This window comes from Nothobranchius furzeri, chromosome 8 (genome assembly GCF_043380555.1).
Source record: "Nothobranchius furzeri strain GRZ-AD chromosome 8, NfurGRZ-RIMD1, whole genome shotgun sequence".
In the NCBI taxonomy this organism is placed as follows: Eukaryota; Metazoa; Chordata; class Actinopteri; order Cyprinodontiformes; family Nothobranchiidae; genus Nothobranchius; species Nothobranchius furzeri.
Window position 1 is genome coordinate 53,732,553 of NC_091748.1, and position 130,883 is coordinate 53,863,435.

At 41.9% G+C, this 130,883-nt stretch overlaps 3 protein-coding genes across 7 annotated transcripts; 2 read left to right on the plus strand and 1 right to left on the minus strand.

Annotated features, from left to right (window-relative positions):
* The first annotated feature begins 18,745 nt into the window (after window positions 1-18,745).
* On the plus strand, window positions 18,746-23,170 carry LOC107393244 (LIM/homeobox protein Lhx8). Of its 4 annotated transcripts, XM_054729975.2 has the most exons (9): window positions 18,746-18,919; window positions 19,568-19,645; window positions 19,886-20,011; window positions 20,179-20,300; window positions 20,668-20,888; window positions 21,096-21,199; window positions 22,034-22,129; window positions 22,244-22,433; window positions 22,961-23,170. In XM_054729975.2, exons 1-9 carry the CDS (start codon window positions 18,842-18,844, stop codon window positions 23,035-23,037), a joined length of 1,092 nt encoding a protein of 363 aa, XP_054585950.2. In that variant the 5' UTR covers window positions 18,746-18,841; the 3' UTR covers window positions 23,038-23,170. The 4 variants fall into 4 exon arrangements, with proteins under 4 accessions (XP_054585950.2, XP_054585949.1, XP_054585947.1 ...); XM_054729974.2 differs by lacking the exon at window positions 19,568-19,645 and having other exon boundaries at window positions 18,747-18,919; window positions 22,256-22,433; XM_054729972.2 differs by lacking the exon at window positions 19,568-19,645 and having other exon boundaries at window positions 18,749-18,919.
* A 10,072-nt stretch (window positions 23,171-33,242) lies between these two features.
* On the minus strand, window positions 33,243-88,761 carry slc44a5b (solute carrier family 44 member 5b). 2 transcript variants are annotated; one of them, XM_054729971.2, is made up of 22 exons: window positions 88,391-88,761; window positions 63,586-63,628; window positions 56,171-56,244; window positions 54,075-54,159; window positions 53,581-53,665; window positions 53,350-53,463; window positions 49,455-49,515; window positions 49,234-49,357; window positions 46,912-46,992; window positions 46,552-46,664; window positions 46,313-46,438; window positions 46,097-46,196; window positions 45,918-46,010; window positions 45,677-45,764; window positions 45,219-45,481; window positions 43,653-43,747; window positions 38,430-38,533; window positions 38,265-38,338; window positions 37,241-37,311; window positions 34,959-35,035; window positions 34,688-34,772; window positions 33,243-34,511 (listed from the first exon to the last, which is right to left on the minus strand). In XM_054729971.2, exons 1-22 carry the CDS (start codon window positions 88,425-88,427, stop codon window positions 34,396-34,398), a joined length of 2,109 nt encoding a protein of 702 aa, XP_054585946.2. In that variant the 5' UTR covers window positions 88,428-88,761; the 3' UTR covers window positions 33,243-34,395. The 2 variants fall into 2 exon arrangements, with proteins under 2 accessions (XP_054585946.2, XP_054585945.2); XM_054729970.2 differs by having other exon boundaries at window positions 46,912-46,995; window positions 88,391-88,758.
* A 7,307-nt stretch (window positions 88,762-96,068) lies between these two features.
* Window positions 96,069-111,439, plus strand: st6galnac5b (ST6 (alpha-N-acetyl-neuraminyl-2,3-beta-galactosyl-1,3)-N-acetylgalactosaminide alpha-2,6-sialyltransferase 5b). The gene is made up of 5 exons (XM_015971475.3): window positions 96,069-96,262; window positions 96,686-96,886; window positions 102,841-103,250; window positions 107,058-107,165; window positions 110,390-111,439. The coding sequence occupies exons 1-5, from the start codon at window positions 96,248-96,250 to the stop codon at window positions 110,631-110,633; spliced, it is 978 nt and encodes a 325-aa protein (XP_015826961.3). The 5' UTR covers window positions 96,069-96,247; the 3' UTR covers window positions 110,634-111,439.
* The last annotated feature ends 19,444 nt before the right edge of the window (window positions 111,440-130,883 follow it).

A 130,883-nucleotide genomic window follows, 5' to 3' on the forward strand; every position in this document is an offset into this window, starting at 1 on the left:
ATACCAGCACTGTGGGGACATGCATTGGTTCTACACACAGAAAAGGTTTCGTTTTTACCCTGCAGCTCTGAGGAAGTTTGCAGCCACGAACGAAACTGTCAGCAGCAAGGTAAAAAAGAAACATTTTCTGTGTTTTATAAAAGAATCAACGATGCAGTTAAAAAAGCAACACAGCATACCAAAACTGGAGAGACATTATTGTAGATGAGCTGGGCTTCAGTCTGGTGTTTTTGTTTTCAAAGTAAGATTCAATGAAAACTGTTGAAAATAGATTCATCTGAGATTAAATGTTCTGTAAAAGGCTTCACTGTTGCAAAATGTTTATACTGTATTTGACCAAATATACCAAAGTCAGATTAACTTTCACATTTTCAGTGTGAGCTATAAATGATTTGATATTCTCACATAAAGAAAAAAAAGTTCCTTAATTTTTTTGAATATTTTGTTTTTGAGTAAAAAATTCGGCCTGTCTGGCACAGGGCTTTGAGAATAACGACACAATTATCAGTTGTTATAAGCATAAACACCACTTTGTTCTTTTCTTATGACAATCAGCATCTGGGAAAAGTGAAAAACAGCTGAATATTTGTGTGTATTTTTTAGCTTTCACCTCCTGAAAGCTTCTCTAGCAGGGATGGTAAATAGAAAATATGTCAGCATTGTCAGAGCGACACTGTGGAGGCAGATCCTACAGCTGAGACAAATACCTGCAGCTCCTCTGTGGCCCTCTTGTGGAAACTAAAAGAATGACTCTACTAATATAACCATCATCAGCACAATTTATTTGTGTTTTTCTTTATTATGTTTGTTTTACGTGATCCAACATCCTCCTTGGTCTGTGTGGGAGAACATGTGTGATTTTTATATTGAATCCTGCCTTTGTTGTCATTTGAAGTTGTTGGGTGATACCAAGATTGACCAGTAGAGGAAGCCAAATGTCTTTTGAGATGATTTGACATGATTTAAACATGAGCAGCGCATAGTTTTAGTCTCTTTTTGGTTTATCATTCTCTTTAAATTGGAGAAGAAGTATAAAGATCAGCACAGTTACATATAGTCCACATTTTCCAAGATATTTAATATTTGAACTTAACTATGATCTGAATTAATGCAACACCCAAAGAACATCTGTATTCAATTTCAATTCAGTTTACAGCGCCAAATCACGACAAGTCATCTAAAGGCACTTCACAAAGGAAACATTCCAGCTGAGTTCATTTTATTTTACCAGTAAGTTAAAAGGAACTCAGTAGATGCACCGAGTCACTCACTTGACTTTTTGTGTCAGAGACTTTACAGCAATCCCCTTACTAAGCAAGCATGCAGTGACAGTGGAGAGGAAACCCCCCTTTTAACCAGGCCCGCCATAAATCTGGGATGAAAATGAAGCCAACACGGAAGTGACAAACATTGCAGTTCCACCCTAATCCACTAAGGGCTGGCAGCAGAAGTGAGCAAGTCCTGTTAAAATGCCAGTTTCACAGCAGAAATAAACATGTTTACAGCCTGGTTAAAAAAACATTTTAGGTTTAATAGAACTAGTTTACATTCATGACAACTCCGAGGGGGTGAATTTTGACTCTTCTCATTAAGTGTAATTGAATGCTTAAAATTCTGAATAATTCATGTGCATCAGAGCCATGTGACTTCAGAGTTCGCAGTGGGAGCTAGCTCCAGGGAAAGGCCCCAGTCTGGCTTCACGTTAATTGATGTACGGCCATTTCAACTCTCAGAACTCTAGCTGTGGCCTCAGCGTGTTCGTGTTTGGATGTTAATCATGGAATTATTTGGACAACGAGAGCAAGCTGCGCTATTGACTGCACTAGATAATCTAAGCCAGGGGTGTCAAAACTCAAATTCACACTGGGCCGAAATGAAACTCTGGGACGGAGTCGAGGGCCAAACTTAATGTTTTTTTAAAAATTGACGGCAAATTTACACAATTTCTTTATCAACATATATGCAATTTTGAACCTTTTAATTTGGAAACAAACTTATTTTTGCATTAACATTGAATGTGGAATAACCTAATTACGCACGAGCAAGTCAATTTTAAATAAAAGGCATCAGTGGCATTCATTACTTGTGGTATAATCAGCATTTTTAAAATCTATTCTGGATTTATGTTTTCTTGTTGTTTATTCGTTTTTCTTATTTTTTATTCTCCTTTTTTCTCCTGTAATAAGTGCCATCGCTGCTGTGACATCTATCTTTTACCACTAAGGAACAATAAAGGGATTTTCTATTCTATTCATCTATCTGCAGCCTTTCCAGTTCCTGTTTTACTGTAGGTTAAATCTTTTCTCACAGGCCAACAACAAAATAAAAGTATAATTTTATCTAAAATGAAAGTGCAATATCTCACCTGTTAGCTTTCATGTTTTGGAGCAGAAAAAGAGCATAAAACCAAAATATTTAAAGCCCATTCTGCTCCACTGATTTACTGTGATGCTCATCTGTTCCAGCCAGATACCTGCATTATGGTGTTGAGCTCTGAGCTGAGGAGACTCCTGTTGTTTTTTTCATCTTCATCATAATGATGACAACATTAGATGACAACAGGTGCTCACATTGGTTCGTGCTGGTAAACATGGAGAACATCTCAGCAGCTTGACCACGTTGTTGTGTGTCGGGGAGGAAAAATAACAACTACAGCAGCCACAGAGTCATGCTGATTGAGCGTGTCGCTGCTCGCTGGAGTTATGGCTCTGTCTGGAAGTTAGTTGGAAAACTTTCTCTTTCAGTTGTGAACACATTACTGAGTGGTTAAAATCTCCATTTCTGGGCTTCAACGTCGGCAGATAGCTGAGTAAACTCAGCGTTGAGTGAGAGGAGTGTAGTTTGTTCGAGACAGCGGAGTTGCAGACACCGGCAGCAGACGCTGGAAAAAACACAAAGGAGGTGACGCTTTGGCTCTGCGCTAACGCCGCAAAGCATTATGGGAGTTGTAGTCTTTGCGGTAAAATCGGCCAGCGGGTCAATTTTAATATATTTTTGATATTTCTATCGCGGGCCACATGAAAATGCTCCGCAGGCCACTTCTGGCCCGCGGGCCTTGTGTCTGACACGTGATCTAAGCAGTTTCTACTTTATTCTTTATTCACAGACCATTTTCATAACATTCCTGTACACAATATACACAATATCACTCTACTACATAAATTAGATCTGTGAAAGGGACTCCAAGAAGCTGAAACAGCTTATTTAAGGATCCCATGATAATTAGATTAAAATAATGCATTCTCATAAACTTGACTTTAATCAGAAAATCATCAGAAAAAAAGAAAACAATTAGTCAAATCAAACCATACATGCCACAGAAAAAACAACAACAAAAAAACCCCAATATTTGAGTCAATTAATATTCAATTAAAATTCGAGCATTCATGTGATGTCAGCGAGATATTGCCACTATGTGTTCATACCATATGTATTTAACAATTCCATCTTCAAAACAGTTTTACATTTACTAATTGTTTTACATTTCTTGATTGCTTCACTCATATTATTCCATGTTTGTACTCCTCTGGATGTACTACAATGATATTTCCTGTTGGTTCTAATCAAAGGTGTCTTATGAATAAATGTTCCACGTAAAGTATAATTTCCATCCCTTAGTTGAAACAACCTCTGGACACTGTAAGGGGCTTCCTGGTTAAGTATTTTAAACATAAGTTGTGCTATTCTATAGTTAACAAGATCTTTAAACTTGAGAATTTTTATTTAATAAACAGTGAATGAGTATGTTGTCTATATTTTGCATTAGCCACTATTCATATTGCTTTTTTTGTACAGTACACAGAGGTTCTAAATTAGTTGTGTATGTATTGCCCCATACTTCTACGCCATATATTAAGTAAGGGACAACAAAAGAAGAATATAGGGTTAGCAGAGAAGACGTATTGATAACCTTTTTAACTCTATACAGTATCGCTATTGATTTTGATATTTTTGTCTTAATGTAAGTTATATGTGGTTTCCAATTTAATTTATCGTCTATTATCACTCCAAGAAACTTGATTGTTGTTACCCTTTCAATTTCAACATTATTTATCCTGAGTTTAGCATTTAGATAATTGTGTTTATTTCCAAAAATAATAAACTTTGTTTTAGGCAAATTTAATGTGAGTTTATTATCATCAAACCAGGTCTTCAATATTGAAAGCTCCTTATGTACAGTGTCCAGAATCTGATTCAAATCCTCCCCACAACAAACTAAGGTAGCATCGTCTGCAAACAAGATGGGTTTAAGCTCTGTGCATGCCTCCCTTAAATCATTTCTGTACAAGATAAACAAAAAGGGCCACAACACTGACCCCTGGGGAACTCCACACTTGATTCTCTGTGTGTGGGATTTAACTTCCTGCATTTGCACCTACTGTTCCCTGTTTTCCGCATAACTCTTTATCCATAGATTTGCAACGCCTCTAATTCCATAACTATTTAGTTTCTTCAGTAACAAGTCATGATCCACGGTATCAAACGCTTTTTTTAGGTCAAGAAAAACTCCTATCGAATATTCTTTTTTTTCTATTGCTGTTACTATCTTCTCTGTAAAGTCGATGAGTGAATGTGTTGCTGTCCTTTTTCTCCGAAATCTGTATTGTTGTTCACACATTTTGTGTTTTGTAATAAAGTTTCCCAGCCTTATAAGGAATAAGTTTTCTAATATTTAGGAAAATTTTGGAGCAAGGAGACAGGCCTATAATTTGAAAGTAGCTGTTTATTGCCAGATTTAAATATAGGTATAACTTCAGCTATATTTTCATCTTGTGGGGAAATACACCTGTTTGCAGTGGTAGATTACAAATGTCAGCAATAGGTTTTGATATAAAATCTATTATTTCTTTAATTAGAAACATTTGGAGTCCATCACAATCAGTGGATTTCTTACTTTTAAATTTGTTAACAATATCAATAATTTCTCTTTCATCTGTTTCTTTTATAAATATGGTCTCCTCAATATTTATGGTCTTACTCTCTATGTTCCCATTTCGCTCGGAGACAACAATATCCCTTGCTAATTCAGGACCCACATTCACAAAAAATGTATTAGATTTATTTGCTATTATATTTGCATCACCGGTCATTGTGTTGTTGTTGTCCAAAAATTCTGTCGAGTAATTCTTGCCACTGCTTCTATGTTCAATAATAGTGTTCAGTATTTTCCAAGTTTCCTTTACATTACTTTTATTTTCCTCCAAAATCTTACTGTAATGAGCTTTTTTACTGTTTCTCAATATTGTAATTAATTTATTTTTGTATTTTTATAGTTTAACTCGCTCTCTAGAGTATTTCTCTTAAGAAATTTTCTATATAACACATTTTCCTTCTTATATGCTTGCAGTATTCCTTTTGTTACCCATGGTTTTTCCTTCTGATTTTGTTTCACAGTTTTTATTTTTAATGGACAATGCTTCTCAAACATCTTTAACAAAGTCATCAAAAAAAACTTCATGTTGCATTTACATTGTCGACGTAGATGCCCCTCCAATCGTGCTTCTTAAGTTCCTCTTTAAAATTATGTATTGCCTTCCGTGTTGCACATCTTACCATATACTTCTCGTTTCTCCTCTGTATCATACTATAGTTCTGGATAATTATAAAAACTGGAGGATGGTCTTTTACATTACTTATTATTAACCCACTCAAAACTGTCCTGTCTACAACGTTTGTAAATATGTTGTCAATAGGGGTGGCGCTGTGCCTTGTTATCCTGCTTGGCTGAGTTATTGTAGGATATAGTCCCAGACTGTACATTTCATCTATAAACTCAGCTGTCGAATTATGCTTCTTGGGGTTCAACAAATCAATGTTAAAATAGCTGCAAATAAAGACTTGCTTAGTACCATTTGTCAGGATCTGGGGTGAGTCTGCACATTCTGTTTATCAGCCTCAAGTCGTTGCAGGTGGGCGGTTCCGGAGAGCGGCCAGCTGCTGTGCTTTTCCCCATCACCTGCCAGCCTTTATAAGGAGCTAGAGATCACTTCACCTCGCTGGAAGATTACTCACTTTGGGTAGCTATGCCATTATAGAATCATCTAAAGTGTTAGTCCTTGTTTTTTGTGCTTACCATCAGTCGTAGATTTTTTGAATGTACTCCGCCTTGTCCCACCAGGAACTCTCACCTCTGACCACTTCTGCAATGACCTGGATTTCACCTCCGAACCTGATCTCCCTCCACACCTGGACCGACCCGCTCTCCCACCGCTCACCTCCCTTGGATATCGGATCACCACAGACATTGCTCACCCCAGTCCTGTCTACCCTCCCAAGCTACTGGATTCCAGCTCCACAGTAAGAACCACAGAAACTGAGTCCTCCTAGTTCTGTCCCACTCTGTCCAAAACCCTGACCAGTGTTTGTCTCAGCAGAACCAGCCCCGGAGCTGTGCTCAGCATCACCGCCACGTCTGGCGGTGCACTTTTAGTTTCCTTAACAGATTATCAAGGAACAAATAAAACATTTATTTTCTTCTTACCTACGTCTCCTAGTGTGATTCTGCATGTCTTGGGTCAGGAAACTCCCCACAGTCATGACACCATTACTGTTAATTAATTCAGACAATCTGTCCTTGAAAATTTTTACACATGATCCAGGTTTCTATACACACAACAAATAGTGTTTTTTACTTCCACATATCAACCTCCACTGTAACGGACTCCATTATATTGTCCATTACAAATGACATTTTTTCAACATATCGGCTTTTATACCTTTCATCGACATATAAGGCAACACCTCCTCCCTTTGATGTTTTCCTGTTTGTGAAATAACTAACATATACTTTAATCTGCATCTCATCTGCTTGTTTGTCACTCAACCAAGTTTCCGATATTGCTATTACTGTGAACTTTTTGCCAAGTTCTCTGAGACAATCTTCTATTTTTGAGACATTCAGGTTCAGGCTCCTGCTATTAAAGTGTATAATTGATATAAGGTCATCCGTTATTACCTTTTCAATAAATTGTTCTTCTGTATAATAATTACACTCATTCTGTTTGTTGCTAAAAAAGTTATTTTCTGGGTCAATATCATTGTCAAAATCACCCATGAAAGAAAATAAATTACACAAAGAAAATTAAGTAATTAGGACAACACCCCCCAAAAAAAAAAATTAGATGGCTGACGGCTTGTGGAGCTCTGGGATGGAAACCTTTCCACCCGGTTCTCCCCAGCAGCAGCTCTGCGCATCTCAGATCGCAGCAGCGCTTGTCTGCTGTGCGGCTGCCGGCTTGTGGAGGTCTCGGAGACCTCTGTGTTCCACCCGGTTTTACCCAGCGGTCTGCCCGGCGTATCTCTGACTCAGAAGCTCTGGTGTTGTGCACAGTTAACTCCGGTTGCAAAATAAACAATAATGAACAAGAGTCTGCTTCTAGACCTGCAGAAAGAGAGAAAAAAGGGCACACAACAACAATACAACAAGATCAAGCTATCACTGCGTCAACTTGATGAAGAAATATATAATCAACATTGTTTAACTGAACAATCACACGATAATAAATCACAGTGCATTAAGTGCCAACCATAGCCTTAAGACATGTGTTGAACGTGCCCAAGTCCATACTTATGAGAGCACCATGTGAGCACCTGTGTGTGTACACGCGCTTGTTTATGTAAGGTTTCTCTATAGGAGCTTCCAGTAGAGACTGTGAGGGGCCACAGATCTGCCCCCTAAAGATGTGCAGGAGATGGAGGGAGCTCCAAGTCCCAGAGATCCAGGAGCTGCCCCAGAGCACAGGAACCCCAGGAAGACTGCGACCAGAAAAGCCCCTGCCCCCCTCGAGAGACGCAGAGGATCGGCCCGGGGGGCCACAACCAGCAGCCGGCAGAGTCCTAGGAGATATCGGTGGCAAGCCCACAGGCCCGCCCGCAGCCTCCCACCCCCTAGCCGACCGAGCCCGGGACCCAGCAACCCGGGACCCAGGGGCGACCACCTCCGCCGGGGACCCAGCAGAGCCCAGGGACCCAGACCCCACCAGGCATCCACCGGGATTGATCAGGCAGACGCCAAAAATCTTAAACTCCCTGACCCGGGAGCCACGACCCAGGCAGACCAAGGCACCACACCCCACACCAGGTGTGGCAGGGGGAGGGGAGACGAAGATGTATATCATCAAAAGAAGTCCCAGGAGAAGGGAGGAGTCAAAGGCCCCACCTGACATATACAGTCATACACAAACACAGTCACACACTCCCTCCCTCATGCTCACACATGCACATACAACCAAAGACTTACAAAAATGCACGCCGGACACCCACTCATGCTCCCCATACACACCCTATTCACTCTGGTCCCGGTACTGCTGCACATGGGGTACAACCATCACCGGTAACCAGAGTTTGACCCTTTCTGCTGGGGTGCTGATGAGCAGGCTCCCCCACCCAACGCTGAGCACAGCAACCCACCACCCCAGACGCCAACCGGATGGCCGGATCTCCCTCCTAGCCTCCAGCCCCAGGAAGCCAAGAAGTTGGGCGGTGCAGCCCAGACGCTGGGCCTGGAGACCGATGGTGGAGCCTGGACCTGGCTTGAAGGTTAGTGTTGTTGAGCCTTGAAGCTTCCGTTGCCAACTATCAGAGCCGGGATCCGGACCTCCTCTCGGGCTTCTCCACGGTCCTGCTTCCTGAGCCAGAGCCAGAGCCAGAGCAGGTAAAACCAGAACCGGGTCAGAGTTTTCAGTCTCCGTGGTTCGGTTTGGTTCCGTAGCGAACAACTAGCAGCACGCGCAGCGGTGGCGTCTTTGTTTGTTTTCAAAGAATGATTGTTTCTGCTGCTTCAGACAAACGACTGCTTGCTGGTTAGAATTTTCCTCTAAACGTTCTCATGATGTCAGGAAGGAAACTTCTCTTTCTTACTTTTAAACATAAAATTTGTCCCCAAAGTAGGATGGTGATGACTGAATATAGAATATGTCTGTTCTAGTCTATGAATCTGCAACATCAACTTTCCTGTGCATGTGAGTTCTCTGGTGTTTAGAAGAATAACAAATATTTTCCAGTTTGCAAAATGCATTAACTCAATCTTTATTTAATTTAAAATAAAGCTGCATGTAAACTTGATTCACAGTCTGTATTCGGATCATAGGTTTGAATTTGCAATCCACCACCGTGTAAGCAGATATGCATCATGGGAGGTGCGTGTGCAAGCATGAGCAGGGTCAGTGCAGCTGCTAAAATGCTGCAGTGATCCTGAGAAATAAATAAACAAAATCTCCCTCAGCCCTGATATCGCCAGGGGAAACTACACACTGTCACTTTAAATAAAAAACAAGTCCCAATGAAAGTGCTTTTATGAAAACACACAATTTCTGCAGCTGCTTCATCCTGTTTGGTTTGTGAAGACGTCAGGGCTAGCTGTGAGAAGTGCGTTGCAACGCACTTATAGTCACAAAAAATATGACACTAATATATTAGACTCATTACATGTTAAGCCAGATATTTCAAACCTTTATTTGCTATAATTGTGATTGTTATGGCTTTTATGAAAACCCCACATTCAAAATCTCAATTAGAATATTGGAAAAGGTTCAATATTCTATACTCATGCTTGTTTCCAATCAGAGTTGGACTCCGCCAAGGCTGTCCAGTGGCACCAATTCTGTTCATAACTTTTAGGGACGGGACTTCCTGTTGCAGCCAAGGTGCTGAGGGGATCTGTTTTGGTGGCCTATGGATTGAGTCTCTACTTTTTACAGATGATGTGGTCCTGTTGGCTTCATCAGAACATGATCTCCAGCTCTCACTGAAGCAGATCACAGCCGAGTGTGAAACAGCTGAGATGAAAATCAACTCCTCTAAATCCGAGACCATGGTCTTGAATCGGAAAAGGGTAGAGTGCCTTCTCTGGGTCAGGGATGAGGTCTTGCCCTATTTGGAGGAGTTTAAGTATCTCGGGGTCTGGGACCTCTGGGACTTGGAGCTCCCTCCATCTCCTACACATCTTTGGGAGGCAAATCTGTGGCCTCACACTCTCTATTGGACGCTCCTATAGAGAAACCTTACATATACAAGCACGTGTAGACACGCATAGTGCTCTCATAAGTATGGACTTGGGCATTTTCAACACATGTCTTAAGGCTGTGGCAGGCACTAAACACACTGTGATTTATTATCGTGTGATTGTTCAGTTAAACAATGTTGATTTTATGTTTCCTCATCAGGTTGATGCAGTGATAGCTTGCTCCTGTTGTATTGTTGTGTGGTCACTTCTTTTATTTTGTTTGTTTTTCTCTTTCCGCAGGTCTAGAAGCAGACTCTTGTTCATCATTGATTGTTTATTTTTGCGGGCATGTCCAACCGGGACTAGTCCCAAGGGAAGACCCAGGACACACTGGAGCAACTACGTCTCTCTGCTGTCCAGGGAACACCTCAGGATTTCCCCAGAGGAGCTGGTCCAAGTAGCTGGGGAGAGGGAAGTCTGGTTGTCTCTGCTTAGGACATGACTCTGGATAGGTGGGAGAGAATTGATGGATGGATGCTAGACTCAAAGCGTGACTCTAATCAGCTAATAAATCCCAAACACCTGCAAAGAGTTTCTGAGCGTTTAGATGGTCTCCATTTGAATTACTGAAATAAAGGGACTTTTACACCATATTCTAATTTTTAAGTTCCACCTGTTTTGTCATTAAGCATGATAAGAAAACAAAAATAACTCCCTCGTAAAGTTGTGTTGTGTTTGACTGCATTACATGCTTATGCAATAAAAATACATATTTGTCAACATTATAAAGGTGTCAAAATGCTCAGAGACAGTGTTAGCACTTTTGAAGCTGTAAAAAACACAAAAACACACAGTCCCCAAAGACATTGGGACAATTGTTCATTTCTGCTACAGTCCATACCCAGAACCTAACAAGTTAATCAAAACACAACTACAACCACTTCTGGGTGTTTGCCCAGCGTGGGCTATAAACCTGAACAATACAGTAATTAACTAAAATGTAGTGGTTAAACATCTGATGTTCATGAAGAAACTTACAGTGAACCTTGACATATGTGCATTGGCACAGGTTGTTCACCCCCAGCAGCGGGCTTGAAGATGAGGATCCAGGTAGGTGAGACAGAAATTATGCTGGAGCAGAGACAGACAGACTCTGACAATAAACACCGTAATCAAGGCAGACATTTCACCAGCTCTAAATACCTAATACACAATGCAGGTCTTAAAATAACAATTAGCGTGGAAATGGAGGAGGGGTGATTATAAATTCCATTCAGGAAAAGGTCTTGGCTGTAAGCTAGGAGGTGGCAGGCAGATATCGGGGGAGTCATGCAGTTCTCAGATGGGGGGGCAGCAGTTTTTGCAATCAGCGTTAAATAGAGCCGTTTTTGTGCCTGTGTGATTGTCAAGTGGGCCATTACTCGTTGATAAGAGCACTTTTTCCCTTATGTCGCCCTGATTGGGCTGAGCATGCTGCTCCATCTCGCATGCTGTCCCAATGCAATCAGGCCCCTCTTTCACTGCACTGCCATTTTCACTGCTGTGATTTCCACCCAAAGCCGCCTCCTCCTCCTCCTCCTATGTCTTGCCTCCCCCTACCCCTCCCACCTGACGCAACTTCTCCCCCCTTTAAATTCAATGAGTACCCATTTACAGCAAGGAGAAAAGGTCGTGCTAAACTCGTTGTGTCAATTGTAAACCACCTCAAATCGGACTGATTTCAATGAAAGAAATGAGCGGGTGCAGCCCCTAAGAAAGCAAAGGTCCGTGTGGAAGTAGCAGATCAGAGGATTTTCTCTGAAACTTGAGGCCAAAGGCTCATCACTTCTTTGATGAAAAGTCTCCCACAGCCCTTTACACTTACTAAAAACGATTTCCTTTTTTTATTTTATTTATTAAACTTTTAAGAATAAAGTAAATCCCACCCAGAGTGTTTAGAAAATCAGAACTGGGACAATTCTGCTTCTGATTTTGATTATTAGGAAATAATTAAAACATTTATTACTTCATTTATTTTGTAGCAAAACAGTTTTTCCATATTTGAAGAAAAACTAACTGAGTGTTCGGTCCATCCTCCACGTAAGATAATAAATCACCTGCACCAGCACTTTACACTACAGTGAATCATCCATCCATCCATTCACACACACACACACACACACACACACACACACACACACACACACACACACACACACACACACACACACACACACACACACACACACACACACACTGATGGCGATGAGCTACGTTTCAGCCACAGCTGCCCTGGGGCACACTGGCAGAGCCAAGGCTTCTGAGCACAGGGACCACCAGTTCCTCCAACCACCACCAGCAGGAAAGAAAGGTAAAGTGCCTTGCCCGAGGACACAACGACTGACTTGTTCAAAGGAACCTGGGATTTAACCGGCAATCCACAGATTGGAAGAAGAAGTAGAAAATCTTTTAGCACCTCTCAAGATAAAAATCATGAGGCACTTTACAAGAACGAAAATAAAAAATATTACAAAATATCATAACATTGGAAAAAGTAAACAATTGTGATTAAAAAATGTAAGTAAGTCAGTCGGACATTACCCCTGCTAAAGGTGTGTGTGTGTGTGTGTGTGTGTGTGTGTGTGTGTGTGTGTGTGTGTGTGTGGCTTCCTTTTAGTGCTGTCTTTAGTGCACAGACTCTAGATTCAAAAGCACACACTGTAAAGTCTTGTTTTTTTTACAGTAGTGATGATAGTACTGTGACTTACTACAGTAGAACTTGGTGTGCTGTGATTTTTTAAAGTATTGCATGTATTACCATAATTTATGCAGTATTTTCATTCCACTGTAAAATTTTGTTTTGTTTCTTACAGTAGTGATTATATCACTGTGACTTACAACAGTAGAACTTGGTCTGCTGTGAAGTTTTACAGTATAGCATTTATTACTGTGATTTATACAGTATTGCAACAGTTACTGTCAATTATACAGTATTTTACTTTAAATACATTCACAGTGAGTTACTTTACAGAAACACAGTAAATTACTGTGTAATTCACAGTCATTTTTTACAGTGCAACATAACATTAAAGACTCCAGAGTTACAATGGAGTTATCTGAAGGAGCAAGAACTCTAAGACGGTCAAGTATTCTTCACAGCTGTATGGAACAAGAGCACCTAGAACCCTCTGACCTACGTCCAATCCATGACGCAGCAGTTCTTGGTTTGTGGGTCCACAGGAGAAGGTCACATGTATCTTTGTCAGGCTATGATGTCTGACTGGACACCTTGGGTGAAGGTCCAACTTGTTGATGGACCTTACCAACAAGCCTGGTTCCAGCCCTCTGCTCTGGTTGAGCTGTCATGGTTCCGTGATTACATGTTCACCAACATAAAGCTTGTGAAATCACAGTCATATGGCTCATCATCGCCAAGAATCCATTTGTTGGTAAATGTTTAAAAACGAAAACAATGTCATAAAGAAATATGTGACTAAGAATGAATAAAAATCTCATAGAATTTGACTAAATGGGAAAAGGAGTCAGGATCATCTAATTTTAGCTGATTCATGATCCATATCTGCTAACCTACATTTAAACCAAGGATGATGCTAAAGTTTCGGCCTCTCGAGAAGGCCTGATGAGGTTATTACACCGATGTGCAGCACTGAAGCAGCAGAACAAGTTTGTTCGTATGATGATGGATGAGAAATTGTTTTTGTCTGATTCGCATCAAGCAAAACCTTCATGAAATCAGCCGTGCGATGCTAAAAATGAAAACAAGCAACTGGTACTATGTAAGATTGACATCTTTTCCAGCATCTGTCCCCACATCAGCTCTCGTGCAGACGGTGCATTAAAGTGAGAAAGACTCACGTTAGAGATCATGTAACATGTCATTTTAAAACACATGATTTCCTCTTTGACATCACTTTTCTTTGGTCTCCTATGATTTCTCTAAATACGATACTTAGGGTAAAATGGAGCAGCGGGTCAAATTTGTACTGAGGTCAAAATTACGTCCAGCTAGAGGGATTGACTGGTAGAAAACACTCTGCAGTGAGTATCGTTTGAGCTGTGTTATCAGATGGAGGGCATTCATCTCCACCGGGTGGAACGGGACACATTTCGATGGAGGCACGCTAACTCTTTATCCGTCTGTGATGGTGAGATATGACTCCAGGCTCATGCTGCTGCAGGTCGGAGTGTTATCCCGCCACAACAGAGCGGCTGTGAACAGCCTTTCAGTGTGTGTGTGTGTGTGTGTGTGTGTGTGTGTGTGTGTGTGTGTGTGTGTGTGTGTGATTGTTGTTGTAGGTGTGTGAGAGGTGATGGTTACTCGGAATATGAATCTGAAAGAGTTGGGTTTGCATGCTGGCACACTTGGTTAACCACAGAGAAGTTTGCTGGTTCAAATCCTGTCTTGGGCTTTCTCTACATGTATGTGTGGGTGTTTCTCTGCACAAGGGAGACGGGATAGTTGAAACACTTCCAATTTCTCCAGTCAGGGCTAACTTTCGAATCATGTGATTCATTCTGCTCATTCCCGATTCAAATCCGCAGCTTTCTCAAAGGCAATTAGCACCTTGTGGCAAACACAATTTGAGAAGAATTGAACACAACAAAACTTTTTATTTGTTTCATTTTATAGCAATATCTGCTTTTTAGTTAAACCCAGCAAACCTAAAGGTGTGGAATGATAAAACAAATTTTAATGATAATTTCTGACTACAATAAGTTGCTCTGAGTGTTTCATGCAGGCTGAACATGAAAACAGTCTCCTACACCTATCTCCTGCTTCAGCTTCTGATAGAAAACAGACAGCGAAACTCTAGGTTTAGAAAATCCTGACATATCTACGTCACACTGTCACTTAACATTCATGGACTCACCCATCTTGATTCGCAGTGAGGAAGGCTGTTGTTGATTTAGCGTCCAGGAAACAGCAGAGAACGTCTCAGCTAGTAGAAGCTAACCATTAGCATTAGCAACACCACCACACAGCAGAACTCCTCCAACCTTGTATTATTTTTGGAGATAAAACATCAATGTTGTGAAGCAAGCAGAGCCAGTGATGGAAGTGTGTTGCTGTTAGCCAATCAGACATGAGATGACCAATATCAGGAAATAAGAGCCTGAAAAAAGGCACATCTGAGCTTTTATTCCCCAGCATACGACTTGCAAGCTGTTTATTCCTACTAGAGACAACTGCAAATGTATTCATTAAACAAGTCACCACCTTTTGTACGTTCTGTGTAATCTTTCTGCTGTTGTTTTCTAAGCACAGCAAAGTAAATTTGTTTTACCTGCAGCCTTGCTGAAACTTGTCAGCAAAATAGGTTCAAACAAACAAACAAACAAACAAACAAATCTTCCACTTCGCTGTGTTTAGAAAATAATTAAAACAATGAGTGTGTATGCCTATGGCGATATTTTCTATGCATGTCTTTAGCTTTATGCTGTAATGTTAGCTAGTTTGTGGCTGCAGGAGTTTGGGTCGATTATAACAACCCTGCAAAGGGAACATCTTTATGCCGTCTTTGAAGATAGTCTGACTGAGGGGGCTGCTCACTGTATTTTGGCATCAAATTATGTTAGAAATCAGGGATAATCCAACTGATTTGTAACTTTTGCAATGCCATTCTGCATAGATTTAATAGAGAGTGGAAGAAGCTGGAAGAGCAGGGGATACCAAAGCAGAAAGAAAGTCTTCACTGATGAACAGGAGAGAGACATGATGAGGGCTGCAGATGCATTCACATGAAGTAAGCAGTTATGTGGTAAAGGATAGGCAGGGGCAGTTAAACGTGTATAATGGTGGTAAAATATAACATAGTACATGAAATTACGAACACATTTTGAGATTAACATTGTAGGTTAAAGAACTTGCATGTCAGCCTAGTGAAAATTGAATACAAGTACCCAAAGTTATGGAAGGAGTCCTTTTAGGATGGACCAGACTGCTTCGAATATAACTGCACAATTACCTTCAGGTGTTGAATAAAAAGGTTTAAATGTTCAGCTGCTTTATTTTATTACAACTAACCCAGACTGTGGGGTTAACATTTCACTTTTTGTGTTTGAGACCAAACCTTGCAATTAGTATTTGTGCTGCAGAGTAAATAGCTGTACTAATTAATAGCAGAAACATGTTAAAATACACTGCCTGGCCAAAAAACTAATTCTCCACCCGAAAGCAAACAGGTAGGAGCCTCCTGTTGGATAATTACTGCATGAGTGATAATCTTTCAGCTAGTAACAAGTTATTTAACCCCAACTGGTGCAATGAGTTGCTTCTCATTTCTTAAACTACCATGTGGAAAGACACTTTTGGTGGTCGTGGAGAAGATGTTAGTCTGTTTAAGAAGGGTCAGATCATTGGCATGCATCAAGCAGAGAAAACATCTAAGGAGATTTTAGAAACGACTAAAACTGGTTTAAGAACTGTCCAACACATTATTAAAAACTGGTCTGATGCGTCCAGGTGGACCCTGTTCCACAGTGATGGTGCATCAGGGTAAGAAGAGAGGCATGCCTAGTGCCTACTGTACAAGCCTGTGGGGGCAGTATTATGATCTGGGGTTGCTGCAGTTGGTCCGACCTAGGTTCAGCAACAGGATGTGCTCCAAGAATGAGGTCAGCTGACTTCCTAAATATACTGAAAGACCAGGTTATTCCATCTTCCCTGATGGCACTGGTACATGACAATTCCAGGATCCATCGGGCTCAGATAGTAAAAGAGTGTTTCAGGGAGCCTGAGACGTAATTTTCACACATTGGCCACCACAGAGTCCAGACCTTAACCCTATTGAGAATCTTTGGGATGTGCTGGAGAAGGCTTTGTGCAGCGGTCAGACTCTACCATCATCAATGCAGATCTTGGTGAAACATTAACGCAACGCTGGATGGAAATAAATCTTGTGACATTAAAGAAGCTTATCGAAACAACGCCACAGCAAATGTGTGTCACAGGCGGTCCAATGAAGTATTAGAGTGTGACCTTTTATTTTGGTGGCGACTTTTTTTTTTTGGCTGGGCCGTGTGCATTGCATTTTGAATCCACAATCTTAACCCTCTCAGGCAATAAGTTTTGATAAAGGGACGAACAACTAAATCCTTCAGGGGCACCAGTTAAAAAATGCTCATGAAATACATATGTGGAGTAACCAGGTAGGTTTTAAAGTTGCAAATTTGCAATGCCAGAGTGTTAAAAAGAGCCCCCAGCTAGATGAAGCAATGCTAAAAAATGTTACAGTTATGCTCGATCTCCCCCAGCTCTGTGTGGTGTGATGGACTGACAACCTGTCCAGGGTGTACTCCGGCTCCCGGCAACCCTACAGGAAGATGTGGTTGCTGAAAATGAATAAATGAGGAGTTTCATGAACAAGTGTAGAAAATGACAATAAAAACAAGTGACACGCATTGTGTTTTGATTCTAGCATTTTATAAATGACACTGGTCATTACTCTCGAAGATCCAGCTGGCCTCTGTCTGCTAGAAATGAACACGATTTACATAAAAGGCCGAAGCAGGTGGTCAAACTGTGTGAGCTCAACGGTGCGATGCAAAAACTCTCCTGCACTGTAAACATTCACAGGTGGCTGCAAACAAGACGAAGAGTTTCTCTGTCTCCACATCAAACAGCTGGAGTCAGGGAGTTCAGGACGAGGATCATCAATGAATCCTTTTAAATAGCCCAACACTGCTTTTTGTGTCATTTTTGTTACATTTTATTGGCATTGGAATTTTTCTGCTAATAAATGGACCTAGATTTCAGAACACTCGCATTGTTTATGCTACTGATGATCAAAAGTTATCATGAAGAAATATTCATGTTGTTTAAACCAAAATGATGAAAAAAAAACAAGTAAAATTTCTTCATCTCTTAAAGAAATAAGATTTTACATTAAAAGTATGTTTATGTGCAGCAACTGGCACAACACCACTGTGGAACATGTTTCGCTTTAAAAAATCGATGAAAATAAATTCCAGTGGCATGTGAACTGGGGACAGAACAAAGAAATCTGAGAAAAGGGAGGTAAAATTCAAGCTGCTGTGTTTTTTGTTTGGAAACTTGCATAAAAACTATCAATGAAAGCTGTTTAAAATGCTCTATTAGTTTCTATCAAATACAAATAAAATATATGTTGTTGTATTTTGTTAAAGTTCACCATAACAAAACGAAATCAACAAATTATTAATTAGAAAAACAAAGAAGTGACAAATTTGTGTGCAATTTGTTAGTTTAGTTATTTTCTTGTAAAGTTTATCTTTAAGTTAACTGTTTGTGCAAAACACAATTGTTGTTATTCTTCTTGTAGCATCATTCTAAATTAACCCGAGGCTCCTACAGAAGCAGGAGATTTAGCAGGTGCTGCACCAGTCACCATGCTTCACATGAACACCACCTGCTTTCTAAAATATTTTGTCCAAAAAGCAAACAAATAAAAAAACTCTAGAATCCATTAATTAAAAAAAGTTATAAAAGTGGAAATCCACAACTTTCTCAAAGGCTAATCTTTTAAATAGCAAATGACCTTTATGCATAATAATAATAATCACCACGGTGGCATGCTGGGAAAATAACTAATAATAAAGAAAAAGTCGTGCAACTGAAAAAAATGACAACACAATGGCTCCTTTTGCTCTTAAATAAAAGTGTGAAATATCCATTATGATATTTTTGTAGGATTGACTCAGACCTTGGTGTTTAAAAACAAAATAAAATATTCAATGGTGTGTTTTTGCCTCCCAAAGTTGAAATATCAATATGCTTATTTCCAGACGGAGGCGCGGCCAGGAGAAACGATGAGCTGTGATCCGCCCTCTGCAGCAGCTGGCTGCAGCAGCACCAGGATGCAGCAGGAGAGAAGAAAGAATAGTTGCTAATAACTTTCAAACTGGGAGTGTTTTACCGTCATGCGCTGGAAAAGTGAAGTGAAGGTAGAGTGCTGCTTCAACGGCAGAGAGAGCGGATCTCTGCTGTCCAACGATGAGGTGAGTAAACGCTGCAGCCTCGCGCTCAGCGCGGAGGAAAAATCAGTCTAAAATGCTTTTTATTTTTATTTTTTTTGCCAATTAAATGAGAGTGGGCTTTTGGTGTGTCATTAAACCGGCCTTCCTCGGGCTGGCAGCTTTAGTATTTTCACAATTTGAAGAAATGTCAAAGAAAATTACCCCTCCCTGAATTCTGCAATTAAAACTCAAGTAGTTAATGAGACCTCTTCACCTTTCGGTTGCCCCGGGAAGCTTGTGGCGAACTTAGTCTTTTTTAATTGCTGTTATTAAATAAATCACCGCCTCCCCTCACACACTTTTTTCATACCTCGCGCTGGTTTCTTGATTGACGCGTGAAATTGTTGTGTTGGTTGGTTTAACCATGCACGGCACGCGCGGCTCGGGAGCGAATCATGAAATTCACAGCTCGAGGATCATAATGCACGCGCGCGTCGAGTGCATGCTCGAGTGTTGTCTGTTTTTGTAAGTAATGGCGATCCTTCTCTTCTAAATGTCATTGTGGTTTAATCGCCGCCGGCGTTGTCATGGTGAAAAGTGAAAGGCATGATATTTATGGGAAGGAGCGGGGGGCTTTTAAGGCAGCTGCCGCGGTTTGACGCGCGCCGACAACCTCCGCGCGCCGTTTAGCGTCTCGTCATGTGTGAGGATTGCGAGGGAGACGCAGAGCTGCTGGGTAAATGCTCTGAGGACAGGAGAGACATCATGGTAGGATGGTTTATCCTCCAACACAACTTTGACTTATTAGACTAAAATGTTAAACTGAAAACCATGTTTGATCATTTCATTCCTTGAATTTGACTTTAAAAAACTTTTGTAAAATAAAATTCACTTTTTTAAAACTCAAAATAACAAAATAAACTTTCTAAAAAAGACAAACAGTTTCTGCAGACTGCGCTGCAGCCGGTTGGAGACGTCTGTGCGTAACTGTCTGGTTTCCTTCATCAGGGCGCGCCGGTGGAAGTTTTGGATGAAGACACTTCATCCCCGCGGGCGATGCCATCCGCGCCGCTTCTGGGCAGGAGCGTGTGCGCCAATTGCAACGAGGAAATAGTGGATAAATACTTATTAAAGGTAAACGCATTACTTAGAGAGTTGTGTTGCATTTTAAGGAGCATTTTTGTTTTTCTTCCCTCTGGCGCTTGCATTGGACTACAGTGGAATTTTGGTATTTGTACATCTTCACCAGACCTTCCTTCAGACTCCCTGTCTTCTGCTAATTCATCGTATCTCTGCTGTAGGTTAACGACTTGTGCTGGCATGTGCGCTGTCTCTCGTGCAGCGTGTGCCAGACTTCGCTTGGCAGCCACGCGAGCTGCTACATCAAAGAGAAGGAGGTGTTCTGCAAACTGGATTATTTTCGGTACGTGCGTCAAACCAAAATTCAGATTATATAGATTATAGAAATTAGTGCAGATACCAAACCGGAGTTTTCGGTTTGGAAATATAGTGGTTCATCCGAAATCAGATTTACAAAAAAAAAAAAAAAAAAAAAAAAAAAAGGATCTCCAATACAAGTCAAAGCAATAACAGATTCACATTTTTGTGCTTCTCATTTAGAAATAATGTATTCATTTAAAAGCATCAACGCTGTTTTTGGTCTGTCAACGAAATCAACGAGTTTTAATCCAACATTGTTATTTTAAAATCAAATTTGGAAGAACTATTTATTTTAAAATGTTTTAACAACAGAATAAATGAAAAAAATCACCACTCTTCTCTCCCTGCAGAAGATACGGCACCTGGTGTGCGTGCTGCGGCAGGAACATCCACGCCACAGACTGGGTCCGCCGGGCCAAAGGGAACGTTTATCACCTGGCCTGCTTCGCCTGCTTCTCCTGCAAGAGGCAGCTTTCCACCGGGGAGGAGTTCGCTCTGGTGGAAGGGAAGGTGCTCTGCAGGATTCATTATGACTGCATGCTGGACAACCTCAAGCGGGCCGTGGAGAAAGGTGAGGCGGCTGCGCGCACAGACACCGTTAATATCCATCCATGAGCTGCATGGTGCCCATCTCCAGCAGCCAACGGGCAATTAGGCGGGGTACAGTTAATATGGAAATCTTTATTTATTTTTATTTTTTACAATGTCATATTTAGTGGTCACAAATTAGGTGTTCCTTGTTGAAATTTACTTCAATTAATACGAGTTTTTGCTGCAGGGAACAATGTGAACATGGAGGGCGCCGTGCCCACTGAACAGGAAATTAATCAACCAAAACCCTCAAAGAGAGCCCGAACCAGCTTCACGGCCGATCAGCTGCAGGTTGGTAAAAATTATAATATTCCACATTTTCTGTTTCCACAAACCAGACGTAAATATTAATGTGAATATGGAAATGTTGATACAATAGGCCCAAAAGCAGATCCAAAGCAAATTAAGGAATCTATTTTCTTTAAAAAATGAAAGAAAGAGATGAAAAAGATTAACTTCAAACGTTAAAAATAATTTTATTTATTTTAATTTATTGTATCCAGGTCGATGGGACCTTGACCAGCTGGAGACTTGAACTTTTGTTAATTTATTTTGAAAATCAAAACCTCTAATTAAAACACTAGAAACGCTTTGATTTATTTTTATTCTGATACAAAGACTCTAAATACACATTTCAGTTTATAATGTGAAATAATGTATTAAAAATAATCTGGTAATGTAAGCAAAAAACACCCTGATTGAAAAAGGTGTTAAATTGATATGAAAAAAAAGCATTGAAAGTAATGTGCTTAAATGTCAAATAAAGTCATATGTTTATTTCTTATGTGCAGTAATTATAGACTACATTATTATGTCCAATAGAGAGTTGTCAGTGAAAATGTTTTTTTTACCTTAAGCAATTTTTATTGTAAATATTTAACACATTTCCCAGTATGACATATTTAATCATTATTAATCAGAACGTTTTGTATTATTTTCCACACACACACGCACACACACACACACACACACACACACACACACACACACACACACACACACACACACACACACACACACACACACACACACACACACACACACACACACACACACACACACACACACACTCGGCTGTAGGACCTCCTGTGTGATGCTGATTTTGCTCTACCTGTTTACATGCAGGTGATGCAGGCTCAGTTCGCTCAGGACAACAACCCTGATGCTCAAACACTGCAGAAGCTGGCAGAGCAGACCGGCCTCAGTCGAAGGGTCATACAGGTAAGTTCAGTCACTGCACAGAGACTAAACAGACGATGGAGCATCTGTAACAGCAAAAGTCTCCACGTTGCTTTAATCTTTAGTAAGAAGTGCTCTGTCCGGTTAATGACGCAGGTCTGGTTCCAGAACTGTCGAGCTCGCCACAAAAAGCACGTGAGCCCCAACCACACCTCCAGCACCTCGATGACCACCCTGCAGCCCAGCCGCCTGTCCCAGCCCACCCCGACCCCAGAGGAGCTGCAGTACACAGCCTACGGAGGCCCAGAGGGTTCAATGCTCTCAGCGCTACACTCCTTCATAGACAGTGAGAACAAGATTATTTTTTCATGATTTATCACGTTATTCACCACTCTGCCACAGTTTATCCCACACCTATTTCTAAGGCATCCAAGTCTGTGACTCTCTTTGGATGATTGGATTCCCTGAAGTAAAATAATCAGTAGACACGCAGAGCAAGTCTGTGTAAGCTGATGCCTTATTCAGCATGTCTGAACATGTTCATCTTGACATATATTGAAATTGAATGCAAATTCTTCTGGCCATAATCAACATTTTCAACAAACTGTGAAATGATTGTGTAAAAATGGCTGATCAAATCCCATTAACCTCGGCCGTGACTCAAAGTTATCTGCAAATATTGAGATTAATTATAAGATCATGTTTGTCCTTCTAAAATTATGTTTAAATGAAAAGAACAAATGTCTCCTTCAGAGATGTCCTGTTAAAGACTGACTTTGTTTTGTGTGTGTGTGTGTGTGTGTGTGTGTGTGTGTGTGTGTGTGTGTGTGTGTGTGTGTGTGTGTGTGTGTGTGTGTGTGTGTGTGTCTGCAGTACACTCTCCTCCTTCCATGTTTCAGCCGTTGGTGCCAGCCCACGCTATGGCCTCCCTTCCTGTGTCTCACGCCTAAGCTGCTGTCTTTCTTTATCATATCACACACACACACACACACACACACACACACACACACACACACACACACACACACACACACACACACACACACACACACACACACACACACACACACACACACACACACACACAGCATTGTTCAGCTCTCCACAATAAAAATAATTTCATGCTCTGTAAATCAAAACAATTTCCTTTTGTAAACATCATCTATGATTTAGGCTGATTTTTGAGGACTGTGATTTGTATGTAAAGGTTTCAGTGTACCTTGCTGACATGTGACTCATAATTGTGCACGTTGTGACACTGTGCTACACTTAAGTGAAAACCAACAGCAAAAAAAAAAAAAAAAAAACCTCCATATGAAGGTGATTTTGTTTGTATAAATGGTGCAATTTATTTATTGTATGTAAAATCTGTTTCAAGAATAAAAATCTAATTTCACAAACCTTGGGAGTGGATGCACGCATGAGAAAACTATTATTTTAATCTGTGTGTACACTTTAGTGTGCCTTTTTATGAAAAAGTGATGACTGAATTGAAATGTGCATCATAGAGACAGTTTATAGTTCATCAGATCCTATTTTTGTGCAAAGCATTTACACAAAACTATATTATAGACATTCACCCATTGGATTTATGATAAAAGTATTCAGTGTGGGGGTCAGAGTGTTAGGAAAGTTGTCTTACAGGAGGGAAGCTAAGCTTGTGTCTACTTGTTTGTGGTTGACCAAAAGAATCTTATTTCCAGACACGGGAGAGAGCCGAGGGCATATAAAAACACAGATTCATCACGCTTATCAGATTTAAGGTATTTATTCATCCTTCTGATAAAGCAAAAATATAGACAATTCTGCTGGCAGTGCAAAAAGTTGTTCCGCAAAACAAAGATGACAGCATGAAACATAACATGCCCTGCTGAACACCGCATGCATCGTTTGTAGTTCTTTCTCACACACAAGCAGAGTTGTTTTGCATTGCACTTTACAGTTGCGTGTTCTGGCGTGTTCTGCTCAAACGTTTGTATGTGTGTGTGTCTTAGAGGAGAGAGAGAGAGAGAGAGAGAGAGAGAGAGAGAGAGAGAGAGAGAGAGAGAGAGAGAGAGAGAGAGAGAGAGAGAGAGAGAGAGAGAGAGAGGAAGTCTGGCAGTGCTGTCACTCTGAGGTACCATGCGGGCAGGATCTCAGGATTGTCAAACATTCTGAAACATGAGTCACAATTCAAACACCTAAAGAGGAGAATCATTCTAAGCGATGCATGAAACCACTAAAAACACAGATGACAGAAAAAAGACAACATTGTGTGGATCCACCAACTGCTAAGGTGTTCGTTCATTTCATTGATCACTAAAAGTTCTCTTACATTGATCTTCCAGTTTCTTTTGTGGATTTTGGCTTTGTGGTAAAAATCAATCAAAGATTTCCTTTTCAAGCCAGAATCTAATACTGTTCCTAAAAGACAAACCAACATAATCGCACCCAATCGCTAAAGACGTTCAGCTGACAAAAGCTTGATGAACACAAGAAAAGGTGGCATAGGAGTCATATATGTGTGGCCCAGATAGTTCAAGAGAATACAAAAACCCACGAAAAAAACAAACAAAAACAAAACAATTTAAGGCCACAACACAAATATAAAAGCCACAACAAAAAAATTAAATCTACAACACTAATAAAAAAGCCACAACACAAATACAAAAGTTGTGTCTTCTGTATTTGGCCAAACCTTTAGGCCACAATACCCATCTGCAACCAAGAAAACATTCATCAGTATTATCTGCTGAAATAAAACATTTATATGAAAATCACATTTAACCATTTAAAGCATGATGAAATTATGAAGTAAAATGTTTTTCTACATGCTCAACTGTTTGATGGCTAATGTTACAGTAATGAAACATTTAAATCAGTTACATTCAGTTTATTTATACAGCGCCAAATCAAGACAAAAAATGTCTCAAGGCACTTCACATTCCAATACAGGTCAGTTCATTAAGCCAATCAGTAAAAAGTTTCCTATATGAGGAACCCAGCAAATTGCATCGAGTCTGGTGTCAGTGACTTTACAGCAATCCTCATACTAAGCAAGCATTTAGTGACGGGAGAGGAAATCTCCCTTTTAACAGGAAGAAACCTCCAGAGGATCCTGGCTCAGTATAATTCAATTCAATTCAATTCATTTTTATTTATATAGCGCCAAATCACAACAAGAGTCATCTCAAGGCACTTCACATAACAAACATTCCAATTCAGGTCAGTTCATTAAGCCAAAAATGTTTCCTCTATAAGGAACCCAGCAAATTGCATCACACACACACACACACACACACACACACACACACACACACACACACACACACACACACACACACACACGCACGCACGCACGCACGCACGCACGCACGCACGAACACGAACACACACACACACACACACACACACACACACACACACACACACACACACACACACACACACACACACACACAAACACACACACACACACACATCCACTGGTGATGATGAGCTACAGTGTAGCCACAGCTGCCCTAGGGCATACTGGCAGAGACGAGACTGACAAACACCGGTCCCTCTGACCACCACCAACATTGCTCAGATCATATATACCTATTTACCAAGTAGTATTTATATGGCTACATTGTGATTTCTTAATAAATATTCTATTTAGTAAGTGATCAACTTTACTGTCTTTATGTCTGTGAATATTTAATTCAGCAGGTGAACTAGTAGTAGTGCATTCAAAGTCAAAGAAAGAAAAATGTTATTGTCAGGAGAGGGAGAATGCTTAAGTAGTTAGCAGCAGTGTTCAAGCCGATGGGCCCCTCCACGAGGCTACCACAGCTCAGCAGAACATCATTGTAGAAACCCTTAGAGAGAAAATATAAAGCTAACAGCTGAAATAGCAGGAAATAATGCAATTGAGAGAATTGTAGGAGGAAGTAGTAGAGTGTGGAAAGTGGTCAGTACATAGGGACAGTAGACCATGAATTTGTGAAGGGCTAGAAATGAAAATATTGCCCACTGCTAAGTTCGTCTGAGAAACTGATGACAATAAACATGGAACAGTTCATTTAAAAGATGCTACAGCGTTGTCAGATAGAGATCCACTATAGTGAAATTTACTTTTATGTCTCGAGAACTCAGTCATAATAAAATCAAAAGTTATCAAAAAGTGGTCCAACAGGACTGGATTGTGTGGAAATACTGTTATTTCCTCACACTCTATGCCATAAGTCAGCACAAGGTCTACTGTATGATGGCAGGAGCGGGTGGAGCTATGTATTCTTTGAGTGAAACCAACAGAGTCTAAGATATTACATTGAGGCTATCATTTTCAATGTCAACAAGAATGTTTAAATCCCCCATTGCAAAAAAATAAAATATCAGTGATCTGATCCAAAACTGAGAGTAAGGGCCTGGTGGACGATACAAAACTACAAACGAGAGTGGTTTTAGAGTTTTGCAATCTGGATTAGGAAAACTAAATGTTTATAAGAACTGTAGCTATTAACTGGTAAGGGATTAATTAATAGACTCGAAGGAAAATTTGTTGCTACTCCTCCTCCTCGCTCTGTACTTTGAGAAATATGATGATTTAAATGATTAGAAGGAGTTGACTCATTTATAGTAACATAGTCCTCTTGCTGCAGCCAGATCCTTTGAGAGCGAGCAAAGAGATCTGATTAATGGAAAGCAGATTGAACTGCCTCTGTGTATGAAATGTGCTCTAGAAATAAAGCTGCCAGGTTTCTACTGCCTTAATCTGGCTGTTTTAAAGAAACAATCCCACTTATACTGGTTGAAAGTGGAATTACAACTGTCGTGAACTGCTGCAGCTTGCTGTAGCTAGCATTAATATGGCCCACCGCTAACACAAGGCAACTGATACTAAAATAAACCACAATGTAAAACGAACCACACTGTTGGACAAAAAATATTATTTACAAGCAAAGTATAGCAACAAAGCCAGGTCATCATCAGTTCAAGATTTTGAAGCCTCCTTTAGCTCCCTAAAATGAGGGTATGCTGTGCTGTTGTTCACTTTGCTTTTAGCTCTTTGCTTTGCTTCCAAAATAATTACTCTCTTACTTTTACTGCCAAGCTCCACCACGATGCCAAAAACAGCAAAATTCTTCTTGTTCATCCTGTGATTTCAATTGACAGTCAGCAAACTGAAAACGCAAATTGCTAACCTTTATAGTAGCTATCGGCACAGTAAACAGCCATTGTCGTAAAGCAGGCACTAGTGAACCTTGCCGTGCCACAAAACTGTTTAAGGACCCTGGGGACATACTTAACATTAAGTGGTAGACATGTGTTTATCATTGTGACACTTTCAGGTAACAAAAGCTGTAGCCAGAAACAGATCAGCTGTTCACGCCTCAACATTTAATAACTGGCACCATCTTCTGGTGAAAACAGGTTACTTCAAGGGTGAGTAAGACGAGCAGTGTCCCAATAAGAAAACAAAAACTATTTATTCCAGTAGAACTTTCTGTATGAAACATCTGTGGATGTCACAACAAATTATCCTATAAAATATAGTTACAATCACTTAGTGTGTGCCATTCGATTCTAAGAGTCCAGACCAAAGATATGACTTATCTGCAGTTTTCCTATTTTTAGTTTTTTTTCGATTGCTAAAACTCAAAAATCAAAAATGAGGCACAAATTTCACAACCTCTACTTCTGTTCCCAATCGCCTGACTCCATTTATCACTACTTGAGATTGCCTTATCATATTAGCACTCTGATTGTCCTCCTTTACACTCTGATGTCAATTTTACATCACCATGCTGTCAAAACAGCACACAATTTTCGTGTTTACACACACTTGTCAAACAAACTCTCAAAACTTCAATCAACAACACACAACTATTCAAATCTCTAAACTTTCAGGTCTGGTGAGCAATTTGCAATCAGGGACTGCAGCATAAAAGGAGGCTTGACCCTCGGTTTTGTTTGATATAAAATATGAGGGAAGTAGGGGACATCTAAGGGAGAAATTAAAAGACATAGGAAGTGGGGTGATGACTGTAAGGAATTTGTTAAATGATGAAGAAAGGAAATATAAGTTGGTTGTTGGGTATCTAAAGCACTGTGGTCTGTTGAATAGATTTTTTTTTTTCGCTCTTACTCCGACTCACACTCCAGCACAGTAGGTGGCGGAAATGCACCTAGCAGTTAGATGACACCCGTCATTAAACTCGAAGAAGTAGAAGAAGGTTTTGTTTGATGAACAATGGAGAACAGAGACAACAGACCACGGAGAAGGGTAGGAGGAGGAGGAGGAGGAGGAGGAGGAGGAGACGAAGGAGAGTCCAAATCTCCGATGAGATTCGTGCCACTGTATTGGACCAAGTGCTCAACCATGGGTTGACCATGAGGGAGGCTGGCCTGGGTCCAGCCAAACCTCAGTCGTTTCAGTGTCGACCATCATAAGGACGTTCAGGATGGAGAACAGGTATGACATTTATTTTCATGTGTATTGTAATACAACATTCAATAGACTACAGCACTTTTTTCTAAACAGTGTTTTGGGACACATTTGTGGGTTACAGTCATATTGGGTCCCTTTATTCTTTTACCCCCACATTTTGTTATCAATTGTTATTTCAAAACATTTAAGTAAAGGAGAATGATTCAAAGACAGCAAATATTTCCACGAATTACTGTGAAAAGCAAATGTCATTTTTGTTTCCCAGGTACTGTAATTTCTTGAAGAAATTTAAAGAAAAATCCAAGAAATTCTATGAAACACAGCATTAGAAAACAAATGTGCTGTAAAAAGTAGTGAAAAAAGCAACTAGCTCACAAAACAGTGCAAAGTGATGCGTTGAGCTTGTAGTTGTGCAGTTCACTTGTTTGGGTCTTAGGCTAGTGTCTACAGTAATCTCTTTGAGGTCACGAGCAGAAAAGTTTGGGAACCAGTACACTACAATGTACTCTGTATTACTGTAATATTTTTCAGGGTGGCCAGAGAACCTCATCGTGGAGGAAGAACTTCAATTGTCACACAGCAACAAGAGACTGCCATTGTAGACATGGTCCGTGAAAACACAACCCTCACACTAAAACGGATCCAAACAAGGGTCCTGCCTGACAATACCATCTTCAATGATCTCCACACAATCAGCATCTCAACAATACATCGTATACTTCACAGAAATTTACAGTAATGACATTGAAGCAAGTCTACAGGGTTCCATTCCAACACAACACAAACCGTGTGAAGGCCTTACGTCGAGTATGTGCTTGTAAGTCCCATACATTCATCACTGACACATGCATGCATTGTACCACTATACAGTAATCTTCTGTAATAGTGTTCCTTTTCTACATTGTCTCAATGTAGCATACGGTCTCTGTGTCCATAGTGTAACTTGTATTCTCATACTGTCTGCTTCAGCGTATCCAGGATGATGACACAGCCAATGAAAGCTATGAATACATCTTCATAGATGAGGCTGCATTCAACCTGATAAAAAGGAGGCACCGGGGAAGAAATGTGATTGTCTGGGACTGGGGGGCCGTTGCCCTCCTCTGGAGGTGCTTGGGTTGCCTCGGGGGGTGGACTACTGGCAGTTGTGATTGGGGCCCCTTGGGGGCTTGGCGGCGGCCATGGGTCACTGCCTGGCGGCAGCAATGCCCCTGGGCGGGTCTGGGTTGGGGCCTGGGGGCTCGGGGTTTGGGGGTGGCCGGCCCCGGGTGGGGATCTGGGCTGGGCCTTGGGGGTCGGGTCCTGACATGTATGCTGCCGGGAAGAAGGCAGGAACATGCAGCAGTGCCTGGCTCGGGTTCGGGGGCCTCAGGTAGACCTTGGCTCCTCTGCCGTTCCATCACAGCGGAGGGGGAGGTTCAGGAGGGGGAGGACCCAACCTTACCTGGATGTCCCATGTCTTATATATTCTGGAAGTTGTGCAAATGCAGGGATGGGTATAGATATTCTGCTGGGGTGAGGCTGGGTTGGTGCCCTCGGACTCCGTGGGGCTCTGTAATGCTGCTGCTTTGGACCCTGGCAGGATGGGCTGGGGTCTCCATGCCCTGGGTGGCAGTTTGACAACAGAGGTGCCTATTGGTGCCAGTAGGGGAGCTGGCTCCCTGGAGGGCTAAGCCCAGCCAGCCATTCTTCCCCATCCCCGCATATTTCTCTCCTCCTGCTCCCTCACATCATCACACAAACATACACATAGGACCTTGGGGGGTGGGCAAGTCAGGGAGTGCGGGTATGGACCCCATTTCCGCATTCCTGTGGCAACCTGCCCCCCAATTTTATTTGCACCTTATACACTTCCACTGACGACATTCCACACAAACACACACTTAGTGCCTTGGGAGTGAGCACATTCAACGGCATTTGGCAGGGGGATATTTCAGCCTCCTCCCGGGTGCCGGTGCCCACTTCCAATTTTAAACCGCACTTAGACACTGATGGTTGAGGGTGTAAATGGGGTGGTGTGGTTGCACCAGCTGGCATAGGCCGGATGATGCCCGCACTGCCCACTCACCACAGCCATGGAATACACCTCATGATCACACAACACTATATTGGAGCAGGCGGAGGGAGACTAGGGGTCTTAGCCACCTCTGTTGTTGCTAGGCCTCCTGGGGCTGGAGGCTAGGAGGGAGATCTGGCTGTCTGGTTGGGGTTTGGGGTGGTGGGTTTCTGTGCTCTGCGTTGGGCGGGGGAGCCTGCTCATCAGCACCCCAGCAGAAAGGGTCAAACTCTGGTTACCGGTGATGGTTGTACCCAGTGTGCAGCAGTACCGGGACCAGAGTGAATAGGGTGTGTATGGGGAGCATGAGTGGGTGTCCGGCGTGCATTTTTGTAAGTCTTGGGTTGTATGTGCATGTGTGAGCATGAGGGAGGGAGTGTGTGACTGTGTTTGTGTATGATTGTATATGTCAGGTGGGGCCTTTGACTCCTCCCCTCTCCTGGAACCTCTCTTGATGATATAGATCTTTGTCCCCCCTCCCCCTGCCACACCTGGTGTGAGGGGTTGTGCCATGGTCTGCCTGAGTGTTCGTGGCAACCGGGTCTGGGGGTTTAAGATTAAGGCATCTGCCTGATAGATCCCGGTGGCTGCCTGGTGGGGTCTGGGTCCCTGGGCTCTGCTGGGTCCCCGGCGGGGGTGGTCACCCCTGGGTCCCGGGCTCGGCCGGCTAGGGGGTGGGAGGCTGTGGGCGGGCCTGTGGGCTTGCCGCTGATATCTCCCGGGACTCTGCCGGCTGCTGGTTGTGGCCCCCCGGGGCGATCCTCTGTGCCTCTCGGGGGGGGGGGGGGGGGGGGGGGGGGGGCTTCCTGGTTGCAGTCTCCTTGGGATTCCTGTGTTCTGGGGCAGCGCCTGGATCTCTGGGACTTGGAGCTCCCCCCATCTCCTGCGCATCTTTGGGGGGCGGATCTGTGGTCCCTCGCACACTCTGTTGGACGCTCCTATAGAGAAACCTTACATCAACAAGCGCGTGTACACACACAGGTGCTCACATGGTGCTCTCAAAAGTATGGGCTTGGGCACGTTCAACACAGGTCTTAAGACTATGGTGGGCACTTAATGCACTGTGATTTATTATCGTGATTCTTCAGTTAAGCAATGTTGATTATATATTTTCTTCATCAAGTTGACGCAGTGATAGCTAGATCTTGTTGTATTGTTGTTGTGTCCCATTTTTTCTCTCTTTCTGCAGGTCTAGAAGCAGACTCTTGTTCATTGTTTATTTTTGTGGAACACCCCCCCCCCCCTCTCTCCCCACCTTTTCTTTCCTTTCTCTTTCACCTCTGTCTCCGTGTCTGGTCGGAATTTCAATGCATTCAACAACAATAACAATAAAGTTTTAAGTATCAGGCGTGACATTAAAAGCAAACGCTTTGATGCTCCACCTGAGAGTAAATCTGTAAGGCTTGTCACCAGCATTCAGACATCAATTCCGCTTGCTTCACAGCCAGACAGGACACGGTAAAAAAAAAAAAAAAAGAAATGTGATTGGCCAGCGGGCCATAATCGACGTCCCAGGCCTGCGTGGTGGCAACGTCACTATGTGTGTGGCCATGAACCACCATGACGTCCTACACCAACATGCCCACCAAGGGGTGTACAACACAGCTCTGCTACTGGAATTCCTAAACGGCCTGTATGATGTGCTTGTTCAACCTGATGGCATAGATAACCCACAGCGGGTCAACCATATAATAATTTGAGACAATGTAAGTTTTCACAAGGCTGCCCAGGTGTATGAGTGGTTTCAGGACCACCCACGGTTTTCTGTTTTATACCTTCCACCTTATTCCCCCTTCCTCAATCCCACTGAGGAGTTTTTCTCAGCCTGGAGGTGGAAGGTGTACGAAAGGAATCCACAGAGCCAGGTCCCACTGCTTCAAGCCATGGAGGAGGCTTGTGGAGATGTGGGCTTTGAGGCCTGTCAGGACTTCATCAGGCACTCGAGGCAGTACTTCCAGCGCTGTTTGGACCAGGAGGACATCGCCTGTGATGTTGACGAGGCCCGATGCCCCATAATTATGCTTGAACGGGAGAGGGGGTGGGGGGTTTAAAAATAAAATGTTTAGCCAAAATTTGTGTGACGTCTGTTTGTATCAGAGAAAAGTGGGCACTGTCATACATTCAGTGTGTAAATCATTGAGTTCCCTTTCGTCAATTGTGTTTTCAGTTTTGCTCTTCAGTGTTCTTTCCATGCTTGGTAGTGTTCACCCAAAGGCTACTTGTGTTTAAGCAATGAATGGTATGTGTGTGTCATGTGAAAATGTGGCTGTGTTTACCAAATGAAAACACGTGTTCCATTTTGGGAACATGTTACGATATGTGATGGCAGGGTTTTGTTGCAAAGCCACGGTTTAGGAATTTGTGTGTTATGTTTGGGGTTTTGTGTGTGCAGTTTTGAAAGAAACAGTTTTGAAAAATGTGTTATCGCAATCGAAAAAAACTAATTAAACTGCAGTTTGATTTAAATTACATTTGGCAACGTGTTCATAGTCACAGGCTTATGCCATTCTCTAATTCACTGCTGTATCATTACTGCTGAAGGCTTGGGTCATGTAGTAAGGCCAGGTGCAGTTCCATCCTCGCCTTCCAGATCTGTCACTACTGAAAATATTAAACAATCAAAATGATGTAATAACTGGATGTTGATTATCCAATCTCAGATAAAAACCTATGAAAACCCATTGGGCAATAGTTGAAACAGTAATGTTTATTCAAAAACAAATATTCACATTGTTTATTAGATTCACACATAAAAAAATACCCCTGTACAAAAAGACCACCAAATACCCCCCAGAAAGATGTGTGTATCATTCTGAGTATTAAAACACATCTGATGCAGTTAAAAAATGACCAAAAAATGGCTTCAAAATCCTTTTTATAAACTTTACATTAAAAGTTCTTAGTGTTAGATCTAGAAATCACAGGGTAAGAGAACATATTTTCCTTTTTTTTCCACAACTAGGCACATTAACTAGTGGCTGCATTCAAATATCCTGAAAATCCTCAGGTTCTGTTCAGAGTTTAAGCAAAAACCATCATGTGAATATTGTAGTCTTGACCTCCCACAAAGTCTCTGGGTTACAGTACATCTATGAGCAAAATAAAAACTCTCAAATGATTGTGTAGCAGTAACCTGTGCAACTATTTGCAGAATTCACACAGCTATGTGTTTGTGTTAGCATAAATATGGTGGATTAAAAGTAACCTCTATAAAATTGAAGGGAACATCAACAACCAACATAACCATGCTACACAGAAGAGATAGATCACACGGTTCTTTACCTTTCAAACACAGGCCATTTTTACCATTTCTGTGAGTGAAAACAGAATCTCATTTTACACTAGAAGACCAAAGTGCAACAGGAAAGTGCCCCATGGTTCACCACTTTTTAGGGTGATACCCACAGCCACAGTCCATCATTGGCATATCTACAATTTAAGGTCCTCATGTTTGTTTGGGCGAAAACACCTGTCTCAGTTTTCCCTCAGCTTGTGCATCCATGTTATGTATCAGTGTGAGCCCTCTCAGTAAGGCAGACCTCAGTAGAGAATACAGAGAAAAGAAACATGAATAAAAGCATAGCAGATAAAAAAGCAAGTGTCCGAGTCGGCTCATGAGAGGAAGTCAAGTTTTTTCATTTTTTCTGTCCTTTTGCCTGTAACCTTCAGTGGCATAAAGTCCGTTCGTGTTCAGTTCATCACTGACCAGGCTGGGTTGCATCCAGTTTAGAGGTTAAGCCCTAAAGTACTTGCTCTCAAACATCCGGTCGCCTACACACAGAGCAGATATGGAGAATTGAGTCTGAGTCAATAAATTCAAGGAAATGTCTGCACATCAGCTCAGGAGGAAGCACAGGATTTGGCACGCTCCTCTCCTTTGCGGAGGATCTTGTGCAGGCCTGGAGATATGTAGTAGGGCTTGGAGGATGAGCCGTCATTCTTCTCCAAGTCTTCACCTGAGACCATGATCCATGGAGCAGTAGCAGAGGGGGCAGTGAACAAATCGACGGTGAGAAAGAAAAAGAAACAAGTAGTGAGATACAGAAAATGGTAGAAACTAAAAACTACTAACAGGAAACATTTATTGTTACTTTTGACTGAGCTGCTGACAAAAAAGCATACCGGTACTTACAAAAGCACAGGAAAAGTGTCTCCACACATGTGCAAAAGACATTAAAAAAGCCATTTGCAATCATGTATGATCCAATTATCACCATCTGAAAGAATACAGTTTCAGACGGTTAATCCATCTACTGCCCTCCTTTCCTGTTTCACTGGATAAACATTACAAGGAACAAATAACACAAACCTAAGTCAGATTAAAATAAAAGAAGGAGGCAGCTTTTAAGACCCTGAGACTGCTTTAAAAGACTAGAAGAAGGCTCATGTCTTAACTTCCTTACCACAATGGGGACCAAGACGTAATTAACTGTTGGCAAAAATTCTTGAAAAAGTCGTAGAAATACAAGTGTAAGAATACCTGGAGGGAAAAATAAAGACAAATTGTATAAATGTGTAAGAAAATTCAACTTTAATGAAAAAAATAAATACAGAATAGGACTAGATTTTAACAGGTCTTTGGCACTTTCACACTAGCATCACACTAGGCTCCACTCCGCCTGGACCGGGTTGGGAGTGTTCTAATTTAGGTAGTCTTGGATTTTCCCGCGTGTAATCGGAGGTCTTTTCAGTGCCTGGAAACGAACAGGGCTGACACACGCAATCACGCATACCATTAGGGAGAGCCTCCGATTGGCGGATAGAATCAGCCCGTGGGGGCTTCCCGCGTGCACGATTAACTTTCATTCTGGATGCTCTGGAGTTAACAAGCCTCTGACTGAAGCCGTTTTCCTCCGTCTCTCACTGCTGTGAGGAACACTCACACACACACACACACATACACACACTAGAGCCCTGCACGGGCCTAAAATCTGAGCCCGTGTCCGGGCCGGCCCGAGGGGATGGAGCCCCAGCCCGACCCGGTCCAAAAAGGTTTTCAGGATTCTCTGGCCCGACCCGAGCCCGACTTTTTTTAACCAACTAAATGAAAACAAAGTGCGCCATTCCTGACCAATGTGTTAAAAGACGTGCAGGATCCGATCAATTTGTTTTTCTCTCATTTACCGTTGTAACGTTATGAAGTTATGAACGTTACACCGTCACGGAGATAACGGCGCACTGGCTCTGGTGGTAATCATGTTAAATTTGATCTCTTTCCAACAATTTTCACAAGAAAACAAAACAGTTAAAAGCAGGGCTTGTCTTGTGTGGACCGCCGTATTTGACCGTTTATTTTGACGGAGAAAGAATAGAAAGAATTACCCCGACGCATGCAGACGAACTGATATTTTATTCGTTAAATTGCAGATGTAGCTAAATCACCCAACAAAAGATTCCCATCTGAACATCTGAGCTGGACACTGCTCAGCGCAGCTCGCTGTCAGCGCACAAGTGCACAGCGAGCTGAAGATGTGGAGATTGGCTTGGAGCGCATCGCAGAACCAGAGCGCATGCGGGAAGGTTCCTCCCACTGAAGCGAGTGTTTTACAAACCCTGTCTCTCAGAGAGACTTGTCACTTAGAAAATGTTCCCTGATTATGAAACTTTGGCTGAATAGTGCTTGTTCCTGTCTCCAATGTGGCAACGCATCCAGGAGCCTGTCTGAGGAGAATCCCAGGATCTCATATCCTCTTCAGCTCATAAGCGCATGATTACGCACAAGCGTGACGCATCAACCCGGTCTCACAGTAAGACCGGGTTGGAACTGTTCAGGTTTACGCAGACAATCTTTACATAGGATTGACTTACAGATATGAAATTAATTCAGTAAAATATAAAGCATTTTATTTAAATATCCATTCATTATTTTACAAGCACAGAGAGCCGCATCAGATGGATGAAAGAGCCGCGGTTTGCCGACCCCTGGTATAGCCTATAAAACGACATGTTTTCTCCAGGACCAGAGAGGACACAAACTCAATACATCTCTTTTATTGTGAGGTAATAATTTCTCCGAGTTTTGCGGTTGCGGGCGGGAGTAGACATGCACGCTGCGGGTGCGGGCGGGAGTAGACATGCACGCTGCGGGTGCGGGCGGGAGTGTAACACACGATGCAGATGCGGGCGGTAATTGCCAGAAATTCAGCGGGAGCGGGAAGAAAACAGTCCCGCGCAGGGCTCTACTGCTGCGTTTTAAGTGTTTCAATTTTTTTTATGAATTCGATTAAAAATAAAGGCGCTCGGCCCGGCCCGTGTCCGAGGTAATTACACAGTCGTTGGCCCGAAGCCCGGTCGTCGGACCTAGGGCTTCAGTGCAGGGTTCTAACACACACACACACACACACACACACACACACACACACACACACACACACACACACACACACACACACACACACACACACACACACACACACACACACACACACAGAAAGGCAGGATGCAAAATCAGAGTCAGAGAGTCTCCAAAAGCAAGACTGCTCAAGCCGCTTTTGTTTAATAATGGAGACACTGCAGACTTCTCCGCACTCTTTTGCCCCGCCCACGTGCTCGGAGATGTGCTAATGACATCGCAGGCCACAGACCGTCTATGTGCTCAATCAGGAAATAGAACGCGGCCAGGCTGGGGCGGGGGGAGCAGAGTGGAGCCGATGCTAGTGCATAAGTGGCATAAGTAGAAACTTACTTGCAACTCCTGCAATGAACAGTTTTCCTATGAAAAGCAGAAACCATGTGATGCAGTCCAAGGTGGCCACTCTAAACAGGACAGGACAAAAAAACAGACATTAATTGTAGCTTGAAAGAGAAAGAATATTTTATGTTGTTTCAAAATCTAGTTTTTGTCATATAAATTGATAATTGAAATTTGTTTTTAAAATGAGAGCATTTTATTTTAAATTTTAATTAAAAAAGATCTGACAAATGCCTAAGGAGGGTCATACCCAAGGGGGAACCCTAGGCTCTCAGAACTGAAGCCAACAAGGAAGTGGCAAAAATTGCACTTCCACCCTGCAAATTAATATTTCTGTATTTTAATTAGCTGGTTGAATGGGGGGAAATGCAGTGTCATTTAACAGCTTGGCCAAACATGCTAGTGGGGCTGCATACAAAATTTGAGCGGGTACCTGGCTTCTCCCGCCTCCTGCCCAGGAACAGCAGGTGGCTGGCTGTTCCCATTTCTCGGGGCAGCCGGGACGCGCGGACTGGCTCCAATGCGAGGCTGTAGCATGCTGGTCGCTTGTGGTATCTGGTCTCTTTGTTAGCTTCGGGTTAGCATGTTGCTAATGTTCCGCTGATCTCAAACTGTGGAGCATGAGCTGATGTAAAAGGCCACAGCGCCTGGGTACGATTACAGCGATCTGAAGCTCTGATTGTAATTTAACAGTCCCAGTCCATATTAGATCTCCACAGGCAACCAGCATGACTACAGCCTCGCATGGAAGCCAGGCGGTTCACTGGGTGGGCCTCCCCGGTCTCCGGAGCCCTTCTTAAGTTAGCCAAGTTAGCTAGTAGCTACACTGGTTTATTTGTTCCATCCGTAACAGCCCCACCCTCAACTCCACCTCTTTTCCCATTTTTGGATTGTCTGGGTGTGACGAGATGTGTGACACAGTCAAAATGGTGGTGGTGGGAACCTCCCATTTGGAAACAAAACTTTTAATTAGAGTCTCTGGACATTGTTTGTCCAGTATATATGTTGATGGTCATACCGCAAAATATTCCTCATCAAGAGAGAAAATGCATCCTTGGAGGATGTGCAGAAGTTCTTTCCATATATTGCTATCTGTAGGTGAGAAGAGAGCATCTGATAAGGAACATACTGCAGGAAATGAACTGTATAGATGGATCTCTATAAAAGGAGGTTAATGGCTCACCATGATGTATGCATTTTTGTTCAGAAACTTGAGGAAACGTTCCAGGCTCCAAAAGCAGCATCGGAGGCAACAAACCAGGAACCGAGCTACGCAATTTTGAGATCCTAAGAAAGAAAAAAACATTCAAGCGATGTTCCACTCAATATTTCAGTTTTGTCTGTTGACAAAAGTCCTTGAGAAAATAGTGGTCAATGAAGTATGTGAACATCTAAACACTAATGATCTGTTTGAGGAATTTCAGCCAGGTTTTGGAGAGTAGCACAGCACTGAAACCGCATTAGTGAAAGTTACAAATGATTTTCTCATGGTAAAAAGCAAAAAGAAGGGTGAAGCATTCAAAGTGACAAAAAAATTTAATAGGTGCAAGCACAAAAAAGGACTAATGTTCCACGTCATTCTTCTTTACAGTGGAACACCAACTGGTGACTGGACTATGCGCAGAGGACCCCTGGATTCTCATGTCAGTTCTGTTGTTGGCTCTTCCTTCTTCCATCTCAGGAACATTGCTAAGCTGAGTTCCATTCTGTCCTGCTCTGAACTTGAGACAGTTATCCACACCTTCATCTCCTCATGCTTAGACTACTGTAACTCTCTTTTCACGTGTCTGAGCAGAACCTCCCTGAACCGTCTACAGGTGGTTCAGAATGCCTGTGCTCGGCTTCTGACCAAGTCCTCCAAGCACACCCACATCACCCCACTTCTCCTCCAGCTTCACTGGCTGCCAGTCAACTTCAGGGTTCATTGCAAGATCCTGGTTCTGGTCTATAGGGCCTTACATGGACAAGCACCTTCATACATTGGTGATCTTCTCAGTCCTTACACCCCCAGCAGGTTCCTGAGGTCCAGTGACCAAAGCCTTTTGGTTGTGCAGCACCAGGCTAATGACCAAAGGTGACAGATCATCTGCTGCTGTGGCCCCCAGACTCTGGAACTCTCTCCCTGAGCCTGAGATGAGTGGACTCAGTGGACTCCTTTAAAAAGCAGCTGAAAACTCACCTGTTCAAGCTGGTTTTGGTGTGACCTTCATCACCACCCTCTCCTTATTCTGCTCTTTCTATCTATTCCGCCTTTCCCGGGATCCACTTTGTAGCGTGATGAAGGAGCCATTTCTACACTAACAGCTGTTTCCTTTTGACACAGTGTCAGTGTGTCTGAAACAGCCTGAAGGCCATACAGTCGTTTCTAAACTGTTTACATTCCAGCATGAAGACAGATGAAACAAGAATGAACTCTTTTATTTTGATTAATCAAAGAACTCTATTTTAATAAAGCTAATCCATCAAAGTGTTAGTCAATATAATAAGATGTGACCGACCTGTGAAATTAAAATATTATTTATTTTATTGTGATCTTAGGAATGAAGTAATGTAACTTTAAATGGTTCAACAGGACTCATTTCACGTAGTGTTAAAAAGACATAACACATTCTTTTCACTGATCCAATCAGAATCTTACAGATCTGACAGAGGCGTGCTTCTGACTGTGTTTGGTCATTTTCATTCGACAATAATCCGAGGTATAAAACAGATGCCACGTCAGCTCTAACCTTAGTTCAAGCATTCCAGAGCTAAGTTACGGAGTGGCCAATCCTCAACTTTCAACTCTTCAACCGAAAGAACCAAAACAAGCTGAGAAACTCCAGTCGCTATAACAACAAGCAACGACAACAGCTCCTTTCAGAATAAGTGCTCCATAGACCCAGGCTGGGTCTGAACAGACACCAAGAAAAGAGTCGTGTGCTGGCAGTATCTCGAGATGGGTCTGGTCGGAACCGCAGCTCTGCTACCAGCTCGGTGTCCAGAGAGGGTCCTGGGACCTCTGCATTCCTGACCTCACAAGAGGACTTCCACCAGGCAGGTAGGCGCGGCTTAATGGTGTCTCATGCAGTTCTGAAACGAACCCCAGCTTAAAACCAACATCTTCAGTTCCCGTCAGAACTAATCGCTTCTTCGGATTTGCGGGTTCTGATTTACATGACACGTCATCCATTCACCGCCTCATCCATTTTTAGTCGCACTATACACTTGGTTCTTAAATAAGCCCAGTTTAATCGTTAGTAATAAAATTTCTTAACTTTTAAACTTGACTCATTCTATTTTTTTGTCTCTGAGTGAATACATAACGGTTACATGATCTCTGCATTAAAAAGACCCGATCTTCTGGTTTAACCAACCCCGATCCGTGAGGCGGATTTCATATTTTCTATGGAATCCCACGCCTTCCGGCTCATTAAATAAAATGTAAGAACCTCATTTTACCCTCACAACTGACTTCCCTCTTTTCTATTCATTTTCGCTCTCCATTTCCTTACATTATTTTTAATCCCAATTTTTTATTTGTTGTCATTTCAAACATAATTTTTTGATTGTTTAAAAAAATAATTTTTTTATGAAATTTTTTTTGTGAAGGCCTCATGATTTTTATCTTTTATCTATATCAAAGATCTCCTTCCTTACTTACTTACTTTCTTACTTACTTACTTCCTTCCTTCCTTCCTTCCTTCCTTCCTTACTTACTTACTTACTTAAACCCAGATTAACCTAATCGGTTAGGTAAGATTACAGGTTTGTCTTGAAGACATAAAAAATTTGATGATTCTAAACTTTCTGCTTTTAAATAAAGACAAGATTGAAGTTATAATTTTTGAACCAGAACCTTAAAAAAGGAAACTCACTGATCTGAATAGCATTAAATTAGCTTCCAAGAACAAAGTAAAGGACCTCGGTGTTATCTTTGACCAGGACATGTCATTCAAATCCTACCAGGTCAGACTTTCATACATGTTACAATGATGCTTTTTCCACCTTCGGAATATTGCTATGATTAGAAGCATCCTTTCCAAGAGTGATGCTGAAAAGCTAGTTTGTGCATTTATTACATCAAGACTGGATTACTGTAATTCATAACAGAAAGTCCACAGAATGTAGTTAAACATCTTCAGCTTGTCCAAAATGCTGCAGCTAGAGTTCTGATGGGAATTAAAATAAGAGATCATATCTCTCCTGTCTTAGCTTCCCTACATTGGCTACCTGTTAAAAAACTACCAGGATTTTCTGACTCCCTCAGCTCTATCAGAGGTAGCCAAATGGCTCCTTGGTTTGAAAATCACAACTCAGTCAGACAATTAGCTGCCTTTCATTTGTAAATGTAGCCATTAATCTGTGCAGAGCACAGACAACTGGCCCATTGGAATGTGGAGGAATGTCGGGGACCTTGAAAATTCTGTCATTTAGGTTGGCCTCATTTTGTTTGCCTCTTTAGCTCTTTTAGCCCGGCTGGTATAGTGACTCACAAGCCCTTTTTACAAGACACACTGTGCCGGCAAATCAGCGTAACATTACCGCAACAGTGCGTTTTATAAACACGCCATGCTGGCATGGCGTTGTGCAAATTTTGCTGCATTTGTTGCACCTCACTTGGTAGTAATATTGCAGTAATTGTCTGTCCCATAAACAGCGAGTGCGCCTTGGCACAACAGAGGAAGATGTCAAATGACGTAGCAAATGTGCGGCGACCCCCGACTACAAAGAGTATATAAACCACGTAAGCATGGGAAAGTTAGTAAAAAACCAGCAGACATGGCTAATTGGAGTGACAACAAGATCTGTGAACTTCTGTCTTTACGAGCAGAGGCAGAAGCAGCTGGTAGATTGAGGGGGGTGGAGCCAATTGGTGGCTTTCTGGGAGTTCTAGTGTTAAATTCAGAATAGATTTTAAGATCCTCCTCTTATATAAAGCTCTTAATAATCAAGCTCCATCATACATCAGTGACCTGATTGTTCCATATGTTCCTAACCGAGCACTTTGCTCTCAGACTGCAGATTTACTGGAGGTTCCCAGAATATCTAAAAATAAGATGGGAGACATATCTTTTAGCTATCAGGCTCCTCTCCTGTGGAACCAGCTCCCAGCTTTAGTCTGTGACCTTGTATAATTTTAAGACTAGGCTTAAAACTTATTTTTATTAGGCTTTTGGTTAAAATCTGATGTTAGCCCACATCTGGACGAGTGGGGGAGTAGAGGGATGTAGAGTGTACACCGGGGAATACAGTTGGTAAAGACAGCTCTCCCTTGCCCTGCCTCCAATATGCCTCCATCTAAAGTTATCCAGAGTAATCTCTGTAGTTACGCTGCTATTGGCTTAGACTGCTGGAGGACATTCTGATGACTTTCCACACACTGCTACTTTTTTCTACCACTTTTCCCTAATTACATAATTCCCTGCTATTTCAGCCATTAACTTTATTTTCTAAGTGTTTTTCTCCTCAGAAGAAGCTGCAGTAATGTTCTGCTGAGCCATGGTGGCCTGATGGATGAGTCCATCGGCTGGCCCACTGCTGCTAACCACTTAACATTCTCCCTCTCCTGATAATAACATTTTACATTCTTTGACATTGAATGTGCTACTACTAGTTCATGTGTTGAATTATTTATAGATCCACTCAGATAAAGACAATAAAGTTTCTCTTACTTAACCCTCCCACTGTCCTAATGAGTGTGACCTGCAAGGAAAGTTGACCATTGAGTAGGGTTGATGGTTTATCCCTTGGGTCCATGTGGCAGGGGTGAGGAGTGAGCACCACCTCACCCCTGCTACGTGGAACTCAAGGGATAAACTATCAATCCTGCTCAATGGTCAACTTTCCTCGTGGGGTCACACCCATTAGGACAGTGGGAGGGTTAATAGAATAAAATCCCACTGGAGCCATAGAAACACTACTTGTTATATATGTTGTTTTTGTGTGTGTCGCTAACAATGTGTGCATCTGTGTTTATAGAAGCAGGTGTCTTTGGGGCTGTCTTGCACCTTTCAGTGGATGCTTACAGCTGTGCTTTGTCATAAAGTAGTCCCAAGTCTAAAATGGGACCTATGATTCTTTTATGCTAATAATTATTTTCACTTGCAGTTAGGTAACCGAGCAAATTTGGGTTAACTACTGAGTGATTAAGGACTTTTTCTCCTCACATTGCTTGTTGGATCCATTCACATGTTGTGTTTTATGCTACGCTAAAGCAAAAGGAGTACAGCCGGGTCAGGAGAATGACTGGGCTGGTTAAAAATAGTTTTTTCCCCACTTATCTAAACCTGATAAATACGTTAACAGGCAAAAATTTCAATTTTGGTAGAATATCCCTTTAAAAACAGAAACCAACAACATTTGATTTAAAATAACAATTTTTTTCATACTTTGAGAATATCAGTGAGTCAGAGTTACAACTTACCTTTCAGTTTGTGATCCAGGTACATGAGAACAACTCGGACCACCTGCACCCAAGCTAGGATCAGAGAACCAAACGCCAGAGAGCCTGTGTGATAACTAACACGGGAAGATAGAAGAGTGTTACAGTTACATCAACTTCCCTACTGGTTTTAATTTTAGCATTTAAAATAATCAAAAGCTTTGCAGCATTTAAGTTTGTTCATCCTTCTTCACCTTGTAGCGATTATGTGTCATGTTGACTCTCTCTCTTGTTAGACGAGAGGTTTTTTACTCATTCCAGGCATTTGCAGACTAAAATTAGAGTTTAAATAGATGATGATGACTGACTGAAAGGGAACATAGATGATGTTATAGCAATTTAAAGAGCAAGTCACCTCCCAATCAACTTTTTTTTTGATAATAAACTTTAGAAATGAGTGTTTCAGGCTAGGCTCACATTGCAGGCAAAGGCTGACAACGATCATGTCCCATTAAACCAGCCTCCCATGTCACCGAGTCAGCGGAGGTGAGCATCGTGTGTTGACGTTCCTGAGACGCAGCTCTGACAGAAAGATTCAGAGGTCTGTCTGGACATCCTGTCAAGTTTTGGAATTAAAAATACTAAGGCCCGGTCCACACGCAGCCGGGGATCTGCCAAAACGTAGATGTTTTTCTACGTTTTGGCCTGTCATCCACACGAAAACGGAGTTTTTTCACACGAAAAGGGATCTTTTTAAAAACTCCGGGCAAAGTGAAGATCTGCGTTTTCTCCGTTTTGGGTGTCTACGTGTGGACAGACAAAACCGGAGTTTTAAGGTCCGCAACGTCACTTTCTGCGACAAACAAATGCTGACATCAAGTGTGCGACCTGTGTTTACACTAGCCGACAGCATGGAAGCCCTCAGAGCTGCGCTCGCTTTATCAATTGTCCAAGTGCTTTTTGCTTGTTTGTTTTTGCAAGCGGAATTACTGCTCCTTGCGGAAGACCACAGACGAAGGACGAGGTTAAGAACGGGGGAAGTACTGCCGCCTACAGGTCTGGCATGTCCTTAACAACGTATTTATCCGGATACGTGTGGACAGAGTTTCTTTTAAAAACGAGGTGGTGTGGATGCAAGTTTCTGGAGGGGCGGATATTCGTTTTTAAAAAAAAACCGGCTACGTGTGGACTAGGCCTAAAGAGCATGAGAGCGGGAGGTGCTGCTGGAGCAAAGCATCTCTCTGCTCTCCATGTGTGTGTTTGTTAGTGTGTGCTTGTCAGTCAGTCTCTTACTGACTGACTGACTAGTCTTCAAGGCAAGCGCCCCCTTGTGGCACATTTTTCAAATGTTTCAAATTTGTATGGCGTAGGACTCTGGTAAGGCGGTGACTGACACTAACAATAACATTACGCATAATAATTCACATTTAGGAGGTTGTGTTGAGAATGACTCACCTATTACAATATAACATTAAGCTCAATATGCGTAAAACTGTGGTTGGTGAGACATTTTTAAAATATAAATTAATACACACATGCAGGCAAAAACATTATAAAATGCTGATAACACAAACAGAATTTTGCTAACAGTTAATCTCAAAAACTCACCGTATGGCTCTGCTGAATGAAGAATAGAGTGGGAACGGAGGGATGTCTTTTGGTTTCCTTGGCGCCCAGTAGTAGGAGGCGAAGGCACCTGCCAGGGTGCACTGGCCCAGAGCGTAGATGAAGTTGACCAGCCACAGAACCACAAACAGGTTACACAGGTGGAGGACCAGTATGTACTGGTGGTACACACTCTCCCCACCGTAGAAAGCAAACATGCACCGAGCTCCAGGGCAAACTTTGGTAACATTGGTCTGGTTGAAGGTCTGAAATGAAGTAACAGATTTGATTTCAGTACAGTGACACTTAATGTGGAACGGCAAGGGAAAAGAGAAGAAAATTACACATTTAGAAACAGAAGAACCAGATTTTTGCTCAATAAAAACACGACATTGTAAAACAAGCAGCAGAAAGAAATGACTTCTTGAGAACAAGCATATTCATGTGAGTGTGGGACTGACCAGTGGACTGCAAGTGAGGTTTGCATACACGCAATGATCATCAGCTGCTGTCACCTTGTAGACCGCTTCACCTGAAGATGCCAAGAAGCTGAAGGCATGCTAAGTCAAGGTGAGCACAACGTGGCATTCCCCAATCTGATCATGTGGATAATCCTAATAAATGCTTCTACAGCAAATCTCCCACGGACTGTAAAAGCGGCACAACTCCAAGACATCAGCGTCTTAACACTTCCAAGGATACACAGCAGTGACAGCTGAGTATGAGACACAGATGGCCAGGAGTAAAAAGGTGATGAGAGGGTAGAAGAGGGTCGACATGATGTGGCTGATGGCCCTAAAAATGACATAAACATTGTGCGAATAAATCACAGGGTCAAAAATGTAGAAATGAGGGAACGGAACATTTTTAATCACACTGACCTGCTGCCCTCCTTTAGCAGAGTAACAGGGATACTTAGCCTCGTTCCAAGAAATATCATTAGAATCACCAGGGTGGTCTCAACCATAATGAGCAAGGTCACTTCATAACAAAAGGGAAAACATATCATCACAGTTATTTTGTTGTTCCACAGAAATCATAAACACATTGTAAAATATACAGATTAAATCAAACAACAGAGGTTGATGACAGCGTACGGAAGATGAGCCACGTCTGTCTGTACTCGAGGTAAACGCTGAGATCTGTTTGGAAGCCAATGTCGGAGATGGTGTCATATGGCTTCTTGCGCAGAGTGCTGTACTTCCCGTAACAGCTCCAGATACCTGAGAGGAGGACAAAGAGGGACAGAATCACGATGAGACGGTTGATTTTCAGAGCGGTTAAAAGCCAAACGTTTCCACCATCGTCAAGGTGAAGAGGGTGCATGCACGCTCACCGTAGCCAACCGCAGTGATGACTCCACACAGAGACAGACACACTATCACCCCTCCAATGTAGCGCAGCAGGATGATGTAGAGCACACTGACCAGCATGGCTACTGCCAGGCCTCTGCAGCAACACACAGACATATTATCTAGTGACATATTCTCCTTAAGCAGTGGGGTGGATTTCGACATGTGATTTATGTTTGCATATCAGCATTCAGGACACGATATAAAGAAAAAAAATATGCAGGAATATACTGAAAAAAACATTTTCCTTGTTAATAACACCAATGGGGACAATCTGCTGTCCCCTCAGAGAAAAACAAAATTCATAATACATCTTGAGCTGTGAAAATGGAAGCCATGCTTACAAAAGGATCAATATCCAGGAGTTTGCAAAGTCCTCCAAGATCTTCATGCCAACTTCTTTGGCATTCAACAGACTGCCCATGCTACTGTAGTCAGGAAGCAAATGAAAATACAAATTTATCAGGACAAAATTATGTTCTCAGAAACACAGTATCCTTGATACTCTCATAGTAAAACAAAGATTGAAACAATGTCAAAAAGCTTTGGTCATTTTCAGCTTTAAAGGAGGCCTAGAATGCAGTTCATCAGTAATCAAAAACAGATTTTTGAGTCTCTATAAAGCAAGTAAAGTTTAAAATGTCCCAGGTGCCCTGAGAAATGGCTAACTAAAACATGCAAGGCTCATTATAAAAAGACCTGTTTTCCCTGCCCACTCCACTGGTGTGTGTGCGTGTTAGTGTGTGTGGGTTGGGAGATTTGAAGAAAGACAAGTTAAAGTAGAAACTCAACTACAGTCAGGGTTTTCCAGTAAGTCCCCTCAAGCCTTATATAACATTGATTAACGGATCTTTTAACAACAAGGCTTTAAAAACAATTAATATTTACACTACGTATAAATTATTTGATGTTTTTGCACCCCAGCACATGTTCTGTGTTCAATTTTGTATAAATTTTGTGATTTTGTATACTTTGTTCAATAAAGTTCTAAAAAGAAAACGGACACTGAAGTGGGCTGGAACATGTAGCTGTGGCAGGAGTGGTTACCTGATGACGTGACTAGGAAAGCTAGATCAGAAAAGAAGTTTTTCTCTCGCCTTTTCAACTTTCTAATTTATATAAAAATAGGTCACATGGCTTTGACTTTTTGGCATGCTACTTTTGACCACCCAAGCTGTCTTTATTAAACAAGGAAAATGTTCTAGGTCTCCTTTAAGAGCATCTTTTGAGCATGTGGGAAGAGAGGGTTCATAGAGAATACATATAAGAGGCCGTTAAATTGAAAATACAAGTGTTAGTAAAAACAGCAACAGCTCCTACAGACCGAGGCCAAAATAGCAGAAAAGTATCTGAACTTTAAGCTAGCCTGCTCCTTCGAGGTTCCAGATCATGCTATTTTAAACCTTTGAGAACACAGGTAGGCACATTATATGATAAAACATTATCAATGGCACTATTGAGATGTCATTTATCTTAAATGCAAGTTATTTATTTGTCAGCCTGAATTTATACCTGGAAGTAAGATAATTTGTTTTAGTGAAACTCCGCCCACACCCGCTCCGACAAAACGTGCCTTCAACAGCGTCTGAGTCAGTTGCTGTATGGACTATGGTAGTTCAGTGGTTAGGGCCTCTACCAGATATTTCAGATTTCCCAATGTGGTGACACAGGTTTGACTCCCAGTGGTGTCGGCAGTAATTTGTAATTTATTTAGTCAGCTGAAGCAAATTTCATGTTTTTACATTTTAGCTTTATTGATTATTTTCTGCTAAGTATTTAGTGTCTCTAAACATCTTTGACTTTGGTCATTTCCAAGCAACATTTTAGTTGATTTACTCGGCTCACCTCCCATGGACTCACACTGGCTAAATAAACAAACAAAGTAAAAAAAACAACAAAAAAAAAACAGACTAGTCCTAACTTTTAAAACTGTTTAAAAATAAAGGGTTGAAAACATAATACTGGCAAGTGTTCCGAAGAAGGAAGAAAGAAAAGTTACTGCTGAGATCGGAATGTGAACCTACACAAAACTGCATGCTAACATGGCACTCTTACCACTGGGCTACCAAGTCTGCTACAGACCAGAGACTAGCTGGAGAGGAGCAGGGCCTGATGACGGGATTAATTTACATTAATGTTTTACAGGATTTTCAAAGTAACTCAAAATTTGCAGCTTAAACAAGAAAATGCATGACTGCAGCCAAAAATGTTTTTTTTCATGAGGAAATAACAATATCGCATTGTAAAAAAAGTGGATTTTCCATGATATGACCTCTTTAAATGGCTGTAAATATGAATCATAGTCAGCAGCTGCCGTGCATTCACTGACCACTAGGGGGCACCAGATTATTGCATTTTAGCTAACATTGACAGAAAAGGGACTAAAAGTAGTGTGATGTGAACAAGTCATGAGTGATTACAGTTTTGCTAGGAGTCCCTTCAGTTCTGTCTTGCGGGGCAGGACAGGCACACAAAAAAAATCATAGCATGATATTGTGAACGACCTTTGATCACAGCAAATACAGAACTGTAGAGTTCCATAAGCAGAGTTCATGACCTAATGACAGTGTTAGAGTTTAGATCTCATTTAACGGTTGCAACTTTTCCTAAGGTATAATCAGATGAATGATCGAGGCAAAGATGTGTCTGTTGGAAGGAGGTCTTACTTGGCAGCATCTCTGAGGTCGATGACATTTCGTTTGTTATTGTCGCCATCTTTAAAGGTGGTCTGATTGGCCACTCTTAAAATCCCATCCTTTGTGTTGAATTCAGGGAAGCACCTCTGAAGGACTACAACACATTTTTGGGAACACTTCTGCTTGAATTTAAACTTCTTGGAAACAACTTACTTTACTGATCACAGTTACAGTCACTTTGATCCACTTACATGGTTTGCTTGGCACAATCATGGATGGGCAGTCTTCGTCACGGATGACATCTGCAACTGACTGAAAGGGAAGTGGAGGACGTCATGCTTTAAATATAACTATCAATCTTCATTTTTTATGAATCTGTCGTTCATCTTCAAAACTCAAAAATATCAGACATCTTTTAAATCATTACTAATATACTGTAACACATCCTGAGAAGACCTCAAGGTTGTATCTGAGAAAGTTTGGTGAAACTGCGTTAGCGAGAATTTTGAAAAAAAAAAGGATGATTCAATCTGACTGAGCAGCAACTTGCTCCCACACACAACACCTGTCTGAGTCTTCCACAGCGTCATGCTAACGTCATTAGCGCTGAGTCGCTGCCAGTCAACAGAACATGGCTGAAGTGAGCATGTAAATTTTGTTAGAGTTGGTGCCTGTGCTTGGCTTAGCCGCAGTCACCGGCCACTTTTTCAAACTTTTCTCCACTAACCTCCTCTTTTCCACCTTGCTCCTGTCTGCGATCCTCTCCTCTTCTGTAGTGGTTTCTCCTCCTGTTCCCTCCATAAGTGGTTTTTATAAACACCGTGGATCTAACCCCGCTAATTTACGTCCACTAACTCCAGCTGTTTCTGTAGTTTCTGATTCTTCCACCTCACTCAGCATGGCTCTATTAAATACCCGCTCTGTTAACAATAAGTCCTTCCTGCTCAATGATCTAATTCTCTCTAAAAAACCTGGATTTTCTGTTTCTGACTGAAGTTAAGCAGCAAACATCTAATTATTCTGGTCTAATTGAACTCTGCCCGAGTGTTTCTTCTTTTCTTGGCCAGTCCCGGGGTTCTGTTCGTGGTGGAGGCCTAGCTGTTGTTTTCAGAGACCATCTTCCATGTAGCTCTACAACCTCTGGTCACTTTGCTTCCTTTGAACTGCAGCTGATTAAAGTTGGGCATAAGGACCCGTTCTACTGTGCTGTGGTTTATCGTCCACCTGGTCCAAACAGTTCTTTCCTTCAGGAGTTTAGTGACTTTCTATCCTCCACTGTGAAGCTGTCCAGACTGGTGATTGTGGGTGACTTCAACATCCACGTCGATGATCCCTCTGATCACTTTGCTATGAATTTCTCCAGCCTTATGGACTCCTTCAGCCTGGACTTACCCAGCATGTTTCTGGCCCCACACACACCAGGGGGAACAGTCTAGACCTTGTTTTTACCCTGAGTCTAAATGCTGACAGTGTTTGTCCTGAGGACGTTTATTTTTCAGATCACCATTGCATTTTCTTTAACTTGTCAGTTTCTGCGTCCCCACCTCCTGCTCGCCGTATGGTTAGTTCTCGTTTTCTTAATGAGAGCACGGCTAGAAAATTTTCTGCTGCTTTTTATCCACCCTGTTCTTCTGATAACAACCCAGATTCCTTAACTTCTCAGTTTGACGAGCACTGCCTCTCCATTCTGGACAACATCTGTCCTGTCAGAACCAGATCAGTTCCTGCAGTGAACCCTACTCCCTGGTTTAATGACAGCTTTTGCAGCCTAAAGCGCCAATGCAGAAAAATTGAGCACTTGTGGAAGAAAACCCATCTCCACGTCCATCTGCTGCACCTAAAGGATCTTCTGACATCCTTTAACTCTGCAGTCAGAGATGCTAGGGTTTCCTATTTCTCCAACCTGGTGTCCCAGAGCAAAGGGAACCCTAAGGTGCTGTTTAACACCATCAGCAGCATCGTCTCTCCTGCCTCTCCTACAACCTCCATCCACTCTGTTGCAGACTGTGAGAACTTTGTCTTTCTTTGTGGACAAAGTCAATAAGGTTAGATCTAGCATCTCTCCTTCAGCCTGATCGCTGCCTCTCCCGACTCCAACCAGGCCCATCATCCTAGATAGCTTTGCTCCTGTTTCTTTGCCTGAGTTAACCAAACTAGTTAACTCTATGAAGATCTCTGCATGCCCCCTAGACATCTTACCCTCATCTTTGTTTAAATGTGCTTTTCAGTCCATCGGTCCCAGCGTGCTCTCTATAAATAATGCTTCTCTGGTTTCTGGTCAGGTCCCTGTTTACTTTAAGATCGCTGTAATCCACCCGCTTCTTAAAAAACCGAGTCTTGACCCCTCTCTCCATAGCAGCTTCAGACCCATCTCTAAACTTCCGTTCATCTCCAAGATCTTGGAAAAGGTTGTGGCTAAACAACTCACAGCTACTCTTGATGAACATAACATCTATGATAGCTTCCAGTAAGGTTTTCAAAGAGCTCATTCTACTGAAACAGCTCTTCTTAGGGTCTCTAATGACCTTCTGACTCACAGTGATGCAGGGAACTGTTCTGTTCTAGTCCTGCTGGACCTGACTGCAGCCTTTGACACTGTTGACCACCACCTGCTACTGGAGAGGCTGAGAGACTGGGTAGGCCTATCAGGATCTGCTCTGGAGTGGTTCTCCTCTTATCTCTCTGAGCGCTCCTTTTCTGTGGCCGTCTCCAAGTTTAGGTCCTCCACCACCTCCCTTACCCACGGTGTGCCACAAGGTTCTGTGCTGGGGCCTCAGCTCTTCCTCCTCTATCTGCTTCCTCTTCAGCACATCCTGAGCTCCTTCAAAGGAATCTCCTACCATCTTTATGCAGATGGCATCCAACTGTACATCTCCTTTAAGCACCATGAGATGTCTAAGCTGCAGCTGTTACACTCCTGCTTAGACTCTATCAAAACCTGGATGGCTGGGAGCTTTCTTCAGCTGAATGAAGATAAGACTGAGATCCTCATCTGTGCCCCAGACAAGCTGGTTCTCAAAGTCAGAGACACTCTTGGTCAGCTTGTTTCTCACACCAAATCTTCCATCAGGAATCTTGGCGTGACCTTTGACCCAGCTCTCACCCTGGATTCTCATGTCAGTTCTCTTGTTCGCTCTTCATTCTTCCATCTCAGGAACATTGCTAAGCTGAGTTCCATTCTGTCCCGCTCTGAACTTAAGACAGTTATCCACACCTTCATCTCCTCACGCTTAGACTACTGTAACTCTCTTTTCACGTGTCTGAGCAAAACCTCCCTGAACCGTCTGCAGGTGGTTCAGAATGCCTGTGCTCGGCTTCTGACCAAGTCCTCCAAACACACCCACATCACCCCGCTTCTCCTCCAGCTTCATTGGCTGCCAGTCAACTTCAGGGTTCATTGCAAGATCCTGGTTCTGGTCTATAGGGCCTTACATGGACAAGCACCATCTTACATTGGTGATCTTCTCAGTCCCTACACCCCCAGCAGGTCCCTGAGGTCCAGTGACCAAAGCCTACTGGTTGTGCAGCACCAGGCTAAAGACCAAAGGTGACAGATCATTTGCTGCTGTGGCCCCCAGACTCTGGAACTCTCTCCCCCTGAGCCTGAGATCAGTGAACTCAGTGGTCTCCTTTAAAAAGCAGCTGAAGACTCACTTGTTCAAGCTGGCTTTTGTATGACCTTCTTCAACCCCTCTCTCTTTATTCTGCTCTCCCCACCTATTCCACCTTCCTCAGGATCCTCTGATTTCCCTCTTTCCTATTCACTCACTTTAACATTTTTAATCACAATTGTCTTTTTTTTGCTCATTTGAAATATATTTTTAACAATTTTCCAAATTATTTTTTATATTTTTAAATTTTTTGTTTTTGTGAAGCGCCTCGTGATTTTTATCTTGAGAGGCGCTATAGATGATATTTTCTTCTTTCTTCTTCTTCATGAGTGGATGCTAACTCACTTCTGCCTGCTTCTAAAACACATGTGCAAATGAGCTCTTTACTACAACGACTCTTGATAAAATTGGTGAAAATGGCCGACATAGAGGATTCCTCAGAAATTAATATTACAAAATTGAACCACTTACCCAACTTTCAGTTTGGAAAAAAACCAAAACAAAAAACAAAAGTGAGTTGCAACCTGTCACTAACCTTACTGCCAGTTTTAAAGCCACGCTTGCAGAATTGCTTGTAATAGTCCCAGCTGTCGGTAGTCGAAACATCCAGGAGTGTGGCAAATCTGTCAGGGCACTTGGAGACGCAGAGCTGAAGGAAGCAGCACAGTCTCTAAATGAGAATCAGCCTAACATAATCGGGCATGGCAGAAAAACTGGAGAGAAGTGTAGAAGCATTGTACGGCGAGGGCTTCGTTCAGACTCTTACCTGAGTTGTAGGGCACTGGAGGTTAATTAAAACCACAGGATTGGCACATTTCAGCATGTTGAAGTAGAATAATATGGCTTTGTCTCTGAAGACAAAAAAGACCCAGACAAAGAGAAGATTTAGATTAAACAGATCCGAGTCCATTACAGCGCAGTGATTTATCAGCGCACGCACACGCACACACACACACACACGCACACACACACACACACACACACACACACACACACACACACACACACACACACACACACACACACACACACACACACACACACACACACACACACACACACACACACACACACACACACACACACACAGTGTGGTGTGTAGTAACACTTCCCAGGATTAATCAGAAATGTGCACTGCTCAGTAGTCAAGAGCCTATTTAGAGTTTGAAGATAAGAATAAAAACGCAGACAGATTCTACAGATGACATAATTATTCTGCTGTCTGGTGATTCAGGAAGCTGATATTTCATTTCCACTCACGCATTAGAGGTGTTCTGCTGGCCACAAAACTGACCCTGGCTGTCCGTTGGATAGACAATCTTCCTGGGGTCACCGTGGATCCAAGCTGCAAACCAAAGCTTTTTATTGGAGCCAGATCAGACATTTTGAGTCTTAGGAGTGTGCTCATCCAAACACATCTTAGAGAAATACACTTTGGTAAAACATCAATGCTCATGAACAGCTAGGCACAAACGCTATTTATTTGTTTTGACTTCTCTGAAATAAAATAACCCGACAACAGTGACTGAATGTGTTTCAGATATGGGCTAAATACAAGCATTAACCTTAACACGAGAAAACAAACATACACAACATACAAGCCTCAATAAGGAGCATGTGGGAGAAAATCATTATCTCATTTTAACTCAGTGCTTATATATTGGTTTATATCTGAACTGTCATGGCTGCTTTGTGTCAGAATTATTGGTAAACAGGAAATCCTCCCCAAGCCTAAATTAAGACATGATTCTCCGGACAGCCTGCTGCCACAGACGGTACTCAGATCACAACACTGGGATGCCGTTTGTACACACTTTGTGGTTCACTACTTCTTTTGTGTGAGAAACTGCAGAAATGAAATGTGCCATGCACTCTTGTTGTTATAGTCAAGTCAAGTCAAGTCAAGTTGATTTATTTAGCGCCAAATCACGACAAGAGTCGTCTCAAGGCACTTCACATAATAAACATTCCAATTCACAGTTCATTAAGCCAATCAGAAATAATGTTTCCTATAGAAATAAACATGTGGGTTTATGCATGAAGAAACAAAGTAAAAATAGTAAGAACGGTAAAAAACAACCGTGAAAAGAATATTCTCTGGTGGCTTTGTCACAACATGACCCAACATATTAAAGGGATTTTTCCACCTATTTTAAACTGTGTTTGTGTTTAAAGAGCAAGTCACCCCCAAATCAACTATTTTTTTCTGATAAACTATATAAATACGTGTCTAATCATGCTGCAAACACGTGTAGTCAATAGTTTTGCACTTTAGTGCATTTTAGTTAAAATTTAAATTTTCTGCCTGAAACTGTCAGTGTTGTGCCGTTGTCAGGTAAAAACTCTTCACTGCATTTGAATTTAAATCTGCCACCGCTATTGGCTAAGAGGTATGCTATGATGTAAACTGGTACATTATGATGTCACAATGTCGGTGACATTGGAGGTGGGCACCTCCAGCTGAAACTGACTATCTACCTCATCCTGTCGGTCATGGTGGACTATGATTTTGTACGTGACTCCACACGTTAGCTCTGATGTCTTGTTTTTAGATGAAGGCGGCAGTAGACGTCGAAACATGTCAGCAAAGGTAAAAACAAGCTTTATTTGCCCTGCGTATGATGAAGAACCACAAAAAATAAAATCGGATAAAAAAAAACACGGAATAAACGTAACAAAGTTGTTCAAAGGGAAGATAATTTATATATTTCCCACAGAAACAGGCTCCTTTAGCTCCGGCTCACATGAAAAGATAATCGTGCAGATTTTTTACCTGATTTACCCACTTGTGAAAATCTTAAGGAAGAACCCGATTACCATAATTGCTCTAAAAAATAATACTATCAGATAATCCTACCATGTGTGGTGTGTTAAGAGAGCTCTGCTCAGATGGACATTAAGACCGCTTCGATAATAAGTCGGGGACATTTAAAGTGTTGGACTGTCTTGCTCCAACTTCAAGGACAAACAAGCCCACTACCTGTTGAATGTGACCTGCAGCCAGTCAGAAGGCAAGGTGACGAAAGCTCACCGAGTGATTCTCCTCAGCCATGTTAGTTTACTCTAGTCATACTCGATATCAAGAGGATTTACAAGATTTCCTGTCTGACCGTGAAATGTTTGGTTTGTGCTTGGTTAGTAGTTTTTGCTGTGTGATTTCTATTCACCACATATGAAGCCTCTCATGTTTTGAAAATTGTCCAACAATTTCAAAATGCTGCTGTGTGAACTAGGCTTTACTGATGTAATCAAAGAGTGACACATCCTATGGATCTGAACTCACCCACTCATAAAGAACCGGGCATTTCACTGGAAACAACAAAACTTTGTGTGATTCAGCTGAGTAGCAAACTTACCCACAGTACCCAGAGCGATGTAGCCTAGGATAACAGTGACAAAGATCATGCAGCATGCCACATCTGTGCACTTCCTGTGAATTAAAACACAACATGAGAACAAATCAGTGACATGGAAATCCATGACTGCAAAATCATTTCAAAATCCTGCAAGAAGGAGTTTAATCATACTTCCATGCTATAAAATGGTTGCAGATCTATGGTGAGACTCACTTCTAGGCAAGACAAAACATAATCTTCTTCTACATATTTCTTAATAAAACACTGATTCCACCTCTCCCCAAGGGCTAAATGTCCCACAGGCACAGACAGCTATGTGAAGACGTTTGAAGACGTCTCTTTCTCTAGACGGGGTTCTGCCAGTGAAAATGCAGCATCTCAGAGTGTGTCTGTCAGAGTCATCATTCACTGTTTCGGGGCTTTCTGCATAACAAGTTGTCTTTCCCTCCTGCCTGCACAGAGAACAGCTGCCTGTCTACTTCTTTTTCACAACTATTTAGCTCTGAAGTACTCAGCCCATCTGTAAACAAAGAAAAGTTCTGCCTGCTGAGTCAGGGCGCAATCATTCAAGTCAGACTATTCTCAATCTTCCCATGGTGCCTGATGCTTGTGAAGCTAACTTGGTTTTCATCCCTTCCAGATCTCAAAGCCAAGGTCAGGAGGGCCGAGCTCAGCATGTACAGTGTTTCCTCTGCAAGTTCTCTCCATACTGAATTGTCTTTGTTTTGTATACAGCACGGTCAAATAATTATACACAAACATGGCCACTCTTTAGTCTCCAAATACCATTCAAGAAAATACAAAAATAGATTAAGCAGAGACAAGAGCAGTATTGTCAGCAGCTGTGAAAGAACACGAGACAAAAGAATGATAGCGGAGTTAGACACAAAGGTGGTTAAATGTAAACAAGAGACATTCATGCATTTTTGGTGGTGGCCGGAGGAACTGGTGGCGCCAGTGCTCGGCTGTCTCATCCATCAGTTCACCCAAGGGCAGCTGTGGCTACAATGTAACTCATCATCACCAGCGTGTGAATGTATGTGTGAATAGGTAAATGACTTTGTTGTGAAGCACCTTGGGGGGTTGTAGAACCTTTGCGCCATACAAATAAATTTATTAGAGATAAAAGCAAACTTAGTGATGCAGTTTAGTCTGGATTTTGTTTTAAATGCTGCAGCAGTAAACGGATAATCTTTATTTAAATGTGTTATCCACTGCAGTAAAGCTTGAAATCTATACAAACAAGGTGCAACAGTGTTTTGATCTGCTGAATGTGCTCATGTTGAGCACCAGAAATGTTTTCTGTTCCAGCTGAGCTGCTAATTCTCACCATGTACAGATAAAATCACTCTAATCTGTTTTCTGAAATTTGCTGGTCGTCTCCAACCCAAAACAGGACGTCGGTTTTGTCGCCTCGTCTTTAAAACACACACTATGGATCTGACACAAGAAAGTAACAGCAGAGGTTCTACAAACAGGTAAACAACTTTAGTAATGTTTATGTTTAAATTATTCTCTATAGACTTTACAGGTGCATTATGGTGCATTATGTAGAAAATAAGTAAAAATGGCATACTGTGGTAAAAGTTACTGCAACCACTTTAACACCTCTCTCTCTAACAACAACTCTGGAGCATTTTGCCGGCCGTCGTCAAATTACAATTGTCGGTGCTGCAGCACTAGCTAAACAGGAGACACGGTGACCCCACACACACTGATGGTTGACAGTAGTTACTCCCCTCCTTCCTTTGGCTTGAAAGGAGAAAAACTGACAGTCCCTGCAGCCAGCTGGATATGAAACATGTTTCAGTATTACCTTCCTTTATAAATGACTGAAACATTAGACTCTTTTGGGATTTTCTCACAGTAAAATTCTCACTATATTCTTAAATACTGCATCTTTGAAGTAAAAAAATGAATACTTTGGAAAGTACACTTGTAGAAAGTATTTCTACATTTTCTAACAGAAACCTGGCAATTCGATTTGGACATGAAATTGTGTTGACTTGTCACTTATTAATTGAGCCTTTGATTGCAGGATAAAATAAAGCTAATGAACTTGTCAAATACAAAAACAAGCAGTTGAATCTTCCTTAATAACTGCAACTATTCAAGGATACAAATGCTTAAAGAAGACAGCTACAGTTAGTCCACACTGACAGGAGATTTGAGGTGTATAAAGAGAAGCTGGCACACATCCAGCACAGCTTTGTTGCCATGGTGAGTGTAGCTAAAACACTCTTCATTCTATGATAAATAAAGTTAGCGCTAACTCAACCACCTTGGTAACTGCAGGAGAAAGATCCTACGGTGGACCCCTCCAGCTGAAACTGACTCTCCTCTACCTCATCCTGTCGGTCATGGTGGACCTCTGGTACTTAACATCCTCACATTTAGATGCTACTGCATTATTTTAAGGAAAAGTGCAAGCTCAGCACCAGCTAGAGTTAAAACAGAGCTACCTCTAAAGCAAGTAGAGGTCAGCGCTGAGCTGACAAAGTGAGGAGACATTTGGCTTTACTCTCTTGTTATAGAAAAGCAGACAGATTCCAACCTGTGCTCATTCTGAACCTCAGATCTCCTCAGATGTCCCTCTATACACACCCAGATGAGGACAAAGGTATGTCCTGCTTAAGGTCTGTCTTGGCAGGCATGCTGATTTGAGAGAAGAAAAAAATCTGTAGTGGAGGCTTGGTCAGGAGCCTGCAGGAGCTCGAGTGACACAGATGGCAGAATCACCACAGAACAGTGAACGTGCCACTGTAGTGTGAATCTGCCAGCCTTTGTAACAAACATTTGCAAAAAAAACAAAACAAAAAAAAAAACAAAAGAGAGAGATGCACACGCTCCCAAAACCACAAGGGATAGCTGTAGAAGTGAGCAGAAGTGTGAGAAATGCAAAACTCCTCAGGGAAGCCGTAACAAGATAAGACAGGATGTGACATCACATGTGCATCATCACCTTCCATGCAGAGATATCCATCTGTCTGTATGGATGGTGACTGCTCAATGACTGAATAAGCTACCTAATTTAGGCTTTGAATTTGAATGAAAAAAATAAAATACACCCCCAGAGTTGGATGATTTCTTCACTCACTCTCATTCAGAAATGCCTGTGGGCCAGAGAAAAAACTTCAAAGTATCCTTGGTGCCTTCACGCAACTGAAATGGGCAGCAGGGTGGGATTCAGAGATACAAGACGACTGTAAACTGCCAAAATAGCAGTCTGCCAAATGTGATATTATATATAACAGAGATAAAATGATTCATTATCTCTGAAAACGCAGTGTTTCCCCTTTGCGCCACGCCTGAAATTCTAGTGCCACGGCTATGAAATCATACTCACGGCCGATGCACAACACTGAAAAGTTCCATGCGCTATTACCCCCCTGCTCTCAAACGCAGTGCAAAAATCTTTCGTTAGAAGAAAAACTTTTAGTGCTTCTTGTGGTTTTAAAGACATGTCCAAGTCATTTAGAACAGAGCAAAGAGCCTCTTCTTCAGATGCCCTCTTGGTTGTTTATGAGAAACTGAGCATTGTGGTGTGTGACATACGCTGCTCAGTGTTGATTGGCTCGGTTAGAATTCTCAGGGAGTGGGGTTATTTGAATGGAAGTGTTACCAGGCCCTTTGCTTCCCATAAGGAAGCATTGGCATAGCTGGCCAGACTAGGTAGTTGTGTTATTCAACACATCATACAAAGAAGTAACACCATAAAGTACCACCATTAAAGAAATTTACACCAACTTGGTCCTGAGATCCTTTTTTCTGTTGATCTTACTTATTACTCTCATTGTGCCTTTTGACCATTAATCTGTGTGGTGCTACAAACATAACTGCATGTGCCTCCATCTTTAATGATGTGGCATGACAAATAGTGCATTAGTCCATGTTCAGAGGGAGATATGTGCCAAATAGATTACAAGATGGGCTAAATCGATAAACATGTGAAAGTCAGATGTTGGGCGGTGGATGTAAGTTGAGATTTTAAGTTTTGATTTAGCACATCCTAGGGTTCTATAACCCCCCAAGGCACTTTACTGCACAATCATCCACCCAAGCACACATATTCACATGCTGCCGGTGGTGATAAACTACATTGTAGCCACATGTGCCCTTATGTGCACCGACATAAGAGATGCTGCCGAGGATTGGGGCCTGGGACGTAATTTTGGGGGGGGGACGGGTGGGACATGTCCCCCCCACTTTTTCAAAAGGCAGTTTTGGTCCCCTGCACTTTTTTCCGTCCAAAAACAATGTTACGCTCCATTAAATGGATTTGGTTGAGCACTAGGACCGAAACGGAAACCGGTTTACTATTAGACCCGCCCAAAAGCTAATCTATTGGCTCTGCTGATACTTGCTAACGTATTATTGGCTGTTGCTGCTGTCACTCAAGTTGTAAACAGTCAGAACGTGCTCACGTTGTTCTGCTAGTTTGGAGCCGCTAGGGAACACCGGTACTGAGTCACATCGTCAACTAGACGCTGTGTAATATCAGAGCTCAGCTCAGCTTCCATTACATAACATTTGAATAAGTGTTCATTTGTGAGTCTTTGGTAGTTATGCACAGCCAGGAGGCAGCATGTCAAGAAAACGAAAAGTGGATATAAGAGACTTCTTTCAAAGTCAAAACGTAAGTTGGAACATGTGACACCCCTGCATTAAGCTCAGACTCACCTCCTCCTTCACAAACATACTCAAAACTAACTTTTACAAACTCATCTCCTCCACATAACTGACTCCTCAGACACAATTTATTCGTATTATTATAATTATTATTTTTTTATTATTACTATTATCATCATAATTATTATTACTAGTAGTAGTAGAAGTGTAACTTCAAAACTCTTATCATTTAACTTTATTGTAAACTTATCTATTGCAATGCATATTTTCACATTAAAAAGCTCTGAAAAATGAACAGTATCATCATCATCAACAGATTTTTTTAAGCTTAATGTCAAAGATGTACACTTTTCATTAGATTTATCTTATTTTTTCCATTTTTTTTGTGTGTTGAAATGCAACAACTGTTTAAACACTTTTAAGGGGAAAAACATATTTAATATGTTTTTATACACTCAAATGTTAGGGTGATGATCATGTGTAAAACATTAGTTCAGCATGTCCTCTAACACAGCAAATGAACAAACGGCCAGATCTCAGGAGGACCGTTTATGTATAAATAATTTTTATACTTTTGACTAGGCCTGGGAAAGTAACACATTTTGCTGGACGATATTTTGTCCAACAAATTGTTGATGATAAACGATATTGTCAACATTATCTAGACCAAAATAACCACTAATATAATGTTAATATATCATAATAATGCAAGTACACCCTTTAAAATGCAACAAAGAAACCTTCATTTAACATCGAAATGTCCAGAACCAGAACTTCTAAATGAATAAAAATAACAAACGAAAATTAAATAAAAAAGGAATCTCACTCCCTGTTAGAAAATGTTGCACCAAAAACAATAAAAAAAGACCCAAAACAATAATTACAATGGCCTATCCATTGTCAACAGCCAAAACTGCACTTCAATAAGGATGGAAAAATTATTGAGATGGGCACGTGACGTGTCAAGGGGTCTTTACATAACATCCCCCACCCCAAATCCGCACAAGCCTGCTGTGCCCCCCCCACTTCTGAAATCAAAATTTCGTCCCTGATTGGGGCCATCAGCCATTTCAAACATCACCAGCAGGCAAGGCAGGGTAAATATCTTGCACAAGGACACAATGACTGCAACAGATGGGTCTCAAATCTGCAGCCCTCCGGTTACTAGGAGGGCACTAAACTGCTCTGCCACCGTCGCCCCAAAACCTTGTAAATCACTTAAAGAGCAAGTCATGCCCAAATCAACATTTTTTGCTGAGAAAGCATATAAATGAGTGTCTAATCGTGCTGTAGACATGTGTAGTCAATAATTTGGCACTTTAGTGCATTTTAGTTAAAATTTAAATATTCTGCCTAAAAGTGTTGAGCCGTCATCTGGTAAAAAATTCTGCACTGCATTTTAATTTAAATCTGCCACCACTACTGGCTAAGAGGTACACAATGACATAAGGCTGGGCGATATATCGATATTTTTAAAATATAGATATAATTTTTAAACAAGATGACTTTATATCTTTATATGATATAACTGGTCAACTGTTATGCTAGCGATTAGCCGCTATGCTAGCAACATGTTGCTTTGTCTCTACGCGGTTATTACGTGTATTCTTACAAGTGTGCTCAGTCTGAGAGCCTCTGGGTAAATGTGCTGCTCTAAACTTAGCATTTAGCATCCTGGTTTTTAATTATTTGGGGAACGTTTAACGCCAACGGAGTTCTGTTTTTCCATCCTGCTTGTGCGGAGACAAGCCAAACCCCTCCCTCCTCTGTGTAATCAGGAAACATCTACAGATAGCCGGAGTGGCCAAATTACCTCAAACATATTGTAAGGGTTTGAATAGTAAACTATAGGGTTAACGTTTTATTTTGAAAGCGAGCTCAATGGGTGAGAAATGTTGTTCCGTTTTTTTCCGCTCTGGTTTGCTATGCCAGTAAATACTCTGTTAAGAGTGACTCTGTTGAAAAAGTTAAGAGTTTGTACGACGTGGGTTACGACAACAGCAGCCCGGAAATAATACTCATAAAAGAGCAACAAGAGATTCTGGGTCATTACAGTATAATCGCTGATATGAGCCAATACTGTAAGACTCCAGCCATGTTTGCCTTAACAACTAATAACTCCATGGTGCATGACCCATGTGCTCTTCAGTAGATGCAATTACATCATCATAAATTTAGTTTAACACTATAGATTTTTTTCTCTGACCAAGAAATGTACAATATGGGCCACATCTAGATGAAATTTCAATAATTTTACATTAATTATAAATATATAATTAAAAAGTGCCTTTGGGACATTTGATACACCTCTAGCTCTCAACTGTGTGTGTGTGTTAACAGACATCTGTACCAGAGAACAGGCACTAAGGTTAAAGTTTGACAAGAATCAATAAATTTTCATGCATTTAACCTACTGATTTATGAATATAATTTCCCAAGACAGCTTGAAGTGAGTTAACTTGTAAATATTTTTTCTGAAGGAAAAATATCGAGATATATATTGTATATCGGAATTCAGCAAAAATATATTGAGATATAAGTTTAGGTCCATACCACCCAGCCCTACTATGACGTTAGCTGGTACATTATAATGTCACCATTTCGTTGTGCGCCTGTGTGCATGTATTTGTAAGCGGCTTTGCCCTCTCGGTCTGCCAGGCAACAGCATTTGGTGCATTTGTCAAACATGAAGTGGGAGTGGAGTAAGACTCTGGTAGGGGGTGACTTACTCTTTAAGTGTTTTTATTCTGAAATATCTCAAGTGTTAGAAGGAAAAAGCATAGTACCTGTGGTGAACAGGTCCCCTGAGGTCAAACTTGAGCGGTTCACCTGCAAGAGAAGAACAGTGTGAGCAGATTAAAAAACTAGAAACATGCTGATTCTTCCTTATGTAAGACGTGAATATACTCTTTCTTTGGTTAATGTTTATGTTTACATAGAGCACCATATTCGGACTCTTCAAAAAACAGTATAAATGCTCAAAAACGATGGCAGGCTTTCTGTTCAAAAAACGAATGAAAATAAGTTAACGTGTTCACATTTGTTTGGGAGTTGGGGTTGGGGGTCCTGGCTTGTCTTGTACACGGGCAAGGGGGTCTTCAATGAAAAAAGTTTGGGAAACACTGCACAAGAGTAAGACTAAACAATGATTATAGTAAGTTGATAGAAAACTCCCAAAGGGTTAAGTCTTGAATCTGTGCACTGTCTGATGTGACAGAACATATACATTTGCATTTATATCTGTTGGTTCTTTTTGGTCCCAAAATAGTCTCTTCTCCTTTTAAAGTACATATGATGTATCACTGAGGACCTATCAATCATCACATATGAAATATCTCCAACATGAGTGGGCCTGTCCCATCTGCCCAGTTTCTGAACCAATTCTGGTGAAACATGAACAAGCCAGGTTTGAGTCCAAAAAATTAGTACACTGTAAAATGCTGGCCTGTATTTGTATAGCGTCATTTTAGGGTTCTACAACCCCCCAAAGTGCTTCACAGCACAATCACCCATTCACACACTGGTGAGCTACAATGTAGCCAAGGCTGCCCTGTGGTGCACTGATGGAAGCGAGACTGACAAACGCACGTGCCACCGGTCCCTCTGACCACCACCAGCAGGCAAGGTGGGTTGGGTGTCTTGCCCAAGGACACAACAGCAGCATTCTCTACTGGGAGCCAGGATCTAACCAACAACCTTACAATTACTGGATAACCCGCTCTACCTCCTGAGCTGCTGTCCAATAAATATAAATATAGACAGAATAATTAGAGTGTGCAGTAAAATGTACAATATATACATTTCAGAGCACAACCCCCTTCAATGTTACAACAACAACAAACAAAAATGAATTCATGAATATCCATGGCAAACACTGACTTTCACTCAGAGCAGTAAAGCCTCACAACTGCTCCTCACAGACTGCAAACTACAACAAAGAGCTGTAAGGCTATCACCCATGTGAACATTAAGCCAAGGTTTCGTCAGTTTCACAAATCTTCAAAGCACTTCCAATGACCTTCCTACCTCCATTACAGCTAGTCTGAAGGATGGAAATGCCAAAACTATGGGCCAACAGTAAAATAGGGTGATTGTTGAAGTAAGCAGAAATCGTGCTCAGCAACAATTTAAGGGGTGCCTTCAGGCTGCACTGTCAGCAGCAACAGAAAAGCACAAGTACAGATGTGTACTGGAAGGGTCAAAGGTTTTTATTTTGGAATGACAAAAAGGTCAAAAGTTGGACCTGTTTTATTTCAGAATGTGTTGTGAGGTTTTGGGACTTTATGGAATTATGGTGGACCTTTCTATAAAGCCCTACATGTCACTTTAGCCTTTTTTCCATAGGGCCGTTTCTACTATCTGACCTTCGGGGTAATTTTACCAGAACTTCAAAGCATGCGCGTTTCCACTTCAGCGAGCCAGCCAAGAGGACCATTTTCAGGAACCAACGGAGTAACTGATCTGGGGTAGGTACTTGAAATGGCCCCAGAAAGTTTATTTAATGTTGTTGTTCTTTACTTCCTTTAGTTGCCTTTGTTAAAGTAATCTATTAGAAATGTGCAGTAATGATGTATTCTGGGTCAAACACATGAATAACCCTTTCAAGTGTTACTCCAGAATTTGCAGAGAAAATAAAAATCATTAAGAAAATCTTTTACATATTTTAACTATATACTCTATATTCTCAACAATCAAATACAAATCAAACACACAATACATTAAAGCAAACAGGAACAATGAATGATGCTACAAACTTAATGGACGTCAGGTTGTTATTTGGTCTAGTAAATTCAGCAGCTTCGCATGAAGCACCATTAGTGCTTAACTACTCTGTGCCACACTTTAATCGTGCATAACGCTTTTATAACACAGTGATTGTTACCACAGCTGCATGGCCGGCCGTACTACATCAACTGACATTAGAGCTAATTAAGGGTACAACTGCTGGGGCGAGCAAGTTAAGTAGTTTGATACTTGACCGTGCTCAACATGCAAACTGAATCAAAATGATTTGTAAAATAACAATTTCATTGATCTTCCTCAGCTGTCTGACAATTCATGTCATTTTCATCAGTATAAAAAATACTATTGTGGGAGGAAAAGAATCCTCCATATGGTGTGTGTGGAATCTGAATCCCACTGAGATCAAGGTGGTGACAGGACAGATTGTGGTGCAGTACTGTAAATGTCAAGGGAATACAGTCATGTCAGCGGTGTCTAGATTAGCCAACTGGTTTGAAGTATAGATTGCCCATGTGTCCAGCAGGAGAAGTGACACAAATCATGAGTTCACCAAAAAGAGCAATCATCAAATTAAAGCTGTGTACGTTGCATGCAGGCGGGAGGAGTAGCAGAAATCCACGTAAGATGACTGATAAACATAACTAATTTGGTGCAAACATTTACTCGCTATGTGGCAGATAGAGCTCAAAAATTTACTCGCCAAATGGAGCAATTTGCTCGCATTTGGCGAGTGGCGAGTGTTAATTTCTGACCCTGATTCCACCTCCACAGCGATGCATGACTACACTAGTAGGGAGTATTACCGGTGTCGGCTCCTCAGCAGTTTGCACAGTTAAGTCTGTGAAAAATCCATTAAAGCATAAAAAAAAAAAACAATCTAAGCAAACCTGCAAGGGGTGATGCATAGTTCGCACCTGTGTAGCAAAGCGTGTGAACACCTCCTGAAATATAAATGCTTCTTAAGTCTCAAAGATGATAAAATGCATGTTTTGATAAATCCAAATGTTTGGAAGACATCATAAAAGTCTTTGTAAGTTTCTTTGTTCACTGGAGAGACCCACACATACATGCCTGGTAATGACAATGTTGCCTTTTCTCTTTTTATTTCACTGCTTGTTTGTGCTGCATTTGGTAAATAACTAACGCCCATGCAGGGTTTCCATCAAAAGCGTGGCGCATGAAATCTGTGAAGCACGTCATGCAGCTAATAGCTGACGTAAGAGCAAATGGGTTGATTTCCACTGGAGAGCAGCTGCATGTCTTGAACGCATCATAAGCCACTTTTTTTAACCCTCCCACGTCCTAATGGGCGTGACCCCATGAGGAAAGTTGACCGTTGAGCAGGGTTGATGGTTTATCCCTTGGGTCCATGTGGCAGGGGTGAGGAGTGAGCACCAACTCAACCCTGCCACGTGGACCTCAAGGGATAAACCATCAATCCTGTTCAATGGTAAACTTTCCTCACGGGGTCACCCATAAAGACAGTGGGAGGGTTAAAACAATGCCGCTATTTTGCCACAAACCTGAGCCAGCACCTGGGAGCCTTGGTCATTTACTAGTGGTCAGACCGTAGCAGGATTGTGGCAACAATTGTGTCTGTCATGTTCTGTCTCCCTTTGTTCCCCAGCCCCTCCAGTTCCCACTCCAGGTTCTCCTTTTGTGTTTCATAGCGCCCTCGTGTGTCCTTTGACCTGAAAAGGCTCAACAGCCTAATAAAAAAGGCTGGTTCTGGGGAAGACTGTGGAACCACTGGAGGAGATAATGCAAAGAAGGATTATCCAGAGAATCAAGAAAATTATGGACAACCCTGAGCATTCTCTTCACAAGACTGTCCGACAACAGAAGAGTGTCTTCAGTCAGAGGCTTCTTCAGTTTCGCTGCAACACTGACCACTACTGGAGATCCTTCCTGCCAACAGCCATTGTGATGTACAATAACTCTTTGATGACTTGATTATTATTATTATTCTGAGCTACTACAGCAATCAATTTCCCTCTGGGATTAATAAAGTATTTTTGAATTGAATTGTCTGCGTCTCATTTATGTCTCTTTGTGCTCCTCATTTGTCCCCTGGTCTTCAGCCTTCCAAAAATCTCTCTCTTATGTCCTGTGTTCCTTTAGTCTTCTCTAGTCATCCCTCTGCAGTGTTTATAGTTTCAGCCTTTCATTTTATTAGTCTCTTATATGTTTTGTCCCACCAGTCTTTATAGTTTTCCTTCCCTTTAGAATATTAGTTATGTGGTTGCTTTTCTTGTTTTTAGGTTTTTTCTTAGGTCATGTGAGTTCCCTCCCTGATTAAGTATTGCTTTCACCTGGTCCTCTCCCCACACACCTGCAGCTCATCTGCCTCCCATCATGCCCCAGTTTATTTAAGCCCTGTCTTGTCTCAGTGTCTTGTCGGTCCATTGTTGTTTGTTCAGTGTTGTTTTGGTGCTCTGCGTGAGTTTCCTGTCCCGTTCCCAGTTTGTGCTCTAAGTGGGCTTTGGTTCTCATGTTCTGGATTTTTGGATTTTGGCTACCTGCCTTTTTTTGGATTTAATTTTGTTTATCCTACAATAAAATTATTTTTTTTTCTTCATATCCACTCCTGCCTCGTGTCATCCTGGGTTCTGCATTTTGGGTTCTAAGTAAGTAAGTAAAAGTTTATTTATATAGCGCCTTTCGCAGATATAAATCACAAAGCGCTGTACAACTTGAGTAAGATCAGGGCAAATACCTCTAACCAATAAAAACATCAGAAAAACAATAGCAGTGATAAAATAGTAAATAAAATCAGGAGTAAAAACAAAGTGAAGGTGTGAACCCTAAAAAAAGCCATCTTTTAGAACATTTAGGGAGGGAACGCCTGGATGAAAAGGTGAGTGTTTTGATGATTTTTAAAGACCTCTACAGTGTTAGAGAGACGGAGATTTGAAGGCAGACTGTTCCAAAGTCTGGGGGCTATAGTCTGAAAGGCCCTGTCCCCTTTGGTTTTCAGTCTGGTTGGAGGAACAGCCAGGAGGTTTTCAGATGTGGATCTAAGGTTCCGTGAGGTGGTGTGTGGGGATAAAAGCTCAGATAGGTAGCTTGGAGCCTGGTTGTTAAGAGCTCTATAGGTCAAGACTAAAAGTTTAAACTGTATTCTATATTCTACCGGGAGCCAGTGGAGGGACTGTAAAACTGGAGTGATGTGAGCTCGTGTGCTGGATTTGGTTAGGAGTCTGGCTGCTGCATTTTGGATGGCTTGAAGGCGTGAGAGGGAGGTTTTGCTGAGACCAGTAAAAAGAGCGTTACAGTAGTCTAAGCGTGATGACACAAAGGCATGGATGATCTTTTCCAGATCTGCAGTAGAAACCAGTTTACGGACTTTTGAAATGTTTCTCAGTTGAAAGAAACAAGAGCGGGAGATGGTTTTGACGTGTGAGTCTAACTTAAAGCTGGATCAAAAATAACTCCCAGGTTTCTAATGTTGGCCTTGGCTGATGGGCAAAAAGAGGCAATTTCTTGCTCGATTTTTGGCTGAAGTTCAGGGGGTGCAGCGATCAGGGTCTCTGTCTTGCTAGCATTGAGGACAAGAAAGTTGCTGGACAGCCAGTTACTAATCTGGGTCAGGCAGAGTACAAGGGTGGCCAGCCTGTCCAACTGGTGTGGCATAAAGGACATGTAGAGCTGTATATCGTCAGCATAGATGTGGTAGATGTCTGGGAAAGACTGAATGATGCCAGCTAGGGGAAGAATATAGAATGCGAATAGTAGAGGCCCTAGAACTGAACCTTGTGGGACCCTGCATGTTAGAGAGGCAGTATCTGAAGAGAAGGTTTCAGACTTCACTGTGAATGTTCTGTTGGTGAGATAAGAGAGCCAGTCTAGAGCAGAACCTGAAATCCCAGCCAGGGCCTTTAACCTGTTTAGTAGAACGTTGTGGTCTACAGTGTCAAAAGCTGCACTGAGGTCAAGCAGGACGATGACAAAGCATTTCCCTGCATCAGCAGCCATTAGGAGGTCATTATGCACCCTTACTAGAGCAGTCTCAGTTGAGTGCTGCTTCAGAAAGCCAGATTGGAAGGGGTCAGAGATCTTTGACTTAGAAAACGAGGATCTGAGTTGGGTTTCAACAACATTCTCAAGTACTTTGCTGATGAAAGGTAGCTTAGAAATGGGCCTAAAGTTACTGGTGGAGCTGGCGTCAAGGTTGGGTTTCTTTAAGAGAGGAGTCACTACTGCATTTTTAAAGTAAGATGGAACACAGCCTTGGCTCAGTGAGCTGTTGATTATAGTCAACAGAGATGGACTGATGGAGGCAAGGGACCCAACTAAAACAGAGGGAGTTAAGATATCTGAGGAGCATGATGAGAGTTTCATCTGACTGATTATTGAGGTTAAGTCATTTAGTGTAATTGGGGAGAAGGAGGTGAAAGACTCGGAGCACTGAGGGGCCTCCCCTCCTGGGGGGGGGGGGGGGGGGGGGGGGGGGGGGGGCTGGTGGAATGCTAGATCTCAGATTCAACACCTTGTTTGCAAAAAAGTGGAGAAATATGTTACAGTCATCAGCTGAAGATAGCTGAGCCTGCTGCGGAGGAGAAGACACGATGCTGGAGATGGTATCAAACAAAACCTTAGGACTATTCTTATTTTGACATATGAGGTTGCTGAAGAAAGAAGACCTGGTATTTTCTAAAGCTTCGTGTATGACTCCAGAAGTTCTTTAAAATATTCGCGATGAACAACCAGACCTGTCCTCTTCCACAGTCGTTCCGCTTTTCTGTAGGAGCGTCTAAGTTCAAGAATCTGGTTGTTCAGCCAGGATGAACTAGAAGCGCTGGAACTGCAGCTGGTTTTGTAAGGAGCGACCTGATCTAGAATTTTGAGGCAGTGATCATTAAATGAGTTGGTAAGGAGCTCTACGTCATCAGAGGAAGGAGGCACAAAGTCAGAGGGAGGAGAAATTTAAAATGGTAGAACTGTTGATAATACGTCGTTGCTTGGCAGAGTCTGGTAAAAGAGATTCAGAATTTAGGTTAATATTTAAAGAAACTGACTTATCGTCACTGAACACAACATCATTTATCTGCAGCTTATCAACAAGAAGTCCATAGGAAAAGACCAGATCCAGGGTGTGGCCTGCTCTGTGAGTGGGACCAGACACGTGTTGAGAGAAATGAAAAGAATTCATCATGTTTGGGAACTCCCTAGTGGAGCTGTTAGATAGATCCTCAGCGTGGATGTTGAAATCTCCAACAATGATTATCCTGTCTAGTCTAATAGTTGAAGATAGGAGGTCCTGAAAGTCAGACAGGAAGGATGAAGTAGATCCAGGTGGGCGATAGACCAGAATTCCATAAACTGGTTGAACTCGACCAATTTTAATCATGATCATCTCGAATGAGCTGTAGGAATTTGAGGACATAATTTGGCATGAAAAGTGTTTCTTAAAGATAACAGCTGTTCCTCCATCGCGGCCTGTGGTTGGTGGAGCAGAGAAGAAAGAGCAGTCTTGAGGACAGAGTTCACGGAGATGAGTGATGTCATTTTCGCGCTGCCACGACTCAGAAATCCACAAAAAGTTTAATTTTTTGGTGCAGAAAAGATCGTTGAGGATGTGAGACTTGTTGGCGATGGAGAGCGCGTTAATTAACATCATTTTCGCAGAGGAATCTGGCGATGTGTGTGCCGCGGGCTCCATAATAGCGGGCGGCTGGCGGGCTAAGCTACGTAGCGACTCCAGGCTACGCCCGCAGAGGTTCTTTGTCTCCCACGCCTTCAGGTAGCGTCCTGCATCTGGGGCTCCATTGAGCAGCGAGATCAGCCCAACTCCGTTTAGTTTCTGTTGGATCCTCCACAACACAGCCGCGGAGCAGCGATCAGGTAGAGCTTCGCCTCTCAGGATCTTTCTAAGCTGAATGAAGAAGCTGGCTCTCTTCCCCCGTTTCCTCTTCCATGGCCTCCGGGGCAGCGGCAGTCCGACAGGTAACAGAGGGCCGAGACCTGGGTTAACGCCAGTTTCCAGAGACGGTGGGAAAGCGGGTCCGGTATCAGAGTTCTGGAGGTTGATCATCGCGGACCTGATCGACAACAGTAAGTCTCGATCATATGTTAGCAGGGACTCCGCACCAGATAAAGAAGAAACAATAAAACACCAAATAACCAAAAAAGATCAGGAGCCTAGCAAACACACAACCACTCATGGGCGCCATCTTGCTAACACCCCTCCAAAATGTGACAGTGTCTTTTTTTTTTTACCAAAGATTACTTGATGGTGGTATAATATCTCTGCTCTGCCACAGACTTCCTTTTAGATTGAACACAACTTGCTTTTTATTGCGATTGAAGTCGGCTCAAGTTTTTTTTCAAGTGCCGCTCCTAAAGGTGTCTGTCCTTCACCGTCTGGTGAGCGGAGCTTCATCTTCAATGGAGAGAAGCTTCCAGAGCTCTGTATCGATCCAGTTTATCAGCAGCTGATTCTGTTGACAAAAGCAAAACGTACTCCCGTGTTTACATTCATATTTCATATAGTTGCTCGGCAGAGCTTGGCACACGTGATCATGACACCACCTAATGTGGATTCACAAGACCGGCATTGTGGCAATATTACTACCAAGTATGGTGGCACAAATGCTGCAAAATTCCTGCATCCCCATGCCGGCACAGTGCTTTAAAAAAACACATTGTGGTGGTAGTATTACACTGATTTACCAGCACTGGGTGTCTTCTAAAAGCGGCTCCTTTAAATTTACATCCCGGGTCTGTCTTTTATGCGTTTTCTACGCTTCCAGAACACATAAAGCTCAGCAGCTTGAATCCGGCCAGACAGGAAATCAAACATAGGAGCTATCAAGCATTAAGGAAATTTCAGAATAAAAACTGTGTACTGATTTCCTGTTTAATAATTATATAAGTAAAAAAATTGTTACTACCCGTGACACCTGCTTGGTGGATATAAACAGAACAGAAAATAAACTACAGACTTTTCAGATCCATGCTGCCATGCTGCATGTCAGAAACTCTCCTGGTAGAAGGGGATGCATCACTTAAGACTTGGTAAAAACACTTCTATTATGTCACGCATCCAGTGGAAAGCCTGGGTTGGCCTCATGGTCATAACACTCACCACACTACAACCTGTTCACCTGAAACATATTTTATTAGTTGAACAGCTAAATTACTAACCCCCAATGCTGTAAATCCCTGTAACCATTTACAGACCTACCCATATAATTAATGTAAATTATTCATAAGGCTGTAACAAAAAAATCCCACACAAACAGTAATAGTTGTAAAAAAGATAATGTTTATAAAGTTATGAATAGAAAAAAAGAACTAAAAAGTCATAAAAACATTGTCAATTTTTATTAGGCTGGGGTTTTTCAGAGGACAGTGTGCCTCCAAATCCCACAATGAAACTTCATTTTTGCAGCAAATCAGTCACACCAAGCTCCAACTGCAATCATAAAAGAAAACATCAATGTTTTGATTGCTTCGCATGCATTTAAGACTTTACTCGGTTAAAAAAAAACTGTGTTTAAGGAAGCTGTTCAAGTGGGAAATTTTTTAATTAACAGTGTGTCCAACTGAACACTTGTAGTGAATGGAACGCATATCTACATTATTGTCACTTACAAACCTGTCTCAGAATGATTATGAGCCACTTTTCCGCTTCTCTGACTGACTGAACCTTATACGCACACAGGGCGCTTGCGGCAGAGTTAGAAATGTTATATAAGCCTCAAGTGGGAATTTATACCAGTGAATAACAAGCCAGCTCTTTTGATGTGTTGCTAACGCATTATTCATTGTCTTTTTAAAATATTGTACTTCAAACAAACTGCATTCCAATTATATTCCTTTAACAAATTCTCAACATTCACTAGAAAAAAAACCATAATATTTCTAAGAGTAGTCAGGCTGCCTATTAAGATAAAAAGCGAGACTAACAGTTATTTCCTCTACAAAACTTTCCTTGCTGCTGTTCATGAAAACTAATGATGTATCTCTATCTTGTGTTTCAGCTGAGATACAAATATTAGTATAATATGATCATCTTAAAAAGAAAAGCTTAACATTAAATGTGTGGTTCATTGTTATTATTTCAGATTATAATCAGTCACACTGAGTTTTTCTTACAGACTGAACACGAAAATAGTCTCTTACACCTGTCTGCTGCCTTAGACAGAAAATAGACAGTGAAACACTAAGATATGAAAAGTCTGACAGATCTATGTCACTCTGTCACTGAACGTTCATGGATTCACCCATCTTGAATCACGACGAGAAAGGTTGTTGTTTTAGGGCAGGGGTGGGGAACCCTGGTCCATCGAGGGCCGCTATCCAGCCTATTTTAGTTTCAACCCTGCATCATCACACCTGATTTCGATCAGCAGGTGATTAACAGGCTTCTGCAGAGCTTGATGAGCTGCAGAACAGGTGAATGAACTACTGAATCAGAAATGTTGGAGCAAAGACATGCAGGATACCGGCCCTCGAGGACCAGGGTTCCCCATGCCTGTTTTAGGGTTTAAGAAACAGCAGAGAATGTCTCGACGCTAACTGTTAGCATTAGCGATTCTAAAGCACAGCAAAAATCCTTCAGGCTTGAGTTATTTGTGGAGCTACAACATCAGCATTACAAAGCAAACGGAGTCAGTGGTAGAGTTGCATTGCTGTTATCCAATCAGAGGCGAGATGTACAAATATCAGGAAATAGGACTGCAAATCCTGTGGTCTGAAGCTTAGTTCTGACGCGCCTCACCTTCCTGAAACTAGTGCAAAGGAGCTTTGTTACCCCAGAGTATGACATACAAAGCATTCGTTCTTACTGGGAACTAGGGCTGCACAATATATCGAAAAACTATCATCGGGATAACAGGACGTACGATAGGCCCATCGCAAAGCACGCCAAAAACTGTGATAAATGTTTGGTTCAAACATTTCCATCCGTGTCATACATCAACTTTTTGTAAACCAGCTCTGTTTTTTACGCGGAAGTATTATTTGACCAATCAAATGTAGCGCTTCTGATAAGCGGCCAATCAGATGGGTCTGTTCACGTAATACGCCCGCCCCCTACGTAGACCCTTAGGATGGAAAGCAACACCCAAACAGAGTTACAAGCGCCATTCCCTTGTTCGTCATGCTGGCTCAGAGCAACGAACGCACTTAGTGCTGAGGTTTCTGCAGTCAGCGCTGCTTTCAAACGTGAACGTGAGTCCGCTCGGTGTCGTTAATCATTTTTACTGGGCTGACTCCGACACGTGCCGGTGAACCAACCCACCTTCATGTCGCTAGTGTTAGCCCCAGGCTCCGGTTAGCTTCCAGCTAAAAGGATACAGCACTCTCCTCCCAGTCCCACCCTGCTAAAGAGGGCCTGGAAAAGTTCCCCCACACATCAAAGTGATTTTTCATTTATGAGCTTTTATAACCTTGTTAATCAGGATAGTTGCTTTGCTGCTGCACATAAACTGTCAGTCAGAAGCTCTGCTAGCCGGTTATCTTAAGAGGAGCTAGTTCAATTTGTTAGCTTGTCATCAGAATCGTAGTTGCAGTTTCATCATCTGAGCTGCTTTTTAAGATCTAGGTAAACTTGTTCAATTTGGGGTTAAAACCAAACGTTTTCACATATTTTCCATGTAGTTTTTTTTTACCAGTTCCTCTTCTGAAAGGTAGACAATTGTTTTTCTCTTTCCCTCAAAAAATCTTAATATTCTCCTAGTTTGGCCCAGCACAGTTCACTTCCCAATTACAGCAACAGCCTTATATCATAACCACATATGTGGAGAAAATGTTCAGTAGCAATGAGAGAATTTGCTGTTGCATTTAAGTGATGTTAACTATTATTTAACATTAAAACTTATTTTCTGATATTTTTATTTATTCAAAAAACCCTGGTGAGGGATGTTTTTCTGTATTTGGAGCATCAGAAAAAGTTTTATGGTGGAGGTGATGTTTTAAAGTCATTGAGAAACTGCATGCATGCAGTTTGTTGTTTTGCTGCTAATACAGTAGCAGGTGCAGCTGCATATTTTTGCAATAAAAATGTTATGTTGTAATGGAATTCATGCATTAGTTTTGTTTGCTTTGAACCCAGAGCAGACGTCACACGCCAGACGACATCAACACTGCGTACTTTAGTATTTGTTCATTTATCGTGAGTAATATCGATATCGCAATATTAAGCACTGTTATCGAATATCGCAGGTTTTCCTAATATCGTGCAGCCCTACTAGGAATAGGGCTGCTCGATTATGGCAAAAACAATAATCACGATTATTATGACTGAAGACATGAGATCTCGATTATTTAGGACGATTTTTCAATTTATGTTGATTTTATTTGTTTTTATTCAGTCATAAAATTGCTCAGGGCACAATCAGGACAAAAATAAATAAGAAACAAGATGATCACTAAAATAACTCCTGATTCCCAGCATAAAACGACCAATATACTTATAGCTCATAGTTTATGACCCAAGGGCTATAGACCTTGGTTTAACTCATTTAAGTCTAACCAATACAGACCCAAATACCAATATCTTGCAAATACTGACAGCAAGAATTATACAGTGGCATTTATAACAAATGAATGGAAATAAATTGATGTTCACAAAATGTTGCATAACATTTGAGTCGTGTCAAGGTGCTGTAGGAGAGTGCACTAGCACCGTGTCCTCATAGAGTTTAGTTATTAGTTATCAGCGTGAGGAACTTATTTCTACCTTATCTATAAACTATTTATTTACAAGTCCATCAGTTAATGTAATAATTGTCCCAACCACAGCTGCACCCCCCACTCCCCAACCCGGTCTCAGCAATCAGGGGCAAGCTGCACGTGTGTTTAGCGCGCCGCACGCGCACATTTAGCCGTTTTTAGTGGCTCAGGAGTCCGCAGGTGCGGTGTGTGTGTCACTCACTTTGGTTACTCCAACAAGGAGCCGGCTCCGAGAGCTGTTTCTTTAGCGACTGACACATCACTACATCATTCCCTTTCCTAATGTCCTGAAGAACGGTACAGAGCACAGGCGGAGTGTTTAGCTAACCTGCAGGAAATGTCGACGACAGTTATCCGGAAAGTAGCTAAGGGTTACCAGAGATGTTTCTGAGGTGTTCGCTAGGTACTTTTAAGATTTAAAGAGTCAAGAAGGGGGTCTGAAAAGCTGCTAGAAATAGCGTCAACGTCGCCAAGTTGGCAACACTGTGAGGAGCGCTTCATTTGCAACTCAGGGCAGCGCAAGTGGGAGGAGCAAATAATCGGCTTGTTTTGTTTGAATAATCGTTCAAAACTCAGATCGTAATTGTGATTAAAATTCGATTAATTGAGCAGCCCTACTAGGAACCACTTCAGATGTATTCATTAAAAGTGTGAACCACATCTTTAAGAACCCTGGGTTCCTTTACACTTAATCCACGTATATAATGCACAATAGGCATTTAAGCAAAAAAAAAATGTTTTATAAGATCTTGGACTTCAAACCTCAGTTTTGGAGTGTTGCTTCTAAACCAGACAGGTTGGTGGGCCAAAACCACCAGGGAGACAGCAACAACATTAAGTTGACCTAACCACGAGAGTCTCAATGACTTCATCTCATAGGCTGCTGGACTGAAATTATGTTCCTGCATTAAGCTCTCTAATTTCTTTACAAATTTCCAGCACTTAAGCTATATGATCAGAGGGCAACGTAAGTTTAGTAGCAGTATGCATGTATGTGTACTGCAAATAAAAAGTGCATCTCAACTGGACCTTGCAATACGCCTTGCCTTTTTATTCCATCTGCACGTCCGTTCTCTGACATCAGGTCCGTGACAGAATGTAAAGTACAGACTGGACGTGTGAACAGAGAGACACAGAGTTTGGCATTCCCCGTGGTGATCTGCATGTCTGCAGAGAACAGTGAAGATCAACTGCAGATGACAGGTTGCAGGCTTGACTGGCATATTGCTGGAGTCATGAGATCTGCGGGATACAGCGTGTCAGGATGTGGGGAGGATCAGGAGAACAGTAGCCTTCCCCATCAGGAGCTGTCAGGAGCAGACTCGGTGATGCCTCTGTTACGTTGGTGTTTCTGAACTCGTAACCATGTACCTTTCAACACTTCATCCTGCTGGGCTGCAACTTTAAAATGTGAGTAATGTCCCCTTTGGAAGGTATTCACAGAATTTATAAGGCTGTAGCTGCTGCCTCTTGTCCAGATCGTCTTTGTAAATGAGAACAAGTTCTCAACACTGAAATAAATTTGGAGTGGCATTTACTTAAAAAAAGTAAGGACAGTATTTACACACATAAAATGCTTGTAAATTTTACTCAGGCTATTTTTAAGTAATATATACTTTCTAAAACCAAGTATTTTTTATGAAAAAGACCTAAGTAAATGTTACAAGCCATACTTACATACAGTTTGTAATTTTTACTCACCTTACCATTGCTTGTAATTACAAAACCCAAGTAAAAGTTGCTGATGTTTCTTTGTGTTTTTTACTCCACTTTTCTTTGTTATATTCTATGAAATTATAAAGTAATATGTATTAATAATGTATTTGTTAATATAAATTGAAGTAAATTTTTTTACTATTCTATTAAATAAATATTTCCCCAAAACAAAAATTTGCACACAAGGGATATTTGAATGACATTTTTATTTAATGTTAGAAAGTGTAGATATTAAAAATATCTATATAACATTGCACATGCATGCCCATAAACCTTCTTAAATTTCAATACAGTGCAGTGACCAATGTGTAAAAAACTGCATAAAGGTAGAGATTGATATAAACCGCAGTTTAGAATTTCAAAAAGCAACACTTGAAATAACTGTCAGATAACTGACATAAAATGACAACAAATTGTTTGTGCTGGACAAAAGCACAAATACAAATGCAATAAAACTCACAAAGTTTCTCATGGAGACTGCACCTTTGCTAATAGGATGACCATAACAGTAAGAGCTTATAAAACTGGCCAACATGTGAAATCACTGACAAACGTAAACATTATTTGTGCTGAACAAAAGCACAATTAACACTTGACCACTCACTGTAGAAGTTTTTTGTGCAGAGACTGGACCTTTGCTGACATTCTCAGGCTGTCAAGCTCAAGGAAAAGCTTCTGAAATGCTTCAAAAGTATATTTCAGTTTCTGTGGATAACTTAAATTGACAGCATAAATGACTCCCATGAGGAAGAGGCAAGCGTTTGTCACAGTTTTGCAGTCCTGCAAAACCTCGAGTCCCTCAATAATGACACACACGTACACTGGATCTTGGTTGTCCTGTGCCACACTGGGATGGATAACAGCAACCTTCATCAAGTGATCATTGCAGTCCTCTTTCGCCGCTTCTTGGTTGACATCCTGAGGGGGAAAAAAGCCACAATTATGAATAACTAGCAACAGATTCCAAGTAAAAGAAGCAGTTAAGAAAAAAAATATTAAAATAAAAGAGGTATACTCAAATCAAATAATATTCACATGGCACTTTTTAAATGCAAAGTTACACTATGTGCTTCACAGGTCTGACCCTGAAATCCCAAAGAAAAACACTTTTTTGGGCCATCAAGACTGAGAGGAATCAACACCCACGACCACAATGAGCGCTGCTACAGTGACCACCATGGTCAGGGCACAGAGGTGCAGAGCACTCCAGCCTCTCAGGCTGGTAACATTGCGCTGCAAGATGAATTCTCATGAGATTTGAGGGTAAAAGCATCAGTTAAAAGCCTGATATGAAAAATATGCGTCTTGAGCAGGGATCGAAGCAAAAAATTCTCATCTGACTGAAAATTATCGCCCGGGAGGGGTGTGTGCACACATTGTTTACATGCAGTCACTATTGGGGTTTTGATTGGTTTTAAGGTAAGTATTCTTGTTTCTGAAAAATTTGGAATGACCCGTTCACATACACAGTGTTTAAAAGTGTGGGTGTTGAGATTTCTCTGAGGTAAAAAAGATGATAAGTATTAAAGTACTCTAGGGGGGTCCAGGGACATGCCCCCCCAGAAAAAAATTATTGGACATTTTATATTTAAACGCATCAGTCTGGTGCATTTTGGGGGGAAAGTAGAGTTACAGGTTGGTAGGAATGTATGATAAAGTATCTATACATGTTCATTATAATGATATATCATCAGGTACCTTATAGTCTTTGATCAGCTCCTCTCCACTCTCTCCAAGATACTCAACTAAGCAACTAATGATGATGTCCCTTCTGCCATCAACATGATGCTATTGAACACAAAAGACAATTTATTGCAGAAAATACATAACATAACATAATAGGGCTGCAACTAAAGACTATTTTAATAGTCGACTAGTCACAGACTATTGAAAAGATTAGTCGACTAATCGGATATTATGAAAGTTTTCTTGAATTTAGCATGAGATTGCTTTAATTATATGAAAAATGACAATAAACACAAGAAAGATGGGTACTTCAATGGAAAATGCATATTTTATTGAACTTTGCTGCTGAAAGGCCAATTCATACTAAAAGTAAATAAAAATTAGGCACAGTGCTCAGTCAGTATAGACATAAATGCATAAATAAAATTAAAATACTTTTGTCAGGCACAGTCGGGCATAACATTAAATCTCTTATCTTAAAGCGAAAATACATTTAAAAAACTTAACATCCAAAACAAAACGTGTTGGCTTTCCTGCTATTTAAATCTTACCGAGGCGAGTCAGACTCTGTTTCATTCAACTGTCCTTCGTGCTTTCTCATTAAGTGTTCATGCATCACCAAGGTGCTGCCGTGATACGCGAGGCCTGCTTTGCAAATAATGCAGGTAAACTTTTTATTCGCCGAACCGAGGCTAGAACGCTCTCACCTTTTAGATGTTTTGGTACTAGTAGCTGCTATGTTGGACGCCGCCATTTCTGTTAGTTGATGCTCAGCAGAGATGCTATTGCGCATGTGCCACTCTGGGCAGAGATTGTAATGAAGTGAGATGCCTCACTCGGTCGGAAAAAACATGTCTGACGACAACGTCGACAATGAAATTAATTGTCGACAATTTCTATTGTCGATATTTGCTGACAACGTCGACGAATCGTTGCAGCCCTATAACATATGTAACATACATACATCAGGGTTCCCCCAGAAAATGGGTGAATATTACCTGCATTATTTGCAAAGCAGTCCTTGCGTATCACGGCAGCACCTCGGTGATGCATGAACACTTAACGAGAAAGCACGTTGGACAGTTGGAATGAAACAGTCTGACTCACCTCGATAAGATTTAAATAACAAGAAAGCCAACACGTTTAGTGTTGGAGGTACATATTTTTAAACATATTTTTGCTTTTTAAAAAAAAGAGAGATTTAATGTTATGCCTGACTATGCCTGAAAAAAGTATTTTAATTTTATTTATGCATTATGTCTATACTAGCTGAGCACTGTGCCTAATTGGTATTTTTATTTACGTTTAAAATGAATTGGCCTATCAGCAGCAAAGTTCAGTAACATATGCATTTTCCATTGAAGTACCCATCTTTGTTGTGTTCTCATTTTTCACATAATGAAAGCATGCTAAATTTAAGAAAAAAATTAATAATTATCCGATAGTCGACTAATCGTTTCAATAGTCGGTGACTGTGTTGTGTCGACGACTATTAAAATAGTCATTAGTTGCAGCCCTAGTATATTTACAGTGCATATATCATCATCATTAAATTGTGTAATTAAAATAATTAGAAAGGTTACCTCATTCAGTGAGTCCAGCATTGGTCTTATTTTGGTCCCTGCAGTCCCGCCCTTCTTCTGAAACATTGCCAGGAGTTTTGGAGTAAACCTGTCCAAACTGGACAAAAAGGTTTGCTCTAGATGCACCGTGGTCAGTCTTTTAAACTCTTCTTTGATCTGAAATGAGAAATAAAAACACAAAATCATGTTTATGATGACTCATGAGATCTCACACTGCATGAACAATAACTGGATTTACCTGATTTTCACTGAACAGAGAAGGCCATCTCTCCATGAGGTCTTTGATTGCAGGACAATCCTTGACAACCTCAGTTCTTCGGCCGCTCGGTCGTACTTCTCCCGCTACGTTTTCCCCCTGATTTTAATAGAAGTTTGTCTTTTAGGAACAAATGAGAAAACCAGGGACTTATTAAACTTAGGGCAGAGATGGACCACATGTTCACTGGAACAAAGTGTTTGGCGGCTGTGACATGGAGGTACAATAACATCTCATATTTTAAATAACTCGTTTGAGTTTAGTTTTTTCTGCGAAAATATGAAAGGAATAAGCCGTTTTCCTCTTTTCTCTTCCTGGTTTTTTTTTTCTTACATGTTAAGACTATTCTGGAGAAAATGGGCATCCAGGGGAAGGTGACAGCGATGACCAGCTCCTGGAGCTGATCAGGGAGGACATGAGGCTGCAGAGGGAGGCAGAGCAGCAGAGGGCACAGGAGAGAAGGAAGAACTTTGACAGGCTTGCTAGAAAAAATGGTTAAGAAAGATTAAACATGTACATATAAAAGAAATATCTAAATAAAATCAGTTCTGTATTAAAATCTTGGATTTTATTTTTGTTTACAAATGAGAATTGTTTACTAGAGGGTATCCGCTGGGTCTTGAAACGTCTTAAAAGGTGATAAATGGGTTTTGGTCAAATTAAGACCCTTAGAAAGTATTAAAAACTATTATCACATCTTTGCTCAGGCTCAGCTTGTCGAAAGTATTTTCTCTGAATTAGCTCTCCAGCAGTCAAGGAAATGATTAAAAATCTAAAAACTTCGAGCTCCATCATTTGAAGTTCCTTCTCCCTTCTGCTCAGCGGGTCCACGGTTGCTAGGCGATGGAACGTTCGCCGAGGGAGTGGCGGGAATTCATGAAGGCTAGGCCTGTCCAAATTCACAGCCGTTAACATCTGGTCTACTCGGCCGACGTGGACTGGGTCCTTCGAAGGATGCAGACACAGCGTATGTTTCTGACTATAACATGAATAAAATGGAGCTGTGGAGAGCAGTTTTTTATTTATTCAAATTAATGGTTATTACAGTGGTGTAAAATGCAGCAATGATATGAAATTAGACCGTGGTCATTTTATTGTGTTAAACTCAAGTCCATTGGAACAGTTTCAACAACAGAACAAGTCAAATAACTTCCAACTTCAGTGAAATGTAATGGGTGGCGCAAAGTTAACAGACACCAGTGCACCGGCAGCTTGCAACTTTTTCTGTAAAATGCGTTTATAATTATTAAATGCACTCACTCCAGCAAGTATAATCTTTACCAAGTCTGGCTTTGATAAAACGCGAACTTCAATTAATGGGGCCTTTCCAGGCGAAAAGGACACGTGTCAGCCAAGTTAGTTAGCTTAGCTAGCTAGCTAGCTAGCAGGAAAAAGTACCATTTGCTACCGCAGCTGCTGCTGCTTTCAGTGAGAAGTCAGTAAGCCAACGAGGACGTATAGTTTGATTAACTTAAAACTTACCGTCTTGGCTCCAATGTGCTAGTTCTTTCACGTCTCACTCAATGAATTCCCCAACACATATGAAACGTGGCATGAGGAAGAACAGTTACTGTCTTACGATGATGAAGGCCTCTGAAGAGTGGGGGAGGGGCTTTGACGTCATGCTCCGAATACAGAAGGTTGTAGGGTTCAATGATGTCTCTCTATTACATTTTACTTAGAAATATCAACTGAGTAAGCCAACAAACTGATTAAGTGAATATTACTTGGATTGAAGGATCAGGGCCTGAAATTCACTGCGGGATTGCGGGTATTGCGCGTTATATAGTTGCTTCTCGCAAATCCAGTTTTATAATGCGGGAAAGTCCCGCACAGCCTGCAGCGAATGTGGACGTTTGTATCGGAGCCATTAAAATCCCACAACATCGAACCCGTTCTTCATCTTGGTGATTGGCGGCGCGCTGGATTTTTTTTTCTCTCCACTTATCAAAATACGAGCTCAGTCCCTTGCTAGCAGAGAAGCAGTGCTTCGGTTGTCGGATTTAACGCCTGCATGCAGACATGGACCGCTGGTTAAAACGGAAATCTAACAACGAAGGGGAACCTGCTCCCAAAAAAACTGTACAAGAAATCCCCAGCACGGAAGGCAGCGAGGGAGGAGGCGTTGGAGGCAGGGCGGGTTGCAGCGCCGATTCCAGCGATGCTGTGAATGAGACGGATCCTCCGGACTTTCAAAAAGGTAGTGCCACTGAACGTAACGTTAGCAAGCAGCCTAAAGATAAGTTTCAGGCTAACTGGCTCAGACTGTATCCCTGGCTTGAAAATAACAATGGTGAAATGAACTGCTCCATTTGTAAGATGTACGGCGCTGTGCCTTTTGCAAGTCGATGCTACAAAACATCAACTTTACGTCGTCACGCTGATGGTGTGTCTCACACTGCAGCAATAAAAAGAAAACGTGAGGCGGATTCAGCTAAAAGTGTAATGACCAAAGCTATCGAAGATGCACATTTACAGTCTGCTGCAGAAATGAAGGGGCTCCTGAAAACTGCATATTTTATTGCAAAAAATGAAATGGCAAAAGCTAAATTTTGCCATGTGGTTAAATTCCTGAAAGAAATGGAGTGTCCTGCTTTCAAAAAACTTACAGAAACATCAAGCTATGGTAGCTACATCAATGAAAAAGGACTGTCAGAAATGCAGCAAGCTATTGCAAGCACACTTGTGGAAGATATTGACAAAGCTGTTGAAAGAAGTCCCGTGTTTTCATTAATATTGGATGAATCTACTGACATTAGTAACACCAAACGACTGATTATCTATGTCAGGTTCATAGATGACAACAACGTCAAAACAAAACTGATAAGGAATTCTGAAATTGCTGATGGAAGAGCAGACACTATTGTTGAAGATGTAAAACAGCTATTGACAGAAAAAAAACTGGATGGAAAAAAACTTGCTGCAGTTTGCACTGATGGAGCTGCTGTAATGACAGGATGCAGACAAGGAGTTATTAAAAAGCTCAGAGAGCTATACAATCCAGACCTGGTAGGAATCCACTGTACGGCTCATCGTCTCGCACTTGCTGCCAGTGATGCAGCCAACTCTGTGCCACAGGTGAAACGGTTTCAGCAGGATTTGAGATCAATTTTTATTTTTTTCAGTAATTCTGCTGTCAGAAGCAACAAGCTGCATGAATTGCAGAAACAGCTGGATGAACCCCAACTGAAGTTCACCCAGCCGCATGCAGTAAGGTGGCTGTCAATTCACAATGCAGTGTCGGTAGTGTGTAGATCACTGAAATCCCTGAGAGATGTCCTGGAGCACATGGCTTCCTCTAATGCACAAGATGCTGACAAAGCTAAAGGTCTGCTACTAGCTGTGAGACAGTTTAACTTTGTGGCTCTTTGTCACATGATGAAGGACGTACTGATGCATGTAGTCCTTCTCTCAAAACATTTTCAAAGAGAAGATCTGGACTTCTCCACAGCACAGCCAATGGTTGAAAGTACCAAAGAAGCCCTGAAGGAAATAATCGTCCACCCTGGCCCTGCAGAAACTGAATTCTTCAGCTCTCTTGATGGAAACAAGTTTAAAGGAGACAAAATTTTTGACTGCCACACCCAAAAACCAGCCTTTGATGACATGAAGAGCAGGTACGTGGGATCTTTAATAACAGAGATTGAGAGAAGATTCCCCTGTGAGACACTGGATGTTCTGTCATGGTTTACGATTTTGGAGCCAAAAAAAGCCATTATGGCAAAAAAGTCCGATAACTTTTCTCATTATGGCCTTGAAAAACTCGACAACCTTCTTGCACACTTCTCAAACTATGTAAGTGCAGTGGATGGACGCTCGGAGTTTGCCTTGCTGAAGCAAACTATGGTTTCCAGTGACTCGTACGCCTCATTGACCTTCCAGCAGTTTGCAGAGGCTGTTTTGAGTGACCATCGGGGTGTGTTCACTGAAATGGAGAAGCTCATTAAGATCGCTTTAGTCATCCCAATTGCCAGTGTGTCATGTGAACGCGGATTCAGCACACAAAACAGGATAAAAACAAGATTCAGAAATTCTCTGAATAACGCAAACCTCACCAATCTGATGCTGATTTCAGAGCTTGGCCCTCCGCAAGAGCAGTTTGATTTCAACAGAGCTTTCATCAAATGGAAAGAGATGAAGCAGAGGAGACAGAAGACAGAGAGGACAGAGGACCAAGCGGAGCGTGGGAGAACCCCGCTCCAAAACTAATTAGTACTGTGAGCTAACAGATACATTAATGTACATAGTTGCAATCGTGTTTGATGCCACATCAACGAAACTGTTTGTGTTAAAAGTTAAGTTAATGAAAATTCATCAGTTTGAGATAGAGGAATTCAGAGAAAGAAATCAGAGTAAGAAGCGAAGATGGAGACAACAGATAAAGAAGCACAAACAAGAGCAAAGATGCAGCCCAGAGAGTTGGACAACAAACTTCAGCAATGAAAATTGTTAAGATAATTTCTAATACCAGTGCAGCAAAAAGGAGCATTTTTATTTGATTTTTATACTTCAAAGTTATTACAATGGAGAAAGATGCAGTGTTAGAGGCCAAGAAAAAGACAACATTCGGACAAAAGAAAAGAAGGCCACAGATGCAGCTATGAGGACCACTAAGCAAGATTAAAAAAAGTTAATAAATGCATCAATCTGAGGTAAGAATACAACAATGTTAAGGCCTGTTGTTAATCCCACAAGTAGTTCCTGGAAAGTTTATATTTATTTTTTTAACTTCTGTGTGAGGAAAGAAATCAGGCAGAGGAGATGAAACAAAGAAAGGGACAAGAGCAACGAAGATGAGAATGCTGCAGGAGTCCAATGAAAGCTGCTTATAAACGTGATGTAAGGTATGATTAGTACAACATAAGACTGCACATTTGGTAATCACCCCCCCCCCCCCCCCCCATATATATAAATTCCCCCTGTACAGACATATGTGAAGGGGGAATTCCCCCCTGTTTTTAGAAGTGAATTTCAGGCCCTGAGGATTCCATTTACATACAAAAATGAGGAAACATAATTACAAACAATCACCAAGTAATGCACTACATGAAAAATAGCTATTTTAAAGTAAAAACAGTGAATTCATATTATTTAGTAGAATTTATATAGATAGTTGAAATAATAATTACAGGGCCAAAAAATCATTTATTTCAGTGAATCAACTTATCTGGTTAAATAGAGGTTAAATAAAAATACATTTAAAAATTGTTCTTTGTGTTTTCACTTTTTTGCTTACATTTACTTTTATTTTTCATGTATCCATTTTGTGCACAGGACAAATATATGTTGTGTTGGTAACAACAACAAATCAGTCATCGATATTGATAAAGATGCAGCCTGGCCTTTGGCACCAGATCAATCGTGCAAATGGAGCAACTGTGTCACCATTATTTATCTGCCACCCATGGCCTCAATTACCACTGTGAGCAAGATGTAAACCAGTGGAGTCTGACCCTGGTCTTCCAGAGCCCCTATCCAGCATGTTTTTGAGGTTTCTCTGCTTCAACACCTGGTTTAACGAGTGGGTGATTTACAGTCTTCTGCAGAGCTTAATGACATGCTGAACAGGTCTTTCAACCATTGAATCAGGTGTGTTGGATCAGCTAAACCTCTAAAACAGGTTGGATAGTAACCCTCGAGGGTTGGAGACCACTGAAATAAGCAAACCTCTGTAACACGTCATGTCCTGTCTCCTATATGCCCCACCCTGGAACAATATATCAGTTATGTCCAGTCAGAACATATAAATTGCCACAAGCTTCAGAATTTATGAGGGAACAAAACACAAAAAATGCCCGACACGATGCAACAACCAAATCTAAGATGGAAATCCTTCTATCAAAAATCTAAAATAACATTTAATAATAAAGCTGAAGCAGAAATGATTAGATGAGTCCTAACTGTGATGGACATTTATTGACACTGATAAAAAAAATTAAATTAATTATGATATCATTAATATTGCTCTGCTTTCTAATTGGACAATAAAAAGTCAGTGTGAGTTTCTGTCCTATATTATTAACTTTTATTGCAGCTATTATAAAATATTTATAACAGCTCTGCAATGACTGCAACTAGATTGGTAAAAAGCTTTAGTGTAGGCCAGGCTTTGTTTCTAAATAGAGATGTCGCAGTACGTGTGGCATCTGGTGATAACAAAAGATCACCCTCCTCCGATGCACAAAATTATCACTAAGACAGTTTAATAGACTGAAAATCTGCATTTGTTCTAAATAATATCTATTAAACACTTGGATCAGCTAAGTGACACATTAACAGAATAAATCCTTTGTTGCTGAAAAGGCAACACTCTGCTCTCCTTCATAATGACACCATGCAAATCCCAATCAGCCACCTCTTTAGGATTATTCAATACCTTCAAAGGTCACATTTATAGCTGACAATCGGATGATCACGCCATTAGATTGCTTATATTTCTGTAATTTAGTAAAAATCTAAAGAAACAATCATGAGTTTTGTAGATGCAAGAAGAAAGTAAATAGTTTTTTAAGGTTGGCTTTGTTCATTATTGCTACCACACATCGTCTCCCGTAAGGCTCACCGGTTTAGAGTAAACTGATGAGTGTGAGAGAACACTTTCACAACAACAATGGGAAAAACATTACATCACTCATGTGAACTTCTAATAACAATGGATGGATTTGGGGGCATTTCAAATTAAACATGGGGAAAATTCGACTTATCTTGATGTTTATTTGACACAAACTAGTGTTTACGTTTTACGTGTTTATGATCAATAATTGGGAATTTAAAGCAGCAGTTTGGTGTGAAAGTCTGTCAGCTGTTAGCACGTGACAGATGCAGGCTCTGAAGCGGCTCAGCACCAGAGGCTACGGAGGAGAACGTGCATCTCGTTGTTACCACAAGACGCAAAAACCCCACAACAACAAAGACGAAGCGACTCACCGTACTGGGAAGGTGGGATGTTCCTCACTCTAGCCATGGCACTTGGAACACTTGCACCACCCACGTCTCGGTTATGGAGACCGCATAGGAGTCTCGACGTGAACTTCAATTTTTATTGTACCGTAGTGGGAAAACGCAGCAAAGCGGGGACGGCGTCGGGGTTCTCGGATGCTCTGAGGATGCTTCATCCATCCACGCAGCTAAGCGTCGGTCGTGTACACAGCGCGAGACGTCACTAATTATGCCTAAAACGGCCTTAAAGGGGCCGCGCGCGCTCCCCTGCACCTGCCTCCGTGTCCTCCGTTGGGAGCAGACTTCAGTTAGCTGTTACGAAACAGCCCACGAACAGAGACTAATGCATTTATATCCACTTGAAAAAGGAAACGTGCCACAGAAATCCTCAGGCAGGGCTAAACACAGCTCAATATTAGTGTATGGTCCAATGGAGAAACACTGACCCCTGCTGGTAATTGTTTGGTTTTGCACCTCTCTTTGTGTGAAATGGGTGTTTATTTACGGTGCGTCCTGGTTGGTACATAAATTGGGCCATTCCCATCTGTACCGGGTCGGCCCGGGCCGGGTAGCGTAGGTTGTTTAAACATATCTGAGTGGCCTGGTATTTTTCCGGGCCAACCAAGGCTCATTCTCAGCCCTCTTCTCGAGGGGGTCTGCTTCAGGCCCACCAGGGCCAACACACCCACTACTGACAGCAAATTCACACCTTCCATTAGAGCAAGCCTCTGATTGGTGGGTAGAATCAGCCCACATAGGCTTAAGACAAGGATGTGTGGAATCAACCGGGCCAGGCTGGGGCCGACTGGGGCTATCCGGCCCGGGCCGACCCGGTACAGATGGGAATGGCCCAAATGTCTACTGTACAAGGTCTTAATATTTGATCAACAACGACCCCAACCTCAGTTGATGGATATAAAACCAAAAAGTAATCTGATTTGTTTTTTACAAAGCTGCCCAGTTTGGAGGACTGCATAGTTCATCAGGTTGCATAAATTCAAAACTCAGTCGTGTATGCAAAGATGTAATTTTCACTTTAGAAGTGGGGCGGACCCGGGGGGGTTATCTTTACAGTATGTTCTAATGGGACACGGGCTTCAACACAAAAGGTTGTTTTCCGCTTGGTCCTAGAGCTCAACTAGTGTCCATTTAATATTGCATAATATTGTCTTTGGACGGTAAAAAGTGCAGGGGTCAAAACTTGACTTTGGAAAAAGTGGGGGGGACATGCCCCCCCCCCCCCCCCCCAAATTACGTCCATGCGTGTATGACCAGGTTTTGCAACTTTAGATGATCCATGTAACCCTTACTGATAATTTTTTCTCTTGCTTTTGTGATATTATGGTTATTCAAACAGAAAGACTCTTGAAAATAAAACTGTCGTTTACAGGAACATCCTGGCAATGACAGGCAGAGGCTCAAACAGTAAAACCATTTAAAACACCCATCCATCTATCCATCCATTGTCCATGCAAGGTCGCAGGGGGGCTGGTGCCTATCTCCAGCAATCTCTGGGCAAACAGGTGGCATACACCCTGGACAGGTTGCCAGTCCATCTCAGGGCAACACACACACACACACACACACACACACACACACACACACACACACACACACACACACACACACACACACACACACACACACACAGGCACACACACACACGCGCGCACTCACACACACACAATAATTTAAAACACAGCATAAAAAACTATTTACACATAACAGAAAAAAATTACACTAAAGTTATCAGCACTTCAAACTAAAAATGGTTTAGGTTATATAGTCATTAATCTTTACACTGCAGAGTCCGAGACAAAATTCACTAGTCAAAGCAGTTACATTCAGATGTTTCAGTGTCTAAAACATTTACATAATGCTATTTATGCTATAGTATTCAAATTTTGCATGAACATGTAACGCCAGATGTACATTTTCCTTTTGGAATGGAGTAAAATAAAGTGCAGAATTTTTATTTGACAGAATCCATTGAAAGTTGAGCAAAAATCACTTTATAAAGCTTGAAACATCTCCTTTATAATTCTCCTGATGAAACTAATTAGAGCTCAGGTTGCCAAAGGCTGGTCATTAACCAGGGATTGAATTTCCTGAGACAAATCACATGTTGGTGTAGCAGGATCATCGCCAGCAGCATGCAGGAAGAATTAGAATCGCTTTACTGCAGAGTGCAACTTACAGCAGTGTCTCTTGTTGAGGGTGACATTTTTTCAGAAATGTTTGGATTACGATTGTGTTAAAAAGAAACATCAATTTTAATTAGAATCAATGATGAGTCTGCAACAAAAAGTGAGGGAATGGCAGTTATGCAAATGTTAGAATGAACTAAAATGGTGTTTTTCAGATAATTTATTTAATCTTTGAATTTGGCACCAAACCATGATGGCTTTAGGTTGTCATTACTAGAAAACAGAAACAAAAATACCAGTGCCAAATGGGCTATCATCATAAGAATCTTAGGTGTGTTCTTGCTGTGTCTTTCTAAATCCATGCTTTCGTTCTTTTTTAAACACAGAAACAGTTTTGTTTACCTGTTTGTAGCTACAGTTTCGCCGACGGCTGCCGGCTTCTTCAGGCTGACGCTGATGGTGGCGCGTCACTTCCTTCTCTGTTTATCTGCGGGAAATTACAATAGAAGACAACGACATACTCATCTCACATGACGTCACATCTCTGTTCACAAAAACACCAACCCAAAAAACCATAGACATAGTAGTTAACAGAATCAGACAAGACAAGACTTTACACAAAAGGACAAACCTCACAGCAGATGACATAGCACAACTGATAGGACTGGTAGCTAACTCCACTTACTTTACATACGATAACACAATATACAAACAACTGGAAGGCTTCGCCATGGGTAACCCGTTATCAGCCACCCTGTGCGAGTTTTTCATGGAAGACCCAGAGCAAAAAGTCATAGCCACTGCCCCCCAAACTGCAAAATAAAACTATGGAAACGCTACGTAGATGACATACTGGAAATCATACCAAAAGGTCAAACAGAAACACTAACACAACACTTAAACAATATTGACGACACAGGCAACATAAAATTCACTAATGAGTCAGAAACAGAAGGCAGCATAGCATTTATGGACATGAAAATCACCAGGCAGACCGACGGGACCCTAAACATAAACACATACAGGAAACCAATACACACAGACCAATATTTATTATGGACATCAGAACACCCTACCATACACAAAATGTCAGTAATCAGAACATTATATCACCGAGCAAACATAATAACAGAAGAGAGAGACCGTAAACAAGAGGACAAACACATACAACACGCTTTAAAGACCTGCGCATACCCAACATGGGCAATAAACAAAGGAAAACAACAAACAACAACAGAAAGCAAAGAACAACCCAAAAAAAGAACCAGAAACCCAGAAAGACAAGAACCAAAACCAGTGATAACCCTACCATACATCAGAGGCATAACGGAAAAAATAAGAGCAACAATGAAAAAACACAACATAAACACACCAACAAAACCATACACAACAGTTAGAAACAGACTAGTACACCCAAAAGGCAAAATATCAGCTGGACAAAAATGTGGAGTCATCTACGAAATCCCATGCAAAATATGCAATAAAACATACATAGGAAAAACCGGACGCCAACTCAATACACGGACAATAGAACACAGAAAGGAGTGCGAGAAAGAGGCAAATCGTAAACACACAAGAGCAGCAAAAGAAGAAGCAGAAAGTACAATAAAAAAGTCAGCCGTAACAGATCATTGCTTAAGAGAAAACCATATAATGGACTGGGACAACACACGGATCATAACCACCGAACAACAAAAATACAAAAGATGGATCAAGGAAGCAATCGAGATAAGGAGACGTGGATGTGGGACCATGAACAGGGACGACGGAGTTTACACGCTGGACCACGCATGGGACTGCATCATCGGAGAGGGGAGAGCGGGCAGTAGAGGGCGACAACGTCCTCTGCTGCCTGCAGATAAACGGAGAAGGAAGTGACGCGCCACCATCAGCGTCAGCCTGAAGAAGCCGGCAGCCGTCGGCGAAACTGTAGCTACAAACAGGTAAACAAAACTGTTTCTGTGTTTAAAAAAGAACGAAAGCATGGATCATAAGAATCTGTTGCACATTCAGTTTCATTAGGGTTGAAGGAATTTGGAAATTTGGAATTTGGAAAGGAAAAACCCCGGCCAAAGTGAAGATCTGTGTTTTCTCCGTTTTGGGTGTCTGCGTGTGGACAGACAAAACCGGAATTTTAAGGTCCGCAACGTCACTTTCCGCGACAAAAAAATGCTGACATCACGTGTGCGACCTGTGTTTACACTAGCCGACAGCATGGATGCCCTCAGAGCTGCGCTTGCTTTATCAATTGTCCAAGAGCTTTTTGCTTGTTTGTTTTTGCAAGCGGAATTACTGCTCCTTGCGGAAGACCACAGACGAAGGACGAGGTTAAGAACGGGGGAAGTACTGCCGCCTACAGGTCTGGCATGTCCTTAACAACGTATTTATCCGGGTACGTGTGGACAGAGTTTTTTTTAAAACGAGGTGGTGTGGATGCAAGTTTTTGGAGGGGCAGATATTCGTTTTTAAAGAAACCCGGCTACGTGTGGACTAGGCCTCAGTGTTCAGAAACAGATTCAGCATCAGCAATGTGCATCAACTGATGTTTTTAGTGATCTTTTAGCATGAAAGTAAGGAGGAAACATCTAATATCAGCAATGAAAATCGGTCCCAAAAAATCGCCAGGAAATCGGCCATCGGCTCAACATGACCTCTACATATCGGCATCGGTAATAGAAAAGCCAATATCAGTCGACCGCTAATCTCACATGACCTCACAGCTCAGTGAGAGCGTGGTATGACCTGTTTCCTGACTCCCTGTTTCCTGACGAAATTTCTGCATGACGACCCAGAGGCACTGACTCAGAGGACAGAATAATGAGGGAAGAACTGCTGCTGGCACAGAAAAAGTCCAACAGCCGATCACTTGATGTTTATATTGTGTTTGGCTCAGCAGAGGTGGTCTGGTGCCTCCTTGGATGTAGGAGGGTAGTTATTAAAAAGGTTTTGTTGCGTAGTTATTTGCCTTGCACTTGTCTGTGTTTGCTCCCCTTGAGCTGTTTGGAGATACATTTTAGACCTCAGGGACCCTTCTGATCACAACACAACAGACTGCCGTCTATCAGGTCATCTTTCTACATGATACAGAGAACTTGATGAGTGAAACTATTCTGGTGTCGGAGAGAGTTAGAAAATACACTTTTATAATAAAACAATAATGAACAATGCTATAATTATACTTGACGTAATGGCGTTTTTGTGTACATTTTTGATAGCATGACTCAGTGCACGCAGAAGGGTGTAGTGAGTCATGCTGCTTTCTCCTCTGTGAATCTGAGTTACTCTGCATTCCAAATTTAGCAGCTTAAAATGAAAATTGCAAAGCCTGCTGTAAAACCAGAACTCGCTCAGTGTCGGCCACAATAACAAATGCTTTGATGTCAACATTTTAGACTCAAGCTTTCTCTGAGTGTATTCTGTAAAATAAAATGTTATTTTTGTTGGGCTTTACATTTCGTTTTTCCATTTTTATGTCGAATGATTTATTTAAATACCTGAATGCGTTTGTGCAAGCGGCATCTGCGCTGCTTGTGAGATGATTGTCCTAGTTTTTAAAAAGTGTGGCACAGATAAATAATCCATGATTGGGTCTGCTGACATACCTTTCTCTTACATTAATGTGCATTAGTCCCAGTGTCTTCTGACATCATCACCCAGTGGGGCACGTGTGACCCGTCTCACAAGGTTAAATATAAAAGAATGCATTTAGGTCAAAGATTCTCCTTAATGGAATACCTTTATTTTTTATGTTTTAGAGGCAAATGTCCTGTTATTGTAAAACATTAAATGGAGGGAATTTAATGATGTCATTTAAAATAAGTCATTTGCTAAATGCGAGACTCAACACTGGTTTATCCCTTGGGCTTAATAGCCTTTTTATACCTGGATGATTCATCAATCACAAACTAAAAACATGTAGCTGAAACTGAGTGGAAAAAGCAGCCAAAGTCTAAAGAGAAATAAAAGAAACCGTGATTTTTCTTGGTCAAGATTATTTTTAAAAATGAAAAAAAAAAAAATCTGATTGTTTGCAAGTAAAAATTAAAGAAATGAGGGGTGGCTCAAGACTTTTGCACAGGATATAATGTACTGTGACAAAATAAATTATTTCAAACCAAGTCAATCAAAGCTTTATTTATAAAGCGCCTTCCGCAACCCTGTCAGGAAGCCCAAGGCGCTGAACATGGTGCAGTACAAAGTTAAATAAAGTGAATAAATCAGAAAATAATAGCAATTCAAATTACAGATTACAAATTACAAAGAAGGTGAAACATTCTAGTAGAAGTCAAATGTGTAAAACAAGGGAAAAAGTGAACCAATGAAAACTGTGAGATAAAATCAACATAAAAGAGGGCCAAATTCAAACATGTTCAGGAAACGCCAAGCGGAGGAGGTGGCATTTTAGGTGACTCTTGAAGACGGGCAGAGATGGGGACAGCCTAACTGAGGGTGGCAACTGGTTCCATGCTAGGACAATATTTGTTTTATAACTTATATTTCACAATATCTTTTGTGATGAAATTTAAAAAATAAATTAATCAGCTTATCCTTCCGGCGAGACAATCAGAAAGCATAAAGAAAAGATGATACTCTTAAGTAGGTTAACCTCCTTTTTACCAGCATCTGCTCCATTATGATGATGTGGAGTTGTTTCTCAGATAAATAAGTTATCAGTTACAACTGGGTCACTTCAGTTTACGACTAGCAGACAAAAGAAAAATATGATTTTATATGAAAAAGGTACCTATTAAAACGTGTTGTTGTAAGATAACTACCTCCAGCAAAACACCAATGTGAGGTTTTAGCTCTTAGAGTTCAAGTGACAGAAGAGGCCCCTGAAAGTAAATGGGTTAAAAAAATAGAACCGAGATAAAGAAAAAGTCAGAAACACTGCACACTTGCAGTTGGGTCTATATTCCATTTCCATCAAATGTGCATCATTAATCTTTGTGAAACATTTACACAAATTTCATCCAAGATACTGACCTACCAGCACCCTCCAGCTGCATCATTTCCTGTTATTTCAGCTGTTAACTTTTATCTAAGTGCTTTTCTCTCTGGAAGACACTGGCATTCTGCTGAGCTGTGTTTGCCGTGATGTAGAGTTGGTTGCAATAGTTGGCAAGCAAAACTGATTAATATGAATAATGATAGGTAGGCTGATACAGCATGAGACAAGACAAGGATCGGACAAAGACGAGCACACTGAAAGCATCAATGGCACGGAACGGCACTGCATCAAATAGAATCCATTATAATCTATGGACCGTTTCAAACCAGCACCAACGCGGCAATTTCCAGGCGCGTCCCAGAAATGGTATGCTGCGCTGCTAAAGATAGGATCAGGTTCGTTTTGCCATGTAGTTAGAAGGTTTGTTGTTTGAAGGTTTAATAAAAACATTTGGAGTCAGTCACCCTTGGAGGAGAATTATTGCAAATCACGTTTCATAATGATGTCCCCGAACATCAACTTGTGAACCCCCTCATTGAAACAGACCTCGTCTGAGAGGTGTTTAGGACCATGAGGAGTGTGCTGGTGAAAGAGGCAGAGCAACGCTGAGGAGAGCGGTCTGCTGTTGCTGTGTGCTGATCCCGGTGATGCTGCTGCTTGCTCAAGTGTTGCATGCTGAGGAGTCTCAACGCCCGGTCCCGATAGGATGAAGACTCTCTCTGCACGTAGAATCGAGGGGGAACGAAGATGAAGATAAAAGTGGTAATTAGGAAGGAAAGCCTGGGGGGAGGGGGTTCAGACTGTTCTTTTGTGTGCAGCTTCATTGCTCAGAAATGAGTTGCAGACTGCGCTCCGTGACCTCATTGCACTATGCACATTTTAATGCTCAAGGATTAAGACTCCTCCTTGTAAAGTTTTTATTTAATAAATGTGATGCATTTGATCCAAGCATCCTAAGGACACTTTTGCAGGTTTAATACAAAAAACATGCTGCCCATTTAACAACGTCGAACACATTTGCGTGACATATCATTTGCAGCGTTGCATGAGTTAAATCACAGCTGTTATCGTTGTGCTCCTTTTGCTTTGAGGGCTGATGTTAGGTTTGCAGTCACTAAAGGATACCTTTGGATTTTCTTATCAAAATATTCTTACTGGATGCGGATGTCTTTTTTGTCTCTCCAGTGTCAAGGGGTTGGTGGCGTCATCATCGTTGCCATGGTTACAGGGTTTATGTTGGCATACAACAGTGGCTGCGGTGAGAGATCATCGTCCTCATCATCACCATCTTCCCACCATGCGGATTCTCCAGTTGCAGTCACGCAAAGGCCAGACAGACGCCCGACATTAATTCTGGAGGGGTACACAGGCGTCATGGACTTTGAGGTATGGATCACTGGTGCACCGTCAGACAATTGGGTAAATCCCAGGATCATAGGAACCAGAGTTTTCAAAATCATAAACACTTAAGGGTTTTAGATATACAGTATTTAGTCATATTTTATTTGAATGTTACCATTAAAACTAATTTAATTTAGAGAAAAATTATAGAAAAGAAAGTTGACAGACCTGAGCAAAAATAAAGCCTCATAATAACAGTTCAAGTGTATTAGTTCCAGAAAAAATGGCAATAAAAAAATCTATTTTGTTCTATTTTTGAACTAGAACTCCCCCCATCAAATAAATCATTAACTCAACCAGTAAGGCAGCTTTGGTTATATTACACATTTCATACACAGAGTCAATACAGTGTGCATTTTAGGTACAAGAGAACACCAAAAACATAAAAATGTAATTGTTCTAAACAATTTTTTAAATCTCTGCGACCATATTGAACAGGAGGTTTCAAAATACACAAATAAACTTAGATGTAGGAAATGCAATAAAAAGGCTAAGTTTACTGAGCAGTTACAGCGCAGAAGGTGCAGCATAAAAAGCTATCACTGCAGGCAGATATCTTGATTACATTTTGATTTCAAAGTTACTAGAAGTGGGACACATGTGAGGTCATGAGGAAGCTGATTCCATCTGTGTGCAGCATAGTAGCTAAAAGCAGCTTCACCCTGTTTGGTTCTGACCTGAGGTTCTGCCAGCTGACTGCTTCCTAAGGATCTCAGAGCCCTGCTGGGTGTGTATACTGGAAGGAGATCTGACATGTATTCTGGGCCCATGCCATCTTTATAAACTAGTAGAAGTACTTTAAAATCGACTCTGTAGTTTACTGGTAACCAGTGTAGAGATTTAAGAACAGGAGTTATGTGGTTGATTCTTGTTAAGACTCTAGCGGCAGCATTCTGAATATGCCGCAGTCGCTCAGCAGCTTTTTTGAGAAGACCAGATAAATTACATTGCAATAGTCCAGCCTGCTGTAGATGAATGCATGAATGAATGCATGGTCTTGTCTGGACATGAGACTCCTGATCTGTATCAATTATGACACCAAGATTTCTAACCTGGGTCTTTGTTTTTATTCTTCTGGAGCCGAGTTGAGCAATAACCTCCATCATATCCTTCTAATTTCCAAAGACAAAAACTTCAGCCTTGTCTTTGTCCAACTGAAGGAAGTTTGACTGCATCATTAACTTGCTACAAACAGTGACAGAATGAGTCTAGGGGACCACTGTCACTAGGAGGTAGATCTGCATGTCATCTGCATAAATATGAAAGGCAATGTTGTTACCGTGTTTGACGTGAGCCAGGGGGAACATGTAGAGATTGAAGAGCAGTGGTCCAAGAATCTAACCTTGGGGGACCCCACATGTCACGGTGATCTGCTCAGATTTCTGATTACCAGAAAACAAAAAAACAAAAAAAAAAAAACCATAACCTCTATTTTTTGTGAGAAAGTTAAGCACCTTTTTTCATTTTGGTGAAAGTTGCACTTCATATTCAGTAAGTAACCTTTATATCGGTAGCACCTTTCACAGATAAAAATCACAAGGCGCTTCACATTAAAACAAAATAACAAGCAAGAACATAAACAAATATGAGAAAAGACAACCAGTAAAATTAGATGAAAGCAAGTTTAAAAAGCCAAGTTTTTCAAAACATTTTTTCATGTTTTTATTCATTTTTTTGTTTTACTGAAAGCAAACTTTAGATTTATTTGCAAAGGATGTGTCTGCATTGAGTGAGTTTCATTGATGTCCGTGGAAATCAAGCATGTGAGTAAAGTTAGATATGCATTTTGTTAAAGATTACGTTTGAAATACATGCACTGGTTTGATTCCCACTTTCCATTTCAAATCCATCCTTTATAAATGAAACCATTTTTAATCCACAGAGCATATGCAAAGTCTTTACTCTGTGTCCAGATTTGACATGACTGCTGAATGAAATGTAATTATTTTGTTGTTTTGAATTATTTGATATAATAAAGGCTTTAGACTACATAATGAACATGTGACATTTTTCGATCATACTCAGTTAAAACCTCATTTTTATCCTTTGATATTTCTTCCCATAGAAGGTTTGTGCACTTAATTATTAACACATTATAGAATGGATCCACATTGATGATGATGATTATAAGATTCTTCCTATAGCATACGTCTGTAATTAGCCTATTACCATCGCATTAAAGCTTCTTCCCCTCACTATGATAGGATCCACACTATACAGCTTATTTTCCTGTGATAGTCTCAGTTCTAAATTCTCTTCAAGGTTTGCTTGGTTTTATAATTCATAATTAATGTGTTCTTCATACAACATTTAGTAACAAAAGCACTCCACAAATCCACAGGATGATTTCTTCTAAAATCTTTTGACCAGCAGTCATGAGAGCCCTGTCAGTCATTGTTACAAACCCTGATGATGTTAAGCATTGTGGCAGAGGGGTAACATAAGAACTGGTGCAGAGAAAGGGGAAGTGTTAATAAAATGTATTTTATTAACAAAGGGGTTAACACAAATACTCAGTCCTTGACCGGAATAAAATGACTAAACGAAAATGCACTCTAATCTAACTAAACGAAGGCGACGGAGAAAACTCAAAACACCTGAGGCAACAGGGCTCAGGGAAGGAAACACGAGAATATCTTTATTAAACAAAAATGCCGGAGCTAAATAACTAAAACAAATCTCGACGGCTATAATTATCCTAAATATTATTCTGTCTATCAAAACTAAAGTGAGCTCTAAGGCTGAAAAAGGAAAGTGAAATTCAAGCTCTAGAGCAGACAAAAAGGATCACTAAATGAAAAACAGCTATTAATTACCAAAGGATTTAACAAAAGAGCTATCTATCCTAAACACTGAATTGACCAAAGTTTTTATCCAAATTTATCAATACGCTAAACCGTTTACTACCAAATGATCCCAGGACCGAGGAGAGAAGAACAGGTGTTTAGGCTGTGGTTCTCTCCCAGAGAACTGAAAGCTGCAGTCCTTTAAGCCATCAGTCCTCATTAGTTGATGGCTTGCAGCTGGGACACTGAAGGCGGGCAGAGGTGGAGGCCAGCTTGACGGAGGACCTGTCCAAGGTGCTGAACGGCATGGAGGGAGCAGAACTGGGCCATTCAAGGTGCGGGAGCCCAGGGTTTGTAACAGTCATGTTTGACATGTTGTTACTGAGTGTTCCCACGTCAGCAGAGACAAAGATGAACAGTGAGATATGAAGTGCAACTCAGACGGAACAAGGAGAGAGAAAATGGGAAATGTTCATCCCATCTATCATATAAATCAGGAGAGGGCTTGAGAATGGTGTTGGTCTTGAGAAAATTTTGAACCAGCTGAACTCATCCCAACAATCAGACATGGTGGTGGTAGTATGATGCCCTGGGACTGCATTGCTCCTGCAGGCCCTGGACAACTTTCTGTAATTTATGAAAGCATCAATTCTGTGGGGCTGAAGTAAAACAATTCTGCACTGCCCGCTCACCACAGCCATGGAATACACCTCATCAACACTCACTAACACCATATTGGAGCAGGAGGAGGGAGACTAGGGGTCTTAGCACACCTCTGTTGTCGCTTGGCTTCCTGGGGCTGGAGGCTAGGAGGGAGATCCGGCCGTCCGGCTGAGGTCTGGGGTGGTGGGTTGCTGTGCTCAGCGTTGGACGGGGGAGCCTGCTCATCAGCACCCCAGCAGAAAGGGTCGATCTCTGGGAACTGGTAATGGTTGTACCCCATGTGCAGCAGTACCGGGACCAGAGTGAATAGGGTGTGTATGGGGAGCATGAGTGGATGTCCGGCGTGCATTTTTGTAAGTCTTTGGTTGTATGTGTATGTGTGAGCATGAGGGAGGGAGTGTGTGACTGTGTTTGTGTATGACTGTATATGTCAGGTGGGGCCTTTGACTCCTCCCTTCTCCTGGGACTTCTTTTGATGATAAAGATCCTCGTCTCCCCCTCCCCCTGCCACACCTGGTGTGGAGTACGGTGCCTTGGTCTGCCTGAGTGTTCGTGGCTCCCGGGTCAGGAAGTTTAAGATTTTTGGAATTTGCCTGACCAATCTCGGTGGCTGCCTGGTGGGGTCTGGGTCCCTGGGCTCTGCTGGGTCCCCGGCGGGGGTGGTCGCCCCTGGGTCCCGGGTCGCTGGGTCCCGGGCTCGGCCGGCTAGGGGGTGGGAGGCTGCGGGCGGGCCTGGGGGCTTGCCGCCGATATCTCCCGGGACTCTACCGGCTGCTGGTTGTGGCCCCCCGGGGCGATTGTCTGTGCCTCTCGAGGGGGGCGGGGGCTTTTCTGGTCACAGTCTCCCTGGGGTTCCTGTGCTCTGGGGAAGCTCCTGGATCTTTGGGACCCTCTGTCTCCTGAACATCTTTAAGGGGGCAGATCTGTGGCCCCTCACACTCTCTATTGGACACTCCTATAGATAAACCTTACATAAACAAGCGTGTGTACACACACAGGTTCTCACATGGTGCTCATAAGTATGGACTTGGGCACGTTCAACACATGTCTTAAGGCTGTTGTTGCCACTTAATGCACTGCGATTTATTATCGTGTGATTCTTCAGTTAAACAATGTTGATTATCTATTTCTTCATCAAGTTGACGCAGTGATAGCTTGATCTTGTTGTAGTGTCCCTTTTTTTCTCTCTCTCTCCCTTTCTGCAGGTCTAGAAGCAGACTCTTGTTCATTAGTGCTTATTTTTGTGGACCCCCCCCCCCCCCCCCCCCCCCCCCCCGAGGAACTTTATGTTTCACCTCTGTGTCCGTGTCTGGTCGGAGTTAAAAAGCATTCAAAAACAATAACAATAAAGTTTTAAGTATCAGGCGTGACATTAAAAGCAGACGCTTTGATGCTCCACCTGAGAGTAAATCTGTAAAGCTTGTATCCAGCGTTCAGACATCAATTCTGTTTGCTTCACAGCCAGACAGGAAGAAAAGAGCTCTGCAAAGATCTCAGTCGCTCACACGCGCGCACACGTGCGCACATGCGCGCACACATGCACACACCTACACACACACACACACACACACACACACACACACACACACACACACACACACACACACACACACACACACACACACACACACGTATACATATGCTTGTGTGGACCTCCATTGATCAAAAGCTACTGATTGCAGTGAATTATTGACGGTAGATAAAAGAGTCAGGTTCAGTGATTTTTGCAAATCATTCCAGTCGTTGGAAGCAGCTAACTGGAATGAGGAGTGATGAAAGGAGGTGCGAGCTTTGGGAATAACCATAGAGGTTAAGTTACTGGAACGTAAACCATGGTGGCTAGTTAACGAACGAGTGCAGATTACAATAATGAGCAGTGAAAGGGGCACCAGTGTTGATACAGATAGGTGAGTGATAAATAACATCGATTTTATGAAGACGCATTTTGGAAGCAGTCCTATAAATGTTATCACTGTAATCTAAGAAGGGAAGGATTGTCATTTTGACCAAGGTTTGATTTGTAGAATGAGTAAAGGATGACTTGTTAGAGTATTTTGATTTTAAAATAAGCCTCCTAAAAGCCTTACAAAAAATGCCACACAGGTAAGGCCACTCAAAGTTGCCCCCTCTGATCAGTCTCAACTTCCTGTGAAGTTGAACCAAGCAGCTTTTTATGCTGCACCCACAGGCGCAGCCACTCAGAGCAAATGCTGGTTGAACACAGCCAGACCAGCGATGAAACAGAGGGGCGTCGCCAGGAAAATCCGAAGCACCAATCAGCTGGTTGCACTGGTACAGCAACATGTGTTTCTGTAATCTGCAATCATTTTGATCATTTCAAAATGTATTTCCTTCCTTGAAAAGAACATTGTGATTCTCAGTTACCAATAATGTCAGAATGCTTTAAAAATAAAAAAACTGCTTTCTGCAGCACCTTGTTAATTATATTTGAATGAAACCTCAGTGATCTCTTACCTTTTGACCCTGCAGCCTCTGAAAATGTACTGCAGCACCTGCGCCTTGGTGACCAGCTCTGGCCAACTGACTGAAAGCCAAAGGGGTGAAGAAATCGACCGCTCTCAGTGTGTTATTCGAATGAATGATGCTCCCAGTGCAGGTTACCAGCAGGACGTGGGGCGGCGAACCAGTTTGCGTGTTGTAGCTCACTCCAGCCTTCAGAGGGTCCTTCGCCGCAGACAGGAGCTGCTAAACGGGAGCCAGGACACCGTCTTCATCTTCTGGGGGCCCAGCAGCACCATGAGGCAGGATGGGAGAGGTCATGTTTACAATAACCTCAGACTACTGAAGCAGCTACAGCCCAAACTCAAGGTCTACATCATCTCTCGAATCAAGATGTTGAAGTTTGATGAGTTATTCAAGAAAGAAACGGGCATTGATAGGTAAATGGTCAAAGAATAAATGTTTTATTTGCGAGATATTTTAGCTATAAATGATGAGAGTTGTTTTAACTGGTCAATGTCTTGCTTCAGAAAACTCTAAATGCTTAACAATCTGTTTTTTTATTGGCACTACTGAGATTGTTGGCTGTCTCAGAAGCCAAAAACCTCCAAACTAAGCATCAACATGCAGAGTTTGGAGCAAATTTTTACTTTTCTTTGAGTTTATATGATGCATGAAAAGATCTTGTAGCATTTAAATGAACTGTAGAAAACGAGGGAGTTGGAACCATCAACATATATACTAGAAAATGTGTGTCCATAGGCTCGAATTATACATTTTTGTGCCCAAATCAGAGGTTCCACCACCACCGTTTTGACCGTGTCACAGGCCCCGTCACACCCAGACAATCCAAAAATGGGATAAAAGGTGGAGCTGAGGGTGGGGCTGTTACATTTGGAACGGGGTGGGAACAAATGAACCAGTGTAGATACTAGCTGACTTGACTAACCCAAGAAGCTAAGAAGGGCTCTTTGGACCGGGGTATCCTACCTGCATGGACGACTGGCTCCCATACGAGGTTGTAGTCATGCTGGTTGCCTGTGGAGATCTAATACGGTCTGGGACTGTTAAATTACAAGCGGAGCCTCAGACCGCTGTGATCATAACCGGGCACCGTAGCCTTTTACATCAGCTCTTGCTCCACAGTCGGATATGAGCGGGACACTAGCTACATGCTAACCCAAAGCTAACAGAGTTTTCCCGGCCGTTTTCAGCAAGAAAAACGCGGTAAAGCTACTACAAAGTAAAGGCACCTCCAGCCTCCTCCCTGCTGGAAAAACCAGCAAAGACCAACATGGACCAGCTTGACCAGCTAGACCAGCACCAAAACACAACATATGCTGGTCTATGCTGGTTTTTCCATCAGGGTAATGAAATCATAACTGGGTTAGCTGACCGAGGATATCGGGCTTCGCTGGTCCACTGTGGTGAAAGGTCCACGTATCCGCCATTGTTCATGGTCCCTTCTCCAGAGCTGGAGATCAGCAGGACATTAGCTACATACTAACCCAAAGCTAACAGAGTTTTTCCGGGTGTTTTCAGCGAGAAAAATGCGGTTGAGCATCTCAAAAGTGAAGCAGCGTCAACAAAAAGAGCTGTGGTGTTTCTGTAGTCTCTCTCAGAGAACCAGCATGACTACAGCCGCTCTTCGGAGCCGGTCCAGCTGCCCTGGGGGAATGGGAAGGCAGCCACCTGCTATTCTCAGGCAGGAGACAGTTGGCCACCAACTCAAGTGTCTTATGGCCCCACTAACATGTTTGACCAAGCATTTAACCCTCTCAGGCTCAAAATAAGTTTTGATAAAAGAACGAACAACTAAGTCATTCAGGGGTACCTCTGAGTTAAAAAATGCTCATAAAATACGTATGTGGAGTAACCAGGTAGGTTTTTAACTGCCTCCAGAGGGTTAAATGCAGTGTTGAGAGTAACGCAGTTTAAGTATAACGGCGTTTCTAACGGCGTTCTTTTATAGGTAACGGAATAATCTAATTAATTACTTTTCCCGCCGTTACAACGCCGTTACCGTTACTGGGGACGGAAGGTTGTGCATTACTATGTGCTTGTCGAACGTTGAGCAACAGGCTTTCCGACCGCCACACTTCAGCTACAGCCAGGGAGAGAGAGGTGTCGGCGCGCTAGGATGATGTCGACGCCAAAACAACCAAAACAAAGTGGAGACTCACCTCTCACATCAGGAAGAATCTGTGTGTTTCGAACGTTATCCGTTCTTTCATAATCCGTTGTTGAATTGTGATCGGCAGAAGCTTTTCCGGTTCGCGCCTCACTTTTTACAGCAGCGGCCCACGTCAAAACAATCGTTTCTGTTACTGATAAGGAAATGCGTGCGTTAAGCAGCGCGGTGTGTAAAAGCTGTCATCAGCTGATCAGGAGCTAGAGGTAGATGTTTTCATCCAAGAGCATCACGGCCCGTGAAGAACGAGGAAGACGTGATGAATATCTACGGCTGCAGACCCCCCGCAGATTCGCTGCTGCAGGTGGGAATCTGCGGGTGTGCAGCCGTGCCCTTCTTAGCGTGACAGCGGGACGTCCCGAAGGTCCGCTCACCTGTTCACCGCTCAGACGTCCTGATCTTCTGCCTTCCTAGATCATCCAGCTGTAACCTGTTTCTGATCATGTCTTTAGTCCCGCTGTAACACTGATGCATCAGTCTCAAACGACATGGAGCTCAGGTGTTATTAGAACTACCTGTGTGTGTTTACCACCCAGCTTCAGCTCTTCTGTGGTTGGGTCTGACCCAAGTTAGTACATTTAAGTCCTCCATCAGATTTGTGCCTCTTCTAGTGTCATTTTAAAGGATTTTATTTATTTATTTAACCGTTACTAGATTACCAGCAACAGAAATGCTGCTAAAAACACACAATTATGTGAAGCTGGAAAAATTAGAATACTGTGCAAAATTACATTTATTTCTGTATTAACTAGACTGAGAGACCATTTAAAGGCTCGGGAACCTTTACAGGTGTTTCTATTTGCAATTTTAAATGTTAGCTGATTGGGGTCTTGTTAAATATCACACAGTGACCTTTTAATAGTCTAGATTAGTGTAATGCTCCTGTTAGTAGTTCCTCCTGTTAAGTGCTTATTTATTGAAATTATTCAGGTTTATAAAAAACATTTGGACAAACATTTTATTATGTTCCAGTCATTAGTCATTTATATTTCACTATTGTAGTAATTCTTGCATTCTTTAATGAAAAAGTAACTAAGTAGTTACTTTTGTTGGTAATTAGTTACTTTTATGATCTTGTAACTCAGTTAGTAACTGAGTTACTTTTTTGACAAAGTAATCAGTAACTATGACTAATTACTTTTTTAAAGTAACGTTCCCAACACTGGTTAAATGACACAGCACTTCCCCCCATTCAACCAGCAAAATAAAGTACAGAAATGTAAATGTACTTACTGATAAAAAGAAGCAGAAACTGCTTAGATGGTCTGTAAGTAACCACAGCTTGCCCTTTTGTCCAAATAATTCCATGATTAACATCCAATCACACACACACACACACACACACACACACACACACACACACACACACACACACACACACGCACGCACGCACGCACGCACGCACGCACGCACACACACACACACAAAACTAAAGTTCAGAGAGTCGAAATGGCCGAACATCTGTGAGGCTGAGGCCTTTCTTCGGAGCTAGCTTTGAAGTCAGTGGATGCTCATTAATTATTCAGATTTTTAAGCATTAAATTCCACTTGAACAGAAGAATTACATAAAATTCACCCCCTCAGAGTTGTCATTAATGTAAACTACATCTATTAAACCTAAAATGTTTTTTGAACCAGGCTGTAAACATGTTTATTTCTGCTGTGAAATTGACATGTTTAACATGGGAGTCAGTGAGGATTTGTCCTCTTCTGCTGCCAGACCCTAGTGGATAAGGGTGGAACAGCAATTTTTGCCACTTCCTTTTTGGCTCCATATTTGCTGCAGAATTATGTGGGCTTGGTTGGAATAATGAGACAAACAGACAAGGACATCTGACTGACTTAAATCCAGCTATTCACTAATTTACATGTAAGAAATAAACCAGCAGGATGAAAAGCAGATGTTGTATCTACATGAGAATTCTGGCTTTTGTAAAACATCATAAGTGTCAAAACGAGGGTTTTTAAATGGTATTTTTGTCACTTCTGTACCAGATGTACATGTAATATTTGACCCTGTAATAAAGCACGTGTTTGCTCTTTCTCATCTTTCCAGAAAAAGCTCCAACTCGTGGTTGAGCACCGGCTGGTTCACCATGGCTATAGCCCTGGAACTGTGTAACAGGATCAATGTGTATGGCATGGTGCCACCTGACTTCTGCAGGTGAGAGTTAAATCTCTTTAAATCCCCCGTTTTAATCCTCTAGCTCAGGTTTGCATGCCAGAGCTGTGCAAATAAAATATTACAAATCACATTTGTGCAGCAAGCTTGTGGGCTGTTTTGTGTGTGTTTTTTTTTAATAAACTGAGAAGTTCAGACAATTTTTTAAAACAGAGGATAATTTTTGTGCACATGACTTTAAGACTTGGAACTATTTCAACTTTTTTCATTTTAAGCCAATTGAGCTTTAAACACATTAGGCTTAAGGATATGGTATAGCTGCAGTGCAACAAAAGATAACGTATATATCAACACATAACATATCTTCTGGACATGGTGTTTAGTTTATTTTTGTTTCTGTGTAAAATTCTTTGTACTTTTTGTGCTGCCTTCTTGGACCAGGTCTCTCTTGGAAATGAGATTAAACATCTCAATGAGATTTTACCTGGTAAAATAAAGGATTATATATATATATACATATATAATCACATTTTTTCTTAGGTGTAGGCTATGCAAAGAGGTGATTTGAAGTTGTTGTTTGTGCACATGCCTCGAAATTAGCGTGACGCGTTCGAACGCTACAAAATTGGAGCCACATGTAGGCAGAGTTGACAAAACAAGCAAGACACATCACAATGGTGACTCTGTCTCTGGTTTACACCATCTACGATACCGCTGCTGTCTTTTTTCTGTTGTGATCACACAATTAATCAGTTAGTGAGCTCTTTTAATGGAATCAGAAGAATCTGATTAGAAGGGTTTTATTGCCATATGTGCAAGAATCACAACATTGCGAAATAGCTGTGGTACTTGGTGCAAGACAAGATAAATGATAAGCAAAAATTAGAATTAAGAAATGAACACAATGAAATGATAATAATATAGGGAGGCAACAATTAGAGAAGTACTTATATACAGGGCCCAGTTAAAAAATTACAAATTTAATCAGTGCAACTAAAACTATTACATCTATTTTGAATGACTACCATGATTTGTAAGCACAGCAGCAAGTCTTCTAGGCATGTAGGCAGCAGTAATTCCCCAAATCGTCTGTGTCTCTGCTGAAAAACATGCCTTGGTCATGGAATAACTAAGTGGTGGAAAAATAACCAATGTCGTTCACCTTTGGTATTTTACTGTAAGCAGTAACCGAGCTTGTTAAAACAAGCAGGTACATGTAAACACATGATGTCAGAACATTTTTTTCACAGGCAGTGGTGTCACAAAACTTAAAACCCTGATTATTAACAAACAGAAGCAAATGCTGACAAAGGAGATTTTTTTATTGTTTTGGTTCTGTTTATCTTCACCTTCATGGCCAAACTGTAGAAAAATCTCTCCGTTTTGTTGGATGCCCATCTGCGTACATACAGGGTCTCAGTCCACACTAAATATTCAGATTACCCCTGCTGCTCTGGCTCCTGCCCTTAAGTCTGTCTTTCACCACCAAACATTACATAACAGTTATAAGAACAGAGCTTCAATAAGTGGTAGCTGAAAACAATCAACTTAAGAAAATGTGTTCTCTCAAAGTTTTCAAAGTGGCACTGACTTATTTCCTGCTGCAAGGCTTTTTTTTTCTTTTTTTCTTTTTTTTTTTTTTTACCGTGTCATGTCTGTCTGGCTGTGAAGCAAGCAGAATTGATGTCTGGATGCTGGTAACAAGCCTTACAGATTTACTCTCAGGTGGAGCATCAAAGCGTCTGCTTTTAATGTCACGCCTGATACTTCAAATTTTATTGTTATTGTTTGTGAATGCTTTGTAATTCCGAGCAGACACGGAGACAGAGGTGAAAGAGAAAGGAAAAGACAAATGGTGGGAAGAGAGAGGGGGGGGGGGGTTCCACAAAAATAAACAATAATGAACAAGAGTCTGCTTCTGGACCTGCAGAAAGAGAAGAGCAGAAAAAAAAATGGGACACACAACAATACATCAGGAGCAAGCTATCACTGCGTCAACGTGATGATGAAATATAAAATCAACATTGTTTAACTGAACAATCACACGATAATAAATCACAGTTCATTTAGTGGCAACGACAGCCTTGAGACAAGTGTTGAACGTGCCCAAGCCCATACTTTTGAGAGCACCATGTGAGCACCTGTGTGTGTACACGCGCTTGTTTATGTAAGGTTTCTCTATAGGAGCGTCCAATAGAGAGTGTGAGGGACCACAGAGCTTTTCTTTTTCTTTTACTCAACAATGAGACGAAAGCTTTACAAACCAAGGACACAACAGAAAGTTTCCTCCTCTTGATGTGTCAGTACAGGACGTGAAGGAACACACTCTTCTTTTGCAGATCTGTCCAGTCATTTTCTCCTACTTACAAGAAAGAAAGAAGAAAGGAAACAATCTTTTCTATAGCGCCTCTCAAGATGAAAATCACGAGGCGCTTCACAAAAAATTTTAAATTGAAAAAAGATTTTAGAAAATGATTAGAAATATGGTTAAAATAAGCAAAATTAGACAACTGTGATTAAAAATGCAAAGAAAGAGAGAACGAGTGAATAGGAAAGAGGGAAATCAGTGGATCCTGGGGAAAGCAGAATAAGGAGAGGTCGGTGATAAAGGTCATGCAAAAGCCAGCCTGAACAGGTAAGATTTCAGCTGCTTTTATGAAGGAGACCACTGAGTCCACTGATCTCAGGCTCAGGGGGAGAGAGTTCCAGAGTCCGGGGGCCACAGCAGACCTTTGGTCTTTAGCCCCAGTAGGCTGGGACGTGTTTCAACATCCGGATCATCTTTAATGATTTTTCACTCTGCCCACATTAGAGCTATCAGCAAGGAAAGGAGTTTACTCTCAAATCAACACGTCATTGGGTTTTAAAACAAGTTAACATTCCTTTTTAGTGGTGAGGGTGTGAGCTAAGGGCACACGGGGCGTTTAGAAAAATGTAGGGCAGATTGCAGCAACTCTCTCGTGTCACAGCAGACTCTTCCTGGGAGCATCTGACTGGGAGCATCACAGGAAGATGGGTGCAAATGAGCACATCTGCGAGCTCGGGTTCTTCTGATGTTTCTGTTTCCCTTTTATCGTGTCTCCCTTTCATTCCCCACTGAGACTCACGTCTTCTCCTGCTCTCCACCTCTGCATGTTATAATTATCCCCACACTGTTTTCGCATTTCTCCCGCACACTATTGACTTTCAGTGTGTTTCACGCCCGACTCTTCTCTCTCTCTCTCTCTCTCTCTCTCTCTCTCTTCCTCTCCTCTTCTCCTGTGAAGATCCTCCTCACATCCCTCAGTGCCGTATCATTACTACGAGCCCTCTGGTCCGGACGAGTGCTTCATGTACCTCCTACATGAGAAAAGTCGACGAGGAAGCCATCACCGCTTCATCACAGAGAAGATGGTGTTCTCAAACTGGGCTCAGACTCTGAACATCCACTTTTACCAGCCGGACTGGAATCCCGCTGCCGTCATCAGCGGCTTGAACAGCTCGTCCTTTTCAGCTCCAGCTGGTTCCTGAGATTCACTCCACAGAAGATTCTTATGAGGTCTTGGACAGTTTCCAGCGTGCTGATTCCATGTCTTTGTATTTATGAATGCATGAGACAGCAGGAGGGCGGAACAAGCTCCTTGGGCCTGTCAGATGACTATTGGCAGAACAAGGCTTTTGCACAAGGGCAGCTCAAAGCCTCTTTGAAAGTGAAACTCTAATAGGTTGAATTTCATTACTGGAACCAGAGCTGTCCTGGAGTTTGGCTCAGATCTGCCCTGCAAACAGCTGAGCTGTCAGAAAGCTTATAAATAACTGAAACGGGCAGTAAATCTGATCTAAACCTGAATATTTAGGGTGATTCGCAGTGACATGAATATGTTGTTTTGACATTAGTGAATATTATTGATCCTGCAGGATGAACGTGTGAAAAAGTTAAAATGGAAACTATTCACCAATTTTTAATATTTTGTTTTAAATGTTCATTTTCCTGCTGGAGCTTCTCAACCAAACATCACTGCAGTTTGTTTTATGACTTCAGTGCAAATACAGCAAGGGACTACTAGTGGCATTCAACTGATTAATTAGATCTTTTACTTCTAAATAGCATAGACACATTTTAGACTAGAGTAAGTGTTCATTTTGACCGAGTTTGATCAAAAATGGGAAAAAAGTACAAATACATTTTAGAACTGCAATGAAAATAGATGTTTGTCTGCTAAGGTATTTGGTGAGCAGAAAATTGTGTACATTTGGAACAATGTTCACATTAGGGACCCAAACAAAGCTGAAGCATATAATGTATACAAAAATATAAAATAAAGTTGTTTTTAAAAGGTTTGTGTGCACAGTATTTATATTATAATATGTAAAATTAAAGGTCAACTTCAATGAAAAACAAATTTTAAGTGATTATTTATGATTAACATCAGTCACTCAGTTTTTCATGCAGGTTGAACATGAAAACAGTCTTCTACACCTATCTCCTGCATTAGCTTCTGATAGAAAATAGGCAAAAAGGGTGAAACAGGGTGAAACTCTAGGACTTGAAAAGCCTGACAGACTTATATCACACTGTCACTTAACACTCATGGACTCATCTTGACTCATGGCAAGTAAGACCATTGGTTTAGCATCCAGGAGACAGCAGAGAACGTCTTGACTAGTTGAAACTAATTTTTAGTATTAGCAACTCCACCACACAGCAGAACTCCTCTAGACTTGTGTTATTTGTGGAGATAAAACGTAAATGTTGCAGAGCAAACAGGTCCGTAGTAGAGTAATGTTGGTGTTGGCCTATCTAATACAAGATGTCCAAGTTTCAGGAAATAAGACTCCAGGATTGTCCCAAGCTACTTTCTCCTCCAGCTGAATTATCCATCTTCAAACTGGAGCATTTGTTCCCCAAGGTACGACTTACAAAGGCATTTATCCCTACTAGAGACAACTGCAAGTGTGTTAAAACATGAGTAACGTTGACCTTGAAGATTCTTTTATTGGTTTTCAACAGCAAGTTAAAGACATGGGAAGTATAAGTAAATACAGGAGTTAAAATAACAGCCATTAATGAACATATATAGAGAAAAAAGAGCAGAGAACAGCTTAAAGCCGGGCGTACACTGTGTGACTTTTTCACTCGTAGCACTCAGCTTCAGCTCAAACTGTACGACTTCCTCGCAGAGCAGATCTCACGAGTCATGTGCTCACACTGTACGACCCAGTTCTCGGATGCGACCTGACTGCTCACACTGTACGTCTGGTAGCAACACGTCAGACCTAAAAATATGCTAAAAATAGCAGTTTTTACTCAACACGTCAGACTTTTTTGTCTTGTCTTGCCTGTTGTCCTTCGGGAGTGCTGCAGGGGGACACACAGGGGTTTATGGGGGTTGGATGAGGAAAACGAAATAAAGAAAGTAAATCTGTGTTTTGTGATCAGTTTAATTTGACATGAACACGACAAACACGCTTTCTTGACAATCCTTGTGAGTAAAAAAAAACGTGTAGAAATAAAAACGAAGAACGTATGTTATTAGGGAAATAGCGGGCGAGCGGCGTTGATGCAGGATTGCGCATGCGCCGTGAGCGGTTCTGATACTTTTTGGGTCGCAGCTGCTCGCAGCGCCGCTTCAACAGTGCGATACCCTCACGAGGGACGAGCGAAATATTAAACATGCCAGAAGTCCGTGCGAGCTCACGACTGCTGATCGGTAGCTGGTCACGTGGTGTTAATCGCCTCTCTTAACCCCCTGTACACTACACCACGCTAGGCGCAAAACTCGCCCCGATCTTGTGGATTCTCGCACGAGTGGAAAATCGGCTCAAAAAAGTGAAAAAGTCGCACAGTGTACGCCCGGCTTTAGGGTCAGAGTTCGCAGGCCTCAGCCTCAGGAAAGAACCTGTTTATTATCCTTGTGCAGGGTTTGAGTCTGCGCAATAGCCTGCCTGAAGGCAGAAGGGTGAAGAGTTGATGCGCTCTTCTCTTGTTCTACATCTGCTGATGTAGATGTCCTCCAGAGATGTTGTTATGGTCAATATTTCAGCAGATAAAAATAGTCATTTAAGCTCATTTTGGTCAGCCTTGTTCCCATGATTGTCCAGACATTTCTACATGAGGGCCAGAATCGCCAAGTCTTTGTGGAAGAAGAGGAAATTAGATCCCTCAGTGCTGAACAACTACCGACTGATCTCTAATCTCCCGCTGATTCAAAAAATCATTGAAAAGGTGGTAATGAACAAAACAGACAACTATTTAGAGTCAAATAACTTTATGGACAGTCTTCAGTCAGGCTTTAGACAGCACCACAGCACAGAGACTGCACTGATCAAGGTATTAAAAGGCATTCGTCTCAACACTGATTCAGGTAAAGCACCTGTCCTGATGATGATTGACCTCAGTGCAGCTTTTGATACCGTGGACCATAACATCCTTCTGGACAGACTCACAAACTGGGTGGGACTATCAGGCACAGTGCTTGGCTGGTTCCAGCCCTATCTCAAAGACAGGGGCTACGTTGTCTCTATTAGGGACTACCAATCAAACCGGATCACCATGACACGTGGGGTCCCCCAAGGCTCAATTCTAGGACCACTACTCTTTAATCTCTACATGCTCCCCCTGGGTCAGGTCATACTTAAAAACAACATCTATCATAGCTATGCTGATGATACCCAGATCTACCTAACCTTATCACCTAGTGACTGGCGTCCACTGGACTCACTCTGTCAGTGTCTAAAGCAAGTAAATAACTGGATGCAGTCAAACTTCATTCAGCTAAACAAAGACAAGACTGAAGCTATTGTCTTTGGCAACACGAAGGTCAGGATGGATGTTATTGCTCAGCTAGACTCCAGGGGAATAAAGACAAAGACCCAGGTTAGAAATCTTGGTGCTATTATTGACTCAGACCTGAGCTTCTCTGGACATATTAAGGCTATAACTAAATCAATTCAATTTAATTCAAATTAAATTCAAAGATACTTTATTAATCCCAGAGGGAAATTAGAGTTTCAGTACACACAGTTCTGAGATCAGACATTGTCACGTTGAGAGGATTGTTTGGACCCAAAATGCAGTAACCCAGGATGACACGAGGCAGGAGTTGATATAAAGTAAAATGCTTTTATTGTAGGATGAAAGAAAAATAAATCCAAAAGGCAGGGAGACAAAATCCAAAAATCCAGAAAAATGAGAACGAGTTTACTTAGAGCACAAGCTGGGGACAGGACAGGACAGGAAGCTCACAAAGAGCACCAAAAACAACACTGACAAACAACAATGTACCGACAAGACACAGAGACAAGACAGGGCTTAAATACACTAGGGCATAATGGGAGGCAGATGAGCTGCAGGTGTGTGGAGTGTGGGGGGAGGACCTGGTGAAAGCAGTGACTAATCAGGGAAGAAACCAACATGACCTAAGAGTGAACCTAAAAACAGAAAAGCAACCATATAACAAAAATTCTAAAGGGAAGGAACTACAATGACCAGTGGGAAAAAACATACTAAAGAGACTAATAGAATGAACAGCTGAAACTATAAAAACTGTAGAGGGGTGACTGGGGAAGACCAAAGGAACACAGGACCTGCGAGAGATATCTAGAGAGCTGCAAAAAAACTGAGACACATGTGGGAGACGCAGACATGACACATGAGGGTGCTAGAAGACACAAAAGGAGAATCTAAAGAGGGATGGAGAACCTCAGGAGACACATGGGGAAAGACGCAGACACAGACCATGACAGACATACATACATAGACATAGACACATGACAAGAATTGGTGACTGTGGTCATTCGCAACCCGAGTCGCGCTACCTTAACAGAGATCAGAGGGTTTATATGAGGATTGAGTCAGGTGGAGAAAAAAAGGCACTTCAGAGTTACCCTCCACAGGGAGGGCAGCTTTGCTATGCAAAAAACACCTCAGACAGAAATGCAACAGACCTCAGACATTACACAACATAAGTGTCCACTAGGTGGGGAGGTAGGGTTGGGGACTCTCCACACATCAGTGCATGCAGCTGCGATGAGCAGCGCTCGTCACCTCCGTTTGGACAGGGGAGGGAGGTAGTTGGGTTAGAAAGCACAGTGACTCCTGGAAATGATTCAACGGCCTTCACCGGTCGCAGTCCCGCCCAGGCTGGGATAGGGAGACAGAGTTGCCATGGCGACGGCAGCATTCCACATTTCTTCTGAGGGGGCTACTGGTTTCAGCCTCAAAGGCTTATGGGCACCAGATTGCGATAAGAACTTGTTTTGGGACCAGACGGAGATAATTTCCTCTCCGTCTTAAAGTTTTGTTGGTCTCCAACCCCTCTAAATCCAATAATGGCGTAAATTAATCTATTCCCAAGTGCTGTCCCATCAACTCTCTCTTTGATTGAATCCACCTTCTGTGCCAGAGCCTGAATCTCAGCCAAAGTTCCAAGCTTACGACTCATCTCGACAATTATATGAGTTTGTGCGTTCACAGCGCGGTGTAATACATCCCTGAGCTCCAGGATTGAGCCAGTATTCCTCGAAAGCTCATTAATTTTCCGGTAAGCCAGGCAACCACTCAGGCCAAAATGCAAGAAACCTGACACCAACACCACGAATATCCAGACGTCTTCAGAATCCTCTACAGACAGTTGATCAGGTTCCACCGTTTCCAGGAGTCCATGACATGCCCAGCTGGCTCTGTCCCAGAGGGGCATCTGGGAGCCCTTTCTCCCATTCTCATTGTTGAAAAAATTTTGTCAATTGCGTTGAGAGACCAACTGACCAGGTCCATTTTTAATAATTTCAAGTTTCCAGAAAAAATGCAGAAGCTCTGTACACTCAAAGACAGACAAAGAGCCTTGGGATAAGATAGGGAGGAGAGGAGGGAAAAAGCGTCTGTACTCTCCAAGAGCCGGAAGAATCAGCGTTTTATCACCTTCATCAAATATCAAGAGAGTCAGAGGTCTCATGTCTGGACCAGACTTAGAGAAACTCATTCATGCTTTTATTTCTAGTCAGCTGAAATACTGCTATGGTCTCCTCACTGGTCTTTCCAAAAAACCTGTGAAGCAACTACAGCTTGTTCAGAATGCTGCTGCTAGAGTCTTAACAAGAATTAAGAGAATGGAGAACATCTCAACTACCATACCATACCATACCACTTTATTTATATAGCGCTTTCAACATGGCATTACAACCATACAAAGCGCTGCACAAAAAACAAGCAAGAAAACACAAGTTAAAATAGTCAGGTAGATGGAAAATGTAAAAAGGAGCAAAGAAATAAAACAACAGACTATTAACAGTAAAAGCAAATAAAACCAGAATATAAAAAAAACAAAATTAAAATTGAGTTGCCTAGGAGGGACAATGGATGAGCTAAGGAGTTATGGAATTAGGGATCGAATGCGTAAGTGAAGTAGAGGGTCTTCAGACGAGATTTAAAGACGGCGATAGAGGAAGCTTGTCTAACCTGCAGTGGTAATGAGTTCCATAACTTTGGGGCACAGACTGAAAAATCCCTTTCCCCACGAGTCTTCAAACGTGCCTTAGGGACAGTTAAGAGGAGTTGATCTTCAGACCTAAGAGCTCTAGGAGGGTGATAGTAATGAAGGAGATCACACAGATAGGGAGGAGCTTGACCGTTTAAGGATTTGAACGTGAGAAGTAAAATTTTATAATTGATCCTGAATTTAACGGGCAACCAGTGAAGCGTTTTAAGAATAGGTGAGATGTGGTGTCTTCTTTCAGCTCCAGTCAAGAACCTTGCTGCAGAATTCTGAACAAGCTGAAGCCTAGACAAAGCCGCCTCACTGCTACCGTACAAACAGGAGTTTGAATAATCCAACCGAGAAGTGATGAATGCGTGAATCACAGACTGTAGAAGACGAACACTCAGGATGGACTTTAATTTTGAAATACGTCTAAGATGGTAAAAGCAGGACCTGACCGTGCTATTGACCTGAGCATCCATCTTCAGAGCAGAATCTATTCTTATTCCAAGGTTGGAAACAACAGAAGTGACATTAGGCGACAGATAGTTGAGGTCTGGTTGCTGGGCTGCTCTAACACTAGTTGGAATAAAAACGATTACCTCTGTTTTGGAGTCGTTAAGATGTAGGAAGTTGTCAGCCAACCATTGCTTGACTTCGTGAAGACAATCGAACAGAGGTTTAGTGGAGTCTTGGGGTTTCAGTGAAAAATAAATTTGACAATCATCTGCATATAGATGGTAATACACTGCATGCTGTTTGAGAAGAGCTCCCAAGGGCAGAATATAAATACAGAACAGCAACGGGCCGAGGATGGAACCTTGAGGAACCCCCCAGGGAAGGGAGAGTGTTTCGGATGAATAATCATCCAGCATGACCCTAAGGGACCTGTCATGGAAGTAAGACCTAAACCAGTCCAGGGCCGAACCTGAGATGCCAGCCCAAGTCCGTAGTGTAGAGATCAAGATGTTGTGATCAACCGTATCGAAGGCTGCAGATAGATCCAGAAGCACCATAACCACATGGAACCCCGAATCTAATGCCAGAAAGATGTCATTAAACACCCGAACAAGAGCAGTTTCAGTGCCGTGCTGTTTTCTGAACCCAGACTGAAACATGTCCATTACCTGATGGTCATTAAGATGTATAAGTAACTGTTTGTACACTACTTTCTCAAGTACTTTAGATAAAAATGGTAACTTAGAGATTAGACGGAGATTAGAGAATTTGGCAGGATCCAGACCAGGTTTTTTCTAACTGTTCTTAGATCTTTACACTGGTTACCAGTAAACTGCAGAAAAGATTTCAAAGTACTCCTACTAGTTTATAAATCACTCAATGGCATGGGACCAAAATACATGTCAGATTTCATCCTGTATAAACACCCAATAGAGCTCTGAGATCCCTTGGAAACAATCAGCTGGTAGAACCTCGGGTCAGAACCAAACAGGGTGAAGATGTATTTAGCTACTGTGCTGCTCACATATGGAATCAGCTTCCCCAGGACCTCAGATGTGCCCCAACTCTAGTGTTGTTTAAAACAATACTAAAAACCCTAATGTACTCATCAGTATTTAAATGAATTGTCTCTTTCTGCGTTGTCTCCACTGTAATCTGCGCTGTAACTTTGTCTTCTCCTTTAGCTCTAAACTGTAATTCCATTTGTATGTATTTTAATTTGTGTTTTTATGCTGTTTTCATATCATGTCCTGATAATTTTAAAGCACATTGAATTGCCTCTTTGTTTGAAATGTGCTCTATAAATAAAGCTGCCTTGCCTTGCCTATTTGTTTTTATTTTAGAAAAAATGATTTTATAGTGATTTTTGTTTTATTTGTACTCCTCAAAATAGGTTAGCAATGGGAATGTTATTAAAACTCTGACAATAAAAATATAAATATCACTCTACATCAACAGCCTGCTGCAGAAACAAAATCCATCATTCCATAAAGGAATTTAGGGGCTACCTGAAATAATTCAGAGGGCCGTAGACAGGGCCCCTGGCCATACTTTGGACACATAGATTGTTAATGTCTATGACAGTTTCCAGCCTTCTCATAAGCCTGGGGTATTCAATTCCAGTCCTGGAGGGTCCGTATCCAACAAGTTTTAGTAGTTTCACTGCTCCAACACTCTAGATTTAGTGGTTGAATCACCTGTGCAGCAGCTCATCAGGCTCTGCAGAAGCCGGTTAATTACCTGAAATCAGGTGTGTTGAAACAGAGTTAAAACTAAAATGTGCTGCATACCAGCCCTCCAGAGCCAACATGAATAGTCCTGTCATATGAGCCATGTTGCTTATTTTGCCCACCATCCTGAATATTCATGAGTTTTGCTCTCTTCTAAAGCACACATTTCAATCAGTAGGTAAATAGCAGCCTTTTGCAAAGCTTGATGACAGGTAATTCAGCATTTGAATCAGGTTGAGCTAGGAAACAACTAAAACATGCAGGACAGCAAGCTCCTGTACAGAAGCTCATGTTGATGGAAATCAAACCAATAACTGCAGTGTTATCTGTGAACTTCATGGTATAAACTTGCAGTACATGTGAGGCAGTAGTGTTGGTAACACATTACCATAAGGGTCCCTTTATTATTTAATAAATAATTTAATAAAATATTAACAACAACTTAACCATATCAAGTAATGAATTACACCCCCCCCACCCCCACCCCCACCCCACACACACACACACACACACACACCACCACCACCATACTGGCCCTTTGTCCTAACCTTAAGGACACTTAATAGTTAACAATATCAGAAAGTTTAATAAAGGAATCCTTATTGCAAAGCGTTACTGCACTGTTTTCAGAAGGGCGCTCAGTACACATCCTTAATAATAATAATAATAATAATAATAATAATCATTGAACTTATATAGCGCTTTATTAGGACTCTCAAAGACGCTTGTGTGAACTCTCACATTCACACACTGCCAGTGATGGTAAGCTACTATGTAGCCACGGCCGACCTGGGATGGTCTGACAGAGGCGAGGCTGCCATTTGGCGCCGTCGGCCCCTCTGACCACCACCAACACAGGCAAGTTGGGTGAAGTGTCTTGCCCAAGGACACAACAGCAGAATCATGAGGCAACCCGCTCTACCTCCTGAGCTACTGCTGCCCCAGTGATACTTCAGTTCCTTGGGAAATGCCAGTGGTCAACCAGGAAGTCCAAAAATCAGCTGTTCTGAAAGTTGTTACTGTGTGATTTGTGATCCTTCACAATCTGGCAGCATTTGAATAAAAATAAAACAAAAAAGTTAAAATGTGTGGGGATTGTTTTTAATGGTTAGAAGAAAGGAAATATAAAGACTTAATTTTGCTGTGGGGCACACCCTTCTCAGAATTTAGATTCTTTACACAAAACCCCAACCATTACCACATCTGGATCCAGTTTTATTGAGCACGGATGCACCTGTATGTATGTTTTCACCCTAAGAGAAAATATTAAGTTTGATTCAGTTTATCTAATCATTTCTAATTCATCATCTTAAATATAGCGCACAGTTCTTCCCGATGGACCAGTCAGCCCATCTGTGTGATCCTGCAGGCAGAGATTTGCTGTTATTAAAGCCACACTTTAAAACATTCCCTCTGAACCTTTTTGCTTAAATAAATATCAAGCAGCTAATCCTGACCCACAGTCTTGGGTGTCAGCATGAACGGGAAGGCTTGTTAGAAGGGGTACACATGGAGCTGTCCAGCCATGTCTCCAGACTGAAGGGCTGAATAGCTCTAACAGAATTCCAGACGTGCTATCCAGCAGAGGAGGAGGGCCGCAGAGACAGACACGGACTCCTGCGTGTTCTTGTGTTTATTCAGACTTTACCAGGAGTGTCTGAACTCAAGTGGAATCCTAATGGCAAAAGGTGCTCTGAGAGAATGGTACTGAGTCATGCTAAGAGTACTGGCTGCTTCTTAGATCTGCACCACATGCACTGCACACTAATTAAACATCCCTCAGGTAGAAAGGTTGGATTTTAACTGCATCAAAAGAGAGGCTGGCAGCCATTGAGCCTGTAGCCAGCAACTTAAACACGTCTTCTTAGGATCGTTATTCTCACCGACCTTGGAAACAGCAAGAGAAAAAGATGGGTGCAAAAAACAAGCAGGCCTTTTAGTTTGCATAAAATAATCTGTGTGAAAGGCCAACATGTTTACATAGTATTTTGGACTTTACTTTAAACAAGTGATTCGACATTATTGATGAAAATAAAGGTTATCTTATGAAATGTTTAATGGAAGATTTGGATTTAGAAACAGGTAGTAAATGTTGTTACCTGTGGAGCAGAAATCCTGCGACCTTGAGGCGTCTGTTCTCCGTTTGTTAGTCGTTTAGCTAGCTGAGCAAGGATACCTGGGAGGTCTTAGGTGTGTTCTTGCTGTGTCGTATCTCTAATTCCATGCTGTAGCTCAGAGAGGGGAGAGCGGGCAGCAGAGGGCGACAATGTCCTCTGCTGCCCGCGGATAAACGGAGAAGGAAGTGATGCCACCATCAGCGTCAGCCTGAGGAAGTTTGCAGCCGCAAACAAAACGTAGTGGGAAAACAGGTAAACAAAACTGCTCTGTGTTTTAAAAAAGAACTACAGCATGGGATACCTGGGAGGTGTCTTGAAGCCTGGCCTGGATCAAAATTTTCAAGAACGCAGTGCGGTATTTTCAAAAGGATGGCAGATCAGAAGCCAGCAGCTACTTCGGGGACAATTTTCAACTTTAAATGTAAGTCAACTAATTGTAGCTACCAGGCTGATATCTAAAATGTTTTTTTAAAGCAGTTATCTATGGTTGGTTAGTTGCTGAGGTGCAGCTTTGGTAGCTAGCAAGTAACTCGCTTACATAATAAATTTAACCAATATGTACACAATTAAAAAAGTAAAAGGCTTGTTATATATTTATATTGAAACTTATACATGTAATATATAACGTTGTCTCCCATGCCACGTGACGTTATGTGACTGCGGCTTCTGCGGTGGTGATGTGATACAAGTCTGTTTCGTTTAACTGTTTTCTTTGACCAAGGGAGGACAGTGTCCGGGCCTTGCAAGGCGATGTTTTGCAAGGCCAGGCTTTTTGACATTGAGAAACACCCATGGTGTCTAAAATGGCGTCCCCCAAAGACACTTGACCTGCGCACTATGTACCAGATTTTTATTGTTATATGGCACAAAGGCTAGCTGCCAATATTTTTCAACAACTGGACATAATTTTATTCATTTTCAACAACCTTTTGATGGATATTTCCAGAGATTAATGGTGAAAACTACACATTGTCTCTTTAAACTGAGGGAGGAGCAGCAAAATTCTGCAGCCAAGTTGAAGACAATAGAGCTCCGGACGTAACGTGACTCTCAGAGAGTAGACGCCATGTTGGCAGGCAACAAAGGTAAACAAAATGAACGGGATCAGCTTAGATTTTACTTTGTCAGAGTTTACTTCACACTTTAAAACCGAAGAAATCGTTTTATATGGTCAGAAATTAAATAGACTAAACATCTCCGACACTTACCTTGCCCCTGGGATAAGTTTTAAAAATGCCAGAAGCTGTCGGAGCGGACTTCTTACCGGACCTGGCCAGGGAATGCCTTGGGATTCCCCCGGAGGAGATGGCCCAAGTGGCTGAGGAGAGGGAAGTCTGGGCCTCTCGACTTAGGCTTCTGCCCCGCAACCCGACTCCGGATAAGCGGATGAAAATGGATGGATGGACAAATAACATAGATTTACATGTAAGTAGTTTAAATAGAGTGCTGTGCTGTTTGAATGTATAAACTGAAGCCAAGAGAAATCACTAGTCTGATTTTTTCCGTGAATAAAATAAATATGTCAGGCAGGAGCGTCTCAGGATCTGTCTCGGTGAGACAGATAATAGCAATCCAAAGTGCTTTTTATGTGTGATCTGACAATTGATCAACCATTGCTTAAAAATGAAATACAGCTTAGCCGGTTTATTGTTGTGATCATAAAACACGTAAACGGCAGCACGCAGAAATCACGAGGCAACATTTTAAGTGACGTTTACTTGTTGCTATGAGTAATAAGACAGAAAAAGCCACGCCAAAATAAGTTTAGGAAGCCCACTAAGAATCGTAATAAAAGCATTTAAAATAAACAAATAATAATACTTGTGGAGTACCACAGGGTTCAGTGCTTGGACCAATTCTTTTTACTATGTATATGCTCCCAATTGGTAAAATCATTAGACAGCATGGGATAAACTTCCACTGTTATGCTGACGATACTCAGTTATATTTATCCATTAACCCTGATGAACCTAATTGGTTGGGTAGATTACAGGCGTGTCTTGAGGACATAAAAATGTGGATGACTCTGAACTTTTTGCTTTTAAATCAAGACAAGACGGAAGTTCTCATCTTTGGACCAAAAATCCAGAAAAGGAAATTGCTTGGTCAATCACCTGACCTGAATGGCATTACATTAATCTCCGAGAACAAAGTAAGGAACCTTGGTGTTATCTTTGACCAGGACATGTCATTCAAATCCCAGGTTAAACAGGTTTGTAGGATTTCCTTTTTCCACCTTCGGAATATTGCTAAAATTAGACGCATCCTTTCCAGGAGTGATGCTGAAAAACTAGTTCATGCATTTATTACATCAAGACTGGATTACTGTAATTCATTACTCTCGGGAAGTCCACAGAATGTAGTTAAAAGTCTTCAGCTTGTCCAAAACGCTGCAGCTAAAGTTCTGATGAGAATTAAAAAGATAGATCATATCTCTCCTGTCTTAGCTTCCCTACATTGGCTACCTGTTAAATTCAGAATAGATTTTAAGATCCTTCTTCTCACATATAAAGCTCTTAACAATCAAGCTCCATCATACATCAGTGACCTGATTGTTCCATGTGTTCCTAACCGAGCACTTCACTCTCAGACTGCAGGTTTACTGGTGGTTCCCAGAATATTAGGATGGGAGGCAGATCTTTTACTTATCAGGCTCCTCTCCTGTGGAACCAGCTCCCAGCCTTAGTCCGTGAGGCAGACACTTTGTCTACTTTTAAGAATAGGCTTAAAACATTTTTATTTGATAGGGCCTATGGTTAAAATCTGATGTTAGCCTAAATCTGGACAAGTGGGGGAGTAGAGGGAGGTGGAGTGTACAGTTGGTAAAGACGGCTCTCCCTTGCCCTGCCTCCAACATGCCTCCATCTAAATAGGATAGATTATCCAGAGTTATCTCTGTAGTTATGCTGCTATAGGCTTAGACTGCTGGAGGATACACTGACCACTTTTCACACTCTACTACTTTCTTCTACAATCTGCTCTTTAACTGTAGTATTTTCTGCTATTTCAGCAGTTAACTTTATTTTCTCTCTAAGTGTTTTTCTCCCCAGAAGAAGCTACAATGATGTTCTGCTGAGCTGTGGTGGCCTCATGGAGGGGGCTATCGTCTAGCACACTGCTGCTAACCACTTAAACCAGGGGTGTCAAACTCAAACTCACACGGGGCCGAAATGAAACTCTGGGACGAAGTCGAGGGCCAAACTTAATATTTTTTTGAAAAAGTGACGGCAAATTTGCACATTTTCTTTATCAACATGTATGCAATTTTGAACCTTTAAATTTGGAAACAAACATATTTCTGCATTAACACTGAATGTGGAATAACCAAATTACACACGAGCAAGTCCGTTTTAAATAAAAGGCATCAGTGGTATTCATTACTTGTGGTATAATCAGCATTTTTAAAATCTATTCAGGATTTATGTTTTCTTGATTATTCATTTTTCTTATTTTTTATTCTCCTTTTTTTCTCCTGTAATAAGTGTCATCGCTGCTGTGACATCTAGCTTTCCCCACTGAGGAACAATAAAGGGATTTTCTATTCTATTCATCTATCTGCAGCCTTTCCACTTCCTGTTTACTGTAGGCTAAATCTTTTCTCACGGGCCAACAACAAAATAAAAATATCATTTTATCTTAAATGAAAATGCAACATCTCAACTGTTAACTTTCATGTTTTGGAGCAGAAAAAGAGTATAAAACCAACATATTTAAAGCTCAGTTTGCTCCACTGATTTACTGTGATGCTCACCTGTTCCAGCCAGATACCTGCATCATGGGGTTGATCTGAGCTGAGGAGGAGACTCCTGTTGTTTTGTTCATTTTCATCATAATAATGACAACATTAGATGACAACAGGTGCTCACATAGGCTTGTGCTGATGAACATGTCTGAGCAGCTTGACCACGTTGTTGTGTGTCGTGGAGGAAACACGACAGCAGCCACAGAGTCGTGCTGGTTTGAGCGTGTCGCTGCTCGCTGGAGTTATATCAGCTCTGTCTGGATGTTAGTTGGAAAACTTCCTCTTTAAGTCGTGAACACATTACTGAGCGGCTAGAATCTCCGTTTCTGGGCTTCAACGTCAGAAAACAGCTGAGTGAACTCGGCGCTGAGTGAGAGGAATGTAGTTTGTCCGAGACAGCAGAGCTGCAGACACCCAACTACCCCTGACTGCCTCGGGCTGGAAAAAACACAAAGGAGGGGGCGCGTCGCCTCCGCGCTGACACCGCAAAGCATCATGGGAGTTGAAGTCTTTGCGGTAAAATCGGCCAGCGGGGCAGTTTTAATATATTTTTGATATTTATCTCGCGGGCCACATAAAAATGCTCCGCGGGCCGCATCTGGCCCGCGGGCCTTGACTCTGACATATGTGACTTAAACATTCTCCCTCTCCTGATAATAACTGTTTGCTTTCCTTGACGTTGGATGTGCTACTACTAGTTTAATTATAGATCCACTAGGATAAATACAATAAAGTTTATCTCTCACCAAATAGAATATTTACTAAGAAATCACAATATAACTATAGACACATTACTTTGTCGTGTGTGTGTGTGTGTGTGTGTGTGTGTGTGTGTGTGTGTGTGTGTGTGTGTGTGTGTGTGTGTGTGTGTGTGTGTGTGTGTTCTGTCTTCTCGATCCCCAGTGAGTCATGGTGGATGGCTGCTTATACTGAGCCAGGATTCTCTGGAGGTTTCTTCCCGTTAAAAGGGAGTTTTCCTCTCCACTGTCGTTTTATCCTTGCTTAGTATGAGGATTGCATCAAGTCACTGACACTAGTCAGTGACTTGATGCAATTTGCTGGGTTCCTTATATAGGAAACATTATTTCTGAGTGGCTTAATGAACTGACCTGAATTGGAATGTTTATTATGTGAAGTGCCTTGAGACGACTCTTGTCGTGATTTGACGCTATATAAATAAACTTGAATTGAATTGAATACCACACACAGTTGAGGAACCGTTGGTTTATGTACCTGATATGAAGTGGTCGCTGCATAAGCAAAACCCTTTACTCTCGGAATCCCACAGTTTCATTTTAGCCCGGTCACTAGCGCGTTTCATTACAATGATCCAACGTTTGTGGCGTTCCGGATCTTGGGGAATCCTGTAGATGGCTCATTCCTTATGTCGTCTGCGTCTGTTCTGCACCCTGGGGAACAAAAGGAATCTACCCCGTTTGATTGAGTTTTATGACAATAACAAATAGTCCAGCTGTGAGAATGTAGAGCAGCCAGAATGTCTTCAAGTTGAAAGAAGTACAGGCAAACTTCAGCACATGGACATGGAGAGCCAAAATACTTCTCAGGCATTTATTTCACTGCTTTCCTTTTACAGATCACAAAATAAAAAAAACTCCCAAGCCTCCACCTGGCTATCCGGTACCTGTCTGCCGCCTCCGGAGACCCACAGACCAGCCACGCCCTGTAGGCCTCCTTCTTCAGCCTGACGGCTCCCGAACCTCTGGTGTCCAACCGGCGGGTACGGGGGTTGCCACCATGACTGGCACCGGCCACCTTGCGACCACAGCTAGCAACAGCTGCCTCAACAATCGCAGAGTGGAACAAGGCCCACTCGAAGTCAATGTCCCCCACTGCTCTCGGGATGCGGTCAAAGCTCTGGCAGAGGTGGGAGTTGAAGTCCGTCTTGACAGGTTCTTCTGCCAGGCGTTCCCAGCAGACCCTCACTATGCGTTTGGGTCTGCCAGGTCTACGCGGCATCTTCCCCTGCCATCTGATCCAACTCACCACCAGGTGGTGATCAGTTGACAGCTCCGCTCCTCTCTTCACTCGGGTGTCCAAAACGTACGGCTGCAGGTCAGATGATATGACTACAAAGTCTATCATCAACCTGTGACCTAGGCTGCCCTGGTACCAGTGTACCGATGGGCATCCTTATGTTCGAACATGGTGTTCGTTATGGCCAAACTGCGGCTTGCACAGAAGTCCAATAACAAAACACCACTCGAGTTCAGATCAGGCGGGCCGTTCCTCCCAATCACACCCCTCCAGGTCAAGCTGTTATTGCCCACGTGTGCATTGAAGTCCTCCAGCAGGACAATGGAGTCCCCTGATGGAGCACTATCTAGCACTCGTCCCCGGGACTCCAAAAAGGGTGGGTACTCTGAACTTATATTTGGCCCATAAGCACAAACAGTCAGGACCCGTTCCCCAACCCGAAGGTGCAGGGAAGCTACCCTCTCGTCCTCCGGGGTAAACCCCAACACACAGGCAGAGAGTCTTGGGGCTAACAAAAAGCCAACCCCAGCCCTCCACCTCTCATCCAGAGCAACTCCAGCAAAGGAGAGTGTCCAACCCCTCTCAAGATCATGGATTCCAGAGCCAACGCTATGTGTCGAGGTGAGTCTGACTATATCTAGCCAATACCGCAACCACAACCTCTGCCACAAGCTCCTGCTCCTTCCCCGCCAGCGAGGTGACATTCCATGTCCCAATAACCAGTTTCCTTATCCGGGGATCGGACCGCCAAGGCTCCGGCCTCAGTCTGCCACCCGATCCACGCTGCACCGGACCCTTCATGTTCCTCCTGTGAGTGGTGGGTCCACAGCTGGATGAGCCCATGTATCCGGTTCTGGCTGGGCCTGGCCGGGCCCATGGGCGAAAGCCCGGCCACCAGGCGCTCGCTCTCGGGCCCCAACCCCAGGCCTGGCTCCAGGGTGGGACCCCGGTAACCCTCCAGGCCGGGTACTTTGACTCTTTGATTGTATATCCATGAAAGATCCTCTGAACCGTTCTTTGTCTCACCCTTCACCTAAGACCAATTTGTCATGGGAGACCCTACCAGGGGTACAAAGTGCTCCAGACAACATAGCTCCTAGGATCATTAGGGCACTCAACCTCCTCCACCACGATAAGGTGACGGTTCAAGGAGGAGTCTTTTAAAAACAATTACCATATATGACTTTGTTAGAAGAATGGTTTAATAAAGTGTAAATGCGTGAGTGAGACGATCTGATGGACCAATCGTTGGATCTGGACAGAGCCGTGTTATTGGCTGAGGTTGTTAGACAAGACTTTTTTACTGTATGTTAGAACTTTGTTAAGAGTCATGAAAAAATGTTTTCAGCTAGCTTGTTTCGCAGATTTGCCATTGAACTTAAAAAAAATATGCTCAGGAGCTTGAGTGGGTTGTTCAGTGATCAGAAGGTTGCAGGTTCGATCCCGGCTCCCACCAGAGAGTGCTTCTGTTGTGTCCTTGGGCAAGACACTTGCCTGCTGGTGGAGGTCGGAGGGACCGGTGGTGCCAGTGTCCAGCAGGCTTTGCCTCTGTCAGTGCGCCCCAGGGCAGCTGTGGCTACATAACTCATCATCACCAGCGTGTGAATGAGTGATTGTGTTGTGAACCGTCTTGGGGGGTTGTAGAACCCTATATACAGGCTATTTACATCTACCAAATCAATCCAGTGTCCTAACAGAAGCTTTTCAGGTATACGGCACAAAACACACAAAAAAACTGCATCATCTCATTTTTAATGTGTCAAAGGTGTCTGCAAAGACGTCTGCTTTGTTGTGCAAACAAGCATCCATTTTGAACATTTCTTGATGCGACTGTACCATATTTGATTTAGAAAAATAAAGGAACCTAGCCTAGAAATCTAGACAGACCACAGCAGAAACCAAACGTTTTTGCTCTGCATGTCGATCCAACCACACTCCATTGGCTCCTCAGAAGGCTCGAACAGTCTTCTGTGTGGCAAATCGCAACGCTTTGGGTTTGGTGGGCGGGATGATGCAACTGATGGAAAAAACAATGATGGCGACGGCTTGTTTTAAATGGCTTTGGCATCAACCTTGGACAATTTAGACGTAGGCTTTTCTTTGAGTCAAGAGCAGATAGAGTTACTTAAATTATTTATTTAGAAAAAAAAGGTTGTATCTGCGTCTTCTTTGACAGTGTATGGCGGACTGCCCCATTGATGTAGCATCCGTAGTGGTGAGTACATCACGTTGTTTGTTGTCTAATAATGTGGAGAAATTTTGAAAGACAACTGTAGAATCTGCCCCATGACTGTGTTTGTCAAGATACGGTGGTGTGGACCCAAAATGCAGTACCCAGGATGACACGGAGGCAGGGATGAAGATAAGAAAAATCCTTTATTTTAAGGTGAACCAAAAAATAATAATAATTCCAAGGCAGGGAGCCAGTAGTCCAAAATTCCAGATAAAGCTCTGGAGATCCAAAACTCTAGAGAATCCAAGGGGACAAAGAACAATGGTAATCCAAAAGAGCCGAGACTGACAGAATAACACAACATTAATGGACCGACAAAAGAAAGAGACAAGACCGGGCTTATATAGACTGGGAAGATGAGGGAGATGAATTTCAGGTGCGTGGAGAGGAACAGGTGAATACAATTACCAAATCAGGGAGGAGGAAGAAAAAACTGAAAGCTGTAACAAAGGAAAATGACCTAAGGGAAAGACAAAAACCAGAAAGCATGAACATAACTAAATACTAAGGAGAAGCTGACACTAAAGGAAGACATTACAGAAGGAAACTACAGGGGTGTGGCTAAGGCCTAGTCCACACGTAGCTGGGGTTTTTTAAAAACGAATATCCGCCCCTCCAAAAACTTGCATCCACACCATCGCGTTTTAAAAACAAACTCTGTCCACACATACCCGGATAAATACGTTGTTAAGGACATGCCAGACCTGTAGGCGGCAGTACTTCCCCCGTTCTTAACCTTGTCCTTCGTCTGTGGTCTTCCGCAAGGAGCAGTAATTCTGCTTGCACACACAAACAAGCAAAAAGCGCTTGGACAATTGATGGATCGGGTAGTGACAGAGCGCAGCTCTGAGGGCTTCCATGATGTCGGCTAGTGTAAACACAGGTCGCACACGTGATGTCAGCATTTTTTGTCGCGGAAAGTGACGTTGCGGACCTTAAAACTCCGGTTATGTCCGTCCACACGCAGACACCCAAAACGGAGAAAACGCAGATCTTCACTTTGGCCGGAGTTTTTAAAAAGATCCGTTTTCATGTGAAAAAACTCAGTTTTCGTGTGGATGACAGGCCAAAACGTAGAAAAATATCTACGTTTTGGCAGATCCCTGGCTACGTGTGGACAGGGCCTGAGAGGGTACCAAGAGAGCACAGGGCCTGGAAGGGAAATGTCAGAGGGAAGGGCTCATCCACACACACACACACACCTACACATTCACACTGAACTGGGCAAGATACGCACACACACACAATCACACACACACACACAATCACACACACACACACACAAATACATGGACACCAAAATACACACACACACACATACATAAACACCTACGCCTTCACACCTGAACTGGGCAAGATACACACACAAACGCACACACACTCACACACATCTATCTTGGCTGGGGGGAACAAGAGGCTGGAACTGCAACTTGGGGCACAGAGGATAACTAAATGAACACTGGACCTGGACCTGAGGGGATGATAAAAAGGTCTACAAACAGAGGACACCATATAGAGACCCTGACAAAGGACACATGAGGGCGCTAAGAGACACAGAAAGGAGGAATCTAAAGAGGGATGGAGGACATAAGGAGACACATGGGGAAGACAGACGCAGACCATGACAGCGTTCTGTCAGTGTGTCATGGTGATCCTTTATATTCACTCATATAGGATGGCTTGCCAGGCTAAAAGGATTAGATTAGATGTTAGCATTAACAAAAAACAGATGTTGTGATCTGAGCATCACTTTGATGTTTATTGTTCCTCTGAACTCACTGACTTATTTAGCTGTCCTTCTTTGACTTAATGGCTTTGACACATTTTTAAACTTTGCAGTAACCTAATTATCTGTTTGGGTCAGGATGCTGGCGATGGGACGGCAGGCAGAACAAAAACCAAGACCGAACAGAGAAAATGTGCAAGGACAGAAAGTACGTTTTCTTAACTGTAAATCTAGGCTTGGGAGTAACTTTGTGATAATATGGAGATACAAAGAAAGAAGGGATGCTGCTGGCAAAAAGCCGAC

Bases quoted from the DNA above. Each gene is read 5' to 3' on its own strand.
- LOC107393244 (XM_054729975.2), top strand. From the start codon at position 18,842: ATGCGCTGGAAAAGTGAAGTGAAGGTAGAGTGCTGCTTCAACGGCAGA. The intron at 20,889-21,095 runs GTGAGGCGGCTG...TTTTTGCTGCAG, and splicing joins CAAGCGGGCCGTGGAGAAAG to GGAACAATGTGAACATGGAG. The intron at 22,434-22,960 runs GTGAGAACAAGA...GTGTGTCTGCAG, and splicing joins GCTACACTCCTTCATAGACA to TACACTCTCCTCCTTCCATG.
- slc44a5b (XM_054729970.2), bottom strand. From the start codon at position 88,427: ATGGCTAGAGTGAGGAACATCCCACCTTCCCAGTACG. The intron at 63,629-88,390 runs GTGAGTCGCTTC...CTTCTCTTGCAG, and splicing joins CATCCCACCTTCCCAGTACG to GTGAACCGCTCAAGTTTGAC. The intron at 38,339-38,429 runs GTGAGCCATTAA...TCTCACCTACAG, and splicing joins ACAAAAATGCATACATCATG to ATAGCAATATATGGAAAGAA.
- st6galnac5b (XM_015971475.3), top strand. The intron at 96,887-102,840 runs GTATGGATCACT...TTGACCCTGCAG, and splicing joins CAGGCGTCATGGACTTTGAG to CCTCTGAAAATGTACTGCAG. The intron at 107,166-110,389 runs GTGAGAGTTAAA...TCTCCTGTGAAG, and splicing joins GTGCCACCTGACTTCTGCAG to ATCCTCCTCACATCCCTCAG.